Below are 118,278 nucleotides of genomic sequence, written 5' to 3'. Positions count from 1 at the left end.
GCAACTGACAACAGATGTTTTCAGTGTTTGCTTTACGACGCGCTGTAGGTTTTTATTTCTTTTTTTTTTTTTTTATTGTAAATGTGTGAAACCGAGAGCCACCTCCACCTCCACCCCCACCTTCCCGACATGTCTCTGCCTTTCACTCTTGAAAACCTGCCAAACCTGAGGGAGGCTCTTATGCAAAGACAAAGCTGCGATCGCAGGGAACCCGGCTCTGCTCGACGGAGCCTGGCTGCTGAGACAAGAGAGACGGGCTGGTGTGAAAAACATCATATTGTGAAAAAAGAAAATCTTTCAGATGTCGATACAGAGACCGAGAACAAACAGTTTGACCAGATTAACCTTTAAGACACTTGTGAATTAGTAACGTCACTTAACACCATCTTCCAAGTGTTCATTTAATAAATTAGTTCACCTATGTTACACATGTTATTGTGTAAGGGCACAATGGACGCACACACAGGAAGCCTGCAGGAATTCCTGGCATCCTGAGTTCAGTGCAAAGAGATCCCCACCGCTACTCAGTGGCAGTCTGAGGCGAGGAGGCTGTTCTTCTGCAGGGGAGGGACTTAACAGCTGGACTTACTGTATATTTGATGAGGGAGCAGAGAGCACCTCTGAGACGTTGCGAGCGCTTCACGGTCGCAGTGTCTCTCATTCCAGCTGAGACTGAATGTTAACAAGTGAAGAGCTCCAGCTGATTCGGGGTAAGAACAAATATTTTTTTGACTGGTGATGACAAGCAATGCATTCTCCTTAAATTCCATTTAAAGAAAAATGTTTCTAAGCGAAAAGCTTTTTTTTTTTTTTCATTCAAATCAAAAGTTTCATTTTAACTGAAACAAGAACCACTTAAAACTGAAGTTTTACTTTATTCTGAGTGGACTGAGAAAGTCGCGTGTGTGTGTCTGTGTGTGTGTCCTGCACTGTCAGCCAACACCCTGATAAAAAGCGAAAGCAAACATTCCTCACTCATTACCTCTAACCGCATCGGTTAACCAGGGACTCAACAGAAAGTAGGTTCTTGTGCCACTTGGCTTTTGGACAAGTCTGAACAAAGTGTCGACATCATGCCCGGAGCTGCTCAACACACATTAAGAGTTTCCATAGTCAGTGTGGACTGTTATGTAACTTTTACATTTACGACACTCAAGCCTTGTTTATTGCCCCATTCATCCCCTTTGCTGCTGAGGTGTTGACAAGAATGCACCGCATTGATAAAGGCTGGTGTGTAGTAAAGGTGATGCAACTGGTTTGTGTTTGTGAGCCGGAGGTGAGAACAGATTGGATAATTGAACTGTATCCGCTCTTCCTGCAAAGCGCAGAAGGAGCAGCTCGACTGGTTATCGGCTCTAAAATCTTCTTGTCAATCCAACACATTCTTGGCTAACGTAAAGCTACAGGCAGAAACTAAATCACACTTTTAGACAAGCGGCTGCACAGAGTATCATCGCATTTAACGCGTGTGAAAAGTCATTACACAGCCGGAGAGAAAGGTTCTCCTTCTGTTACCTCGTAAATGAAAACACAGTCCAACTATTTCCAAACTTATCCAAACGATCATTAAAGTGGCTTGTTCTCCCTCCCATCGAATAAACATTGGCGTCATAATAGTAAAATCTACAAACATATCAATTATTTACAATCAGAGATAAGTGCGCTTGCTTTAAGAACTAATGACTACTGTACACTACTTAATTCACCGTCGCAATCAAAAGATATTTGTATCCACATAACGTCAAAACAAAAACGTGATTCAAAAGTGTTTTTTCTTCATTGAAACTATGTGTCACATGTGATTAATCAGTAGCAACAACTTACAACAAAAAACGCAGCAACTTGGAATGACTGAATGTCAATGAATAGATGCTGGAAAAACAACTTGTAGGCAACGGGTGAAGAAAGTTCTGTCTTTCACCATCATCGCTTATCCTGTAGAGCAGGGGTGTTTAAACATGCAGCCCGTGGGCCAAAACTGGTCCACCAGAGGACCCAGTCTGGCCCAGTGGGACGCATTAGCAATGGATAAGAATAAAGGAGGAAGAAGGAAGCTGAAGGGCAAGAGGCGGAGCAGTCCAAAAGAGAAAATGATGAAGAGTAGTAGTAGATGGGGAAGAAAAAGGTGAAGGAGGAAGAAGAAGAAAGTTCACCTTAGCTGATTTTCGTAATGTACTTATTTGCATTAAAACAAAGGAAGAATCAGGAGTTGTCATTATTTATAGAGCTTATTAATTGTGCTACAAGTCAAATTGGGCTGTATGTGGCCCCTGAACTAAAAATGAGTTGAGGGGCGGGGCACACAGGTATAGTTTAGAATCACCAATCAGCATTGCATGTCTTGATGATGAAACTGGTGCACTCACAGAAAACCTCCAGAGGATCAAGAAGAACATGCAAACTCTGAGCTAAAGAGTCAGAGTCAAGGTTCAAACCCAGAACCTACTGGCTGTGAGGCAACATCAGGAATTTTCCATATCGCTAAAACACTATTCAAAATAATTCACCACGCCCTAATTGGACTGGCAATGAGAAAAAAAATTATGTATATATTTGTTGTAATATTATTTAGTTGAGTCATTTAAAAAAAACAAAAAAACAAATGTGACACATTTTCCTTCTTTAACATTTGAGTAAATTCTACATTTTTGCAGATTTGCACAAAACAGACGTCATCTTAAACGAGACGTATGGTGGTTTTCTTATTTCTTTTTAATCAAACGATGAATCACGATCATAACTAGAAGGTTGATCAAATGTTGCAAACTTAATTTAACTGGTATTAGAATCTAAACAGACAATCAGCTGTTGTGCAATGTTTTTGATATCTCTGTTCAGTCTGATGCAATCCAATAGTTTTCTGTTTCACGGTCTACTTTTATGATGTCTATAAATATATCGTAGAACTGATTAGAATTTAGGTCACATTACTGTTGTGGTATCTGCTGCTGCGCTCATGTACACTGATCAGGCATAACATTATGACCACCTTCCTAATATTGTGTAAGTCTCCAAAACAGCTGTGACTTGTCAGGGAATGGACACGGGCGTCGTGTGTGGTCTGGTAACAGGATTTTGTTAGTGGAGGGATCATCCCACAGATATTTCATCAGTTTGGGATCTACTATACTTGGAGGCCAGGTCAACACCTTGTGAAGTTCTTCATGTTTTTTTTAGTTGTTCCTAAACTGTTTTGTGTGTGTGCGTGTGTGTCAGGCTGCAAAAGTTTCCCTGCAGAACACTGACATGTCACAAGACGGCCGATGTTATTTACTTCACCTGTCAGTGGTTTTAATGTCGTGGCTGACAGGTCTATGCAAATAGAGAAGTTTCTCTGCAACACATTTAACTTTAAGCTCAGTCACAGGCATTGAATTTACTTTAAATTGAACATGCAGGTGGATGATGCATCAAAATGAACTGGATTGCACACTGTACCTAATAAAGTGGCCACTTAGTGACTTTCTTTATTGAGGCAAAACTACATGCAGAAGCCCTATTATATCATTATTAAACAGTAACTAACCTACAGATATCTATATAGTTGGGTCCATCCCCCTCAGTACATGATAGCTGCTTTATCTGACTAATGTGAATGTTGAACAGTGCAGCTATGTTAACACAGTGTGGAAACTCCTTAGCTTCAAGCGGGTAAAGTATTTGCCTTTATGATACGATAAGCAGACTCACACGGTGCAATAAAGCGAACGCGCCCCATCTTTGGACACATTCAAACATTTACAAAGTGGGTGACGGGCTCAAACAGCAAATTCAGCAGCAGCTGTAAGCAGAGACACTGAAGCACCGCAACACTGCTGCTGCTGTTCAAACACCTGTGCTTCTGTAAACCAACACTTTTTTTGTGTGTGTGTGTTTGTTACCCAGCCCGCAGTTGCACGATGCTGTAAGTGCGGCATAGTGACTTCGTGTTATACTACTAGGTAAGCACACCTTTAGTCCGCTGGTGGGCAGCGAAGACAATTAATAGGTCTGCAAACATTTCTGACAAAGTTTCCACATACTTCACTCCTTAGTTTGGAAATATCACGCTTGAGTTCCCCTCCACACCCTTCCTTGCTGACGCTGATTACATTCACTCAGTCCTGGGGGGCAGCAGTGACATCATAAAACAGTCACGTAAGAAAATGAAATGTGCAACTGGCTTCCAGATAGTATACTTATGCATTATCATGGCGCCAATGTGTCTCTCTGTGAGAGTAAATACCAGTTTCTGTGTATGCTGGAGGGACTGCCACACAACAGTAGTTTGCTACTTGAACCGCTACAATCTGCACCTTGCAGGTACTTTAACTGCAACTCCAAGTTCCTTTAGACGAGGTCAGTGAACCCAGTTAGGCCGAGAACATGCAGCATAGCAGAGGTGTATTAGTCAGCACCTTTAACATTACGCAAAAAAGGGTGTCAGTGAGGTGAAGCTTCACAGAGGTCAGGTATGTACAACTGTCTCCCAGCTAATGAATCCACGCTACTGCCTCCTGCTGGTGTGAAGAGTTGGTTCTTTCCATGCAGACGCAGACTACTGTATAAATTGGCCAATGCCTGTAGTCTTTATGGTGTGTTCAAGATCAGCTTTTTTGGTCTGTTGCTCTGTTTTTTATCTTTCTGTGTGTTCTGGACTTTGCATTTAGATCACCGTTTAATGATGCTGTTTCCAACTTTACTGATGGGGAAATGAACCTTTGCACATCATGCAAATGCAACCATGCTGAATTTTAAGTGTGGGCGATGCTGTAGATTTTCTGTTCTGTTGTAAGCTTTAACTCCAACCTCAACTACTTTATAGTATCTGACATTTTTGGTTTTAGCTTGTGTTAGGGCTTCTGGCTTTATGTCTACACTGTGACATTTGGGAAACTTTGCAAACATAATCTGAAATAAAATAGTTAAACTTATGATTTTATGTTTGGCTGCACGTAGGGGTAGGTATTGGAAAGTGTAATTTGAGCTTGTTTGTGCTCCAAAGGCTTGTCATTACAACATAGGGCATCTGGCTGTTCCAGTTTTGACTCGTTGCCTCTACATGTGCCAAAGCAAATACAGGATGTGCATGAAAATGGTTGAGGGTTAACTTCTTTTGCAGTGCAAGCGTTAGTTGCAACGTTTTTTTTCCGTACAGTGTCTACTGCATGAATTATGAACTATCTATTCACCCAGGCTTTGATTACGTAACTAAATAGTGATTATTCTGACGTCTTTAATAATTGACTTGTTTTCAAATTATGATTCATTTAAAAAAGTGTCATATAACAAACAAAGGTCAGTACAGTGGGGTTTACAAGCCATCCACATACTGTACAGTACAGTATTTCATGTTGCACAGTATGCAAAATATGATGCAATGTGATGAAATGCAGTGCATAGTATTTTTATAGGGCAATAACCATTGCAAATAGATTTTATATTTTATAGAGTGTGAATGTTGTATTAAGGCAGGGTGTGTGTGTCTAAATTAAATAATAGTCTGTCAGCCTGTTGTAATTCAAGTGTCATGTGAGAACACTAATGACTTTTGTGCCTCCTCCTGGCTGTGTTTAACGGTTTAATAAAACTCATCCCATGACAGAAGTTTTCCACCAATCACAGACCATTTTACAGAGTGACGCTCCGATTTTGGGTGTTCCTATTGATTACTCTACATAAGTCGTGTACGTTCACGTCCCATTGCTAGTCAATAACTATGCTGAAGCAGCGTTTGTTTGTTCATTAATTCAATTTGTACGCGATAGAAAGGTAAAGTAGTTTACTAGGCCATGGTCATTGCTCCATCGACGTGCATGTTCACGGGGAAGCGGAGAATAAACAAGAAGGAGGAGGGGCAGATTTTATATACCCTGCCTTTAATATAACTTATCAATCTGATGTCTGCCGCGCGTATGTATCATCTCCTTTATATCCTTTTATAGTTGTAAAACAAGTTAATAAACTCGGTAAATACACAGGTGTATTCAAGAAGCAACAAAATAATGATAACATGAAACCATAAACTCATGTGAGGGAGAATAAAACTTACTGGGAATGTCTTATCTCTCTATAGGAACGAGGAGTTGCAAGGCCGTGAGGCTTTGACCACAAAAGCCTGTTTATCCTTATCCTGAGTCTTGGAGAGGCTGGCAGTGCCTGAGGATCTGAGGCTACACACAGACTCTCAAGGAAACTCACAGGTTTGATATGCATGTTGGAACACAGATCAAAAACAGCTGAAAAGCTTTTGGGTAACATCCAAGTTCCTCAAGCAAATAAAAATGTATAATTACCTGACATTATTACTAGGTATTTTTTATTTTCATTTCGCTAGACTTGAAATATCATGGGTTGAACTCAGATCCAATTCCCATTTCCTTTTTTTCTTTTTTTTATGTGATAATTGGAGGCAATAGTTGGAGCTGTACTGTATTTGTGCACTTCTTCTATCAAGCCCAGTGGTGTTGTCTCCCCATCGACCGTTTGTTCGGTCAATATGCTTTCCACATACTTTCTGCTTAATGAATCCATTCAAAGGGTTTGTTGCACAACTCGCCCAACTTAATAGAGGCAGATAGATGTAACTTATTCAACGTTTCATAAGAGTCAGCCCAAAACTAACAGTAGGCTACCCTGTGTGCAACTAGGAAGCTCTGTCCCACATTGAACATTTCAGAAATATGGGTAATATAATATAATATAATATAATATAATATAATATAATATAATATAATATAATATAATATAATATAATATAATATAATGGGTAATTGTACTGTATTTTCTTAACTTAACCATAAACCGTACCCTACAAAATCATGATAATTAACAGAATTAACAGTTCTGCGTACAAGTTTAATTAAAAACTTTAAAGCAGTATTTATTGCAGGGCTGCTTAAAGAATTAGAGAGCATAAACAAAGACATATGTATTTTGTTATGGAAAATGGTGCAGTATCCAGATTAACTTAAATAATTGTTTCTGTGTCAACACAGCCCTTCAGGTCAAGATGGATTCCAACATTAGGAACGGTGAGGTGAATCAAAATAGCAACACAGAAGTCCATGGACCTGTGGCTGGCATATTTCTGGAGAAGACGAAGGAGAAGATGACCATTTATCAAGCCATGAAAAAACGCTTGCTTAAGCCAGGAACAGCATTAGCCCTGCTTGAAGCACAAGCTGCCACAGTAGGTATCATAGATCCGATAAAAAACCAAATGCTTTCTGTATCGGATGCTGTTAAAGAGGGCATAGTTGGGCCAGAGATGAAAGAGAAACTCATCTTAGCAGAGAAATCCGTTAGTGGATATGCAGACCCCTACACCAATGACACAATATCTGTATTCCAAGCTATGCAGAAAGATTTAGTCCCACGAGAATATGGATTGAGGCTGCTGGAAGCACAGATAGCTACAGAAGGTGTGTTTGATCCTGTGGAGAAGAAAAACATTTCAGTTGACTCTGCCATTCAGAAGGGCTACTATGAAAAAGGTTTGCTCAATGACCAGATGTCAGAGATCAAGGTGTTTTACGATCCAACTTCACAAGAAAATCTTAACTACAAAGACCTTCTACAGAAATGCACTGTGGAGCCTGACACAGGCCTGGTGCTCCTTCCTGTTTTCATCACCTTCAAAGGTCTTCGAAGAGGCATTTCCTCTGCTGAACTCCTTCAATCAAAGATCATTGACAAAGAAACATTCGATGACCTACAGAAGGGGAAAACAACAACACAGGATGTGATGTTGATGGAAACAGTGAAAGAATACCTGGAAGGCAAAGGCAGCATTGCCGGCATTGCTGTACTCTCATCCAATCAGAGAATGAGCATTTATCAAGCCATGAAGCAAGGCATACTGATGCCTGGAACTGCGCTTATTCTACTGGAGGCACAAGCTGCAACTGGATTCATGATCGATCCTGTAGAAAATAAAAAGTACAACGTGGGTGACGCTATTAAAAACAAACTAGTTGGCCCAGAATTTCATGCAAAGCTGCTTTCTGCTGAGCGGGCAGTAACTGGATACAAAGACCCATATTCAGGTGAAACCATATCCCTGTTTCAAGCACTGTCAAAAGACCTCATTGTCAAAGAACATGGGATCCGCCTACTGGAGGCACAAATAGCTACAGGTGGAATCATAGACCCAATCAACAGTCACAGACTTCCCACTGAAGTGGCCTTCAAGCGAGGTTATTTTAATGAAGAAATGAACACCATTCTAGAGGATTCAGGGGATGACACAAAGGGCTTTTTTGACCCAAACACTGAAGAGAATCTGACCTATCTCCAGTTGATGGAAAGGTGTGTCACTGACCCTGTCACTGGACTGTGCCTCCTTCCTCTACATGATAAATCAGGCATTGTGAATTTCAGCTTTGTAGATTACCAAACAAAAAAGGTTTTCAAAGAGGAGAAGGTGAAAGTGATGTATGGAAAGTACATGGGAATGACGGTGTCTCTGTGGGAACTGCTGATGTCAGAATACTTTGATGAACAGCAAAGGCAAGACATATTTCAAAAATATCGAGAGGGGAAGCTCAGTATCAAGATAATCATCACAACAGTTCTGGAAGTCATAGAAACGTCAGTGAAAACCACTAACGTTACCTTTGAAGGCATCAGAGAAACTGTAACAGCCCAACAGCTTGTGGAGGCAGATATCATTAGTAAGGAAGTCATGGAGGACCTGACAAAGGGAAAAAAGTCAGTGAAGGAAGTGGTAGAAGATGAAAATGTGAAAATGTACTTAAAGGGGAAAGACTGCATTGCAGGTGTCCTGCTTCCTGATTCCCAAGTCATGACAATCTACCAGGCCAGACAGAAAAGACTGCTGATGCCAGGAACTGCACTGATTCTACTGGAGGCACAGGCAGCAACAGGGTTCATTATTGACCCCATTGGAAACCGAAAGTTTTCAGTGGATGAGGCTGTCAAAGCAAAGGTTGTAGGGCCTGATGTCTGTCAAAAGCTGCGTTCAGCAGAGAAAGCAGTCACTGGATACAAAGATCCATATGACAACAAAATAATTTCTTTGTTCCAAGCAATGCAAAAAGATCTCATCATAAAGGACCACGGAATTCGGCTCCTGGAGGCACAAATTGCAACTGGTGGGATCATTGACCCAGTGAACAGCCATCGCATTCCTGTCCATGTGGCCTTTAAGAAAGGGTACTTCAATGAAGAAATGAATCAGATCCTGGATGATCCAAGTGATGACACCAAAGGATTCTTTGACCCCAACACCCACGAGAACCTGACATACTTGCAGCTCATGGCCAGGTGTGTGACAGATCCCAGTACAGGTTTGTCCCTCTTACCACTCAAGGGCAAGAGCAACAAAATTACCATTGATAACAGTATAAGGGAGTCATTCAAAGCAACAACAGTTACTGTCAAGTATGGCAGGTTCAAGGGCAAGCACACAACACTGTGGGACCTTATCAATTCAGAATATTTGTCTGAGGACAAGCGGAAGGAGTTTTTCAAGCTCTTCAAGTCAAGGAAAATCACAATTGACCAACTCATTGTAACCATTGTCGAAATCATTGAGAGTAAGGAGATAAGACAGCAAGCAGGGCTGAACTTTGAAGGTCTCAGAGGGGAAGTGTCTGTGGCGGATCTTTTTGATCTTGAAATTGTGGATGAACAAACATACAACAGCTTGATTGAAGGACAGATAGCAAGCACTGATGTGATGAAAATGGATAGTGTAAGGGCTCATCTACAAGGGACAAGCTGTGTGGCTGGAGTGATACTGCAACCCTCCAACAAGAAATTGAGTATCTATGAGGCACAGAAAACTGGCATTCTCACACCTGGCACTGCACACTGCCTTCTAGAAGCACAAGCAGCAACAGGGTTCATTGTTGATCCTCTGGAAAACAAAAAACTTACAGTAGAACAAGCTCTCAGAGAAAAGATTATTGGTCCACAGATGTATGAAAAGCTTCTAGCTGCAGAGAGGGCTGTCACTGGTTACACAGATCCATACACAGGGCAAAAGATCTCCCTTTTCCAAGCCTTGAAAAAGGATCTTATTGTCAAGCAGCATGGCATTCGTTTACTTGAGGCCCAAATTGCTACAGGTGGTATTATTGATCCTTTGAAATGTCTTCACTTACCCCTGGAAGTTGCATTCAAGAAGGGATATTTTGATGCAGAACTTAATCAAATCCTTACAGACCCAAGTGATGACACAAAGGGTTTTTTTGACCCAAAGACAAAGGAAAATCTGACATACATGGAGATGTTGGGCAGATGTGTAAAAGATAAGGAAACTGGACTGTTTCTCCTGCCACTGAATGACACCGTAAAAACTGCAACGAAGGAAAACCTGTATACCGACACAGAGGTAAAGCAAGAGTTTGAAAAGACACTTGTCACCATGTCTGTAGGGCGCTATTCTGGGAAACCAGTTTCATTATGGGACTTGATTCATTCTATGTACGTCACTGAAGATCAACGTCTTGAATTCATTGAAAAATACAGAACAAGGAAGATGAGCACACAAAGCATAATCACATTAGTGATTTCCATAATTGAAAAACTGGAGAAGAGTGAAACTCCCAAACTGATAATGGGCCTGAGAAAGCATGTCTCAGCACAACAGCTATTGGATACTGAAATCATTGATGCAGAAACATTCAAACAGGTGAAAGAAGGAAAACTCACTCTTGAAGCAGTGACCCAAGGTGACTCTGTGAAAGGATATCTAAAAGGAACCGGGAGTATTGCTGGAGTTACAGTTCATCCTTCCAAGAAAGTAATGAGCATCTATGAAGCAAGACAGAAAGATCTCTTGACACCTGGCATTGCACTTGTACTGCTTGAAGCACAGGCTGCAACTGGATGGGTCATTGATCCTATCAAAAACAAGTTCTATACAGTTGATGAGGCTGCAAAAGAGAAGTTAATTGGACCGGATATTCATGAGCAACTTCTCTTGGCTGAACGAGCTGTAACTGGCTATAAGGATCCATACACAGATGCAACAATATCATTGTTTGAAGCCATGAATGAACAGCTGATTCAAAGAAGTGATGGCCTCCATCTTCTAGAAGCACAGATAGCAACTGGAGGAATCATTGACCCAGATCTAAGTCACAGACTACCTGCTCATGTGGCTATCAAAAAGGGATGTTTGGATGAAGACATGAAAAAAATCCTGTTGAGCCCCACTGATGCTGAAAAGGGATTTTTTGACCCTAATACAAAAGAAAAACTCTCCTACCTCCAGCTGAGAAGTCGATGTGAGAGAGATCCTGAAACCGGACTTCTTCTCCTACCAGTGAACAAAGAGGAATCCAGTGTATTTCACACAGATGAGCAAGTAGAGCTTGCATTGAAAAACCAAACTGTTACAATGAATGTGGGAACGTTTAACAACAAGGTTGTGACAGTGTGGGAATTGCTACTGTCTCAATATATTTCAAAACAGAAAAGGGAGCAACTCATTCAGCAATACAGGACAGGAGTCATGAAAATAGAGGACATGATTGAAATAATCACTGTTATCATTGCAGAGGTATCATCCAAAGAAAGAAAGTTCAAAGGACTAAGAAAACAGGTCTCAGCCAGTGAGTTGTTTGAGTCAAAGATTATATCAAAGGACCTGTTCAACCAAATTGTACAAGGTGAAGTCACTGAAGAAAATGTTGATGAAATGGAATCTATTCAAAAATATCTTGGAGCAACAAATTCTATTGCAGGTGTCCGAGTTGAATCAACAAAGAAGGTTATGAGCATCTATGAAGCCAAAAGCAAAGGTCTGCTGACTCCTGGTACCTCTCTGGTCCTGCTGGAGGCCCAGGCTGCCACTGGATTTGTCATTGATCCAGTGAACAACAAGAAACTTTCTGTAGATGAAGCTGTGGCTCAAGGAGTAGTCGGCAGTGAGTGGAAAAACAAACTGCTATCAGCTGAAAGAGCAGTTACAGGATACAAAGATCCCTACACTGGAAACACAATTTCATTGTTCCAGGCCTTGAAAAAGGACCTTATCGTGAAAGATCATGGAATTCGTCTCCTTGAAGCACAAATTGCAACAGGAGGGATAATTGATCCAGTGCAGAGTCACAGAGTACCTGTAGAGGTGGCATACCAAAGAGGTTACTTTGATGAAGAAATGAACCAGATTTTGTCTGACCCTGATGACGATACCAAGGGCTTCTTTGACCCCAACACTCAAGAGAACCTCACTTATCTCCAGCTGGTTGAGAGATGTGTTAGAGATCCCATCACAGGCCTTAGCTTACTGGTCATTGTCAAGAAAGGAGAGTTTTATTTCTTTGTTGATGAGGCAACAAAACTCCATCTGAAATCTAAAACAACAACAAAAGCAGGAGGGAAATACCTGGGACAAACAGTATCTCTGTGGGATCTGCTGTACTCCAAATACATCACTGAGGAGAAGAGGAGAGAGCTTGTGCAACAGTAAAGGCTGGATCAATTACAATTGACACTTTCTGGAAATCATCTGACAATCATTCAGAAGCAGACCACAACAACCTCATCATCATCTTCACTTGTCAAAAGCCAACCACCAAAAAAGTAAGTGACAGCAGCACAACAACACACCATCACCACAATCACAAAGGCTACTGATGTTCAAAGCTTCCATGGAATCAGAAAAGATGTCATGCTAATGAGCTGCTTGAATCAAAAATCATTGAGAGAACCTTTACAAAGATCTTAGCACTGGAAAAGTCACAGTGACAGAAGTAAGTGAAATGGATTCAGTGCGTAAGTACCTTGAGGGGACCAACAGCATTGCAGGAGTATACCTCCAGTCCACCAAAGAGACAATGAGTATTTCTGACGCCAGAAGCAAACGTTTGCTGACTCCTGGTACCTCTCTGGTCCTGCTGGAGGCCCAGGCTGCCACTGGATTTGTCATTGATCCAGTGAACAACAAGAAACTTTCTGTAGAGGAAGCTGTGGCTGAAGGAGTAGTTGGTAGTGAGTGGAAAAACAAACTGCTTTCAGCTGAAAGGGCAGTTACAGGATACAAAGATCCCTACACTGGAAACACAATTTCATTGTTCCAGGCCTTGAAAAAGGACCTTATCGTGAAAGATCATGGAATTCGTCTCCTTGAAGCACAAATTGCAACAGGAGGGATAATTGATCCAGTGCATAGTCACAGAGTACCTGTAGAGGTGGCATACCAAAGAGGTTACTTTGATGAAGAAATGAACCAGATTCTGTCTGACCCTGATGACGATACCAAGGGCTTCTTTGACCCCAACACTCAAGAAAACCTCACTTATCTCCAGCTGGTTGAAAGATGTGTTAGAGATCCCATCACAGGCCTTAGTTTATTGGTCATTGTCAAGAAAGGAGAGTTTTATTTCTTTGTTGACGAGGCAACAAAACTCCATCTGAAATCTAAAACAACAACAAAAGCAGGAGGGAAATATCAAGGACAAACAGTATCTCTGTGGGATCTGCTCTACTCCAAATACATCACTGAGGAGAAGAGGAGAGAGCTTGTGCAACAGTACAAGGCTGGATCAATTACAATTGAACACTTTCTGGAAATCATCCTGACAATCATTCAGAAGCAGACCACAACAACCTCATCATCATCTTCACTTGTCAAAAGCCAACCACCAGAAAAAGTAAGTGACAGCAGCACAACAACAACCACCATCACCACAATCACAAAGGCTACTGATGTTCAAAGCTTCCATGGAATCAGAAAAGATGTCACTGCTAATGAGCTGCTTGAATCAAAAATCATTGATGAGAACCTTTACAAAGATCTTAGCACTGGAAAAGTCACAGTGACAGAAGTAAGTGAAATGGATTCAGTGCGTAAGTACCTTGAGGGGACCAACAGCATTGCAGGAGTATACCTCCAGTCCACCAAAGAGACAATGAGTATTTCTGACGCCAGAAGCAAACATTTGCTGACTCCTGGTACCTCTCTGGTCCTGCTGGAGGCCCAGGCTGCCACTGGATTTATCATTGATCCAGTGAACAACAAGAAACTTTCTGTAGAGGAAGCTGTGGCTGAAGGAGTAGTTGGTAGTGAGTGGAAAAACAAACTGCTTTCAGCTGAAAGGGCAGTTACAGGATACAAAGATCCCTACACTGGAAACACAATTTCATTGTTCCAGGCCTTGAAAAAGGACCTTATCGTGAAAGATCATGGAATTCGTCTCCTTGAAGCACAAATTGCAACAGGAGGAATAATTGATCCAGTGCATAGTCACAGAGTACCTGTAGAGGTGGCATACCAAAGAGGTTACTTTGATGAAGAAATGAACCAGATTCTGTCTGACCCTGATGACGATACCAAGGGCTTCTTTGACCCCAACACTCAAGAAAACCTCACTTATCTCCAGCTGGTTGAAAGATGTGTTAGAGATCCCATCACAGGCCTTAGTTTATTGGTCATTGTCAAGAAAGGAGAGTTTTATTTCTTTGTTGACGAGGCAACAAAACTCCATCTGAAATCTAAAACAACAACAAAAGCAGGAGGGAAATATCAAGGACAAACAGTATCTCTGTGGGATCTGCTGTACTCCAAATACATCACTGAGGAGAAGAGGAGAGAGCTTGTGCAACAGTACAAGGCTGGATCAATTACAATTGAACACTTTCTGGAAATCATCCTGACAATCATTCAGAAGCAGACCACAACAACCTCATCATCATCTTCACTTGTCAAAAGCCAACCACCAGAAAAAGTAAGGGACAGCAGCACAACAACAACCACCATCACCACAATCACAAAGGCTACTGATGTTCAAAGCTTTCATGGAATCAGAAAAGATGTCACTGCTACTGAGCTGCTTGAATCAAAAATCATTGATGAGAACCTTTACAAAGATCTTAGCACTGGAAAAGTCACAGTGACAGAAGTAAGTGAAATGGACTCAGTGCGTAAGTACCTTGAGGGGACCAACAGCATTGCAGGAGTATACCTCCAGTCCACCAAAGAGACAATGAGTATTTCTGACGCCAGAAGCAAAGGTCTGCTGACTCCTGGTACCTCTCTGGTCCTACTGGAGGCCCAGGCTGCCACTGGATTTATCATTGATCCAGTGAACAACAAGAAACTTTCTGTAGAGGAAGCTGTGGCTGAAGGAGTAGTTGGCAGTGAGTGGAAAAACAAACTGCTTTCAGCTGAAAGGGCAGTTACAGGATACAAAGATCCCTACACTGGAAACACAATTTCATTGTTCCAGGCCTTGAAAAAGGACCTTATCGTGAAAGATCATGGAATTCGTCTCCTTGAAGCACAAATTGCAACAGGAGGAATAATTGATCCAGTGCATAGTCACAGAGTACCTGTAGAGGTAGCATACCAAAGGGGTTACTTTGATGAAGAAATGAACCAGATTTTGTCTGACCCTGATGACGATACCAAGGGCTTCTTTGACCCCAACACTCAAGAGAACCTCACTTATCTCCAGCTGGTTGAAAGATGTGTTAGAGATCCCATCACAGGCCTTAGCTTACTGGTCATTGTCAAGAAAGGAGAGTTTTATTTCTTCGTTGACGAGGCAACAAAACTCCGTCTGAAATCTAAAACAACAACCAAAGCCGGAGGGAAATACCAAGGACAAACAGTATCTCTGTGGGATCTGCTCTACTCCAAATACATCACTGAGGAGAAGAGGAGAGAGCTTGTGCAACAGTACAAGGCTGGATCAATTACGATTGAACACTTTCTGGAAATAATCCTGACAATCATTCAGAAGCAGACCACAACAACCTCATCATCATCTTCACTTGTCAAAAGCCAACCACCAGAAAAAGTAAGGGACAGCAGCACAACAACAACCACCATCACCACAATCACAAAGGCTACTGATGTTCAAAGCTTCCATGGAATCAGAAAAGATGTCACTGCTACTGAGCTGCTTGAATCAAAAATCATTGATGAGAACCTCTACAAAGATCTTAGCACTGGAAAAGTCACAGTGGAAGAAGTAAGTGAAATGGATTCAGTGAGTAAGTACCTTGAGGGGACCAGTAGCATTGCAGGAGTATACCTCCAGTCCACTGAAGAAACAATGAGCATTTATGAGGCTAAAAGCAAAGGTCTGCTGACTCCTGGTACTCTCTGGTCCTGCTGGAGGCCCAGGCTGCCACTGGATTTGTCATTGATCCAGTGAACAACAAGAAACTCTCTGTAGAGGAAGCTGTGGCTCAAAGAGTGGTTGGCAATGAGTGGAAAAACAAACTGCTTTCAGCTGAAAGGGCAGTTACAGGATACAAAGATCCCTACAGTGGAGACACAATTTCATTGTTCCAGGCCTTGAAAAAGGATCTTATTGTAAAAGATCATGGAATTCGTCTCCTTGAAGCACAAATTGCAACAGGAGGAATAATTGATCCAGTGCAGAGTCACAGAGTACCTGTAGAGGTAGCATACCAAAGAGGTTACTTTGATGAAGAAATGAACCAGATTCTGTCTGACCCTGATGATGATACCAAGGGCTTCTTTGATCCCAACACTCAAGAGAACCTCACTTATCTCCAGCTGATTGAAAGATGTGTTAGAGATCCCATCACAGGCCTTAGCTTACTGGTCATTGTCAAGAAAGGAGAGTTTTATTTCTTCGTTGATGAGGCAACAAAACTCCGTCTGAAATCTAAAACAACAACCAAAGCAGGAGGGAAATATCAAGAACAAACAGTATCTCTGTGGGACCTGCTCTACTCCAAATACATCACTGAGGAGAAGAGGAGAGAGCTTGTGCAACAGTACAAGGCTGGATCAATTACGATTGAACACTTTCTGGAAATCATCCTGACAATCATTCAGAAGCAGACCACAACAACCTCGTCATCATCTTCACTTGTCAAAAGCCAACCACCAGAAAAAGTAAGGGACAGCAGCACAACAACAACCACCATCACCACAATCACAAAGGCTACTGATGTTCAAAGCTTTCATGGAATCAGAAAAGATGTCACTGCTACTGAGCTGCTTGAATCAAAAATCATTGATGAGAACCTCTACAAAGATCTTAGCACTGGAAAAGTCACAGTGACAGAAGTAAGTGAAATGGACTCAGTGCGTAAGTACCTTGAGGGGACCAACAGCATTGCAGGAGTATACCTCCAGTCCACCAAAGAGACAATGAGTATTATGACGCCAGAAAGCAAAGGTCTGCTGACTCCTGGTACCTCTCTGGTCCTACTGGAGGCCCAGGCTGCCACTGGATTTTCATTGATCCAGTGAACAACAAGAAACTTCTGTAGAGGAAGCTGTGGCTGAAGAGTGTTGGCAGTGAGTGGAAAAACAAACTGCTTTCAGCTGAAAGGGCAGTTACAGGATACAAAGATCCCTACACTGGAAACACAATTTCATTGTTCCAGGCCTTGAAAAAGGACCTTATCGTGAAAGATCATGGAATTCGTCTCCTTGAAGCACAAATTGCAACAGGAGGAATAATTGATCCAGTGCATAGTCACAGAGTACCTGTAGAGGTAGCATACCAAAGAGGTTACTTTGATGAAGAAATGAACCAGATTTTGTCTGACCCTGATGACGATACCAAGGGCTTCTTTGACCCCAACACTCAAGAGAACCTCACTTATCTCCAGCTGGTTGAAAGATGTGTTAGAGAATCCCATCACAGGCCTTAGCTTACTGGTCATTGTCAAGAAAGGAGAGTTTTATTTCTTTGTTGACGAGGCAACAAAACTCCGTCTGAAATCTAAAACAACGACAAAAGCCGGAGGGAAATACCAAGGACAAACAGTATCTCTGTGGGATCTGCTGTACTCCAAATACATCACTGAGGAGAAGAGGAGAGAGCTTGTGCAACAGTACAAGGCTGGATCAATTACGATTGAACACTTTCTGGAAATAATCCTGACAATCATTCAGAAGCAGACCACAACAACCTCATCATCATCTTCACTTGTCAAAAGCCAACCACCAGAAAAAGTAAGGGACAGCAGCACAACAACAACCACCATCACCACAATCACAAAGGCTACTGATGTTCAAAGCTTCATGGAATCAGAAAAGATGTCACTGCTACTGAGCTGCTTGAATCAAAAATCATTGATGAGAACCTCTACAAAGATCTTAGCACTGGAAAAGTCACAGTGACAGAAGTAAGTGAAATGGATCAGTGGTAAGTACCTTGAGGGGACCATCAGCATTGCAGGAGTATACCTCCAGTCCACCAAGAGACAATGAGTATTTCTGAGCCAAAAGCAAAGGTCTGCTGACTCCTGGTACCTCTCTGGTCCTACTGGAGGCCCAGGCTGCCACTGGATTTTCATTGATCCAGTGAACAACAAGAAACTTCTGTAGAGGAAGCTGTGGCTGAAAGGAGTAGTTGGCAATGAGTGGAAAAACAAACTGCTTTCAGCTGAAAGGGCAGTTACAGGATACAAAGATCCCTACATGGAGACACAATTTCATTGTTCCAGGCCTTGAAAAAGGACTTATGTGTAAAGATCATGGAATTCGTCTCCTTGAAGCACAAATTGCAACAGGGGAATAATTGATCCAGTGCATAGTCACAGAGTACCTGTAGAGGTGCATACCAAAGAGGTTACTTTGATGAAGAAATGAACCAGATTTGTCTGACCCTGATGATGATACCAAGGGCTTCTTTGATCCCAACACTCAAGAGAACCTTATTTCTACCCAGATAGAAAGTGTTGGACCCATCCGGCCTAGCAGGTCATGAATTTCATCTTGTACTGAACAAGAAAACTCCGTTGAACTATGAACGAAGCGTGAGGGAAAACAAACATGCTTTGCTGTAAGCTAAATACAAAGATCCTAGAGAACAATTTACAGTACCAAGGCTGATAATAGATGACACTTTCGGAAAACTGCAAATTCGACAACCACAACAACAGATACACTTATCAAGCAACACCAAAAAGTACGTAAGGGCATACAAAACTCTTACAAATAAAGATGTTACATGCCGAGAAAAGGTTCTTCCCACTAAGAGAATCAATAATCTTGATGAAAGACTTTGAAACCCTCACAGGCTAGCTACTGGCAGTAAGAAGAAGGTATTGTGTGAGACTAAAACCGTGAACTATAAGAGATCCAAAAGCCGGAAACAAGGACAAACATTTTCTGGGCAACGCTCTAATCATCCTGACGCGGGGGTGGCCAGTCACTGGATTTCATTACGATGAACACTAAAAATCCTGCATATGAAGGCCAAAAAACCACATATGTTAATCAAAAGCTCACTGAAAAAGTACAGGAACAAACACACACTCACAACACAAATATGTGTTCAGCTTCAAGGAATCAAAAAGATCATGGAATCGTCTCTTGAACAAAAAATATGGAACAGAAAATTTCCATGCAGACAAAGTCCAGGAGTAAGAAAAAGGTTCATGTGAAGAAATGAGCCAGATCGTTGCAGAGATACCTCCAGTCCTGACCCAATAGCAAGAGCCATAATCAAGGTCTGGTTGAAGTTTTGGTCCCTCAGGCCTTGGTATGCGGATTTCAAATTATTCTTGTGACAACAAAAACTCCTTGAAATAAAAACAACAAAGAGGAGGAAATAGGGAAAATACACTGGTTCTACTAAAGCATCAGATCAAAGAAGGGAGAGACTGTCAAGTCAAGCTGGAAAATTCATTGAACACCTGGAATTCTCCTTGAACACATTGAACAGAGCAAAACTCGATCATCTCACGAAACAAACGCAGAAAAAAGGTTACTTGGAAAATAACCAATCATCACACCCAAAGTACAATGTTCATGATCAATGAGAATCAAAAAGTCACTGCTAAGAGCTGCTTGAATCAAAATCATTGAGAGAACCTTACAAAGATCTTAGCACTGGAAAAGTCACAGTGACAGAAGTAAGTGAAATGACCAGTGCGTAAGTACCTTGAGGGGACCAACAGCATTGCAGGAGTATACCTCCAGTCCACAAAGAGACAATGAGTATTTCTGACGCAGAAGCAAAGGCTGCTGACTCCTGGTACCTCTCTGGTCCTACTGGAGGCCCAGGCTGCCACTGGATTTATCATTGATCCAGTAACAACAAGAAACTTTCTGTAGAGGAAGCTGTGGCTGAAGGATATTGGCAGTGAGTGGAAAAACAAACTGCTTCAGCTGAAAGGGCAGTTACAGGATACAAAGATCCCTACACGGGAAACACAATTTCATTGTTCCAGGCCTTGAAAAAGGACCTTATCGTGAAAGATCATGGAATTGTCTCCTTGAAGCACAAATTGCAACAGGAGGAATAATTGATCCAGTGCATAGTCACAGAGTACCTGTAGAGGTGCATACCAAAGAGGTTACTTTGATGAAGAAATGAACCAATTTTGTCTGACCTGATGACGATACCAAGGGCTTCTTTGACCCCAACCTCAAGAGAACTCACTTATCTCCAGCTGGTTGAAAGATGGTTAGAGACCCATCACAGGCCTTAGCTTACTGGTCATTGTCAAGAAAGGAGAGTTTTATTTCTTTGTTGACGAGGCAACAAACTCCGTCTGAAATCTATAACAACGCAAAAGCGGAGGGAAATACCAAGGACAAACAGTTTCTCTGTGGGATCTGCTGTACTCCAAATACATCACTGAGGAAAGAGAGAGAGCTTGTGCAACAGTACAAGGCTGGATCAATTACGATGAACACTTTCTGGAAATAATCCTGGACAATCATTCAAAGCAGTACCACAACAGCCTTCAATCATCATTTTTCACTTGTCAAAAGCCAACCACCAGAAAAAGTAAGGGACAGCACACAAAACAGGCAACCATCACCACAATCACAAAGCTACTGATGTTCAAAGCTTCCATGGAATCAGAAAAGATGTCACTGCTACGATGCTTGAATCAAAAATCATTGATGAGAACCTCTACGAATATTCTAGCACGGAAAAGTCACAGTGCAGTATAGTAAGTGAAATGGAATTCAGTAGTAAGTACCTTGAGGGGACCAGTAGCAATTGCAGGAGTATACCTCCAGTCCACTGAAGAAACAATGAGCATTTATGAGGCCAAAACAAAGTCTGTGACTCCTGGTACCTCTCTGGTCCTGCTGGAGGCCCAGGCTAGCCACTGGATTTGTCATTGATCCAGTGAACAACAGAAACTCTCTGTAGAGGAAGCTGTGGCTCAAAGATGGTTGGCAATGAGTGGAAAAATAAACTGCTTTCAGCTGAAAGGGCAGTTACAGGATACCAAGATTCCCTACAGTGGACACAATTTCATTGTTCCAGGCCTTGAAAAAGGATCTTATTGTAAAAGACCATGGAATTCGTCTCCTTGAAGCACAGATTGCAACAGGAGGAATAATTGATCCAGTGCAGAGTCACAGAGTACCTGTAGAGGTAGCATACCAAAGAGGTTACTTTGATGAAGAAATGAACCAGATTCTGTCTGACCCTGATGATGATACCAAGGGCTTCTTTGATCCCAACACTCAAGAGAACCTCACTTATCTCCAGCTGGTTGAAAGATGTGTTAGAGATCCCATCACAGGCCTTAGCTTACTGGTCATTGTCAAGAAAGGAGAGTTTTATTTCTTTGTTGACGAGGCAACAAAACTCCGTCTGAAATCTATAACAACGACAAAAGCCGGAGGGAAATACCAAGGACAAACAGTATCTCTGTGGGATCTGCTGTACTCCAAATACATCACTGAGGAGAAGAGGAGAGAGCTTGTGCAACAGTACAAGGCTGGATCAATTACGATTGAACACTTTCTGGAAATAATCCTGACAATCATTCAGAAGCAGACCACAACAACCTCATCATCATCTTCACTTGTCAAAAGCCAACCCTCAGAAAAAGTAAGGGACAGCAGCACAACAACAACCACCCTCACCACAATCACAAAGGCTACTGATGTTCAAAGCTTCCATGGAATCAGAAAAGATGTCACTGCTACTGAGCTGCTTGAATCAAAAATCATTGATGAGAACCTCTACGAAGATCTTAGCACTGGAAAAGTCACAGTGGCAGAAGTAAGTGAAATGGATTCAGTGAGTAAGTACCTTGAGGGGACCAGTAGCATTGCAGGAGTATACCTCCAGTCCACTGAAGAAACAATGAGCATTTATGAGGCTAAAAGCAAAGGTCTGCTGACTCCTGGTACCTCTCTGGTCCTGCTGGAGGCCCAGGCTGCCACTGGATTTGTCATTGATCCAGTGAACAACAAGAAACTCTCTGTAGAGGAAGCTGTGGCTCAAAGAGTGGTTGGCAATGAGTGGAAAAATAAACTGCTTTCAGCTGAAAGGGCAGTTACAGGATACAAAGATCCCTACAGTGGAGACACAATTTCATTGTTCCAGGCCTTGAAAAAGGATCTTATTGTAAAAGACCATGGAATTCGTCTCCTTGAAGCACAGATTGCAACAGGAGGAATAATTGATCCAGTGCAGAGTCACAGAGTACCTGTAGAGGTAGCATACCAAAGAGGTTACTTTGATGAAGAAATGAACCAGATTCTGTCTGACCCTGATGATGATACCAAGGGCTTCTTTGATCCCAACACTCAAGAGAACCTCACTTATCTCCAGCTGATTGAAAGATGTGTTAGAGATCCCATCACAGGCCTTAGCTTACTGGTCATTGTCAAGAAAGGAGAGTTTTATTTCTTCGTTGATGAGGCAACAAAACTCCGTCTGAAATCTAAAACAACAACCAAAGCCGGAGGGAAATACCAAGGACAAACAGTATCTCTGTGGGACCTGCTGTACTCCAAATACATCACTGAGGAGAAGAGGAGAGAGCTTGTGCAACAGTACAAGGCTGGATCAATTACAATTGAACACTTTCTGGAAATCATCCTGACAATCATTCAGAAGCAGACCACAACAACCTCGTCATCATCTTCACTTGTCAAAAGCCAACCACCAGAAAAAGTAAGGGACAGCAGCACAACAACAACCACCATCACCACAATCACAAAGGCTACTGATGTTCAAAGCTTTCATGGAATCAGAAAAGATGTCACTGCTAATGAGCTGCTTGAATCAAAAATCATTGATGAGAACCTCTACAAAGATCTTAGCACTGGAAAAGTCACAGTGACAGAAGTAAGTGAAATGGATTCAGTGCGTAAGTACCTTGAGGGGACCAGTAGCATTGCAGGAGTATACCTCCAGTCCACTGAAGAAACAATGAGTATTTATGAGGCTAAAAGCAAAGGTCTGTTGACTCCTGGTACCTCTCTGGTCCTGCTGGAGGCCCAGGCTGCCACTGGATTTGTCATTGATCCAGTGAACAACAAGAAACTTTCTGTAGAGGAAGCTGTGGCTCAAAGAGTGGTTGGCAATGAGTGGAAAAACAAACTGCTTTCAGCTGAAAGGGCAGTTACAGGATACAAAGATCCCTACACTGGAAACACAATTTCATTGTTCCAGGCCTTGAAAAAGGACCTTATCGTGAAAGATCATGGAATTCGTCTCCTTGAAGCACAAATTGCAACAGGAGGAATAATTGATCCAGTGCAGAGTCACAGAGTACCTGTAGAGGTGGCATACCAAAGAGGTTACTTTGATGAAGAAATGAACCAGATTTTGTCTGACCCTGATGACGATACCAAGGGCTTCTTTGACCCCAACACTCAAGAGAACCTCACTTATCTCCAGCTGGTTGAAAGATGCGTTAGAGATCCCATCACAGGCCTTAGCTTACTGGTCATTGTCAAGAAAGGAGAGTTTTATTTCTTTGTTGATGAGGCAACAAAACTCCGTCTGAAATCTAAAACAACAACCAAAGCCGGAGGGAAATATCAAGGACAAACAGTATCTCTGTGGGATCTGCTCTACTCCAAATACATCACAGAAGAGAAGAGGAGAGAGCTTGTGCAACAGTACAAGGCTGGATCAATTACAATTGAACACTTTCTGGAAATCATCCTGACAATCATTCAGAAGCAGACCACAACAACCTCGTCATCATCTTCACTTGTCAAAAGCCAAACACCAGAAAAAGTAAGGGACAGCAGCACAACAACAACCACCATCACCACAATCACAAAGGCTACTGATGTTCAAAGCTTTCATGGAATCAGAAAAGATGTCACTGCTACTGAGCTGCTTGAATCAAAAATCATTGATGAGAACCTCTACAAAGATCTTAGCACTGGAAAAGTCACAGTGACAGAAGTAAGTGAAATGGATTCAGTGCGTAAGTACCTTGAGGGGACCAACAGCATTGCAGGAGTATACCTCCAGTCCACTGAAGAAACAATGAGCATTTATGAGGCCAAAAGCAAAGGTCTGCTGACTCCTGGTACCTCTCTGGTCCTGCTGGAGGCCCAGGCTGCCACTGGATTTGTCATTGATCCAGTGAACAACAAGAAACTTTCTGTAGAGGAAGCTGTGGCTCAAGGAGTAATTGGCAAAGAGTGGAAAAACAAATTGCTTTCAGCTGAAAGGGCAGTTACAGGATACAAAGATCCCTACACTGGAAACACAATTTCATTGTTCCAGGCCTTGAAAAAGGATCTTATCGTGAAAGATCATGGAATTCGTCTCCTTGAAGCACAGATTGCAACAGGAGGAATAATTGATCCAGTGCATAGTCACAGAGTACCTGTAGAGGTAGCATACCAAAGAGGTTACTTTGATGAAGAAATGAACCAGATTCTGTCTGATCCTGATGACGATACCAAGGGCTTCTTTGACCCCAACACTAAGGAGAACCTCACTTATCTCCAGCTGGTTGAGAGATGTGTTAGAGATCCCATCACAGGCCTTAGCTTACTGTCATTGCAGAAGTAAACTTTCTTATCATGTAGCTAACTGAGTTACAGTCAGTTGTTTTTCACTAGTTTCGGAATGTTTTTTAAGTTGTCTTCAAAGAAATCTGGACAGAAAGACACACTGTCAACTGTATCATTTAAAAGTAAGGGATGGGAGAGCTTCTATGCTACAGTGTTTTTTATTCTATAGGAAGATTTTAAACATTTTGATTCGATTTGAAAACTGTGCATTATAGATCTTTTGATGTTCACACGGGCAAGCGAAAGTGGAGCAATCATAAAACCTCTCAAAAATGTTCATAAACGAACTCCTCTTAAAATTAGAATCATCATATATAAAGTCACACATAATCTGTGATGTTACAGGATATCAAATGTGGAAAAAGTTTACTACTTCTGAAAAGTATATTAGCTAATAGAGAATGCAGTAAATCTGGCATAGATATTTCAGTCTTGAATTTGGATTTTCTCTTTTTTCATATATACATTTTGGCTTTGTCATACTTTGATTTTTTTTATTGGTTACATATAACTTCTTTTACACAGATGTATCAAGAGATAGTTCACCTATACTTAACATGCCTATAGAGCCTGGGTAGTTATGCTTTGCAATAAAGCTTTTTGTTGTATTCTTAATAGTTAAAGACAGCCCTCATAGAAATCAGTTGTTTTTTGCTGTTCGTGTGTTATTCTATCATGTGGGTAAATAAAGCTGGTGAGACAAACACTGTAACTTGTGACTTTTTTCCAACCTCTTTGAATGTCTTTATGCATATTATCTTGTGCACATATTATGGTTTGAAAATGTTGATAACAGTAAAGTAACAACAACTTACGTGTCAACAAGACTGAGTCAGCATTTGTAAACTAAGCCATTCTGTAACTTCAGCATGACTACAGCACTCTCTAGTGGAAAGAAAGACAAACACACTCTTTATAGTGACATGCTGAACATTTATTTTCTATTGTTGTAGCTGTAAAAAAAAAAAAAAAAATCAGAAAGGGATAGTTATAAAAACAGATGTAGAAAAACAGACAAAGTTATATGAAAGAAATCCTACTATACAAAGTTAAATGTAAGATGGATGCTGCAAAATAAAGGCAGACCCTTAAATGACATTAATACATTAGCACCCATTTCTCTCACTCTTTTCAAGCAAGATTTGTCATTTTTTCCCCAGAGACTATATACATTTAAAACATTAACAAATTTACTTGAGGGTAAAATACCCCAAATACCCTATTAATGTTTGGTTCAAACATTTTACTTGAGTAATTCATGGAACCTAAAGGTGACATGAACTATTCCAGTTTGTCCAGCAGCTGGCGAATTTCTTTCTGGCCACGATAAATTGTCTTCATTCCTCTTGGGAGATAGCGGCAGGAGGAAAGGTTGAGGTAGTCTAGAGCAGTCATTTGCTCGATGACTGGCCTGCAAAACAAAGCACAAACACATTTAAACATTTCATTCTTTATCGGTTACAAATCCATGAACATTGTGTCTCATAAAGCTGTACCTCAGTGCACGTGGCGTTATCCTGGTCCCACTGAGGTTGAGTGAACGCAGCATGTCTGCCTCAGCTGCCTGAGCAAGGCAACTCATCGCCATCTCCATGTCCTCCTCAGAGAAGACCTGATTTGCAATGTCAAGCTGTTGCAACGTCCGGCTCCACTTTTGGGTCACCATGTGAAGTCCAGTCTTAAGTGATGGCATCCCAACATGGCTACTGAAATACTGTGCCCAGAACAAACACTCAAGCTCTACCAAATCAAAGAAAGCAAGAGAAACAGATTAATAAATTGGTTTACCATGAAAAGCCAAGTTTCAAGTGTCCTGATAAAACTGTGATTGCTATTGGAGCTACACAATAAAACGGGGAACACATGCAGGTCATTTCAAACCTACTACTACAACATTTGTGTCTAGTCAAAAAAAAAAGTATTTGTATGTGCTATCAATACGTCATAAGACTTTACGTACAGGATCCTGCTTCAAATCACTCAGTTTAATGAACATAATTCCCAAACGTAAGTACAAATGTAAGTATAAAGACTTAGTCCTACCAGTACAGGGTAATGCTGCAAGACCAGATGGCGTAATTCTCGAACAGCCTCGCAGGTCGAGTACCCGCAGTCTGGTGGAGTCAAAGAGAATGTCCCACAAATCTTTGTCGGTCATGTAGGAATAAGACGTAGACGCGATGCAGAGCTCCTCCAGTAAAGGGAAGCCTGGTGTTGAATCAGCAGCGTTACTTTTTGTCTTATGCATCGGTGTGACGTTCAGCATCCGAAAGGTCTGATGGGATGTACGCAAATGAGCTTCAAGGTTGAACATTTATTACAGGACTGAATGTGATAAGGACAGCTGTATCAGAAGACTTACAATAATTATGTCTTCCTGCTATTAATAAATGTTATTGCTGCTTAATGAAAAGTTTATTATACAGTATTAGCTGTAGCTCAAACCGAAGAAAATAATCAGTTTACAATAAAATATGACAAAGAAGCTGCTACCAGATTTAGTAGCTTAAGAATTAATCATGACCCAAGGTCAATTTTCCGTCTCCTTGATTGTGATTAATAGTTTTAGCTCTAATAGGTTACCACAGTAACAACAAAAATAAATAAATAAATAAATAAAGTTTTTATACCTTGAGCTTAGGACATGCCCTCTGTAGTGCCTGGAGACAAAGTGGGAGCTCACATTGTTTACTGTCAAGCTTGTTGTTGACCTCCAACAACTCCAAATCAGGACAGTGTCCCTTCTGGAAAAACAAAAGTGATATTCTTTGAGCTTCAACTTTATTTGTGTTCACTGGCTTTCACCAATCAGCCTTAACATTATGACCCATGCTTAATATCGTGTAGGTCCCCCTTCTGCTCCTCCTTCACGTCCTCGGGCCAGTTGTCCCATACCATTGCCGAAGCACAAATGAGGACCACTTTTGATAGATACTGACAACTGCTGCCCACAAGAGCTGGGGTTTTGGAGATGGTCTGGTCCAGTCGTCTAAGCCGTGAAAGTTTGGCCAAACTCACTTAAATCCTCCATTATCAATTCTGAGGACAAAGTGTTCACTTGCTGCCTGATTTATCAAACCCTCTGACATGTGGTAATAAGATAATCAGTTGAGTTCACTGGTCATAATGTTATGGCTGATAGGTGTAGGTTTTAACAAATGACAAATATGAGAGACAGGGGCTTACAGAGACAGTAGTCAGAATTCTGTTGTTCTTTACTCCACGAGTGAACAATAATTGCTTCATTTGGCTTCCGTGATTTTCGAGGTACTCGAGGAATCCTTCGACCTGAAACTACAGCGAAAACATTTCATCATGTTACAACTTTTCACTTCTACGTGTCGTCATTCCCCCATCTACAGGGAAATACTGGCATCACTGAATAGTTTCACAATATCTACAAATAGTTTTTAATTTTTAACCTAAAGGTAACAAACTATAGACAAACTATATACATGAATGCTTTGAATGTGCAATTGTTATTTTTATGTTCACAACTAGAACAAATTTAAGTTGCCAACAGACAAACACTTCATCTTCAGCATGAAAAAACAAACCAAAAAATTGTCTGTAACTCTATCATTCTGCACAGTGAAGATATTACGTGGACAATATCCACAATATATTAATAGATTAAGGGAGAACATGAAACATCCATGTACTATACTTTCTAATATACGTGATGTGCATATACCTCTGACTCCTGGAGGTTTATGCTGTTCAGAGACCGGCTGTGTTGACCGAGGCTCTGGAAGGCCTTCGTAGTCAGGCCTGAGCAGAAAGAAAGCTTGATGGAGCCAAGGTGAGGGCTGAACTGTGAAACAACCTGAGAAAATAAATAAAAAGTACAAATGATAACACTACTAAAACAAGTGAAGGGATTTGGAGAAGCTCATTGTAAGGATGATTTATGAGGTGGGAAAGTAGACAAAAAGTAGGAAGATGTGTCTCAGGATGAAACATATGTGACAAAAAATAGCAAAATAGTTTTCTGACTAATAGTTTGATGATTCGCAAATCATTTCAGTTTAAAAGTGCATTAGCTGATGATGTTACCTCTAACGCATAGTCCACATTCTTTTTCCAGTGACAGAGAGAAAAGTCTCGCAACTGGGAGAATCTGGGAAACAAGAAAAAGTTTAAATTTAGTTCACCCAAGGCAACCTGTGTGTCAGTACTCACAGTATTAATAACACATACCTGTTCTGTGCCAGCCAGTTTAAAGTGTCCGTTATCTTCTTCTCAGTTTTAGGCAGCTGGCTCTTTCCCGGTGCGATCCAGCAGTGACCTATTGTCACCTTACGCCACAGGACGGGGCTGGAGGCAGCAGCGTTCCACAGACGACAAACTCTCCCGACCCTACAGCACAAACACAGCAGGGAAAAGGGAACTGAAATCAATAATATGATGTTACTTAGTAATATTATTATTATTATTATTAGTCATAAATCATTCTTCCTAGTACGTATGACCAGATCAGTTTGAGCTAAAAATCAGAATATGTTGGTTTCCTGAGTCTTTTCCATGATAGTAAAGTGAAGATCTTTGTGCTGGAAACACAACAAGACCACGCCACCTTGTGGCTGTAAATGTTAAACATGATCACAACTTTAAATAATGAGACTACTGTTCGATGAAATGTGTGAAAGTGACACGTAATAAAAAAAGACAGAAATCCTGTTTCAATTTGCTTGAAGTCATAAAGTTAGACTAAAAATTAGTTATCTGATAAGTTTCTAGTTAAATCAAATCAAAAATATAGCATTAGGATGTAATACCTGCATAGAAACGGTACAGCACCATCTTGGACGACCACCATCTTAAAAATATTAATAAGCACCTCCTCAGGCAGACTTTGCCCCCACCTGGGGTCCTTCTTCGGCACAATCGTATTTGTGTCCTTTTCCTCCTTTATGACTGGTTGAATTTTGCGCTTAGGCTTCGCTCTAGCTTTTAACTTTCCTTTAACTACCTTCTTCTTCTTGCTTCTCTTCGTATTGGGAATCCAGACAGAATCTCCACTGTGAGAAGCGGAGCTCGATATAAGAAAAAGCATATCTTCCCCTTGGTGTACGGTGTAGCCAAGCGGGTTAGTTGTGGAGAGTCGCGGCCTTTTCTTCTTCTTCTTCTTCGTTTTCATGTTTGCGGCCCTTTTCAAAGACGGCTTTGTTGGTCCATCTTGCCTTCGATCAGATTGTGTCCTGCTCCCTGTTCTTTCACTCTGGCCTGAAGCTTCTGCTGCAGAGGCCTCCATTGTTGCTGCTGCTATCTTTTCTTCACCATGAGATTAAATCCGAGAAAAACCTCCATCAGCACGGCACGATCATATGCTTTAACGTCTGAAAGGAAAACCAGAGAGGAGTCAGCATGTGTATGGATAAAATGTACACAGCGAAAGGGGATAAAATATATAAATTACTACGTTGAAAAATGTCCCATATCTGTATTAAATAAGTATGTGTGCATATTGTAGACGATACACAAGAGCAAATACTTTTCCAATTTCCATACAGTGGAATCCTGCACCAGGTGACGAGTCAATCATTAAATTATACAAATTTTAAAACTGACTGGTGAAACATATTTGGAAACCCAGGAGGAAAAATTCTACGGGAGTAAATTTAAACTATAAATGAATGGCAATACTAATCAAAGGACTGATCAATTTTGTATTTTATATGAGTGGTTCACATTGTATTAAATTAAGTTTTAAGAATAACTGGTTTGTTGGGCAGTACCGTGGTGAAATGTTTAGCAGAGTCATCTCAAAGCAAAACAGGCAGGTTTTTTTTATGTTGTCTCTTTGTGTCTCTTGTTCTGTTACAGCCAGGATATAGTCCAGCCATGTGTGACCCTCTGAAGGATAAGCTGTAATAGATAATGAATGGAAGCGTGCTTTGTTGATTAACACAGGTGTTTTCTGTGCTGCTGGTGTGTCACAAACAGGTAGAAGAAAATGTTTGTTTCCCTGCAGCTGATGTTCAACAGTAGTAGTGCTACTCAATATCTAATCTAAGTGTTGAACATCTGGCATTCAGCTAACTTAACAACTGCTCTGTAGTTGTAGTCTTCTATGTAATTTTCACACTTTGCAAATTCATGCTGTGGGGCAGGTTTTGACACCTGCACTCCAGAGTAATATAAACAAAACTTAATTTTATGGATAACCATGTATTTCAGCATTTTAACTCCATTTATAAGTAATGCGGGAAACTGCAGGAGTCCACATTAGTTAGCAAGTTGCCTATCATTGCTTAACCTGGAAGATAAACAAACAGCTGCTGATTATCTTCTACACAGCAATAATCCATCACAGTCTGGTTTGAATCTGCCACCAGACAAGACTGGGACAGACTGCAGAGAATAATTAGACATTCCCTCCATCCAGGACCTATACCGGTCCAGGGTCAGGAAGCGGGCCGCTAAAATCTCCACGGACACAATCTGTTTGGACTCCTAACCTCGAGAAGGCATCACAGAGCACTGTTTGACAAAACCACCAGCAATCACACACAGTTTCTAACCCAGGGCTGTCGCTCTGGGCAACTCTGTCTCAGGCACAGAGAGACACATTTTTATTCCAGCTGATCAACAACTCTACATTAAATGTACATATTCATACTCACTGTTTAACTCTGTCGTATAGATATGCTCTTGTAGATTTCTTTTTCAATTTATGCTGAACAGTTTTACTTTTAAGCTTAAATCCTGTGTTTTTGTATGTGTACACATACTTGGTCAATTCTGATTCTGATAAATGTGGTCTATGTTGAGGCTGCGTCCGCATCCTCGATTGTTTGTATCCGAAAGACAGTCACAGTCCGTCCGAGTTGCTGCTAACGATTAAATGTGAAGTGAAAAAATACGGTTCAAATGTTTGCATACACGACATAACAGCGTTTTTTATTATAAATTAAACGTTTAACCTTTACTGCATTAATGTCAACGTTAAAATGTTGTTCGGTTACTAAGGCAGCGTTAGCTTGTAACAGTTAGCTGAGCTAGTTCAAAAGTCACCAACATAACCTAGCAGACTACGACATAGAAATAGTTGCTATGCTGAAAACAGGTATTGTTGATAAAAATAAATAAAATATAAATGAAATAAAATGTGAAGAAAAAAAAACTCTTTCGTTATTTTTAAATTACCTGCTTCTGATACAAGACTTGAAGCTCTCGCATTCAGTTGGAGACCCACAATGCATCTCGCGTCTTCGCCGTGATTGGTGAAGAACTCGGCAAATCCCCGCCCCCTGGAAAGACCGTCCAATCAGCGAGCAGCAAAGTGTTCCTCCATCTCCGCCGTGTGTTGTGAAGGCAGGGGAGGGAGACGCACGCAGGAAAGTCGCGGTGCTTTTGTTTATGGGTAAGCATTAATGCTTTTAAAATGCAACTTTTGCCGCTTGTACACGTGAAATTATTTCGAAATACCACAGCACGCTGCTCACCACTTTTGCCTGATTATTAATTGTGCATCTCTGCAGTGTATTACGTTACAATTTCTGCTGGTAAAGTTGGTGCTAACTAGGGCTAACATTAGCATGCAGAGGTGGTGCAGCATTAGCACTCATTCACAAATGTTGCTTTGATGCATGTTGATTTTTTAAATCTGCAAATTCCTTGGACATAATTACAATAAAACACAGAAATTGTCTTGTGTTGCCCTGTATATCTAAATATTAAGTCTTAATTCTTGCATGTGAAGTGCTGCTAATACATATCTGTGGACAGTGGCGTGAAGGAACATTTCTCTAAATAGCCTCGATCGCAATCCTCTACAAGGTGGCCCCGTAGGCTTTATATAAAGGAGGGATGAGCGTGTAGTCTAAAAAAAGTGAAGCCAACGCTTAAGTGGCTTAAAGTGCAATACCACGGTTGGTCGCTAGGTGATGGCTCAGCTGACTAAACAAGTACTGAAATTTCTGAAGAGTGGTTTTGAGGTCTGTACCATGCTGATAGCGCCTTAAGCTCAGTTTATAGTTGAATGTCACTTTTACGCCTATGTGGTGTAGCTCCAGCCCCTGCGATTCAGCCTGATGTGCACCGCTTGATTTTACATAATGTAAAGCCTTCTCCACTACCACCAAAAAAGCGGGTGGGCTATAAATGTTTTGTTTGTTTGTTTTTTGGCTGTAAATTTGGACATTTTAACTTGTGGGATTGTGGAGATTTACTTGGTTTTGGAGCCAGCCTCGAGTGGCCAATTGTGGAACTGCAGTTTAAGGCACTTTCACATCATGGGATGCTCTAATTTCCCAGTTTATTGTTGATGCATAATGAATGAAGTGCAGTTTTTATTCCTGTAAAATGCCTGAATCTCACAATTTTGGACATCACGTTCACACTACTAAAATGCCTAATGTTGTTTTTATACAAGCATTGTCATTATCATTCTTATTATTACTATTACTGAGCCAGAGATGTATGACACACTGATGTGAAAAAGGTCGTTATTATCATTATTATTATTTTTTTTACTTTAAAATGAAGTTGATTACTTTACATCACAAATAACTTGTCATATGATTAATATTTGATGACGTCTTGGAACAGTTGTGCTTGCTGAGGGTTGAAGATCGCGTAAAGCACACAATGGAGAAGGGTCGAGATTTTTCTCTCTGCGGGAAAGCAGCTGTAACCGAAGCTAATCTGAGTAAGTCTGAATGAAGTCACCATATGAGATAATTCTCCTTCTCAGCCATTGTTTTTCTAATCAAACTTTTCTATTTTTCAGGAGATGAGTATTTTTGGAAGCTTGTTGCTGACTTCATTGGTCCTCAGTCAGGAGAAGGATTAGAGCTTCATAAGACACCATGTAAGAACCGACTTCTGATTCAAGTTGGACTCATGACGGAGGACAATAATTTTCCGTGGATGGCCGTCGTAAATTGGCTCAAGAAAATCTTCCCCTGGCACCAATCAGCTGACTTTCGACGCTTAATTGAAAGAGGCATCGCAACGACACTGAGTCTGGGAAGTGAGGCGAGACAGACCTTCCTGGAGTCTGAAGTGAACTTTCACTTCGTTGGCCCGATATGTGATAGCATTGGTGTTGAACGACAGCACCTTCTGGAGATGAGGGACTTTTCAGAACAGGCTCAGTCAATTGAAGTCACAAACGGCTTGATTCTGGAGTTGAGCAACTTTGTCACCAGGGAGAAAATTGCCCCGGTGGTTCTCGTCACGTGGCTCAGGAACTTCAACCCTGAGTTTTGTGAGAACGGCAATATTCAAAAGGCATATAAAGTCCTCAGGTCGAAGATAAAAAACTTAAAAATGTGTTACCGCAATTATGAAACAAGAAGCCACAGGAGGAACGCGGCGATGGAAAATCTGCTTCAGAGTCCGTTTGAACTTGTGCGGGAAAAAAAGGAAAAATTTAAAGTGAAGAAACGCATGAGGAGGGACGACTCTTTCGATTATGAAAAAGTTGCCATAAAGGAGGAATGTGAGGGTTATGAAATCATGCAAGTAGAGGAGAAAAGAGAAGTCGTGAGAAAGAAAACACAGAGAGCTGCGCATGAAGGAAGTGATGGAGATTTGGACTTGTCCAATGGCAGAGATGAAGCCTTGTCGCGCAAAGAAGAATGTCAGACGCTGCTCGATATCGCAATGCTGTCCGTCCAAAAGCTGTCAAGTGTTTACGGCGGGAAAACCTCGGCATGCAAGCAGCTGTCCTTAGATCTGCTCAAGAACCAGTACGCCCTGACATGCAAGGAGCATCCGGCCATGGCCGAGTTTGAGGTAAACCTCAAGTCGGTGTGTGAAGACATTCCCCTGGCCTCTCCTGTGGCGTTTTTAAACTGCAACGCCCATTTCCTCGTTGACGTGCACGATGCGGTCGAGCAGCAGGTTTTGAGCTTTGAAAAGGAGATCATTTCATCAGCGGAAGTGAAACTGGGACGGGACAAGCTTCCAAAATTCAGCAACTTTGTGAATATGCCAGAAAGTGCTACTTCACGCTACATTCACATGGCTTGTGATGTCCTGAGCCCTCGTACCTCTAATAGGTCAAAATACAGTAAATACTGGGCAGCGTTCTGTAAGGAGAAGAAGAATCCCTCCAGGCTTTCGGTGAATCATTCGAATCGCTTCAACAACTACTTCGAAGCTGCAGCGGGTCTCATTCACCACCACAGAGAGATCTCGCCCTTCTTCTCGGATCTGTTGTCACTGAACAACGAAACGTGCCCCAACATCGTTCTGGAGAGTGTCGCCGCAGATGCGAATGACCCTGTGATTCAGAGCCTCGTGTGTGTTCTGGCCATCGTTTACTGCAAAATCCTCGGCCCTTACTGGCAGCTGTTGAAGAGCACAGGGGAGTACTCGCTCTTCGGCCGCTACATACTCGGTCTCTACCAAAAGTTCCTCGATTGGTCGAAGGATCCTTCAACTCTGCTGGAGCCAGAGGAAACCACTGATGTTTTCCTACAGTTCCCACTGCAGGAGAGAACTTTCGAAGGGGTGTTTGATTACTGCGGCCACTGGCACACAAACCGAGACCTCATCAGAACCTGCTTGAAAAGGACGGTGAAGGCAATCGCCGCCGTCACCGATGAACACCTGAAGGATTTTCTGCCGGGGGGAACATTTTCTCAAGTTCCGTCGACAGATTTGAGCTTGCGGCTGGCGAGTTGCACGTTCTCCGTGTTGATGGCGGAATACCCTTTCGGTGACGAGGAGCAAAAACCCGCCAAGTCGTCCAAGCGCTCCTCAAACGTCTTCTCGGATAGCTCCCAGGAAGACGAGAACCTGTCCGGGTTGTCGGACGACAGCTTCGATGGCCATGAAGATCACGGCAGCAGCCCGCAGGCGAGAAAGGGCGGCAATAAAGAAAAGGCAGGAAGGTTTCGCCCGGAGGAGATGGAGGTGAACATGGATAAAGATTACATAATGGCTACTGTGAGTAAAAATGGGGGGCCATGCAAGTCGCAGCAGGACGTCGATAAAATGATGCTGCGCTTTGATGGAAAGTCCCGAGCGGAGAAATGGGAAGCGGTGCGCTGCGAGATCGAGTACCACAGGATGATCCTCAACAACACAAACCCGCACTTGAACTTTGTTTACCGAAACACCACCCAAATGGTGCTGAAGCTGAAGCTCGCGCTCCCTCGGGTGAAACCCGGGTACTCTCTCGTCTGGGCACCCAGAATGACGAAATTAAAGCGCGTAGCTGCGCCTGCGGCTGATCAGACTGAAAACAGCAGCACATTAAAGACTCAGACATATGATGTTTAGCAGAAGGAAACTTTAACATGTGACTTCCTCATATGGCACACGCTGACCTCAACTTTTCTCTTCAAAATATAAATATACTGTATAATTCTATACATGCATCATGTGTCATACGTAAAATATTGTTGTTTTAGTCTGTGCTTTAGTTTTCTGATATCATGTAAGTCCTTTTCTTACTTTCCTTGACACCGAATGTTTTTTTTGTTTTTCCTTTTTGGACAATGCCGGGGTTAGTTTGTAAAAACTGCTGACTTGAATATTAACCACTGTCAAAATAAATTTCAATCTGATTTAGTTTTTATTTGTATTGTTCACCAGTGCGATAAACCAGAAAAGTGTCACATAATATAACCTTGTGTTTCTCGGGATTTGAAGGCCATTTTGTGGTTGCATCACGCAGCAATGTCAGCAAGTTCTTGGTTATAAAAGTGTTTTTCTGGGAGGGGCCGCGAGGGTAAATAGGGAATAAAAGAGAAGGCAGTGATAAGACAGGAGACTATTGGGGTCAGTGTGCCAAATGTCACAGCATTAGGATTTATTTAGGTCCTGTTATAATTACATTAAAAGGGCAAGACATAGTATATAATAAGCAATTATAGTAAATAAATAAATAAATAAATAAATAAAAATAATTAAATCTTAATTGTTGTACCGCCCACACCAGTTGTTGGCGGGAGGGAAAACAAACTAACCCCCCCGTTCAGTCCTCAGCTACTCGTCCTGATGCCTCGGTAATGCCTTCACTGTCACCGGAATGCAGAAAATTACACATCAACTATGAAAAACTACAACTTAAATTGTCTCCAAAAGCAAAATAATATCAGCTTTTGGTCTGGATTTGTCCTTTAGACATTACATTTCATCTAGAAAGTGTTTTTTTTTTATTGTATACAAATAAGAAAACATGAAAAAGATTGATATTAGTAACGGTGTAGAGACAGAAGCATTGTTTTTTTTTTTTTTTAGTTGCAACAATAGTTAAGACTATGTGTTGGGTCTAATTTATGGTCCGTTTTTATTGTTTTTCCCCTCCATTTTATCAACACAATCATTATAGGGAGAAAAAAATTGAAATTACAACGGGAATTACGAGGGACAGGGAAGGCAACCGTTAGGGGCGGTAGCTTTGCGTAAGTGTGGACCACCATTCCCCAGGTTACAGCGGCGTGTGCGTAAAAGACAGAGCACATTGTCTGCGTTTCACTCACACAAAGTCAAACTCTTCCAGGGGGGGCTCTACTTCCTCGTCCTCTCAGCCGGAGTCAGCGCTACCATGGCCGGGTGCAGTTGGTGGAGCAGCACGGCGGTGACCCACGGGCTGATGGCTCTGTTCGCCATGGGCTCCTGGATTTCCGTCAACAGTCTGTGGGTCGAGTTGCCGGTGGTCGTCGACGTGCTGCCCGAAGGTCAGATAAACATACATTTGACCCTTTGTCCAGTTCATCAAAGCAGAGCCGCGGCACATGGAGGCTGTTGTATAGTCCTCGCTTTAGTGACAATTTAACCCGAGCTGGTCCGGGTTAGCTTGTGGTTTGAGCCAGATATGCATTTAACTTAGCGTGACTAGACTCCCCTGTTTTCTGGGGACAGTGCCCGTTTGGGTGAACTGTTTCTCATCTAAAGCTGTCCACGAAAATATCGTGCTTTTTTAGCGTTTTATGAATAAGAAAGAATAAAAAAATGTTGCACGCAGACTACAACAACTGTTATTACGGTAGCCGGGAAGCCCTAGTAAGGAGCGTGTGGCGCGCACACTACAGCTATTACGGTAGCAGTTTAAATCTGAATAAATATGTCAAAAATAAATTAAACCGTAATCGTCCCTGTTTCTTCATTTCATGTTGATAGAATTTAATTGTTTTTTCTTTATCTCCGAGCTGTAATTGTCACCGGATTTTATTTCAGAAATATCGTCACCTTAACTCTTTAAACCTTTTTTGTATTATTATTAATTTAAATTATGCATTTATTTATTTTTTCTCAAAAACAATGGTGAAATCCAATATACAGATATATTTAATACTTATCTACAGCTCTAATATACTAAATACTACACTTCATAATTACTATTAATTAGCTACAGCTAATTTACTTCAGATTTCGACTTTAACCTAAATTACCTGAAATATTTTATATATTGCTAACAATGAACAACACTGTTCCTATTTGGGTTTGCTCCTAATAGAGCTTTTGTGATAAATATTATAAGAACGTTTGGAGTGGTTCATTCATTCATAGATTTAAATAATGAATAGGCAAAATGGTTTGAATAAAAGCATTTTACAGGTTGTTATTCACCCTGGGACCTGGATTCAAAAAGATGTGTTTCCAGTCACTGGAAGAAAAAAAAGAAAATGAAAAGGAAAAAAGAAATCCAGATCCATCGGAACCAGCGGCTGTGCAAGACTTACAAAAATAGTATTCCTGTAAACTTGGCCTTAGTAATATGGCAACTAAGACTACAGGTTTAATAAACTAAGAAAAAACAGATTATAGATAGATTATTAGAATAAACCTGGTCCAGCTACAACATAAAAATACTGTTTACATAGTTATTATTATTATTTCCCAAGAACAAATTTTTATCCCTGTATATATATATATATATATTTTATATTTTTTACCACTATAAGAAATTTGTATTGTTATAGTAGGGGCAAAAAATAAAATACAGTGTAATATAATATTGCGTAATTTCACTTCAGTGGTAAATATAAAAGTTCTATTTTTTTGATTGGTTTATTTATTTTTTTTACTCTACAATATTTAAGAAAACATACATTTTCACTCATTTGTTGTAAAGCTTGAGTCGATCACAGACTCTCATGATGTGAGTTCCATGATAAAAACTTAAAACTCCTTTAGAAATGAAGAAGCCACTTGGTTGAGCGGTAAAATGTCTTCAAGAAAACTAGTACTACAGGTAAAACCACCCATAAATTTCTCTCATTGTTCAACGCAAATATCCACATTACTAACATTTTCTCCCACTGGAAGTTCCTTGTGTGCACCCACAGAATTTCTGTAATTTAAAGGACACAAAGACGCGTGTGTAGTAGGCTGAGATAATGATGAAAATATATTTCTACTTTTTCTATTTCTACCATTTTGTACCTCGTTAGTCTGGCTCCCTCTGTTAAAAACAATCGTCAGCATTGGGTTCATTTTTGTTTCTACTTCCTGTTTCACTTTCAACTATGGTAGAAGTGTAACAGTATGAATATTTCATATCACATTATTTATTATGGTAATTATCATGGTTATCATTATTATCACAGTATTGTTGAAATGTTCAAAGAGTACTTATACACTGATTTCAATGAGTGTGAAATAATTTAACCAAATTTTATTTTGAGAAAATTAACTTTGTTGACAGAAACATTCGAATATTAACATCAAACATACAAATGTGCATTAAAAACGGCATCTTGAGGCTGTAAGAGTTAGACTTACACTAACGTTATTGTCATGTTGTATGCAGAGGGTGTGTACAGAACGAAATTATGTTGCATACAGCTCAGAACAATGTAATAAAATTACAAATATACACAACATAAAGTGCAGCAGCGATGTAGATGGATAAGGTGAAGGTATCACAGTGCAAAAATGTTTAATCGTGCAAAATATCGGTGCAAAGAATGACAGTAAAAAAGTATGTTCAGTTATGTACAGGAGGCAGCAGTGCTTTGTGCAAATATTAGATTAGAACCCAGAATACTTTTCACTTTCGCTGTTTAATTTAACTCACCAGCTATTTTCTGCAGACAAGTTAACATCTTCCATTAGTTTCCCCTCTTAAAATATCCACAATACAATACATTGTCCGTGCAGACGCCTTCTGACATGTTGTGAGTGAGTCTTGCTGCCTCTCTGGAAATTAACCGTATCACCGTGAATTATAACACAGTTTTCCATGATAATTAAAATCTGTACCGGTAATACTGCCATGGTTGATCATTATACCGGTAAACGTTACATCCCCTAAACAATGGCAACTGAAACTTTTGCCAAAATTTCCCCAAAGACGCATCATGAAAATGTTCGTGTCTCTGAAACCTCTTCAGTTAACGTTTGCTCCACGTGTTCATTTATTATTCATTTATCCAAAACACTTGATTCAAAAATTGCAAAGATGGAGAAGCAGCCCAGTTCTTGTGTTCTGCGTTGCCGTGGTAACTACGTTTTACAACAAAGTTGCTTGAAAAAGGACGCAACATCTCTACGTTGAGTCACGGTTAACATCAGTAAGCGGATTTAAAACCTGCAGAGAACAATGCAGCTTAACATCAACTCGATGCTTTATTCCCTTCACTCATATTTACGTGTTCTCGTTCTAGGCTGGAACCTTCCCGCCTACCTCTCGGTGCTGATAGCCTTCGGAAACCTCGGCCCGATCGCGGTGACGATCACGCACCACTGCGCTCCGGGGCGTCTGAACGAACGCCTCGTCATCCACGGCATCCAGCTGCTGGCCGTGGTGGCGTCCGCTCTCCTGGCCGTCTTCTGGTCCCACACGGTCCTGATAGCGGGGGAGGAAAGGTCCCTCCCCTTCCTGCTGTTCACCTTCGTCTTATCCCTAGTTTGCTGCACGTCCAACGTCACCTTCCTGCCGTTCATGTTCCGCTACCCGCCGCAGTACATCCGCACCTTCTTCATCGGCCAGGGCTTCAGCGCCTTGTTCCCCTGCGTCGTGGCTCTGGGGCAAGGCATCAGCAAGCTGGAGTGCAAGACCGTGAACGGCACGGCGACGCCGGACAAATTAAAGGAGAACTTCCCCGCCCAGAACTTCTTCTGGTTCTTGTTTGTGATGCTGGTCGTCTCGGCCTCGAGCTTCCTGGCTTTGACGAGGAGGCGGACGCAACAAGACGCGGCGCCGTCGGACTCCGGCGACGGCGCCGCGGTGGCGAAGGACGAGGAGGAGACGCGGCGGCTGCACAACGGAGGGACGCCGGTGTCCGAGGACCAGGTGCAGGTGGAGGAACAACCGCCTGCTCAGACTTTTTGGACGCCGCGGAACATCTACCTGCTGGCGCTGCTCGCCGTCTCCAACGCCCTCACCAACGGGGTCCTCCCATCGGTGCAGAGTTTCACCTGCCTGCCCTACAGCACCATGACCTTTCACCTCTCCGTGGTGCTCGGGAACATCGCCAACCCCGTGGCTTGTTTTCTGGCCATGTTTGTCGTCCTCAGGTGAGAGCCTGCGCTACGAGACGCTCCGCTCCGACGTTTGTTCCAGTTCAGGTTTTTTTACATTCTGCGTCTTTGTCCTCCTCAGATCGTCCTCAGGTCTGGGCTTCCTGTCTCTGGGAGGTGGCGTGTTTGCAGCGTATCTGATGGCGCTGGCAGCGCTGAGCCCCTGTCCTCCGCTGCTGGGAAGCGACGCCGGTGTGGCTTTAGTGGTGAGTGCCAGCGTTCACACAAATACACGAACAAAAGACTAGAATATGAAGGCAAACTGAAATTAAATCGACAAACAAGCAAGTCAGTAACCTTCACATACCATGAATAAGCTAAACCTGACAAACCTCCCACATTACAATTTAAAAAAAAAAAAAAAAAAAAAACTAAAACCAACAACAACAACAAGAAAAAACAATAAAATGCATTTAAAGGCCTGGAATCTGTAAAATTTTTTTTGTTTTGATTATTTATTTGTTTTTGCTTTGTTTTAGTTTTTTTTGTTTTTTTTAAAAAAAATATTTTAATACTTATTTTAGGCAAAATAACATTTAAAAAAATATATATAGAGAGATAGATTAAAAAAAGATTATAAAATATAGATTTTTTTAAAAAAATGTATTTACAAATTATTTTTATTGAACTCTGGTGGTAGCTACTGTTATACAATAGTTGGATAATTAAAAAGTCGAAAAAATAAATACTTTGATTAACTTAATTAACTCAAAATCACAGCTCTGTGCTAAGACTCGTTCACCATGACATAATCTCTCATTTATTACGCTCCTATTCCTTCATCTAAAGTATAAGCAGAAAAAAAACTGTCATAAACAATCTCCTCAGTATTTAAACTATTCTGTTATTTAAAGCAAATGTGAATAGAAGTTTCTAGAATCAGTCAGAGATGAATGAGTCAGGAGTTTCTTTTATTCCGTTTACCAGAAACAAGTGAAAAGTCAGCATAAGGTCGATTTAGACCATTTATTTTTAAATGAATTACTTCTGAATAATTAATTTCAGCGCTTTTTTTTTATTTATGTGGATTTATTTTCTACTTAAGATTGTGTAGTTTAATCCTTTGCCTTTATGCATCTTGCTGAATTAATCACTGAATTCCTTTCTTATCTTTAATGATTAATGAGAAAGGATCAAGCAGCTGTTTTGGCTTCATTATCACAGTAACTAATCATTTTAACACTATAAATACAATTGTTCTTCTCTGATGTTGAATTTTGCAGAAGAAGGCTCAGACTTTAATCGCGTGCTTCTTCCCGTTGGTTTAAACCGAGGCTGATTTCTCTCTCGTTCCCCTCTGCAGATCGTCTCCTGGATCATCTTCACCGGCCTCTTCTCGTATCTGAAGGTCGTGATCGGGACGCTGCTCCACGAGTTGGGTCACACCGCGCTGCTGTGGTGCGGCATCTCCATCCAGGCCGGCTCCCTCATCGGAGCCCTCGTCATGTTCCCTCTGGTGAACGTCTACCACGTGTTCACCAGAGCCCAGGAATGTGTGGACAACTGCACTTAGCGGTAGTGAAACTTTTCTTCTTCGTGGGAAATGACTCTTTTAAACCGATGCCTTCTGAGGATCCCGAGAAAACATCTTTCTCGGCCCTGATTTTTTATTTTTTTTGTTTTTTTCTTCGGACGAGGCGTCCTCTTCTTGATTCAGAGGTCTGCGAACGTAAAAAAAAAACATTTCCCCGGATAATGAGAGCATTGTGTCGCTGCACATTGGCCGGAGGGGAAGTAAAAGGCAGCATGATGCAGTTATACCACAAGCGCTTTGTGAGCGATGTTATAATGATTCTCTGTAGCCGAAGCTGTTTACAGTGGCAGAACAGATGCTCGTGGAGTTGTTTCCCACCGCAACAAAAGATCATGTGAAAAGTTATTTGCTCAGGGAAGGAAAAACAAAAAAAAAAAAAGAAACAAGGAACTCATCAGCATAAGAAATGATTACACTACCTACAGTTTATTTAGTTGTGCAGGTTTAGCTACCTCTTCTTTTGTTGTGCCATTTAAATTATTATTTGATCATTTCAACTTGATTCATCAGACACAGGATTAAAAAGGTTTGAAGCCATTGTTATTAAAAAATGGTTTAAATGCAGAGACTTTAAACACACGCAGATCTGGCATAACATTATGACCACCTTCATAATATTGCGTAGGCCTCCTTTGGGTCCTATGGGTTGAGGGGAGGAACTTCTGTGGATCATCCCACATATTCATTAATACACAGGACGAGATGTTACAATCCCTTGTGCCATGATCTGAGGCAAAACTCCTTTAGAAGCCCAGTCCAACTGGAGAACCGGCCAGCAGTCAGCTGCTAACTAGCCTAGCCTAGCCTAGCCTAGCCAGTCAATGTCATTTACTTGTCCTGTCAGTGGACATAATGTTTTGGCTGATCGGCGTAGGTGCAGTTACATTCCTTGATTTCATGCCAAAAGTAAATGAGTGTCTCTGCGCTGTTAAGTGCTTTCTGCAGAAAGCACCGTTTACGGTTTACACCGTCTATAAAGTGCCCTGAGACAGCCATAACATTATGACCGCCTGCCTCATAATAATGTGCGACCACACGCTACAAACACGACAACAAGCGTGAACCTTTTCAGCGCCCTGAGCCACACATCCGGCTCGTCCACATCCGTCAGTAAGACGTCTCCGGGTTCAGCACGTTTACCTCCACTGGTATCACTGGTCTGCAGTGGTCAGTCTGTACCAAAACTCCAAAAGCTGCGCATGCTCTGAGCCAGACGTCTTACTGTCAGGATTAGGTTCTTGTCAAAGTCTCTCAAATTCCCCCTTCGTCTCCTTTGTCCCATTTGGAGACAGAGGTTTCACTTGCTGCCTGATTTATATCCCATGATGCCCAGACAATCTGCATTATTCACCAGTGGTCATAATGTTACGGCTGATCGGTGGAGTTTACGTTTTTAATTAGTTTTGCCATTTACATAAAATGAAGTTGCTGAAAATGTTTGTTTAAGTCAGTTTCCTTTTAGTTGTCGTCGCTCCTTTGTCAAATTCTCTGTAATTTACTTGTAATGTTGTTGTTTTTTTTAAGGGAAAACTGTTTAACTTTGTCACATCGACAAACAGGTCTCACAAACAAGGGATATTTGTCGCCTCAGTCTCCGAAGTAATGTTCACGTATATCTGGGATATGTACTTCTACTACCTGTATTAACCGTGCTGCATCCGATCCAGTAACTACAAGATGATGTTTGTTTTTTTTTTGTGGGTTTTACATAGGAAAATATGTGTTGTCGTTGCCTTAACTGCCTGGACTCATCAACAATTTGCTGCCTGTGATTACTAGACATGAAAGGGCAGAAAATAATGAAATGACTGTTAAACAATAATAATAATAAAAAAAAGTTAAATGTTCCGAAGCTTCTGTTTTCTTTAAAATCTAAACCAGCATTTTTTCATTGAAGTCACTTGTTGAGTAAATTTATGACGCCAGGAGAATGTGTCCTAACTACAAACATAAACAAATAACTAATATTAAATGTAAGGGTGTAAATTTTGCAGTTCAGAGTTAGAATAATGGTTAGAATAATTGCTAATCGAATAATTCCTCCTCCAGGTTTGCTTTGAGCTGAGGAACCAAATGTTCTCTGATCTGTGTTGTACCTTTTGTATCTCGTAGCCTGTCCTTTCTGGGTGGGGGGATGGAGGGGGGTGGGGGTGTAGAGTTAGCTGCATGTTATTTTAGGGTGGTGATAAAAATAATAATTCTCTAAGGGGCAATAAAGTCCAACTAAGAACACAAGAAGCACAAAGGCTGGAAGTGAGGAAACGGCTTCGCAGCTCTTCAGAGGACGAGCTCTCGGCTTCTACGGCTGGAAGCAGGCGCCACTTCATTAGGTACAACCTGCAACAGTCCAGCATTAAATCATGAATGTTAACGGTGTTTGGCAGCAGTTTAAAATGATTCAGCTGCGTTTCATTTTTAGGCTGCGGTTCCTATTATTTTGGTGTTTCAGTCAGTGGGCTACGGTAAATAACAAACACTTTAGTATTTAATTCAGCACCACAAACTACATCCTCCAGAATGAGAATGATCATCCAGGTCTGTTCTGTTAGAATGAAATTCATTTAACATTGGTTCACATTCATGCACTGCTACTTTTTTCTAAACAGATAGAATAATATAAAAGGACAGGTTGTTAAAATTAAACCAAAAAGAAAATATTTTATAGTTATTCTTTAACCTCCTGAGACCCAGCGTCCTCATACGGGGACATTACGTTTTATATTTGTAGCAGCTTATTCTGCTTCATTTACACCTGTTGTCCTCATAGGGAGGGTCAACGCGCTTGTTTATTTACATTTATTAACTTTTCTGGTTTGATATGACATGCAAAATTAACAAATTAACAAGTACTTTTTTCATATTTTGTTACACATTGGTGACTTAAATTGTAATATACACTGAAATAATCTGTGTCCACATTAATCTTACCTTAAAGAAATTAAGATGATCTATCTAAATAGATAGTGAGGAATAAAGAATGAACAGAACAAGCGTCCACTTTGTTTTTCTGTTTTTGTTGTCAGGGTTATGACCCTCTCAGCTGCAGGAATCACGAATTTGCCTTAAAGCTCAACAACAAGTATGACTTCAGTTTGATCCACAGCCCGGTGTGATGTTTTTCTGTTAAGTCTGTCTCATTCATGTCAACACTTTCCATCAGTATCAATGCACCTTATTATATATTACATATGTACTTCTGCAAATCTTACATATTTTTGCTTCTATTATTTTATTTTCATTGTTTTTCTTTTTACTAGTGTTTTTTTTTTTTGTATGTTCAACCAGGGGCGTCACTATTATTATTAAATTATTAAATTATTATTTCAGTCTGTTTTTAAACAACAAACACAAGTTCCAACAGTGACTATCACTAACTGATAAACACAGAGGCTCTGATGACTTTCGCTCACAGCACAATAATTGTGTGCTCTCAGATATTTTCAAGTCGCACACAGATTACATACTTGATTAAAATGTTGGAATTTCAAGCCCTTATTTACAGGTGTATGATCACATTTAAGTTATCAGAAATAATTATTTATTTAACCTCATATTCTGGTCATTTTATGTTGGATTTGTCAGAACCTCAGTGCTCTTCATTGGCTTGTCAACAACTTTTAGTGTGTATATACGTGTATGTGTGTGGGTGCATGTGTATATACGGAGGGTGATATTTTTGCTCTTGTTTGTCTGTTAATTTTAACCCTTGTGAAGCACTTTGTGCTGCATGCACATTAAAATAAATGCTGTTGATTTGCTCTGATTTAATTAAAATCGTGTCACTGGCTGCTGTGTGCGACTGTTACATAAAGTTACATCAATCTTTTTTTGCGGCACCATTTTCACCTCTGCTCCCATGATCCCCTTAAGAGGCATTAATGAATTCTGTAGATTCCTGAAAGCGTCATTCAGGAAAGAAACCCTCAGAGGTTTCGGGGGCGAGGTGGACGGTGGACGGAGGACGAAAAATCACAACATGTGATGTACGTGGACGACCCCGGGAGACTCGGCAGTGGAGGCACTTAAGACAACGATCTGTTAACCCAAACATGTGTCATGGTTGGCTGCATGCTCTCACACCCACTCGCCTCCAAGGAGGGTTTAATCCCTCAGTGCACACACACACACACACACACTCAGGACGCTGAGCAGGACTTTGGCTTCTTTCTCTCTGCAGAAAACTCCCCACCAAACAGCATGTGAGTATCTGCACACATTTATTCACTTATTCTTCTGATTTGAGCTTTGAAATCTGCTCTAAATGAATAAATTATTTATTATTTATTATGTGCAACCTGTTAAAATCTGCTGTTATTTTTAAAAACAACTTTATAATTCACTGAGAAAATTTATAAATGAAGGAGATTCTTCAAATTTATAACAAATAATTCTTCTTTTTTTTTTGTTTTAATTCTGCTTTAGGGACTTGATCTCAGGCTATTTTTTTTTTCAAATCTCTTCACTCATCACAGACTGCATGCTCTTTTTATTTTATTTTAAACAATGGTCAGATGTTTTCTCAGCTTACGGGGCGGCGGTAGCAGAAGGCGGTCGCGTTTCCTTCGCTGCGTGCTCGACGTTTGAAGCGGCTTCAAGCCGAAAACCCTCGCTGCGATCAAACAAACACAAACCAGATCTGGATCTCTGCGTGAAACTTTTGAAGCACGTGACGAAGTTTCGGGTCACGTGACCTGACGGACAATCAGCGGTCGGTTTAACGAGGAGGAGGATTTAAGAAAGGAGTAAAGATTAACTAGATGCTGGAATAAGTTTAGTACTCAAAGAGATGCTTCCTGAGGTTGACGCGTTAAAATACGACGCTGCCTGTTATTCTCTCTGTCATTTTAATATTTAACAGAATCATAAATCAAGGAAGAGCCATATAGTTTGTTATTGTCATGCAGGAAGGTTTAGTATTTTAACTGTAACTGTAAGGACCTGCTACTTCTTTAAGTTTCACATTAATGGGTCCAAATGTGTTTTCCCTGACTGATTTTATGGATCATAAGAATATAATTGATTTAATTTATAATCCTCAAATGTCTAAACTTGGCTCTAATAAAAGGTGAAGCCTATTTTCAAACAACAAATTTGTGGTTTTCTAATAATTTCCTCCAAATGCTCCTTATAATAACTTTTATTGAAGGGAAATGATTATCAATTTATCAATGAAGCTTTAAATAATGATAATAAAATGTTGCATTAGACAAATATCACTTTTTGGCTTTTTAGTTTGTGCACTGACCAGTGTTGTGTAGGGTCTTATTATGCTTCTACAAAAATGTTGAAATGTTTTAATTAAGTTTCACATTGAATTGTTACTTCAGTATCTTTATTTTAACTGTTATCATTAACAGACTTTTACTAAATATCATTACATGTTTGGAGCCCGTTTTACAGATGCTGTATAGAGTACTATAATAAAAATCTAGTTCATACACGGCTAGAAGCTTCTAACCTCGTCAAAATTTACTCCAAAAGGATGCAAGTCTGTTGCGTTTTGCGACAAATCATGAAAATCTAGTTCAGATTTGAATCCTTAGGTTTTTAAAGTTTGTTGTTTGTTTGAGCGTGTGACCATGCTAGCAGCTCCGTGAGGCTGTTTACCAGCTAATCGTTCCAGAATTACAAAACTTATCACCAAAGCCACTGAGATTTATCATCTTCATCATCTAATTGATCATTTAATAAAGTAAAAAAAGTCAGTCTGGACTAGGAATGGGCATCGATAACCAACTGGTTCAATTCACTGATATCATTAGCCCTCATGTTTATCGATTCCCCTTATCTATAATTTTCGTGCTGAATCTTTACATCCCGGTCCAGATGGTGACGGCAACTGTCATAAAATGTAAGAAGAAGAAGAATCTTTAGGTCGAAGCACGTGATTCACATCACGTGATGACAAGACGAGATGGGAGAGACTGAAACGGTCCAAAGTGTGACTTCACTTCACTAAAAGGGACTGTAACTGCAACAACGTGCAACTTATCCGGCACCTTAATTTTCAAGCGAGGGCAGTAACACCACCAACATGATGAAGCATCTGTCGACGACGCACGGCATTAAACACCCAGAGTGCCACGTGTTTGACAATCTCTGGTCAACGAGTGCAGCTATCGCTAAGTATTAGCAGAGCAGAGCTAGTGAGGATCCAGAGACCGATTTCCTATTTGTTTTCCTACACAAGCTCTTCTCTCTTGTTTAGAAACTCAATAAAGTTTCTATTGTTTACACACAAAATTCAGGAATTGATCAATAAGGAATCGGACCGATAAGCAGAATGGATAATGGCATCGGTATCAATAACACCTCATCGATGTCCATCCCTAGTTCAGACTCTACGTAAACTTTCAGTGGATCACCAACGTTTCACTCAACGAATCCTGTATGTGTTGATTAATCTAACACTAAATAAACTTAATGTGTCTCCTTAAATTCCCAGCTCCTGTGTTTAGCCAGAAGGACCCACTATGTCCCTTCTCACCCACCTGTTGGCGTGTCTGTTCGGGATGGGCTCCTGGGTCTCCATCAACGGCCTGTGGGTGGAGCTGCCTCTGGTCGTCCCTCAGATCCCAGAGGGCTGGTTCCTGCCCTCGTACCTCTCCGTCATCATCCAGATGGCCAACGTCGGGCCGCTCTTCGTCACCCTGATGCATCGCTTCCGTCCGGGCGCCCTCAACGAGACGGCCATCATATACGTGATCATCGGCCTGGGGACCGTGGCCACCTTCCTGCTGGGCTTCTTCTGGAAGGAGACGGTGGTGGTGGCGGGCGCCCATCGCAGCGTGGCGCTCCTCGTTCTGACTTTCTTCCTCGCTGTCGTTGACTGCACCTCCTCCGTCACCTTCCTGCCCTTCATGATGCGCCTCAAGCCTCAGTACCTGACCACCTACTTCATCGGGGAGGGGGTGAGCGGCCTGCTGCCGGCTCTGGTGGCTCTGATCCAGGGCGTCGGGGTCGTCCACTGTATAAACAGCACAGAGTCTCTGAACTACACCCTCAACTCCTCCTACATCGCACCAACCTACGACCTCCAGGCGCACTATCAGCCCGCAAACTTCTCCACTGAGGTGTTTTTCTTCTTCCTCAGCGCCATGATGCTGGTGTGTCTCGTGGCCTTCCTGCTGCTGAACTACCACCCGTCCGTGTCCAGGGATCCCACCACCAGCAGCAGGTACGCCAACGGGACGAAACAGGAAGCTCAGACAACCAGGACGTGGGCCGAGCAGAAGCCCATGATGGACCCGTACAGGCCCGCAGGCCAGGAGCCCAAGAGCAGCTTCGGCAGCGGCTCCTACAGCTGGATGCAGGTGTTGTACATCTTCGTGATTCTGGGCTGGGTGAACGCGCTGAGCAACGTGGTCCTCCCCTCGGTGCAGTCCTACTCCTGCATGCCGTACGGGAACAACGCCTACCACTTAGCGGCAACTCTGGCCGCCCTGTCCAACCCTCTGGCCTGCTTCATCGCCATGTTCCTCTCAGTCAGGTCAGCGTGCTGTAGACACAAGCATCATAAGGGTTGTTGATTCACTCCGAAATTACTGCAGCAGTGTTGGTATTAAAGCAAACAAACTTCTTTTTGAAACATGCAAAAACTCCATAAAGTTTCTTCAAAACATAATCGACTGTAAGAAATTAAATTGCAGAAGAAATTAAAAACTAAAAACAAAAACAACAATTTTTTACACTCTTACACTTTAGATTTATAAAACAGAGCAAAGACATTTTTAGGACAATAATTTCTAACTATGGTAGCTGCAACAAATTCAGGTAAAATATTTTTGTAATTAACCCTTTAAGACCTAAACATGCGCCTGCACCAAAAAAGACTGCGGTATTTGAATTAGTTTAAGTCACCGATGGATAAAATTCAAAGTGTGGGTGAACACTGAGAAGTTGCGCTTCCTTTGGGGAAAAAAAAGTTGCCATTACGGTAATGATGATGCACCGCTGCTTTCGGCTGCAGGATGGGGAGCGATACAAGACGAAGTTTAAAATGAAGTTAGTTATACTCTTTGAGATGTCAAGAAGGTCTTCCAGGCAAAAGCACAACTTCCCTGTGTTCAGCCACACTTTTGCCAGTGGAGCAAACCACTATGAGTTACGGTAATTCAAATACCGCGTGCTTTAACATATCACCGGCGATACGTTCAGGCTTTAAACGGTGAAGTTTCAGGAAAGAAAAAAAAAAATGTTTTAAGACTTTTAACAAATGGATGAAGTAGCTTCAAGACGGCGTTATTTTAATTATGACATCATCATTTTGATGTATTAATTATAATATGAAAATAGTATATATTCCGCTTTTTGTTTTGAGATACATGATGATTTAAACGCCTTTAAATTATATATTTTCTTGTCTTTTAACTGATCTTTCTGACATTTAATGCATGAAAATATAAGACTGCTGCTCTTTGGAGTCAGGTCAGGTCAGATTTAAACTGTAAAGGTCCAGGATGCACATCATCTAAACTCAACACTGATTCCAGATCCCTGCTGCTGATGGGAGCTCTGACTGTGCTGGGTAGTGGAGTTGGAGCCTACATCATGAGCATGGCGGTGCTGAGTCCATGTCCACTGCTGGTTAATGACTCCTCAGGAGGTGTTGTCATTGTGAGTGTACTGTTATGTTTCATTAATAAATTTCCTTCTAATTTAGATTTAAAACAAAATTAAACCAGTCAGTAAATTAAGCATCGAAGGAGAATAACCGTCTGAAGCACTCACCTGTCTCTGCTCCACAGGTGTTGGCCTGGGTCCTGTTCATTCTCACTCTGTCCTATGTGAAGGTGATCATCGGGGTCATCCTGCGTGACGAGGGCTACAGCGCCCTCGTGTGGTGCGGAGCTGTGGTGCAGCTGGGCTCCCTGCTGGGGGCCGTGACCATGTTCCCTCTGGTCAGTGTGTACGGCCTCTTCACATCAGGAGACCCCTGCAACACAAAATGTCCCTGAATGAAGAAGAAGACTCTCTATATTAACCAGAAAGAATATTATTATGTCAGCATCGGTTTGAGGCCATTTTTATTTATGTCACTTTCAAATCCAGTTCATATTTACCTTTTATAAATCCACCCTGACATCAAGATGCACGCTCAGATTGTTATTATTATTATTTTTTCTTGAGGAGATACAAGGCTTCAAGAACAAAAGTTGACACAATGAAGCAGGTGACAGATTCACAGCGCCACCAATAAAACAATTAAATTGTTTTGTAAGTAAAGATGTTCATTTAAAAAAAAAAAAAAAAAAGAAGAAGAAGCATGTTGATATTTTATTTCACTTTATTAAAACTTTCAGGAGTTACTGTGTTAAAAGTATCTTTGTGTGTATAGATGCACTGACTAGAAACATTATGTGTAATATGTTGTAATCATTCTGCACTGTTTTTATTTACATGTGTTTTAATCATGTGTGTATAGTATGATAGTATCTCACACATAAAGATGTACAACATTAATCTCCTCTGTTTTCATCTGTACTGATGAATGTATAAGTCATTAGAATCGATTGACTGAAAATTTATTGACACCAACATTAATCTCATGAAGACTACATGTAATAGTTAGTTATAGTTCCCTTTAATTTCAAGTGCTAACCTGAACATGCAAGTTAACAACTTCCCACAGATGTTTCACAATAAGAGCATCATTAAGAATTGAGTGGAGCATGCTCACTGAAACAGTAGGGGCTAAATATAATATAAAACAGATGCAGGTCATGTTAAATTTGTGTTAACTGTGTCATGCAGTAACTTTTAACAATGCAACCGGGAGCGAGATCTCTTAATAAAATACAGTAAATTACTCTTGTGAAACAGATGTAATTAGAGTAAAATTGTTCTCTGTAGTGTAGGTAGATAAAGGTCTCAGTCACATTCACGTAAAATAATCCTATTTGTATGAATTTCATATGATATTTCTAAAGGATATTTTATTTTCACAGACCCCTTGTAATTGCACCGCTGACCACTAGGTGTACCACTGGGTACGGCCGCACTTTTCCAGTGCCACAAAAACAAAACAAAACATGTTTCTTATTTGCATTGTGATTGGTTTTCTTTGCATATTACAGGATTGGATTAAGCGTTCCCCCTGGTACATCCGAGTGCGCGTCATGCTAATCTAAAGTATCACAGTGATCATCTCAGGGCTTATTCAAACTGACTGAGCGAGGCTACACTGTGGTCGCACCTGCCAAGAGCTTCAGTAATACAGCAGCTCAGCAGGTTTAACACAGATTATTGCTGGTATCCTGCTGAAAGAGTCTTCTCTTTATTTTTCCTTGTTCTCTCCTTACAAGAAGTGACAGTTGATGCGCTCCGATACATGTAAAACAAGTTTTAGATTCCCGCAGCAGAACACAAAAGAATAAAAAACACAGCACACATTATCTCTGATTCAGCAACAAAACACACACTAAAACTTAATCCATTTTAAAGCATATTATGTGCTCTCATCCTATGTCCTAAAACAAGTGTATCCCACAGTAAATATAAAAAATATATATAAAGTAGTGTTGTCAAACTAGTAATCTTTTTAATCAGATTAATCACAGGGTTGCTGCGGATTAATTTCGATTAATTACGGTTAAATATCGTTCATTTTTAATCAGTATAAAAAGTGTTTCATTGTGCATTTTCAAACAGACAAAAGAAAGAAGGGAATATACAGTACACCTTAAACAGTTTCAACAAAACATGTTTTTGTATAATGTGTCGGTCAACTGAAATGCAATTTTAACATACCTACATACAGTAGGCAGTGGGGTCCCTAATTAATCTCTTCGTCAGTTTGGGGGTTAGGGTTAGGGTTAGTTTGGGGGTCCTTGGCCTGAAAAACATTGAAGATTACACTAGAGCATATATATGTATTCATGAATATTGTCTTGCTGCTGATGCTGCTGAGCCTTAAAGCACAGTGTCCAATAAATAGCCACAGTTTATCCTAAAATTAGACTCAACCGACATTTATGTAATATCGTCATCATGCAAAGCGGCCACATTAGTGGTTGTTGTCGCCATCAGACCATGCAGCCAATACAGAGACCTATCTATTTGCATATTACCCTCATTTGCTCTATAATAGCTCTATAATATATTAAGGGCAAAGTCAAGCAATGATAGATATAAATAGTATTAAAACAGTGATTAAAATGAGGAGCGCTGCAGCTGAAGGATCATCTGGTTTTCTTTTTTCCCATTGAGCAGACACTCAGCTTGCCTTGGTTCGAGAGGTAAAACAGTGGATGCACGACACTAGATGCAGACAACAGGAGTAAACACAGGGGTGTTATTGTACAGTGGTACGTATTTTCATCTTGAAGCTTGAAGTTCTGCAGGTAAACCACTGGAACGTAACAAATCATGGTGATGGAAGTGGTGGCACAGACGGTCCTGAAGGCCCTCCTCTTCATGGGATGCAGCTTGTCCTGTCCAGGGCCCAACTTCTTGAGCGTCCACGTGATTCTGATGCTGCACCACAGCATGATTGCGCTCATGAGCATCATCAGTGCCAATGGCATTATTTTAAACTCCTTCGAACTCCCAGAGCAAAGATAGGCCAACACAGCAGGGATAGTCATGAGCCACACCAAGGCTGCACAAATCCCCCTGCACCTGTATTTCTTCAGCAGGCAGTAAGACGTGGGGTGAATCACAGCAACGTATCGCTCCATGCATATGAAAGCGAAGCTCATGGGCCCTCCGATTTGCGCGTATATGCTTGACACATTGAGTATTAACATGTGGATATCGGTAAAAGCGAACAGGACGGCTAAATGCAAGGCGGCCGCCCAGTACTGGACCTTGTGGAAGAAAGCTAAATTACAGCTGAGGATATCTTTGGGCTTCTTGGATCTGAAGATGAGCCACAGCAGTTTGGCCGTCACTGCGTGCCCGATGAGGAAGGTCAGGATGTCGACCAGCGCGACAATCGCCATTTCACTCGGCCCGAGCTCACAGTCCCAGTCCACGCTGGAGTTGAGCGTGGAGTTGTAGAAACGAGTCTCCATCCGATCAGACTGGGAGGAGAAGAAAAGCAGCGGATAGAGTCTTGAAATGTGGTGTTAGATATGTGTTTTACGATTCACATAAATACTGAAAAACACAATGAATTAATACATGAATATGAGCAAACAGACAAATGTTGCCCTATTTGAAAGGTTTCTGCTCTAGTTGATAATAAAAAGACACCTGTGCTACATAATTTGAACAATTTCCAATTGAATCAGTGTATTTAAATAAACATACAAGGTGCAAAATCTAAAAAAAAAAAATGCTAATAATTGAAGTAAACTGACATCAAGACTTCAAACTTAGTGGATTTTTACAGCATTTGGTTCTCTCTGCAAATTAAGTGTAATTATAATAAGACAGTTCATTATATTGTTAGAATTTAAACACTGCTTCAGGCATTTGTTCTAATATGCATTAAAATGTCACTTCTAAATAAAATCCTATACTGTAACAAATTAAACTCTGTGCTTACCAGATGTGTTGAGCTGCCGCACGGAAAAGAATAATCAGCGACCGAGCGAGAGCGACCGGATTTTCCTAACAGACGTGAGACGGATATGAGGCTCCGTTGTGATTTTCATGATGAGGAGTTTCAACGTGCTAATCATATCTATATGTAAATTGACATGAAGTAGGAACCAGTCGGCCCCGAGGTTCAGTCAGGAACCTGCTCACCACAAGGTGTCAGTGTGCACCGTGACCCAGAGCTGCACTGGAGAAGCAACCTGTTCACGTCTGATTTCTCCCTGGAGATACGGATCACACAGCTGCAGACAAAAAGGGTCACGTTGTGATATGAGTCGTTTTTAGCTCTTATCAAACATATTTGCGGGTCGTGGTTAATGGATGGTGACTGATTTCTGTTGCTTTGTTACTTTAATCAAAGCAAAAGGAGCATGCTTCTCTCCTCTCTCTACACACAGATCTGGTCTCCCTGAATTCTGCAGGATGTTTAAGTGGTGCAAAATAAACACTACTGTAAAATCACTTGAGCGTAGCCACGGGGAGCTACGCTGGATTTAGCAAAGAGCACATGGAACTCCACTGTGTGCACCAACGGATGTGTTAAATGCAGAGAACACATGAGTGCATACTTACAGGACAACAAAACTGATAGGGTTCAGAATTTAATTTGTAGTAAACAGGAAGCAAACCTCTTTTTTAAGAAAGTTGATTTAAATATAAGCTAAAGCTCCATTATGTCAGTGAACTAGCTTCATCTTAACGCTGCTGTTTGGACTTTAATCTTGATGGGCTGCCCCAGACTCGAACCTGGATATAAATGAAAGCATGTTCTGAAAGTTTTGACATTAATTAACTTTAACAAAGTGCACCAGTCTTTTTCTGTTTAGCTCCTTAAACATTCCCCCCCCCCCCCGAGAATTTTATTTATTTCAGTTCCTGGCAGACTTTGTTTTTCTCTGTAATATGGAAATGAATTACAAGACTCTTTGCATGTGATCCCTAACACACGCAAAACCACTGGTATATTAATTAGAATTCAAATCAATTATCAGAACAGCCAGTCCACAAATACGAACAGTTGTTTGCATATTTGAGGGTAAGCAACACAAATTCAAATATTATGATTTTTAAATCGAATCTGTTACATCATGTTCATGTAGTTTAAAGTTTAAAATGCACGTATCTTTCCCGAGAGAGAGACTCGACAGATGAACGAGATGAATGCATATTTATTGACAAATGAAATATCACAAAGCTGAGTTATGAGTCGCTGATTGACAACATCCTCCCGGGTAAACATTTCCGTATGGCTTATCTCATGCTCTTCAGTTACACAGATTAAGACTCATAAATACCAATAAAAACCGGGAACAAGCGTGTGAGCCCATTCGATTTGTTTTTTTCCAAGAGCGCAAACCACTTAGCACATAAACCACAGTACGCAGGTAACCGTGTAATAGAAGATAAACATGAATAAACAGAGCACATGCTTAGAGAATAAATATGAAAATACAAAAACAAACACTTAAAAATGTATATATTTGTATTGCTGTCCTCTGTCGTGGAGTATTCTTTGGATTAGTTGAGAGCTTCTCAGTGTAGGTGTTTACATTCTTTGAGAGACTAATTCTACCTGCGCGTTGCATAGCTTCCAGGGAGTAATAAAAGTCAAGCTTTGTCAAAACTGAGATGATTCCTTCTCTGATAAAAGTGCAGCCAACAGTTTACTCCCAAGTCCTTGTTAGGTTTTCAAGTCAGTTTGTTTTAATTCTCTTTGGAAAATAAGTTGAGAAAATAAGTGACATTAAAAATGTTAAAACATCCTAAGAAATCAGTTTGAAGTTTTTTTTTTTAATTTTTTTATATATTGGTAAACTTAAAGGACCAGTGTGTAGGATTTAGGGGCATCTAGTGGTGGTGGTGTAGATTGCAACAAAATGAAACTGCAGTTAGTCAAATGGCCAACAGGGGGCGGAGTCAATCCCCATAGATGTTTATTTTAAAAAGACCATCTTTAAAACAGAAATAAAAAACACGTCTCCGGCCTTAGGTCTTTATGGCTAATTTCCTCTCTAATAACAAATATACATGGATGAATGTTTATATAACTCCAGCATTTAGACGATATTCAGTCTATTTCTCTGTCTCGATATCATCCGCTTGACTCATACTCAGCTGTGAGTCAGGCGCTGCCAAGATGGCAAAGGCCAAAAACCTCACACTGAGCTCAAAACCAGTCTTTATATACAATCCATGAATACCCCTCACCTTGCCATCTCCTTCCAAGCATGTAGGAGTACAAAAAAGAGGAATGAGGCCATCTCCAGAGCCAGTGTTAGTTTTTTATATCTGGTCTACTATAAAAAAAAACATGGTGGACTCAGTGGGAGAGGACTTCTCTAAACTGATGTAAACATTTAAAAACGATTTTAGTTTGAAGGAATTAAAGATGCTGGCTGTCAAAAATACCTGTAGCCATTTTTCTTTTACAAAAACAAAAACAAAAATACAAATTATTGCTTCAAATCACTATTTGCATCAGGGGTCTTCAACGTTTTTCAGGCCAAGGACCCGTAAACTGATGGAGAGATTAAGTAGGGACCCATAAACCTAATATATGTGCTTTATATTAAATTTGCCCTAGTGCTATTTATAAACATACATTATTATTGTCGTTTTGCATTCAATATTAAGCTATTTGTCATCCCTTTAGTAAAATATGTTGGATTCATGATGATGTGTATTTAAAGAAATTTAAATTTGTGGGGGAAAATTAATATATATATATACACAAAAAATGTATAATCAACCAAAAATGTTGCGACCCCCCTGCAGTACCTCCACGCACCACTACTCTGTATGTTTGAAGGGCTAATTCTAAGAACATAATTATTAATATTATGCTCTATTTCTGTGCTCATAGATTCTCTTAAATCCTGCACACTGGACCTTAAACTGAACAATCACAAGACCTGAGACCACACGTTTAGTGGTTAAGTGCTTATTGTTGGTTGTTAATTATTCATGTTAATCTCTCTGAACGTCTCTAGGATTTACAAAGACAAAATAGAACACTCCTCGATCAGTTCAGTACATTCGGGACTGTTGCTGCCACCTCTGTAACTCTGTCAGTTTGCTGCTGCTATTACTCTGCCCTCACGCCACCCTTTGTCACATTTGTGCACTGTTCAGAGAGCTCGCCGTAAAGTAAAGCCTCCTCAGCTTTAAAATGTTGAGGTTGAACATGTAAAGCCGAACTCCTTTTTTTTTCTTATTTCTTTTTTTTTCTTTTTAAGTTTCCAGTCAAAAAGGCACTTCTCGTTTAAACTGTGTCTCCGTAAAGCCAGATATGCAAACCGAAGCGCTACACATACTGTATATACAAATGACATAATTCATAGGCACTCATTTACAAACCGCAGCGACAAAAAAAAAAAAAAAAAAAAGAAAAAAGACAGACATATAAAATAAATCTTGGTCCTCTAAAAGCTTTGTCGTAAGTGTTGGGGTTGGCAGGTTTGGTTGCTACATGTTTAATTTACAGGTGTCATCTATTCTTCAGATAACTTCTATATAAAGGAGTTATATATGAAAAACAAGGCACGCGTTGGACCCTGGTCGTCTGGACAATACATTTACAATTGTTCTCTTTGCATTTCCTTCTTTCTGCTTCCTGCATGCTGTAGTCCGAGCATGTGAAGCAAAGTGTCAGATTTGTTTGGTGCTTCCCTTTTTGTTTTGTTTTTTTCTTTTTTGTAGTTTCCTGCATCCGCTTTGGACGGGAAATTATGCGTGGCTGTGGACGGAGATGCTGGACAGGTCGTTCCTGATGATCTCGTTGACTGCAGAGGAAAAGAGAGGAAAAAGAGGGAGGTCAGTGTAGCTCTGTCGCCAAGCTGAAGGCAACGAGTTTTGCTGGTGAATATTTCCATTCATAAATCACAATTACAAATCTTTAGGTCAAAATCCGATGACAGCTGGTGAGTCACTGCCACATGGTGCCAAGCTAATCAAAGCTTGACAAAATACACCCACACAGCTTCTCCCTAAACTTAATCTTTTGCAGTTTGCTTATTTAACTGCAAATCTTAACAATCAATTAAAAAAAAAAAAAATAGCAAATGCAAACACAAAACTTTGGATTTCTGGTCACTTGACAAATACTAGAATGAAAATCTAGTAGAGACTTTAATTTTAGCTTCACTTCAGTCCACCATCATTGGTTCAACTGATGTTAAGTGTTAAAATGAAGGAGAAAAGTTTGCAAATATTTTTAAAAAATGCACACACTAATGGAACTAGAGGGAGTGAATGCGGCACCACGTGAATAAAATGGAGAATTTGGTGCAAAAACTTGCTGTAAATGAACCGATTGACACTCCAGTCCAGTAGGTGGCGGTAATGCATCTACACTATGGTCTGTCAACCACCAATCAAACACGAAGAACAAGAAGAAGTAGAAGAAAAAAATGAAGAATACTAATCTACTATTCTTTGAGTCAGTTTTATTATCTGTCTACTGTAGTGAGTTAGCTAACGTTAGCACGCTAGTTAGGGCTAATATTTTTACAGTTTCTCTCATTGTGACTCCTGACTCCTAAACTGAACAGGTAAAAATGGACCCAAAACGTTTGCCTGAAAACAGCTCCTTGTCCAAATGAGAAGAAAAAAATAATAAAAATAATAATGAATGAATAAACACGGTGAACGAGGCTATGACGCTCCATAAAGCTGAGTTGTTGTTTTTTTCCCTGCGATGATCTAATTCGGCTCATGTTACACATATTTATTAGAGGTGAGTGAAACTCTCTGAGCCACATAGAAGCTGTTGTTTCTTCCTCTGAGCCCTGACCTAATAGAATCACTTTATATCCAAGATCCCCAGACATTTTTTATCAAGAGAGATGACGCAACCTTCCTGCTGTCTCAAAAGGATCCAGGTGCACTTGTTTATCTGCTTTTATCAGCTGTGTACTGGTGTGAGTTGAACCGAGAGCAGCTACGTAGGCCCGGCCCAAGCTATAGGATGAATCAGTCATTTACTCCCCTCCCTCCCAGTTAAGGTCAATGAGTGCTTCTTTCTTTTCTTTTTCTTTTTTATATCTTTGGAGAAAAAGTCTCCACAGTTTCTTTAATCTGCCCCTTCTTCTTCTTCTTCTTTTTTTTTTAAATCGTCCTCTCAGCTCACGAGGATGAGAAATGTGAGCGGGGAAGGGGGAACACCTCTGGAGCCGTCCTCCACAAACAGAGCCAGGGAATTCCTCCCTGGACCCTTCTGGAAACCAGAGATTCCCCTCCACACAATGGATGTTAAAAAAAAAAAAAAAAAAGAAAAGTATTTATATCTCTTAAAAAAAAACATCTATTTCCATCACAGACCCCGGTAACTTCCTACCAGAAAACAGAAAATACCATTTCACTTCCTGTCAGAAAGGTGACGCGCCTCCAGAGAATTCAGACACACAAAAATATCTGCAGACGCAAAACAAGCAGCTGCCACGGTGAAAAAAAAAAAACAACAACAACCAAGCGTGCCGTCGCCACCTTAAGGTGAATAAAAGGAGGAAGCCTGCGACTGGAGCTGTTTACAGTCACGGAGCGTTTGCTTCGCTGACGGACTGCTATTAATAAAGGAACAGAGAAGCCTCTTGAGACGGCTGATGTCTACGGTCCAGCAGCTTTATCACGAGTGTGTCACAGAAACACATGGACACATTGAAACTATTATGCGACTATGAGGCTATGAGATTCACAGCAGCGTGTCTTTGTAGAGGACTTGGCAGCGCGGAGGAAACTCGTCGAGGCAGAAGCGTATTTATACCGAGGTGCTGTAAATCGCTTCCTCTTGAGGATGCGAGAAAGAAAAGACAGCCGACCCCCACCCCCCACCCCTCCCAATGCAATTACAGGAGCCCAGGGTTTCAATACTTATGCATCTCTGACCTTATATTATATGAATATAAACCGATCAGCCACAACATTATGACCGACTGACAGGAAAAGTGAATAACATTCACCATTTTGTGATAATTGAATGTTCTGTTGGGAAACTTTTTGACCAGGCATTCATTAAAGTGGATGTTACTTAGACATGTAGCACCCACCTAGACCAGACCTAGACCTAGACCCCCCCTGTAGCAATGACACAAACGCTTTGGGAATGAGAAACAGCACAAGGTGTTGACCTGAGACTTACACAACATTAGGAAGGCGGTCATAATGTTATGCTTGATCGGTGCATGTTCTGCGAGGGACCATTGCTCTGCCTGGCTGTTCAACCGGAGCGCGAGAAGAGGAACAGAAATGAAGACTGACAAAGTTCAAATGACGCTCAGTTTCCGTCTTCGTTTCATCTGAACCGTCAAATACACAAATTAATTCCACAACAACACGGTGATAAAAGAACAGGGGCCCCAAACACGTTTCTGTTCTGCATATGAACCTATAAATAACCACAAATTTAAATTGTACTCTTCTGTTTTAGGGCAAAGAAGTATGCTATGGAAATATTTTTACTATTTTTAGTGAATGAACTCTCGTTTTACAAAACATTTTACGAACAAGCGGAGATCAAGTGTGATTTTGGCACGTTGCTGCTTGTTGCTGTGGACTCGCACTAAAACAATGGACAAATGTGGAACAGCAGTTACTTTTATTGAACAATTGCAGATTAGACCCTGTGTACATGAGTGCATGAACCAGCTGTCTGCAGTGTTTGACTGGAACACTTCACTACGCTGACGCTGACTTTCCTTCTTTGAACGTAAGACGATTCATGCACTGGATGACTCTGATGCACAAGGCTCTTCTTGGTTTGGTTCCTGGATATTTACGTTCTTTGCCTCAGAGAATTAAAAGCTATTAAATTTTGTACCTATAGCTGATCCTCACGTTCGGAATGAATTGGGGAAAAAATAAAAGCTTTTAGTTTCTCTGCCCCTTCTGCTTGGACTACGTTTCAGTCTGAACAGAAGAAAATGTCTGAATTTCTCTTATTTGAGGTCTTTCACTCTATTTTTAAAGACTAAAGAATGGGAATCCATTCAGCCTGTTTTTTTAAATTGTTACTAAAGTCATCACTTGTACATTTTATCTGCTAAACAGTTTGCATTTCTTTCTTATTTTTGTGTTATTATTTCTTGGCCTTGAAGTCTTGACCTCAATGTGTTTTTTTATTTGTTTAAATATAGGTAATAAATAAAGGAATTAAATAAAAATTTAAAAACAGTTTGATCTAGACTGAATAAACTGTGGACCAGCATGATTCAGAAGAGACCATCAACTAATAGTAGCTCTTCCTGTTTCCCCTTTTGAATGACGAATACTGACTACTGCCACCTGCTGGTCGGAAGAGTTAATTCCTTCCAAGCAGGCTTGTGTATCTGGACCAAGGTTTCTTTGATTTTTCTTTTCTTTCTTTCTTTTTTTTTTTTTTATTAATGAACATTATAAACAACATAAATATGTCAGACTGGAGCCAAGGCTGATTTCCATCTGTTGTCCCTTAAGGCAAAAACCTTTAGCGGGATAAACAAAGACAAGGGAAAGAAGATGTGACTCCAGTGTATCAATTCACGACAGGAAAGAGGAAATACCCGAGACTCGGACAACACATAACCTACGTAGCCCTATTCTTTATTGCTAGGTGATACATATAACCTAAAGTTGTTGCACTTGTTGCAGGGGACCCCGAACTGATGGAGAGATTAAACAGGGACCCATTACATGTGTAAACTCAGCCTAGTGACGTCTTCTGCCTCCATTTTACTAAAATATTTTGGATGCATGTTAATGTGTCTTTAAAGAAATAAGGAAAATTGTGAGGGAAAGTTTAAAAAAATATGTTAAAAAAAATGTCTAATGAACCAAAGATTTTGCTGGACGGACCCCCTAGGGGTCACGGACCCCCTGTTGAAGACCTATGACCTAGAGTATCCAGCCTGCCAGTGTCGGCTTTGTTTATCTTTGTTTTAGACGTGCCACGGCCCGGACATGAGCAGGCAACGTGCTAAAAACTCAAAACCTTTCCTTATCTTTCAGCAGCACCATGTGTTTCCTGAACGACACCAGAACTCTCCAGGTTCATCGTGTTTATTTCCCTCACGGTAAAAGCGGGATCAGGATGATCTGTTTTGCACGGCGAGGCAGGATGCATCCTGACATCAGGACGCCATGCAGGCAGCACCAGCCATGTAAATGTGAGACCAGTATTACCAGAAGACATATTTGAACCTGAAGAAATAAACATTCAAACCTCATCTCCACCCTCCCTCAGTCTGCCATGTGTGTTCTTCCCGGCACCGACTGAACCGACTGACCTCCTCTCCTCTATTTGATCTGGCTGTGACCTCCCGTGCATCTGGAGGTAGGGGGATACAAGTTCATATGAGTTCAGACCTCCAGGGGATGTGATTACACCGACCTCTCAACGCCGCACCTCCAGCCAGGACGCCGGCAGTAAATTCAGGACATCAAGACATCGTGTCGTCGACTGTCCAGCAGCGATCAAATCACGCATAAATTTATGCCGTTAACATTTTTATTTTTTTTCTTCCGCATCTCTGTGGCCAACATGTCCTGGAAAAGCTCTCACTTTAAAAAAAAAAATAAAATAAAAAAAATGTAAGGAGGGTTCAGTTTATTCTGATGAAAAGTAAAAGGAGACCGAGCGAGAGGGAACTTCATCTTTATTCCCTCTGAGGCCTCAGCGCCAATTACTGTTTATGCGTCCGTTGCCATGGCCCACTTTTCACTGAGCCGTCACATTTGATGTGGAGCATCTAATTGAAAAAAAAAAAAAAAAAAAGTCAATCTATTGATCTCTAAGTGCGTTTACAACAAAGTCCTAAAAATAGGGCCGGCACCAGTGTGACATCTGTGTCATGTGGGTCACATTGATTTGCTCAAGAGAGGCCGTTGAGCAACAGAGAAACGAGCCAGAGCCCACAAACACGGCGAGAGGGGGACGTTAATATAAGTATTTAATTTAATGCCTTTGTGGTTCCACTTTGCAAGAACGAAATTAGTTGCGTGCGCGACACATACTCGACAATAAAGATGAGAAGAAAAGAATATTAATAAAGAGTCGCTGGAGAAAAAAAAAATCTCTCTCAGTAAAATCTGCCCAATAGCTGTTCTAAATTATTATATATATCATTACATTATATTTATTAGATATCAGCCATAACATTATGACCAGTCAGGATGATCCCTCATAGAACATACACCGATCAGCCACAACATTATGACCACCTTCCTAATATTATGTAGGTCTCCCCTGTGCCTCCAGAGCATTTGTGACTCATCAGAGTATGGACATGGATCTTCTGAGGGTGTCCTCTGGTAACAGGGTGTAGTTAGTGGGGGGGTCTTTGGGTCCTGTGGGTTGAGGGGAGGGGCCTCTGTGGATCATCAGTTTGGGATCCAGTGAATTTGGAGGTCAGGTCAACACCTTGTGCTGTTCTTTGTGTTTTTTTTTCTTTAGTTGTTCCTAAAGTGTTTTTATGTGCTGCTGCCATCGAGGAGTGTCATTGCTATGGGGGTGGGGGGTATCTGGTCTGGTCTGGTCTAGGTGGGTGCTACATGTCTAAGTAACATCCACATGAGTTAATACCAGGTCCAAACGTTTGTCACAAGATGGTTTAAATGTTATTCCCTTCTCCTGTTAGTGGTCATAATGTTGTGGCAGAGTGTATTTAAAACTATACTAATCGCGTTTTTGAAAGTATAAAAACATACAGAGCCACGTAAGAGACACAAAGAGGAAAAACTTTTGCGAAATCCCAAGAATTTTTTTTGCAAGATCTGGCAAAAAAAAAAAGGTTTTTATAGGTTTTTATTTTGGTCATCTTACATCTAGGACACTTTCTTGGAAACCGTGTACACGTCAATGGACGCCTCCCTAGTATCAAATATTTATTTAATTACACTTTTATTTTGAGGACTTGTATTTTTCTTTTCTTAATGATGCTCCCAAGCTCTAGAGTTGATAAAGTGCATCGTTACTGGACTTTAGAGACAAATAATTCACATTAACACGAGACCCCGCAGCTTTTATTGAGCTCATTTGTGTCCAGTGCTGCAGTTACTCAAGAGCAGAGAAGGTGGGGCGCGATATTAAGTAATCCAGGAACTAGCTTCCTGTCCCACGCAGCTGGAGCCGACTGATACAGCCGAGACCTCCAGCCAGGAAACCCCCAACAAACGAGGAACTCCCAAACAATTAGCAGGACAGCACTGTTTGCCTCATTAAGGACCCGAAACGCGTCGCCGTGATCCGGGGCCCTGCAACAACACAATGCCGCAGAGGAACCCGAGCGGGGCGGGTGAGAAATGCAACGGGCGAACAAGACCGCCGCGAGACCAGCATGCGAGACAATGAGCGAGCAGGGCAGAAAACACCACAGTTTACTGCCACGTCAAAAACCCAGGCCACAAGCCATGAGATGTTCTTGGCCCGCGTCACGAGGCTCCTACTGGGTTACAGCAAGTCAGTCCCACAGAGCGGTTCTGGAGTTCACCACAGATTCTGACAACTATTTCAAAAAAAAAAAAAAAAACATTAAAAAAAAAAAATAGGTATTATTTTTTTTTAAAGAAAAGTAAATGTCTGAACAATGACACAGTGGAAACTTAAGAAAATAGAATCAGAGAAAAGAAAAGTAACAGAAACCAGCACAAGAGTCCCGTAATAGACGTGACCTCTGTGAAATGTACGACTTCTGTTGTCAGCACTTGGAACACAGAAAATTGTTAACTATGAAGTCATCGCTCGCCACGCTTGCGGGAATCCACGTCTGTCGGTCAGCTTCGGTTCAGACCCAAATAACTCGACGGTTACTGGACGCGGCTGAAACGCCTCAGGGACGAGCGGGCGGGGGGGGGGGGGGGCGGTTGTGACATCTGGATGAAATGTGACAACATAAGAATGGCTTAACTTTTTCATTTTACGCCATCGTAAACTTCAATTTGTCAAACACTTCGATGCTAATCCAGCTCAGCCTCAGTTAATGGATGCAAGAATCTGTAGCTATTCGTTCAGATGTGGTGATACGAACTTAAATTCGTCTTTCAGGGTAAATAGGCCGGTACTGATGTGCGGGTCGATGCTGACACGTCGATACTTCCGATACCAGATCTTTAAGCTCTAAAATCGATTGTCAAATAAAAATATCGGTGATTTCGACACCTCAGTCATTCGGGGTAATGTAGGAACACAGTGGAAAGTGATTTAACTATTGAGTTGCAGCAACACAACAAACCACAACACAGAATACGAGGCATTTTATGATGAGGAGGACAGAAGAGGAGAGCACATGGTCACAATTAAGATGCAAGTTTTCATTTTATAGTAGTTCTTTATAGTTAAACTATAATTTATTTTAATAAATTATTGTTTGAAACAGCATTTATTGTGTATGATTGTGTGTGTTTGGTTTTTCTGTTGTTGTATTACCTCGGCTGTATAGTAAATAGATACATTTCTCTGATGTCTTGTATTCTTTGTGAAGCTATGATTTTAAATACACTACTTTTTTTAGGTTTAACAGACACATTAGGGTGTATTTACACAAAGTATCAGTATCAGATCGGTATCGCCGATATCAGCCTGAATTTTACTCAGTATCGGATTGGAAAGGAAATTGTTGGTATCGATCATCACTATAAAGGAGTAAAGTAAACATGAGGTCATTATTTTATGCTACAGCACACTGTTTTTTTTGTTTTTTTTGATTTTTTTTACATTTCTGGCTCCTCGTTGCTTTTAACAGTCGGTACGTAACACGCAGCAGATGTGGATGTTAATGAATATGCAATAAAGCTGCATTATACACTCCTCCGAGCGCGTTATTAATAAAAAGAAAAAGCCGTAAATCCCTTCCAACCATAAAAAAACAACAGCATGTGTGACACTACAGTCGTCAAATCAAACAGATTCACAGATTCAGATTCTTTCCCTCTTATCATGTAAAGCCTCTGGTCTTCAATCGTAGCGCTCTGACACCAACAAGGCCACAACACAGCACGAAAATGTATTTCAGGACGCCTTGGCTCAGGTTCGACTTTGCATGTTTCGCTGACAAACATCTTGAGCACACTACTGTACAGCGTAACGTACGGCTTTCACCACCTCTTCCAGATTCGGCCTGAGCCAAGGGAAAGCGTGCAGACCTCTCCAGTCAGCAAGTTTTATGGCAGCGCCGCCGGCCTCCACGTCTCTCGGCCTCAGCAGCAGCAGCAGCGGCGGCGGTGGCTGCTGTGTTTTTCAAGCGTGCACCCTACAGACAATACTGCAGCTCCGGCTCAAGGCCAGGCGGCGCGGGTCAGACTTTCCATGAGCAGACATGTTTGTAACCTCTCAGGGGATGGTGTGCACAAAAAAGAAAAAAGTGTAACAGAGAGGGATCCTGATGAATATTAGAGGGCTGCGCAGACAGGAGTAAAAAGACACCAAAATTCAAATAAAAAATACGTTCAACCCATTCAACGGGGGAGATGGAAACCACCTGCGCCCCTTTCATTTCTAAATGAAGTCGACTGTGGCTGGTTAACTGGATAAGTGGTTAAACTACTGTGAAATTAAATTAAATTAGGCTATATTAAATAAAGAAAAATGGCAAAGACCGAGGCTTCTGGCTTGTGGGAATACATCCTTTCACAATGAAAGCAGCACACAGACACATTTTAATTACTACTTAGCATCACAGCTAGTGTCAGGTAAACACTGTTTCCCGCATGCACTTGTTTTTTTATCATTTTTCTTTTACTTGTCTGCAATTTTGTGAGTGTGTTTTGTATTCGCTGCTGAAAAAGAGGTTCTTAATCTCAATAATTTAAAAAGAAAATCTTATTCCTTTTTTATTGCACCACGTTGTCACAATCATTTCAGATTTTATTCCAACTTCATGTGCAGTAACAGTGTCTCGTCGTTTTTAAGAGCAACTTGAAATTACAGTAACGGCGCACCTGAGCGAGGCCGCAAAGTCCTATCAAACCCTGGCGGAGGTTTTAATGAAGTGAGAAGCCACATTAAGTCAGGAATGTTTAGTAAAACCTCATCCGTTGAGCCAGTGAAAACAAGTGGAACAGGAATATCCATTACAGCGTCGGTAACCTACTTAAATCATTTTATTGACGACACCTGATTCTATCCTAGAGAGACGAGAGGAGCTCTTTAGCACATAATTACGAATCGAATCTCTAGCTCCGGGTCAAATATGGCCGCAGACAGGATTAATAAGTGTTAATGTATTTACCCAGACTGCTCGGAGGAAGTGGCTTGGGAACGATCTGCAGTCTGCGGCACCGGCTACAGCGTCTCACTCACCATCATCAGGAAGCTCCACCAGACGGTTTAGAGTGAGCCCTGGTGACGGATGAAAGCGTGGCCGCTCTGTCTGCTGATAGCCGCCGGTTAGACTTCATTTGCTGACCTAACGCGCCCTCGGGGAACATCATTTACATCCAGTTTATTTCAAATCACCGCAACGCAGAGCCTCGAGCTACCCGAACCTCTGTGGTGAGGTCCAGAGCAGTGAGATCACTGAGCTGCTGGAGTTCTTGCTCGCTCTCACATAAATAAAAGCCCACAAGAGAAAATGCATTTATTTTTTTCTCTGTGAGCGGTCTTCGCCTCATCTGAGTTCAACATCACCACGAGTTCGACAACAACGCTTTTCACAACTTTGCAAAGCAAAGCAGGAATTGCAACAGCGGCGATAAACACAGGTGCACTGTATCATCACTCCCACACCTATCAACACCTCCCACAGTGGCCTGCAACTGGCACAAACAGCACCACAGACATGTAAGCAAATTACACAACAACAAGTTTAAATATGTCACGTTTGATATTTTTTATGCTCACGTGCACCAGAGTTCCAGACAGAGCCAGGCTTGTTGTTTGCCCACCCCGTTTCCAGTGTTTACGCTAAGCTAAGCTACATTAAATGTGCATGGCAATAAAGCAAAGAGATCAGTGAGTTTAGTGATTTCTGAGAGGCTTTGCTTAGTGATATTTTTTGGTGCACTGTATTAGAAGATTCAGGTTTACATGCACGTGAAAAAAACAAGTTATTGCCTTAATCCAACTAAATTAAAGTTCTCCTTATCCGATTAAGACACCCAGATAATGTGATTGGAAATCTATTTTCTCCACCATGTATACGCCTTAACTGGACTTGAACTAGACAACGCGTGTGCGCATGCTACACAACAGCTGTGCTGATGTATGACTTAGGAACAAAAACATCCAAGAAAGTCGGTCGCAGAAGAAGAAGGTAAACAGAGCCGGTAGAAGAACCACCTGAGGGATAGCGCCATTTTATCTGCACCAGAAGTAGCGCACATATGTACGCGTACGTACCAGATTAAAAAGCTGAACTATTATCCATCTGGTTGTTGTTTGAAATGCAACAACAACCGGAAAGGGGGTCGGAAAAGGGGTCGGGTCACAGTAACCCACTGAAAAGACACATATCGCCACCTAGTGTGTAGGAGGAGGACATGTTCCCATAAATTATTTGATTTTCTCCTTTGCATGTAAACCGGAACAAGGACCACATTCAGAAAGTCGATTAAGCTGTGCATGTAAACACACTGTGTGATTCGTACAACAACAAAATCTTTTCTTCTCACCATCATCGAGGTACATCTGGTCCAGCTCCTGTGGTTCTTGTTTGATGCTGACGGCCAGCGTCGTGGGGCTCCCGTCCTCCTGCAGTGAGGGGCGCCCCCTCTCCGGCGCCTTTGGGTGCTGCCCCTGGGACGCCCCCCCGGGGCTGGTGCTGCCGCTGACCGGCTGGCCCGGCGTCATGCAGTGGCCCGGAGAGAAGGGAGCGTCGGTCGGGGTGGACGGCTGCGAGGTCGGGGAGGAGGAGGCGCTGCTGGGCGGGTAGAGGTTGGCCGGCTGGTAGCGCCCTGGAGTCTCCTGGATGATGGAGACGTGGGGCACCGGCGACTGCGGCCCCGGCTGCTGGACTCCTGGGCCGGCAGAGAGGCACTTGGAGAAGGGCGGCGGGGAGAGGTCGTGCAGTTTGGGGCTGGTGCTTGGAGAGGAAGAGGAGGTCAGCGAGGAGGGCTTCGCTACGAGTCTCTGCTGGGTGACAGAGTACGCCCCACCCACCACACATGACCTGAGGTCAGAGGTCATCATCGAGGTCATGGCCTGCGAGTGGTAGTATGGCTTTGGGTGCAGGGACACAGCGGGGCTGTGCTGGGAGCACACCAGAGGGGCGTCGAAGTCGTCCCGCGGCTCCGTCTTTATGGTTGGAACTGAGAGGAAAGGAAGGAAAACAGAAGAAGGAAAAGCTAAATGAGTAAACACATATTCCAACCGTCCAGCAAAGTATGAGTGAGTGAGTGGGTTTGTGGCTAGGATACCCACTGCCAAACAAACACTCTCATCAATGAGTCTCTGTGTTCGGGACCGAGCGCCCCCTCCCAACTGAACATATTCAAAAGTAAAAAAAAAGAAAAAAAAGAAAAAAAGGGGGATGACTCATCAACACGAGAAAAGTCTGGCTGCTCCGAGAATAAAAGGCCTGTTTTCTTTGGATCCAGCAAATATCGTCTAAATGTGAAATATGAAAGATGAGCTTCAGTAATTCAATATAAATTACCGCTTGCTCATTGAGAACATTAACTGAAAGTTGTTTTATTGAGGGTTGTGTTGGTCGTGTAAGTGAGGAGCTGAAATGAGACAGGACTTGTTCTCAGTCGCTGTGGTCTTGGCCGTTCATCCAGATTCCAGAGCAAAAACATGTTGGACACCGAGTTTTCAAATGTGGGCCATTAATCAGCAGCAGCTTGTGACACGACATCAGTCTTATATAACCAGACGCAAGCAAACGACAGCGCGGCTCTGACGCTGAGCTCCATCACTGCATCACTTCACTGGATCCTTTCCTGATTTTCTTCAGGGTGAAGCTGTTTTAGATTAGAACATCAAGCCCGAACTAGTAAATTATGACATCGACTAACTTCTCCTTCTCCTGTCTGGATCAAAAAGTTGCTCTTGAACGCACCGCAAAGACTACAGCCAGCGGCCAGACAGTACATACAACGGTCAGCCACAACATTAAAACCAATGACTGGAAGAAGTAAATAACATTGACCATCTGGTGGTAATACAGTGTTCTGATGAGAAACTTTTGGACCTGGCATTCATTCATCTGGATGTAACTTAGACATGTAACACCCACCTAGACTGGAAAAACAACAAAACACACGCACAAAAGTGGTTTAGGAACAAACACAAAATGATGAAGAACAGCACAAGGTGTTGACCTGGCCTCCAAATTCACTAGATCCCAAACTTAGACCTAACCTTACAAGACCTTCGCAATATCAGAAAGATGGTCATAATGTTATGCCTGATCGATGTATGTTCCGTGTCTTTGTAAACGGAAATAACTCTTCACACTCTTCATTCACAAAGAATCACTGGCAATGAAGGCTGAGGAATGCCTGGAGTCTGGATAAAAAAACTGCACTTGAACGCACCACGAAGACTACAGCCAGTGGTCAGATAGCATACATACTGTACGGTCTGCATAGAGCAATAACTCTTTACACCAAGAAATGGCAGTGGTCTGTATCTGTGACTGTAATGGAGAAACAGGAAGTGCTATTATTAGCTGGGATCATTTATATCCAGATGATCCCGTTGTTGCGAAATTATTTGAATATTTGAATGTTCAGATGAGATAAAGCTGAAAAACAAGAAGAGTCTCCTGTGTGTTCTTTGAGCTTTGTTGCTCTGTTTCTCCTTTCGTGCACTGGCAGCAGAATTACTTCACTACTGTACTTAAGTACTAAAATGCTGTATCTGCACTCTACTGGAGCATTATTTTTTTCTCCTACCTTCACTTTTTACTTCATTACATATTTTCGATGAGTTTAATACTTTCTCAAAACCCTGCCCCCAAACGGTCATTATCCAATCATACATCCTAGCAACCGTTACTATGTAAACAAAGTCCGTCAAGCTGCTGACCTCCAACAAGCTAAATGGTTCAACCAGTGTTGTCGGAAATTAGGTATCCCAAGAGTTTGTCTGGGGGAGTTGTGGTCTTTCCAAAGCCGAAAACACAACAGGAGCGGTGCCTCAAGTGGATCAAACAGTGTTGAAGTCCTTACTCTCAGCTAAATGTGAAGAAAACAAATAAGCACACATACATCTGCTCTAAGTTAAAGCTAGAATGGGCTAAACCCATAGTGATAGCTAGCTGGTTAACGTTAAGCTAGCAAGATTCTCATATATAGATAACTGTATATCAAATTTATTGTTACTTTTGGCAAATATTAGTGCATAAACTAACATTAGCTTAATGCTAGCTAGCTAACTTAATGTTAGCTAGCTAACTTAATGTTAACTTAATGTTAGCTGGGGTTTTTATTGTTACTATTGGCGAATATTAGTATATAAACTAACATTAGCTTAATGCTAGCTAGCTAACTTAACGTTAGCTAGGGTTTTTATTGTTACTACTGGTGAATATTAGTGCACAAACTAACGTTAGCTTAATTCTAGCTAGCTAGCTAACTTAATGTTAGCTAGGGTTTTTTGTTACTATTGCCGAATATTAGTGCATAAACTAACGTTAGCTTAATAATAGCTAGCTAACTCAATGTTAGCTAGGGTTTTTATTGTTACTATTGGCGAATATTAGTGCATAAACTAACGTTAGCTTAATGCTAGCTAGCTAACTTAATGTTAGCTAGGGTTTTTTGTTACTATTGGCAAATATTAGTGCATAAACTAACATTAGCTTAATGCTAGCTAGCTAACTTAATGTTAGGGTTTTTATTGTTTTTTTATTGTTACTATTGGCGAATATTGTTGCATAAACTAACGTTAGTTTAATGCTAGCTAGCTAACTTAATGTTAGCTAGGGTTTTTATTGTTTTTTATTGTTACTATTGGTGGATATTAGTGCATAAACTAACGTTAGCTTAATGCTAGCTAGCTAACTTAATGTTAGCTAGGGTCTTTCAGGCTTAACATTTGAAATAATGTAAACAATGATATTCAAACTTTTGACCCCTTTGTTTAATAACTACATAACACAATACTTGTACTCTTCAGTACTTGAGTAGTAAATATTAAAATAAACCAGGTGCAATACTTATATACAAAAAATGATGAATACTTTAGTACTTTTACTGAAGTGCGGTGCCTAAAGGACACTTCAGCTTCTACTCAAGTCTTGTTTCTTGATAGTCTGGGTCTCTACTAGTACTTTATACTTGTCTGATTCTCTGGCTCTTCCACCGATTAGCGACACCAGCGTGGGACACGACACATTCTTTTTGTTGCACCTTTGTGGTTTCTTCTTATATAACAAATATATTTCAAACCCGGTGTTTATGGCCAAACCGAAGCAGTGAAACGAGGAAGCGTCACGCCTCACAGAACCCTCCCTTGTCAACAACTGCACAAGAGGAACTGTGATGAGCTGGTGACACCGACCGCACGACTAAAATAGCAGATGCTCACCTATTTTGGGGCCTGTTTGGAGGAAGTGTGTGTGTCTGTGCAGATGCACAGACAGAGAAAAGAGGAGAAAAAGTGCAAATGCCACAACAGAGAGGCTCCCCACCCCAAAAAAACCCGCCACCGTGTTTCCGGAGTGAAGATCAGCCGTGGGTACTGTATGTCTTAAAATAAATCAGTTACAACACCTGTTGCTGCAAAAAATAAAGCAAAAAAGTTTTTTTTAACCGGTAGGAAAAAGTGAAATTTATTTACGTCTCACTATTGAAGAACTGAGAGTTGAATGTTTGTTTCCACCCACGTCTGTTCATTTGTTTGAAACCCTCTCTCTCTCTCTCTCAATGATTCTCTGCTTTCCCTGAACTCTCGCTGATCATATCGTTGCCTTAATAGCCTTCGCCCTTTACGAGACACTGACCGCACTGGCTGTCCCACAGTCTGTCCCCCTCCCTGAAACTCCACGTCCCGAAGACAATGCTCCACTTTCACGGCGGGGCACTTCCATCGCCCACGTACAGGGCCGGGCCAGTTCAGCTGAATCGCAGCTTTGAACCACCCACTGGATTTTCGCTCCAAGCCCGGAGAGCAATTAGCAGTGGTTTTTACATTTCAGTTGGTGGGTCAGTGTTTATATTTAGCTTGGCAGTGGGTCCTCTATTCAAATAACATGCTTTTCCCATGCCCCTTTTCTTTCACTCATCCCCCCTCCACCCTTGTTCGTCCAGTCGCTGCAGCGTTCACGCAGCTACAGGTACGGAAAAGAACAGATTTTATGGATTTCTTTTTCTTTTACAATGGGGGAATAATAGCGTTGCTTTGTTCCGCCCTCGAAAACCACCAGACAAGGGGGAATACAAACTGTTTGTTCTCGTCTTGAGATGTAAAATGTTTCTAATTAGTCTGGGATGTGAAAGCCAGAAAGCAGACCAACGGTAGTGAAGTGCTGACTAGGAATTAAAAAAAAAATAAAAATAAAAAATAAAAATCAGCCTGCAAGTTGGAGATTAATGGAAGGATATTTTTTATTTTGTGACAGAAACTGCTTCGACTGCTTGTCTCTTGAAAGTTGTTTGGGTTCACCAAATGTCAGCTCAACACCAAACTAGAGAGAGCTGCTGTTTATGGGCCATTAACCAAGCAATGGGATTATTTATGATCCACAACACTAGCTATGCTGCAGACTTCACATATCAGATCTTTGTTCTAATCTTATTCAGCTGTGTACTGTGCAAAACCAAACAGTATATAATAAAAATGTCTTTCTGTTGTAGCTTGCATTTAAATATCTGCAAAGGAAAGCTACAAAAAGCTATAAAAATCCTTGTACTCCACAGTTCAGACATGTTCTTATAAGCCGTGACCCCTCCACTAAAGCTTCGTCTTATTTGAGTAGTAACTTGAAGCCTTTACCGCTGGCAGGGACGTAGGTGAAGTGCTGGTACTGGCTCCGTTTCCTCTTGCCGTTGCAGACGTAGAAGTTGACGTGGACCGGGGTGGAGAGTCTCTGGTTTCGGTAGGGAGGGATTTCAACGAGGATCGAGTTCTGAAAACACAGGAAAATAATCATTCTCATTGTGTACAGACAGACATTTTATCCACTTTTAATATTCTTTAAGTTGTTTCGTGTTATTATTATTATTTTGGCACATCAGTGCTATAATCACTGACTGTATAAAGATGGATGAACCCTCAGTGAAGTAGCCAATAGGATTCATGAGGAACAATTGTGAAGCTCAGTGCAGCGTCTCTGGGAGTCGCCATCTTGGAAGTGCCTGACTCCTCCTACAGTACGGTACCGTAACTCCCAGAAACTTGAAAATTGCATTGCAAAGCATTTGTGTGTGTGTCTGTGTGTGTGTCTATGTCAGGCTGCATCCTGCTGGGGATGGCTGAATGAATGAAAAGTTTCCCAGCATCTGACTGGTGTATATGAGAATCATACAGTTCTCATGAATGGATAAATGATCAAACTCAAGTTAGGAACATTGTCTATTTCTACTGTAAAGTAAAAACATTTTATTGTGGAGGTCTGTGGGGATTAACTCGTCAGCCTCAAGTGGCCGGTCGAGGAACTGCAGTTTTAGGCACTTTTCGCTTAATTTTTCAATTTTCATATTTGCTGCTCGGTTAATATGTGTTATTTAAGGCTTTGTATGCTTGGAAAAACTTCAACGACAATTTTTTAACTTCAAAAATGACTGAATTCATTGAACAAATCATAAGAGTTTAGGGGCACAGATTTTGAATTTGTAAAAACTGAGCATTAAATCCACAGTAACCTTTGTGATCTTTGCATTTTACGGTGGTGAGAATTTATGTATTTATTTATCTTTCTGTGGCATGTTTTTAATGTTTACACTTCAGCGCTTGTTTCTGTCTGCGCTCAGTGGAGCCAGTGAAGCTGAGCAAAGGGGATTGGAGATCCAGATCGTACTCCATTTCCATGAAATCATTAGCCTGAAGTTAAGGGCTGCAGATAAAAATCTGAAAATCTGGTTGCTATCCCAAACGAAATAGAGCCACAAAGAGACCATGAAGCAAGGTTAGAGAGAGAGCCCTGGTTGTTTGCACAGTGAATAACTCAGTCGACGGAGTGAATAAATTGACCTCCTGAGTATCCAGATAGTTTATTTCCCTCAGCAGAGCTTCCTGCTGAGAGCGAAGGCCGGGAGCGACCACGTTCCCGGGTTCAGCCTCTGGACACATCAGCCTCTGAGTGTGTTTCTGAGCGTGCACGCATGAATATATGAGACCGAGCGTGTTGGAGGTGCTCCTCGGTAGCCAGGGAGGAAGTCATCCGTCTGCGAAACTGTGCTTTGGGGGACGGGCCAGCCCCACAAATACAGGTGAGAGTTGACACACGTTTTATTAAATCACTGCACTCGTAAAGCCAAGTGGAGCCAGATGAGGCTTTTCTACTTCTCTGGCTCGCTCAGAGAATTAGCCGATAAAGACCCTGGAAAGGATTCAGCCATTCACGTCGAACGGTAATATCTGCGCCACTGACGTCAACTTATTCATGAAAAACTGGGTGGAATTTAAATAAAAACACAGGCGGGTGAAATCAATCGCTCGATTGTGAACGTTTTATTGAATCGTACCAACTCAAAGGGCACAGAAGAAGTAAGAATCACACAAACTAGTTCTGAGACGTTCTGACAGAAGTAAATTTCTTTCATGTCGTACAGAAGATGGAGGAGACGTGTGATGAGCTTAGGGTATGTGTGTGACATCACAGCAAGCAACGTCTCCATAGTTACGGCCACTGAGCGGCAAAAAGTGACAGTTGATGGTGGAGATTAGCAGCATTAGTTTGAATCATAGACTTTAGTAGCATCTAAGAGCTGTTGTACAATTGACTGAACCAACAGATTTGAAAAGCAGTCAGAGATATATTTTTACAGATATCTGCCAAAGAATAGAGAAGTAAATGTATCGCTGCATTATGAAGAAACAACTGGAATCCAGACACAGAAACCTGGTGTTGTGGTTCACTTTTAATGTCAGGTAATAATAATTTATGCTGTATTTTTTTGATCAAGTCATACCTTAAGTTCTGGAGGGCTGTCAGATAAGTTTGTGGATGCTGTTTTGGCGTAGTTATGGCCGACAGTGACTAATTCAGTTCCAACAATAAATAATAAACAATATTTACGATCACTCCTCGTCATCCTTTTGACATCTGGTCAGATTATACAGTATTATATGACTAATGCTACTTCTCAGTAAAGCTCTTAGTGTTAGCATTGTTTATTTAGCTACATTTCTCATAACTGAAATGACCTAAAACTAACTGATGATGAGGCTAATCCACTTTTACAAATCATACTAGTTCACATGGATCATTGTCAAGTCGAGTTGTTCCTTAATTTGAGCTGATAATCCACATTTTTCCCAGTCTTGCTGTATTTCATGCTACATTTTACTATGTTTTTGCCACTTAGGGGGGCGTCAATGCATTCCCTCTTTAAATGAGCCCTTCAAGTTTATTTATGCATCGTATATATTCATACATATGTGCTCAGAAACACATTTAAGGGCTGATGTGTGCAGAAACTGTAACCTAAAACCAACGTAAACCATCAACCAACTGCTTCAAGCTGAAGAAGCTGCTTCGAGGAAAAGTCCAGTTGCCTCTCGCTTCTGCTTTGTTTTGGTTTTTCTGCACAATCTGCACAATCTGTGACTCTTCTCCTGTCTCCTTTTCAGAGTCTGTGCAGGTGACGGAGGCGGTGAGGTTTGTCTGAATCTTTGGGTTTGTCTGTGTTGTGGTGCGACGGCAGAGGTTAAACCTGGCCGAGGCAGCGTCAGTGTTTAAAATGGGACCAATCCAGCAGACTGGGCTGAGTGGGAGGGAGGGGGAGACGGAGAGGGAGAGAGGGGGGGAGGCTCTTTGTCTATTCAAGCACAGACAGATGTGTCCCAGAAGTCACTGCGTGAGTGTGTTTGTCTATATTTTGCAATGGGAAGACACCGGGAGCAGGTGCAGCGCCTCACATGTAGACACCCTCTAATCCCCTCGTCTATCTCCCAGACTCCCACCACGTCTCTCTCCTTCTCTCTCTCTCTCTCCTTCTCTCTCTCTCTCTTTTTCTCTCACTCTTTCACTCTCTCTCTCTCAGTTGTCCACGGCCAAGACAGCGCACACTGCCAAGCTCAGACTCCCACAGGTGGAAGGTTGAACTTTTAAACACCTTTTCCACACATTTCAAACATAACACTGCTGCTTCTGCTGCTGCTGCTGCTGCTGCTCGGTTTCCACCCCGGGCCGAGAAAATATAAGAAAATATAATCCGATGAACGGGAAATGGATGTTAATATAATAATTGTACTGTATTAAAACTATACACATGTCACAGAGATCTGGTAGAATTTCTTCATCAACCCAAATTTTCCAATATTATGAATTAGCCCGTGCAAATTAATCAAATAAATCAAATAAATAAGTGAACGAATAAGGAATCAGAGCGTTAAAGGAGTTTGTTCAGGTGGAGTTAGGAGAGCTGTGCGTTCATGTGACGTTAGAAAAATTGGAAAAATGAGCGCCGGGCTGAAGCACTACTTTCAAAGTCAGTCAAGGTTAAAAAAAAGAAAAGGCTGTTTATGTTATATATGATAAATGAATTGCACCACCCATGTTGTTTTGTTGCACAAATTAATGCTGCTTTGTAGCCGTTTTTATTCATCTTTTATTTTATTCATCTTTATTCTTATCTATACTGTTTATTTACATTCGTACTCTTTTACTTAGCATCTATATATTATAGTTACGATGGGAAATAATCCAGGACCTGAGTTTGGTTGTGAATGACAAATAAAAATCCTTGAATCCATGAAAAATTCAGTACGGGGAAGTGAATTAATCACGCGTTTAAACGGCTACCAGTGGGCTGTTTAAATGTTAGCAGCAAAGAAAAAGATTCACTGCTGAATTAAAAGCAAAGAAATGCACCAAAGCCATAAAAACAACCAGTAAAACATGGAAAATCAGACAATCTGAGGAGCATGTGAATGCTACGCTCTGTCTGGGTAGATAAGATAGCGTTGGGAATACATTCATCCAAACTTTGTTTTTTTTATTTTTTATTTTTTTTACTGAACTATTTGTGAGGCATTTTACATGTAGAATACGACCTAATGTGAAAGTAGGAAGGTCTGCTTGGCAGAAAATCTCTCTCAGGTCAAAACCTCTGCTCTTAGCTTAAAGTTAATATTAGGATTGGGGAAAGGTAGAGCCAGGCAGTCTGGGTCAGGGGTTTCTTGACCAGGGGAAGGCTGCAGCTCCTCCAGACGTCACTGCACATGTCCAAGAAACGTTGACGAAGCAGTCGAGCCAATCTCCACTGACTCATACAGAATTAAATGACCGTAGCTTTATATCTAGTGTATAAATAACAACACAGTCTTTTACTTTGAAAGTGTGAGCTGCAGTGAGACTGAGTGGAGCTCCATTAGCTCTCACATGATCTCATTATTTTTGGGGTTTTTTTCAGAAAACTGTGAAGATTAAAGATTTTGGCACCGACTTGAGTTAGAACAGCTGCTCTTTACGCCGCGCTTTAATCCTGAAATGAGACTTGTCACGATCACTGGGTCACATGTATCACTTACGGGCTTCGAGGCGTCTCTCTCGATCTTGGCCTCAGTCTCCCAGAGGTGGTGACCGTCTAAAGGAATCAAAAGAGAAGGAAAGTGATTCAGTTGAGAAGATAATTCCCGGCAGACGTGAAGAAATGCAGTGACTGCGCAGACTGTTGTTGTTATTATTATCATGTGTTACATCAGTGATTGATAAAACAGCCACAGGCCTTCGCCAACGTCACACCGTCTGAGCCACAGCTCATGAGCTCATATCCTCAGACCTGAGACAACCAACGCACAGGGAGAGAAATCTGATGCAATTCTCTCTCCCCCCCACAAAAAAAAAAAACATCATTCCAAAGAGATGAGCGACAACTTTTGGTGGATGAGAGAAACCTTGACTTCATCACTGTGTGGAATCCCAACATGCTGGAGCAGCTGGTCGGCTCATTAATACGCTGGAAACTGACAACTCGTCTCGGCTTTCAAACTCCTTACTTGAGTTTCTCATAGGAATCTTTCTGTTATTCCCATATAACGATTGTTAAACTGTATTGGTATTCTTCTCCGGTCATGTGTTTCTTCTTCATTTACAGTGGAGAGTTTTGTTTTGTTTTGTTTTTTTTTTGTTTTTTCACCATCGGGCGATAAAACGAGACATCACATGAGCTGCTGGAAACACTGACCGGCTTTGATTTGATTTGTAGTTGTGCGAGGTGTGAGAAAGAAAACTACATTTTTATTACTTATTAAGACGCAGAAGGGAAAACCGCAGCAGTTTCTTTAGAGCCCCGCACTCATTAACGGTGCTCTTAAAAGCAGCTTAAAAGGAGGACATGGAAAGGAAACTGCAGTTTAAAGAAAGAAAAAAGGCGAGCGATGGCCGGCTAGCGCCGCGACGATGGAAGGGACGTCGCTTATTTGTGTGGACGGGAGTCGTGAGCTGGCAGAGATGTCCAAGACGGATGGGAGTTTTAGTTTCTTGAGGAAGATTAGAAATGACAAACAGACACCAGAAAACTACCAGCAATGAAGTTTATGGAGTAAAAGTAAACTCTGTATTCATCGTTGAAAAGATGAAAGAGGAAGCGCTGCTGTTAGCATGGAGGCTAGGAAGGGCTAAAGCTCAAAGAGCTGGCTTCATCTGAAACACGTTGGTCTACAGTTAATCCGTTCTGGATGATCATGCCGTTTATGATCATGCCCTTTAAACTTTTAATTTTGTCTTTTCAGTTTCTATTTTCTACACTTGTTCTGTGAGATGATCAACCAGAGAATTCAACGTCCTGGACGACTGAAAAAAAGCTACTATCATGGTTCAATTCATCTACATCAGAGGTCTTCAACATTTTTCAGGGCAAGGACACTCAAATTAAGTAGTAGAGATTTAGTAGGGACCCCCTACCTACTATATGTGTTTTATATTAAACTTGGCCTAGTGCTATTTATAAATATACATTATTATTATTATTATTTTGCATTTTATATTAAGCTATACCTTATCCCTTTACTAAAATATGTTGGATTCATGTTAATATGTATTTAAATAAATTTAATTTTACATAAATACATAAAAAATGTCTAATCAACCAAAGATTTTGGCCCTCCCTGCAGTACCTTCACGGACCTCTAGGGGTCGCGGACGCCCTGTTGAAGATCTATGATCTACATCATTAGCTTTCATGCTTCTCGATTCCTCTTATCGATTGATCATTCTCATTCGCACGGTAAATATGTGCCAACATTTTCCTTTTTCTTACACAAGCTCTTATCTTTTGTTTAGAAACTTAATAAAATTTCTGTTGTTTACACGAAACCACAAACAACTACTTTTTCCAAACCAAAAACTCACAGGAGGAATTGAATCCATAAACAGAATCGATAATGGGATCCGTATCAATAAAATCCTATCGTTGCCCGTCTCTAGTCACGGTACAAAACACCAGAAGAGTTTTCACAATTAACTGTCATTTCTGGGGGGCACATTTTTTCACGAACAACGAAGAGGAGTTTGCTAAATTTTGTCAGTTTTCCAGTGCACCTGCTGTGAACCAGCCTGAGTAATCAGGACACGGTCACGGTCGAAGTAAGTACGATTTTCTGCAGATCTCCGTCAGCCCGCTGTGCCAGACTGAGACTTATTTTAAAGAGCACACTTTAATATTTCTAGTAAATCAGTATTTATTTAGTTTTCTTCACTGCCACTGTATCGTGTATCTCTGCTATCTGGTGAATTTTGCCATAACATAAATTTTCCAACTTAAGCTCTGGTCTTGACAGAGTTATTGTCGACAAACAGTTGAGAAAAAAAAACAAAAAAAAACCTTTGGATTGACAATGATAAGTATCACTACAACAAAGACATTCTGCGAGTGCCAGAATAACCTAGTGCACATGTAAGATGCAGACATCTGGGAAGCGCACACACACAGACACACACAGAGTCTTAATCCTCAAACAGCCTCGTAAAGAAGTGATGTCCTCACTTTGCACAAACGTCCTCAATTAGAGGGAATAAAAATCTAACTGGTCCTCGGAAAGACAGTTATACAAGAACACACACACACACAGATCCTTGTACTTCTATCTTAATGGGGACACTCACTGGCATAATGCATTCCCTAGTCTCTTACCCAAACCATCTCAACTAAGTGCTTAATAACCCTAATCCTAAAAAACAAAAAACTAATTGTAACCTTAACAATAAAAAGAGTCTTAACCCTCAAACAGCCTTGTAAAGAAGTGAGGACCAAAGACTTCGTTGGTTAACAATTCACACTGGCCCTCAGTACGTGGCAAGTATCACAACACACACACACACACACACTCACACACACACACACACACACACACACACACACACACACACACACACACACACACACATCACTATGTGGTATTATGAATCACATATAAGATGTGGAAACAGTGGTGAAAGCAAGCCTGTGTGTAAACAAACAAAAGAACAGATTGTCATAGAGGAAGTTGTACAGGATCCTCGTTCTCTGCTGGAAGGATGTGAGGGGCACACTGTGTTAAGGTCACGTCCTTTGTTTACCAAAGGTGGTTGTGTCTCTTTTATAGTGCGAAACTTTATACTCCAAAGTGGAGTCAGACAACTTTGACTCCATCCGCGTAATCTTAATAAAGACAAAGGTTGTGCACCGATCAGCCACAACATTATGACAGGAGGAGTAAATAACATGGTGTTGACGTTTCAGTGTTCTGCTGGGAAACTTTTGGACCTGGACATGTAGCTCCCCACCACATAGAAATCTCACAACCGTTTAGGAGGCCTACACGACGTTAGGAAGGTGGTCATAATGTTACGCCTTCTTTACATAACTGTAAGTATAATCTGAGTTGGTGTTTTTCCCTTTCCTGCTCTCCAGACTCTCCAGAAGGGAAACCTCCGCTCGTTCGTCGGCATCGATCCACAGGAGGTAAACATGTTTCTCAGATCTCCCCCGTCTCTTTTCCTCAATCTCTCTCTGACTCACATGATATTTTTCACATCAATACACAGATAGAAAATTTTAAATTGAGCAATTTGTTTTTTCGGTGCTCATCTACCTACTGCCAGGAGAAAAAAAAAATAAAAAAACCCGCTGTGAACGCGTGGGATGCCTTTGTTTGAAAAGGGTGTACCGGATAATTGATAACCACAGAATGTAATTGATAACCACAGAATGTTCCAGAGTTATAGGGCAACATCTGCGCAACGCCTGCACCGATCCAATGAAAAACCTCTATCCCCTCCTACCAAATTTAAGCAAGCACAATATGGTCTCTGGCTCCCTGGCCCACTGCGCTGGATAATATCCAATATTATCTAAGTTAAACAACTCAGCCTAAAACCTCTCCCCCCCTCCAAAAAAAAAAACTAGCCCAACCATATAAACCCAGTACCCCTCTCCAGCTCCCACAACGCCCAAGCTCCACAAAAATCTGGCTGCACTCCAGCTTCTCAGAAGTCTTACAAATCACATTTCGTTAGCAATGGTCTATACAAATCATTACTTTCTGAGAACAGACATAACACAGAGCAGTCAATGACACGGCAGCTGTACAGAGTCATGGCAGCCGAGGGGGATCAAACAATATACAATACGGTTATTTGTCATGTCGTGTTTGTAAATGGAATCAAGCAGCTCCTTGTGCTCCTTAATTGGAGCTGGGTGGAGTGAAAGTCTGGTGCCCAGAGTGAAACAGCGGGGTGGCATGTGCCCAAGCACTCCTAACATACAGTAAATATAAACACATGCTCTGCCCAGGCTCGGGCCAGGCCACGCTGAAAGAGACTCCTTGTCCTCTGAGCAGTGACCGAAACGTCTTCCTTACAAAAAAAAACCGCCCCTGCAAAACACACGGCGCGGCGCAGAGGGAGCTACGGCCGAGGTGAAGCTCAGAGCAGATACTATAATAAAAAAGGGCGGCAGCCGAGGAAGGAGATACCGACCGTCGCTGCTCAGCGTCACAGCGCGCTTTCACAGAGAAATCAATCTCTGGAGTTCCTCAAAAGGGCAGTTAATTTTTATGAATTGCACGCAGTAATTTCATAAAACATAATCCCTGCTGTTTATGTGGCCGTAATTGATTTGTTTATGAAAAACAGCCATTGTTCTCAGAAGTGTTTCGACGCAGCCAAACCACCGAGAAGCTTCAATTGGGAATCATTGTTCTTTCTGTGCATGTAATGAAACTGACCATGTGCACCACCAAAAGAAAGCAGCCCCCACACTCCCACTCCCACTCCCACCTCCCCTCTTCAAACAAAAACCAAGCAGTCGTATTACTTTCATATTGCTCACAGCCCTCGTGGCTTTAAAGACGGATGGTTGCCTGTAGATGAATTGTGGTAAATCCTTCATAATCTCTTTAAAAAAGAAAAAGTTCAAATATCTACAAACCTTCAGGCCAAGAACAATTAGACAAAATGATGGAGTCCGAAAGATGAACAGTTGAGGAGGACAGTTCCACAAAAACACAGCCATCCTTTAGCTGAGGAGTTTTATAGATCAAGCATATGGTTATTCATAGTGATACTGACTGCAGACCAGACCAGGCAGCTTTCCAGTTCAACAGATCTGAGAGAGCCCTTTTAATTTGGGGATTCATTTTTTTTTCTTCTTCTCTTCTGAAAAGGGTTTTCTTCAGGGTCTCTCACTGAAATTAAACCATTATCAATCATGGTAGGAAGATGTGCAGAAAGTGCACTTTACTGAAGAACACAGAACTTATTCATACAATAAAACATACAAGTCTTCAAAGGAAAATAATGATTGGTTTGAGAGTGTGCAGCAGTATTTTTAGATCTCTCTTAAAAACTATGTCTGGATACTTGACTATATATTTTTTATTAGTGTAGACAACAACCATCCTTGAACATCATGTCTCTAATGGTTCTAGTTGTTCAATCCAGTCCTTGTCAAATTCACAAGGTTGCAGCCATGATAGCAAGGATTGAATTAAAACTTCAAGGACCAGCGATACAGCTGATAAATGACGCATGACGCAAACGCAAAGGCTATCATTGGCTCCACACATCCAAGTAAACATCATCCACGACTTTGGTTCCTACCAACAAATTCATCATGTCGGTTGTGGGCTTGGAGCCGTTGTGAGAACCCAGATAGATCGACGCCATTGACGGTATTTTCTTTCCAAATAAAGAGCAGCACAAACAAGAAGAGGTAGCTCCATCCATACATACACTAGAAATGTCTTTATGTTCTGCTTGTTTCATTCAGAAACATTTGTCCACTTTCATAACCTTTGTAAGTGGAGCATTGGAAGGGCGAAGATAAAGTTGTCAGCATCTTATCTGAGATCTAACTCATGGAGAAGTGAGACTTGATGTGGACTTTTTGTCAAAGACTCAAACATGAACATAAGTCAAAATGTCTTATCTTCTTGAGGTGAAGCCAGACTTGATGGGACGTTTCCTAAATTACTTAAGATTCGTCTCAGACCTTAGCTTGTCGAAAAGTATCGTGACATTTTTAAGACATCGTAACTCACAGCTGGACACTGGTGGACATTTCAGCTGCTGGTTGCCTCGGTAACCCTCTTATATTTTGTATTATATATGTATTGCTCAGTTTTCTAGTTGTGAAGAAACTTCTGCTCTATGTGTTTTCACCCATTGTTTTTTTTAAATGTTGTTATCTATCATCACTAAAACTTGTTGAATGGTTTGTTGTTGCCACGTCCCTTCTAGTCTCTTCGCCTCATAACTATGTTGACACACTTGTACCATGAGTCAGCCCACAACCAAACTATTTTTAACCCTTTAAGACCTAAGCATCTGCCCGCGGATTAAAAAAAGAACGCTTGTGGGATTCAAATTACCGTAATTCACCAATGGACAAAATTCAAAGTGTGACTGAACACTGGGAGGGATAAAAAAGCTGCCATTACGGTAACGATGACACAACGCTGCTGTTGGCTGCAGGTTGGGGAGACATTGCAAGACCAGGGAGACCCAGGAGGAAAGAGTTGTTAGGAGGAATTTGTTGGAAAAAAAGAAATTAGTTAAATCTTTGAGATGACACGAAGGTCTACACTTTTGAATTTTGTCAATAGCGCAAACTATTGTGAGTTACGGTAATTCAAAAGCCGCGAGTTTAAAAAGATAGCCAGCGAAGTGTTTGGTTCTAAAGGGTTAAGCTAAAAGTTTCATGACTTAGCTTGTATTAGAGACATATTTAAGACAACAAATTATCCGCTTCCAGTCTTAACAAGTGGTTTGCCAAACTGACGCAGAAGCTACAGCGACAGCGCAGACACCTAATGCTGGAACTGACCAGCACCTTCCCAGAAATGTAACTATGCACCACGGCGACACAGACCACAAGAGCTGTGATTGGTCCACTTAGTAGCAGCATGTTTTCAAATGGACTTTTTTTTGGATCAATGAAGATGGAACACATTGAGGAATTAAGGTTAACTGAGGAGGCTCGGAGATACGAACATTTGTACAACTCGTCAAATTTCAGTGACAGTTTCTGTCACTGAAATTTGGCAAAAAAAGACACAGCGCCGACTAGTGTTTGGGTGGTGTTTTTACACAGTGACTCACACTGACACAAATATAAAAGGCTCCCATTAGGTGCATGAATTTTGTCGTCTAGGCCCGTAATAACTTGGATTATTCCAAAACTAATCCACAAAAAAGCAGAAGTGAATGACAGCTGGGCATAATTTCCCAAATGGAGGCACTGGGACTTATCAGATACAGCATCTTCTGTGCAGACCAGGGTGAACGAAGGCAAGGTGAGACCGAGCCGGGTTCAGATTACCGGCTGATGTCTGCAGCGTCGAGTCCGTGTTGGCTGTAACCAGGGGCAACAACAGAGCCGATGCTATCTCGAGTTATTTTATTTTTTTTCCTGAAGCGTTTTCAGATTTGTTGCAGAGGAGCAGGTGACAACAGAGAGCGTGTGTGTGTGGGTGTGTGTGTCTCTATGGGAAACAGGGATTTCCTTCTGCATGAGTCACAGCTAGCAACAACAACAAAAAAAAAAACACACACACACACACACATGCTGAGAAACATGAAACTGTACATGCACAAAAAACATGAGGTCTCTAGGTCACCGCCTCTTCCTCTCCTCAAACAAAAACATGCACCATAGTCTCGCCAGAATCAAATCTCTCATCGAGAGTGGAAAAATCACTCGGACACTGACTCTTTTTTTGTGTTTGTAAAGACTTGTGACCCATCCTGCCTTTAATTGCAGGGGGGGAACTCTGACACATAAACACAAACGCAGGATGCTTGCAAACGTGCCACTCGTAGGAATATTCCCATCTGTCAATAAGCACATGTTCTGTCACCACAGCTCTGTGAATGTTATATTGTGAGGGAGCCTTGCTGGAAAACTTGCAGGAAAATCGGTAAAAATTAAAAGTCTTTATGCCAACAAAATCCTCCGCTCTGGATTTACGAGCTTGATTGTTAAAAGGGTTTCTCCGCTGCTGCTTTGGCACAAGTGAAATAACATTTAAAAGGATTTAAAAAAAAAAAAAAAACTGAGATGAGTTTATTTTTGATCTGTGTATTATAACAGCAACTTCACCCCCAGAGAGTGATGACGTGTCTGACTTGTTTACTGTATCTATTTACCGATCAGTTTATACAGAGAGCAGCTGTAAAGGAGACCCGGCCTGATCCGCAGGGAGCCGGCCGCTCGCGGAGTTTAATGAACTGGTGGCACAGAGGCAGCAGCTTGGATTGAGAGGTGGAAGGATGGAGGGGAGAGAGAGGAGAGGGGGGGCAGGAGGGGGGGTGTAGCAGTGTTGTGGAAGCCTGGCTTAAGGGTGTTTCCATGGTAGGATTGCCCAGGAATCTGATGCTGGTGCCAGACGCGGGGAAACCCTCATCAAAAACAAGGGAGCACACCCATCAGCACCCGTCCAGAGCTGCACATGGCCCTAAAGACGGTCAGATTCAGAGCCCCAGCAGAACCGAGCGGAACCAAAACACATGGACGCCAATCGTCTACTATCCACACCAAGATCAGAGTTAATCAAATATCTACCGCAGGCACAGCTGCTCCGATGGTTTCAGTGAAATCGTACCCTAAAAACCAACACTGTGCTTGTTGTTGATATCACCCTAAAGGCTGGTGAGTGTCTTGTTGCCACGAGTGCGACATCTGTTTTTTTTTTTTTTCTTGCAAATTCAGCTCGATGAATCAACGGCAGAATGAGTCAGTCAGTGAAATCACTCTTGATGGTGCTTCCGCTTCGAGAACTCGATGACCATACGAGAAAGTGAGGGAAGTAAAGGGCACAAAGAAGATTCTTCTTCTTCTAAATCTTTATCTGGGCTGAATTTTCAAATTATGGGTGGCCTGATTGGTTTTGGGGACTGATCCAGGCAATTTTAAAGTGATCGGATCTGGATCGGTGGGCTTCAAGAGCCAAGCCATAAACCAAAGCCACCAAAGCCCCAGTAACTTCTTCTTCTTCTTCTTCTGGTTTAATGGGGTGAATCCCAGGAGAAGACTTTCTCTACATGTCTGCTGTTTGAAGGACTTTATTCAGTCTATTGGGCAATGTGGATGTTTGGAGAGGTGGTAGTAGGAGAAGGTCATTCATTACAACCAACCTGATTTAACATTTACAAAAATATTTATATAAATCACTAATAAGTTTCCTGGAGACTGCGTCAAGTAAAAAAAATCTTCCAGAGAGGGTTAGGGAGTTTATGGCATTGGATGACCATCCATTTCTGGAGCCAAGGTACGAGCTACCATCTCCACACTACATTAACTTTAACAGAAATACTCACTGGACTGAACACAGTCACATCTAGGAGAATGTGAGCAAGGCAAGAAAAGCCTTTATGAAACTACAGGGGAATAAATTTGGTTTATTTAAGATTAGATCGGGACTCGTATCAGTGGATACCAAATGGTATTGGAGCAAAGGGGCAAAAAAAAACCCAAAAACATTAATCACGAAGTCCCAGATTCAAATACACAAATACTTTCACAACAACGTGATCATCTAGAATGAACGAACTGTGGAACAACTGATCAAGGTGACGTAGGAGAGACCAGCTCTTCATGATGGTTCGTAGGTTCTCCTAGCTTTCTAGCCTCTCAGCTAACAGCAGCTCTTCCTGTTTCCTCTTCACACAGGTGCAGAACTTTTACACTCACCAGCCACTTCATTAGGTACACCTCCCTAGTAAAAGGTTGGACCCCCTTTTTCCTTCAGCACTGCCATAATTCTTCGTGTCATACTTTTAACAAGGTATTGGAAGCATTTCTCAGAGATTTTGGTCCATATTGACATGATAGCATCACAGAGTTACAATACTCAGGTAGGCTGTGGCATTTAAACCGTGCTCAGTTTGTACTAAGGGGCCAAGAAAATATCCCCCACACCATTATACCACCATAACCAGCCTGAACCGTTGATACAAGGCAGGATGGATCCACACTTTCATGTTGTTTACGCCAAATTCTGACCCTGAAATTGAGACTCATCAGACCAGACAACGTTTTTCCAGTCTTCTATTGTCCAGTGTTGGTGAGCCTGTGTGAACTCTCAGTGTCCTGTTCTTAGCTGACAGGAGTGGCCCCCGGTGTGGTCTTCTGCTGCTGTAGCCCATCTTCTTCAAGGTTGGACGTGTTGTGCGTTCAGAGATGGTATTCTGCATTCCTTGGTTGTAACCAGTGGTTATTTGAGTTACTGTTGTCTTTCTATCATCTCCAACCAGTCTGCCCATTCTCCTCTGACCTCTCAAATCAACAACTGGTGCTCACTGGATATTTTCTCTGTAAACCCTAGAGATGGTTGTGTGTGAAAATCCCAGTAGATCAGCAGTTTCTGAATTACTCAGACCAGCCCGCAACAAAGGCACAAACAACCACACCACGTTCAAAGTCACTTAAATCCTCTTTCTTCCTCATTCTGATGCTCGGTTTGAACTTCAGCGAGTTGTCTTGATCACCTCTACATGAATAAATGCATTGAATTGCAGCCATATGATTGGCTGACTAATTATTTCTGTTAACAAGCAATTGAACAGGTAGTCTTAATAGTCTTAACATCTGAACATAGTCAACACGCTGCCTTCCAGCCGGCTGACTGACTCCTATTTTGGTACTCAAGGCCATAAGACGTAACATTTTCAGGGCATTTGTGTTTTGAACGCTGTCACAGTTATTGGAATTGAAGTACATGATCAAAGACATGGTGGTGCACTATAGTATAGTACCATGGATCCTTTCAGACTGAGAACCTTCACAGACATAAACTAGAGTAAGTGAGAAGAAGAATAAAGACAGAAGGAGATAATATTTCTGTTTTGGATAATAACTAGAAGAAACTAAGCAAAGAAAAAACGGATAAACTCTAGTAAATTGTTATCTTAACCCAGATGAACATCACCGATCGACCCTCCAACAAACATCAAAGTGATGGAGAATATTTTTCTTTGTGATCAAACTAAAAAGCTTCATCTTTTTCTAGCTGCTCGGCTCCGGGGAGGTTACTCTGCGTCAGTTTAATTCAGTGTCATTAGTTCTGCCTCTGAAGATGTTAAATGACTTTCCTCCTCCAGAGATCAGGGTTAAACAAAGAGGCCGTGGAGCGAGGAAAGAGGCCTACTTCTTGTTTTCATAAACAGTCTCGCTGCTCCATTGTGCGGCGCTGGAGGGGCCCGTGGGCCCCGGCAGCCTTGAACTCCTCCGTTCACAGGTGGAACAATGAAAGGCTTCCCTCTTTTTCTTTTTTCCTTTTTTTCTGAATGAGTCACCCCCTGATAGGATCGCATGTGTTTACACTGCTCAGCCTTGGCCCAAACTGTGCCTCGCGTTGCTTTGCTGAAGCTAATCAAGGAAATTGCTGTTTGTAAACCTCGTCGTATCAACATCTGGGAGCAGTCCCCTCTCCCCTCCAAACCGAAACGGCTTCGAGTCAGAAAAGGAGAAACAAACACGGAGGCATGGCACAAACACACACGTCAGCGCTCGCATCACGCCACACGCACAGCCGCCGCCGCCGACGCACGCACGCACGCACACAGAGCGCAACACAACACGACTCACACTGCGTTTGTGATCCATTCCTCCAGTGAACAGGCAATGGAAACTTTGGCAAATGTAAATCTGCTGGGTTAAAAATACAGCGCATTAATGTGCACCACATGTGGCACTCTGGCGGAGTGGAGGATATTTTGACGGCGGGGGGAGAGGAGGGAGGGCGAGGAGCAGTCCTGGGGTTTCTCCAACAACGGGGGGAAAGGGAGACACACACAAACACACACACACAGCTGCACTGAGACGACTCGAGTTCCAACTCCCTCCCTCCCTCCGTTACCTTGAGCCTTCTCCACGAACACCACCTTGGAGTCGTGCTGGAAGTTGTGCCCGTCGAGGAGCATCCTCTCCCCTCCGGAGGCGGGACACGTCTCCAGACTCTGCTTATCCACCAGCGGCAGCTCCTGGGCGGATCTCTGGGCTGTGGGAGGGAGGAGAGAGAAAAAGCGAAAAACCTCATCGTTCGGGGCTAATACACACCCACTCCCCATGCAGACCTGAGCATCCAGACAGAGGCTGAATCACCACCTAGACAGCAGCCTCCGCGGGGGCTGTCGGCTGTAAACCCTCTCCACACGTAAAAAAGGTTGCGATCCCTCTCTGGCAGGAAGTCAGGAGAAGCTCTTTCGGTTTGTTTATTTGTGTTTTCATTCAATTATGTTGGATGTTATAACTCAAATAATCCCTCTCCCCCTTTTTTGGCGTCCCCCTCTCATTCCTTCCTCGCTTGCTTTCACTTTTTCCAAAATGATCTATTACAAATCAAACCCCTTTTTTTTTTTTTTTTTTAAAAGCCAAATACAACACTGGAAGCGCTGGCCAGGTGTCTCCTGTGAGAGAGAAATCTGTAAATTCACTGGAACTGACCGGGATACGCAAATAGAGATCCAATAAAATCTGAATACTTCTTCTCACATGAGGCCGGTCCGCGTGTAATTCGACTCTGCTGCTGCTGCTGCTGCTTTCTGCTGCTTTCTGACTCTGATAAAACTCCAACTCTGTTTGGAAGCGATCAATCGTTCCCACATCTCCCTCCGTCGGTCGGCCGCTCACACACGGAGACACCGAGAGAGTGAATTTTGGTCAGAAACAATTGCTTCGTGGCAGCCGCTCAGAAACTAACAATGGTTTATTTCAAGGGGCTGAGATCATGGTTTAACTACTGTCTCTCATTTACCTCATAAGACTTAATCTGTATGGCAGCTCTCGGAGCCAGAACCACATGGAGCGGAGCGGTTGATGTGCCTTGAGTTTATCCCGGTCCAGGGAAAGGTCATCTCCGGTGCAGACAACGAGGCTTACAGAGCGAAGCCGTGAACGGCAAACGAGCCAGAATGAGCAGTTAACTGTGTCGCCTTTATCGATTAGTCCAATTCATTTTCTAAATGAAGTGATCAACAGTTAAAATGAAAGCGGTAAAAGTTAACTCGTTACGTTATTGCTTGTGGACACTCGCGGATGAATTCCTCGTTTTAATCTTGTGATCTGGTTAAACGGAGTCACATGTGTCATATCCAAACAAGTAGTTTCAAAGAGGGATTCTTCTTCAGACTGTTTGATTTGAGGAATTTTTAAAAGCCTGAAGCTGGAAAGCAATCCAGTTTTTTTTGTTTGTTTTTTTATAGGAATGGTACGGCCCGCACGCATCCTTCCATCCTCACTGAAAGGAGGAATAATTACAAATAATAACAATAATAAATAATGATGAACAGTGACACAACATATAGGGTTTCTGTGATGGTTTCTCCCTATTAACATAATACGATTGGGTAAGTTATATAAAATGTCACTCCTGTACAGTTGTGTTTATTTCTGCTGTAAAGTTTGACATTTTAACTTTTTAATGACTTTTTTTTTAAGTCAGCCTCAAGGTTTTTTCTGTACTAGTACAACTAACTGCTCTTGAGATATTTGTCTGGAACATACCTACAGGCCATTACAGCTTTTCATTAAATAAAAGCCATATTTCTGAAATTTCCATAAAGTACAATTGCGGGAGGAAGGTGGACGTCAGATGAAGTGGTCACATGACCCCCTGCGTCATCTCCAGTGACGTTGGTGAATGCAAAAAAAGTGTTTCAATTGAACTTTCGCGATAAACTTTTATATCGATACGTGTGAAAAACCATCTCATGAGAGCGTGAAAGTGTTTTAGCTTTAGATATTTGACAGGCTTTTCAAAATGTACAGGCCAAAAGTTTGGAGATCAAATCTGAATATAAAAGATCATAGTTTTATTAGTTTACTTTGCATCAAAATAAACATGATGAGTAACTTATCAGAAAACATTTTTATAATTCTATAATTGTCTGGTGTAACCTCCTCTGGCTTTAACAGCAGCATGACATATACGAGGGGTATTTGTATTGTTTGTTTTTTTTATTTTTGCACTGAAGTTGTAACTCAATGTTCTGGTAACATTAATCTAAACCTAAAGGTAAACTGAGGAAAACGGTGCATATCAATAAAAGTCTGATCATGCAGTAAATACATCCCAAAATACATATAACTCATGCTGGTTTTTAGAAAATCATTGTGAACAGAAACTTGAAGTTGCTTCCAAACTTTTGGCCTGTAGTGTTGGTGTTTCCATTACCAGTTTTTTTTTATTGCGATATTTGGTTTTTACACAATTTCTAGGGGTAATGGAAACACAGAGAATTATGATAGTCAATAATAATCCAACTAATCTAATCATTTCTCAGGTATTTAAGTGGCAGAAGCAGAAGAAGAAGAAGAAGTAGAAGAAGAAGAGGTACTCACAGCACTCGATGGGGTTCGATGCCACCTGCAGAGACACCGTTCTCCCCGTGGCCTGGCTGATGTGGACTCTGAAAACCATCCGCACGCGCGTGTTCTTGCGCCCGATGTCCGTCTCCCCCTTCCTCAGCTCGATGTCCGAGTTACGCAGCTTCAAGATTCCCGCGCAGTCGATTCTGCGTTTTGGCACAAGACGCGAGATGAAGAGTTACTGCTGCTGCGGTCGTGTCAGCACAGGATTACCCACCTCCCCACCTCCCCACCAGTTCAGTTCATCTGCTCTTGGGTGAAATTCAAGCTCTGCTGAAACAAATGTCTGCAAACATTCATGCATGTGTTTTGTTGTAATGCACATGAACACACATAAAGCTCCCGTTGCACCGAATCGCCTGTAAGATTTCATCTCTGCACTCGTCTCACTTCTACACGCTTCGACGCCTCCAGGCCTCCCTGGCGTTCCCATCGCGGCGCTACTTTGACGGCGCATTCCTCAAAGTCTAGTTAATGTCAACTTTTGCACACATTCGAAAAAACACTCCCCGACATTCTTCTCCGCAGACACCAGGGTCTGCCGCGCTGGTGAAGTCATCAGGTGTTGACGCCGAGGACCCCAGCTGTCCAGCTCGCCTCCTGCACCGAGGGGTCCGAGGAGAAGAAGAAGACGGCCTCTTCTTTCCGCTGTTAGCGTTTAATTTATCAAGACTTTATTGGAGCCATACCAAGTCGAACGTTTGCGGCTTCATTATCGCCAAAAATATCTGAGACTCACATTGCTCCACTGCTTCATTCGAGAGCTCCACTCGGCCCTAAATCATCACGGGGAAGCTATTTTAGAAATATAATAACGCTGCTATTCTATACCACATTATAGAACATCTATACGTCACACATGTCAACGTGAATAAATCCCTCGCCTACACTGTCAGGGGCTCTGAGGAAGAGTCCAACCCCGAGGAAGAGAGAAGCCGGATCCTGGGGTGAAGCCGCTGCATAAGAGGAGCTTATGTGCTACATCCATTAAAACACTGAGAAAGTGCTGATGCTTGCAGGATGCCGGTGCCTGCAGCTCAGACAGAAACCCCTGGCCCCCTGTTAGCAGCTCTGAGCTTCCCCCGGTAATCTGATCTCCGAGGCTTATAAAAACGAGAAAGCCACCCCGTCTGTGTACAGAGGGGAGGCAGCGCCTTCAAAGATCCTGAAGGAGGCACGCACGCTAACAGACACAAACATATAAATCACAGGACTGCGCTGGAGGAAAGTGGCGGCGCGTTGAGAAGCTTTGATGGCTCGAGACGGACAAAACGTCCTCATGAAAGTTAAATAGAAAGTTGAGTCTTTGAATATTTTAATATGAGAACAGTAAAGATTTGTTTTCACAGGATGCAGCGAACTGTGGAAGTTATAGGAGGCCATGAAATGTTAATATAATCCTTAAGTTTTAGCGATGATGGGTGAAGTGAGCGGTTACCAAGTTGAACTAATCTAATATCTGAGGACAGTTAGGGTTAGGGTTAGGGTTAGGGTTATGGCGACGGCAGTGTCTGCTGCAGTGGGCTTAGGGTTAGGGGGGTTATGGTTAAACGCTTTCCGCAGAAGAAATTTCGTCCACCGACAAATTCATCACGCTCAAGCGCATCAATCGAACCCAGATGGAGGGGAGCGACGACGGCGAGAAAAGCCAGCTTCGTCCCATACACCAGCAACACTTTTAATGTTTACTGTTTGTTTCGCTCCAGAAACATCTGGGTTGGGAAACACAGACGGTGGTTACCAAGGCAACCGGATGCTCCCAGGTCCAAGGAGATGCAGGAGGCGAGGAGGAGGAGGAGGAGGAGGAGGAGGAGGTGGAGGGGATCGGTTCACGTGTCGGACAACAGGCCTGTTCAGAAGATGCAGTTGGCAGCATCTTAACTGAGGCTCAATCCTCGACACGGACTTGGCCGAAGCAAAACAAAACCGAAATGACCTGAGATTCGTCTCAGACACAGAGAGGTTTCTCGTTCCAGCCAAATCCCTATCCCATTTTTACATTTTTAAAGGCTCTTTTTAGGAGACAGTTGGTCACCAGTGGACATTGCGGACTTTGGTCAAATTAGTAATGACTAAAAACTTAGTCCAAAATGTCTCATCTTCACCACCGATTTAAGATCCATCAGATTTACTAGATGCACCTCATCTAAAATGTTAACTATTTGAACTTTTCGAGCTGAGTTGGACTCGTGGTGTCACTCACATGGCCTTCATGTTGTTCTCGGGCATCAGGGGGATCTCCAGCACCTTGGTGTTGTTGTGCATGGCCTCTTGGCTCTGGGTGGACACCGTCTTCCCCGTGATGCGGTGGACCTGGTAGAAGGCGTGTGGCCTCAGCAGCCTGTCGTCAGCCGTGCCGATGAACAGCTGCAGCATCAGGGGTTCGCTCTCCATGTAGCCGTGGAGCTGAGAAAAGAGGAGAGAGAGCATTTACAATCGCGCCCCGAGAAGGCATTCACTTACACGCTGCTGAAAACAAACACGGGGTTCTTTAAGAGGTCAACCTTTGAGATGGCGTTCAAACAAAAGCGCCCATTTAGGATCTTGTAATCATCACTGTTTTCATCTGTTTTAATTTACTACCACTAGGCCGTGTAGACTTCCCCCATCAGTGCACGTCAGGCCTGCCAAGATGTTGATCCTACAGTAGCAGGATCTCGGGGGCAGCCGCTGCCAGAAAGCAGTAAAAAAAAAAAACCCACCTACAACGAGCAGAGCCGTGATTTGTGAGCTCCGCTCTGAGCTCCCCCTGTGACAAGGCCGAGGCAGCGTTTCAGAAAAGTTAAGAGTCGGGTCAGGCCCCATCCAGACCCCGCTCTGATTCTTATCGTTCAGCTTATCCGAGCATGAGGAAGCTGGAAGCGATACAGAGGAGAAAGCTGGCTGCAGCCGGAGGGCTCGACCCAGGGCTTCTCCTGGAGTGATCGCAGGCGTCTATAGGTGTTGCCTGACAGGAGGCCTCCAGCCAGGATGACCTCAGCTACCCAGAGCACAGAGAGGAGGCAGGACGGCCAAACTACCACCACTACTACTACTACTACTACTACTGCCTCAGGTTATGTGTGCACGCACAAGAGTTAAGATAAAACGGTGCCAGTTATTGGAATAATGACACAGTGTTCATACACTGATCAGCCACAACATTATGACCATTAGAAACACTTTTGGTGATTTGAAGACGGGGCTTTTTTTTTTAAGAATACGTTTCTTCACTCGGGTTAGAAAAACAAAACAAAGGTGAAGGAGAAAAAAAAAAGAAGCCCGTCTCCATCGAGACAATAAAGTATGCTGTGCACACACTGATCAGCCACAACATTATGACCACCACAACATCGACCGTCTTCTGACAATTCAGTGTCCTGCTGGGAAAATCTTGGATCTGGTATTCATTCATTCATTCATGTGGATGTTACTTAGGCATGTAGCACCCACCTAGACCAGACCAGACCCCCCCACCCCCACCCCACCCCATAGTAATGAGACTCCTTAATGGTAGCAGCCACAATAATTCTTTGAGAAGACCTCAAATAAACATGAAGAAGAGTACAAGGTGTGGACCCAGCCTCCAAATTAGAGAATTAAAAAGTGGGATGATCCACAGAGGCCCACCACCTTCGACTCATAGGACCCAAAGACCCCCACTATCAACATCCTGTTTCCAGACACCACAGGACACCCTCAGAAGGCCCAGGTCCATTCACTGATGAGTCCCAACTGTTTGGAGACCTGCACACTATCAGGAATGGTCATAATGTTATTACTGATCAGTGCAGTCATTCTGTTTTTTTTAGGCCCATCAGGTAAGGAACGATTAAGTTAAAAAATATTTTTTCAAACGTAAGAAGGGCCCGAGGCGAAATTCTGCTTGGGATTTATTGAAGCGTTAAAAATTCATTTCAATATTTTTGTCAACGGTGCAATTACACGAGAAGTTACGCATAATCACCTTAATTTGCAGATTTATTGCAAATCAATGCATGTTTAGTTGATGAGCCGTATCAGCCGTGCGCATAGGTTTTCTTTAACATTTTCAATCATAATTAAAACATAATTTAAGTATTTTGGCGCAGATCACCGCGCAATCCACTATTTTCTTTCTGGACAAATTTCACGCTTTGAATTTTAAACTCTCGCATTTCTTTAGGGAAAAATGGACTTGTCTTAGTTTGGCTGAGCAGATTTAAGTTTTTCCATTTTTTTTTTTTAGTTAAATTAGTCTATTTTTCTTGGTCGAAAAGCCTCCATTTATCAGGTTTGAATTAGGGGTCAATTACGATGACTGCTGTCTCTGCAGAGAGTTAGGACTCAACCGTGTTTCACTAATAAGATTCAACCGAGTGCACGAAGCTGCACGACATCCAGAGGAAGAGCGTGAGTCAATCTGGCGTGAGCCGGCAAGCGAACTGTCTCAAAAATGAAGAATACATGCACATCACCGTCCACATCCACACTCTCTGTCAGAGCGTTGCAGTCCCAGACACTCAGCTCACCCCGCCTAATTATAAGCCACTCTTGGAAAAGAGTGTCAGCTGAAACAATCAGTGTGGAAACGCTGAAAGGAAGACCACAGCTTTTCACTTACATAAGGGGGAGCAGCCGAGGCGAGCGGCGGCCGCAAAACGAGAGCGAAAGGGCCCGGGCCCACGGAGGCGCAACATGTGATTTGGAGGAGGATCCCTGTCGGGGTTAAGAGCCTGTATATTTGTGTAAGGAAATGGGGTTGCTGCCTAGCAATGCTGTTGATTCAGGCAGCAGGAAGGCAAGCGATGAAGTGAGGTAGCCGGCTCGCAAGGTTAGGTGGTTACTCTTTAAAAAAAAAACAAAAAAAAACTTAATTACTAACAGATTACTGAAATAATATCAGCAACCGAGTCTAGACGGATAGAAACGATCAGACCTGATGATATCATCTGACTGCTCTCAGCTGTTTTCGATCGCTCCGCTCTGCATTTGTAAAAACATCTGTGATTTATATCTTCATCCATCACTTTGCATTTTCGAACCTTGAAATGAGGAAACCTTTTTTTTCTTCTTCTTTCTTTTTTTTTTTTTTTTTTTTCCTCTCTGATCCCGGTCGTGCGTCTGCCGCGGCAACAAACAGTTTATGATTTGTGGATGCAATTAAACCCCCCGGTGGTATCGCTCCATGTGAATCCATCACTCCTCCACCCTGGCAGCCTGACAGTGGCGATGCAGCCACCCCTCCCTAGTTCGCATTATCACCCACAAGAGGAATGCCGAGACTCCGGCGGCGCAAGGCACATGAGAGGAGGACGACCGGGGGGCTCCTTGACTATCACTCACAAACACATACGCTGCACGTCGGGCTGTGCTTTTCAGCGAGGGGCGTAGTCCGGTGTGAGCAGCAATCGATCCCGTCATGCTTTTCGCTTCACATGATATTTGTTAATTGCGCTTTGGAAATCTAAAATTTGATCAGGGCCAAGAAAAAAGGCTCATGACTCCAGAGTAATAACATTCAAATCTGCAACAATGCTCCCCGAACCCGCCAGCTGGAGGAGTTTTTAAAGCGGTGGCACATCATGAAAGCTGACTTCAGACCTCGCAGACTTTGAATAAGGGAGTGTTTCCTCTCCACCAAAAGGAGTACAGCATGAAACCCGGAGCATTAACTGCGGTGAGGACTGCACTCAGCACTTGAGAGGGGCATACTTCAAGTCTGCTCCTGGCACAAGGGCGGGTGTGGTTGATGCAGGCAGCGGCGATGGCGGTGAAAAAGAGCAGAAAACAGCCCCGTTTGACTGCGCCGGTGCCGGGGGGAGCGACAGAAAGTGCACAGAACAGAACAGAACAGAACAGGACTCTCCAGAACAAAGTCTGGTTTGCGACGGGGGCTGCAAGGCTGCGTGCACCATGTAATCAGGAAGTCACAGAGATGGGGCTGCCTTGTCTGAGCCTCCCTCCAACATCTCCATCACGGCCTGCCAAAAACGTGTGTGGTTTCGCTGCCGCCTCCGCAGGACGCAGCTCGCAATGATGTCAGCCGTACACACGGGAACTTTCCTAAACAAAGGGAAGTCTGTGTGGTTGGGGCGGTAGCTGGCAGAAAAGCGAAAAAGGGTTTGGGTGGGGGGGCTTAGGTTTAAAGAGAACACACACTCTCTATTTGAGCTGAGGTGAACCCAGACCCCTGTCATTAAATCATTAGCACCTTCCCGTGGACAAAAACACGGGGCCGTGCGCAGATGTGTGAAGTTGCGACACGTGTTTGGGTTTCCAGATTTCTCATTCCACCTGAATTAAGTTTAACCTTTTGCAGAGATGTTCTCGGAAAAGAAACGATGACAATGTTCCTTTTTTTATGCAGCAGTGTAAGAGGATGGGGTAAAAATGGCAGCTGATGTTAATTCATTTTCACTAACACACATAATTTAATTAAATAAATTACTTAAATGTCATATTTAAATTTTGGTTTCATAATATATCTGTTGTTTATCATCAATAAAACAATAAACATTCATTAGTTGTGCTACCATCGTGTGTCGACATTACATAGCACCTCCAGCAGAGGGCGCTGACACTTTAATCTTTATTTCCCCACTGTAACGTATAAATGATTATCTTCTTCTTTTATTCTAACAATTATGTCACTCAAAGGTGCATATTACTATCTGCGAATGGGGCTAGAAAGCACAAATTCGTAGGAACGACGCCCCCTAGTGGCATCCACAATCTCGTAACTGGACTTTTTTTGCTGACGCTTAAGTGTCCTTCATACTTTTCTAATATTTCTGAGGAAAACGTTTGACATTCCCAACAATCTCACCCTTTCATTATCCATTTACATTTCCTGCGTGGAGTCACCCAGTCGTAAGCTTGTTAGCCTCGGTGGCTTCTGAACCCAAACGCTTACCGTCCATCCTCCCACTTGATTGCCAAGCATTTCCATCTGGTAACCACAGGCTCACTTGTTCCAGTTGCACGCAGCACATATTAATAGCATTACTTCATAGTATAATTTTTTAACAAGCTAATTTATGGGATCTTTTTTTGGTTGTTTAGTTCAACAGCTATCGTTGCGTTTACTTTTAAATATTAATGACCTCAAAACTGGTCAGTTGGGACTAGTCGTCACTTTTGCAAACGCTGGTTAGAATTAGCATCAAGATTTTCAAACTCATTTTAGCTACAGCCCAACCTATAAATAACTCACATTATGTTTACATTTAATGAAGTATATTTAATGAAGTGTCATTTCTGCACATTGCTGCCATCTGCTGTTCAGTTCTGGGTCTCGGTGTCGTGTTACGAAAAGAGTGACTCCTAGTGGACAAATTAGGAACTGCGCTTCATTTGATTGAAAAATTGCAGCGAATGTCTTAAAAGTACTTTCCAGACTTTGCAAATTCATGCTGTGGGTCAAAACCATCCAGCCAGAGGCCGTATGAATGCAGAATCCAACCCACGACAAAATGGCTTTTTATCAAAGTTCTACTTATTTATTTATTTCAAACTGAATGGAAGCGATTAGCTAACTAAGAAAATAAGAAGGTCGGTTTATCGAAGGTGAAAGGCAAACACAGAGAGCTGCTCCATGTGTGTGGAACATCTGGTAAACCTGCAGACTTATTGTAGCGTGTTAATAAAACGTCAGAGGGTATTACACTGACAGCTCCGGCGTACCGCTCACTTTGCCCAACTCCTCGCCGCTGCAGACCCTTTATTTATTCAGAAACTGAGGTCAGCCCTGTGGAGTTATGGTTGGGGGCGGGCAGATGGGTTTATAACCAAAACATCTGCAGTTGTCCACGTTTTTTCTTCTTCAGACTCGACCACCAGAGCTACTGTGGTTTAAAGCTCATGACTAAGCTCTTACTGGCTATGCTACATTACTTTGTGACTGTCTGCGTTGCACTCGTGGACGCAATGGAAAAGTCTGAGTCACCCTTGTCTGGACAGGAAGTGACTAAGTGGACTGGTCTGTCTAATAGCATACCTATGGTATCCCATTCACAAATGTGACATCTCCAAATAACACAACAGCCAGGTCATGAAACCCACGTCGGCCCCGGGTCCTTTTTTTAACACATGAGAGGGAAAGTGTTGAGGCGAGAAGTGACGAGGTAAGAAGCAGGAGTGAAAATGAGACTAATGGTTGCACCATGTGTTTATTCTAACAGTCTTGTTCCCAACGTGAACCTCGGACCAAGAAAGTCATTAGACGATAGCGGCGAAAGTCCTGGATTTCTCAATGCAAAAAGAAAGAGTTTTTTTCAGCAGACCTGAATGACTGGGTGTCCTCCCGCCAGAGCCTTCACCGCTCCCCTGCTGCCCTCCGTCTCGTAATGGGCTCGGTGGTGGGACTTGGGCTGCACCTCGATCTGCAGACTGTACGGCCCCGAGCTGGACGGCAGCTGCCAGTCGAGAGCCGGCAATGATGGGCTGCGGAGGCGAAAACATGTCCAACACGTCAACTTAACAAGGAGGGAGGAGGGCTTATTTTAGAGACACTTATCAAGGTAGAATGTGCAGAATGTGAGCGCGGTGATGTGCCAGGACACATGATGCAGCTGATAAATAAAACGTACTTTGTAGACAAGAAATCTGAACAAATCGGTAAATTAAGAGCATGTGCAACTTCTCATATAATTGCGCAGTTGCCAGAAATATTAAAATTTATTTGCAGTTTTATGTTTTAATAAATCCCAAACTGAATTTCCCCCTCGGGCCTTTTTTTCTGAGTTTTGAACAAATCATTTTTAACTCCGTCCGTCTCTCCTTCCTTACCTGACGTATGGCTTTGGCTTTGGCCAGGAGTACGGGTGCTGGGGCACGTCCAGGAATCCTCCACAGTAGCCCTCCTTCTTTAAGGGCAGGGGGTTCGCAGGGTGCTCATTCTGACTCAGCTCCCCGGGACTCAGCTCTTCGCCTCCGGGCTCCAGCTTCAGGCTGACCGCGGGGCTGTGATCCATGCCGGTTTTCCGGGCCTTTATGGGGATTCCCTCGCCGAGGTCGGTCACTCCATCTGTGGTCAAGGCGTTGATGGCAGCCAGGATGGCAGAGTTGGTGTACTGGTTGGTGTTTGGCAGCCACGACTCCTCTGTGATGCTGAGGCGAGGGGAGGTGTGCGGGGACAGTCCCGGCGAGTGGTTGGGCGAATACGGGAAGTGCTTGTGCGCCGCCCCGCCGCCGTTGAAGCTGTACTTCCTCTTGGCGCCGCAAGGCGAGTTGGGCCTGGAGCCGCGCTGGCCCATCCAGGTGTCGTCCGTTATGCTCGTGCGAGGGGAAGCGGAGGGGGAGTGGCGGGGGGAGGCGCCGGATGCGCAGCCGTCGCCGGGGAGGGCGAGGGTGGAGCCCTTGGGGGACACCGAGGGAGACTGCCAGGGGGAGTTCTGGGGAGAGTTGTCGTAGTTGTAGGAGAAGCTCGACTCGTAGGAGGATGCGTCGGAGAGGCCGCTGCGGGACGAGACGCTGCTGGCTGGGCTCAGGCAGCTGGGGTCACGGTAACCGTCTCCGCTGGGGAGGGTTAGCGTCACTATGGAGTTGGTTCGCTTGGTAACAGGAAGGCTGCTCTCCTCCACCTCATCCTCAGGAAACTGACCGTAGGCCGTGATCTCGATGCGAGGGCTCTCCAGGGTCGGAGCCCCGTTCGGCCGGACGTTTGAGGAGGAGTAGTAGCCGGCCGCTCTCAGGTCATCCTGAGCGTCGTAGCTGTGGGGCTCGCTGACAGAAACAGATATGGTGGGGCTGGACTGGAGGCTGTGGTACTGCGAAGGAAGACAAGGGTTGCCCAGAGGGAGGGAGAGACTGACATTTGGCGTGTAGCCATATGCATCTGGAAGGCAAACAGATTGACTTTGTTACCACGATAATCAAACACACATTCACTGGCTCGCTCGCCGAGAGGGAGACGGGTGCCAAGTGAAGTCTTAAGAGAGCTGTTGCAGAGGCGTTGCCTATAATGGCAAGAGAACAGCTTGCCTACTGGATTTGGCCTTGACCATTTCCTGAGGCAGAAAGTATGCAAGTTAGAAACTCTGCTTACTTGGATCCCAGAAAAACACACACACACACACACACACTCTGATGGACGGTGACACAAACCATCCCCGTACAAAGCAAACTGGACGGGGAGACACGAACGAAGGCGCCGAAAATAACCCCCGTCTAAAAATAAACCAAAAAGGCGAGACCAGGTAGCGTTTTTCCGCTCCGCGCTGCCAGGTTTACACCCCGCGACGCACACGCTGCCTATAAATTGTAACATTATGAAAACACACAATGCTTTTGTTGGCTAGTTTCACGCAGCAGCCGCTGTAAGGTAAACACGGGAGGAAGGGGGGGTGGGTTAGGTGGTGGGGGTGTGTGATCGGTTTATTAGCTCGCCGTAAAGGTGCACGCTGTACCCAGGTTGTGGGTCACGTGAAAGTCTGCCCATCTGTGGTGACGGCTGAGGAGGAGGAGGAGGTGGGTGAGGTGGGTGGGTGGGTGTGGGGGAGCTATGGGAACGGGACTTTGTGGGTTATATGAAGCCAGGGAACACGTTGATACAGATGGAGGCGGCTGCTGCAGACAGACACATGCAGCCACCACAGCTCCTGTCTGCTGTAAATTAGAGAGAATTAGGGGCCCCGCCATAAAGACTATGACATCAGTGGAGCGCCATATGACTCCTTGTAATAAAAGAAAATGATGCCTACGCTGAAAATGCCTGCTCGCGGTGCATGTGTGTGATACAGGAGCAGTGAGATGTGTTTTCTAAACTTAGCCGCTTGTGAATTAACAGGTAGCCTCAGGGGCCATCGAGTGACTCCACTCAATACTGGCCTCTGAATCAACCACTAAAAAAGTTACCCACAATGCCACGCCGCAGTGCCATTAGCAGCAGCACAGGGTTCAATTTGGACACCACACTACTTTTTTTTTTGAGTCGCAGCGAGAGCAGCAGAACCCCGCCCACCTCGTCCAAATCAGCAGGGAGGGGCGCAGAATATCTGCACCGCTGCTTTAATGCTGTTGTTAACCGCAGCGCGCTGTGGCTCCAAAAGCTCCGAGCTGGGGCAGAAAATAGAGCTTCATTCAAAAGTGTCAGCCCGGTTATGTCAGAAAAGCACGAGGTGGGGAGTTTAGTAAGTGCCACGTTAACAGCCACCCTGCCCTGTGATTTATGTCTAAATAAATAAATAAATAAAAAAGTTTACTGTAGAGAGTAAAAGCCAAACTCACCCTCTTCCGCAGATTTCATTTTTTTTTTTTTTTTTTTTTTTATCCCGTGAGCAGAGCAGCGACTGAGATCAAACTCTGAGTACAGCTGCAGACGAGTCCTTATCCATAAAGCGGAGTGTATTCCCCAGCTGCTGCTCAGGGTCCTCTCTCGCCGCGTCACGCAGTTAGAAAATAAAAAACATCAACAACTGTGTTATTTTTTTTTTAAAAAAAGACAAAAAAAAATAAAAAGAAAAAACATATACCGCATCCAAAAGGATTATTATTTAAAAGCAACAACAACAACAACAAAAAAGGAGCGCATCAACGTATTGAAAACAGTTCGTCCTCAGGCGATGTTCGCGTCTGAGCAGGGATGTGTTGGGGGATCCTTGCTCCGCTGGCTCGCTGTGACGCACTGCTCGGGCGCACGGAGAACTTCTGCGCTTTTAAATGCGGGGATCACCTCGGCGCCGGAGACGCGCCGCCCCGCACCGATCTGACGCATGTGCTTCCGGCAGCCAGACGGGTCCGGTGGAGATCCTCTCACAAACTCACTTTGGGGTTTTCCGGAGGTGAAAGAGGCCAATTAGAAAAACCTGGCAGAAGAAGGATTCGAGTGAGTAAAATGAGCCTCTCGAAGATATTGGCCAAAAAAAAAAAAATCCCACAGAGTGCGCGCTAGAGCCAATCCAGCAGAATTCGAGTCAGCTTTAACGTGCTTCCGAATATAAACACAACATAAATAAACTGCGTTAACTCCAGCTACCGTGTGAACCCATCATCCGTGACCGAATTAACGAGCACGAACAGCCTCGATCTGCAGTTTCCACCCACTTTTATTTGCAGTATCTGCTCCTCTTGGCATCGTCCACAAAGCGCTCATCAACACGCTGCTGCTGCTGCTTCTGCTGCTGTAAGACACCGCGCGTGGAATCTCCTAAATCAAGATTTATGTGCACGCTAATCATCAGGAACACTTTACACGAGACTGCTGCCATTTTAACCCTTTAAGAGGCGTTCATCATCTGGTCTACAGCAGGATGTTCGGCACCCTCAGCAGCAACAGAAGAAGAAGAAGAAGACGATACAAGCTGAAACAGGCCTGGACGTAAAGCTCTAAGAGTGAGACGCATATAAAACATAAAAAAAAATTCCTTCAGATCTTGCACTGGGCGTCTGAAGTTATTGCAAAGGCAAATAATTGCTTTTCCTCCTGACAGACTGCAGGTCTGCGGGGGAACAAAACACATAATTATCCATACTTGCATAGAAGCACTATATAAAAATCAAGTCCTGCACCCAGTCATCCGACACGCAGGACTGAGAATCTTCACAGAGTTTTTCCACAGGCCACTCTCTCTGTCTCTCTCTGCGGTCGCTGTATACTTATTCGGTTTGTCTCTCCTCGGCGCATGCAGGCCAGGGCTGTTGCTATCTTTGGAAGGTCTGGACCTTTCAGCAGCTGGCAGCGGGCCCGTAGTTTCTGTGATGACAATAGTCACATGAAGCCTCTCTAAGAGTCTCTCCATCCCTGGAGGTGGGAAACTACTTGACAGGGCTGCTAGCATCTTATCAGACGACCCTGTTTGGCCATAAACCTCGCGGCGTCACGCCGCCGTGACTCCGAGCGCGTCTTCATTCAAAGGTCATGTTGCATTTTAGCTCGCGAGAGGCATTTGTTTTTTAACCGTCCGGTGAGCTAATTTTGCGGTGTGCTCCTTTGGATTTATTCTGCCAGTTCCCTTCGCTGGAATTTCCATGACTGAATATTTTGGAAAATTATTTGCACATCCCATAAGTCAGGTTGTGGAACTATTTTGGTTCCCGGCAGAGTTCCTCCAGAGTTTGACTCCTTTGTCCGAGAGATCACAGCTGAACCTACTGACTTGTTACACTTCGCCCTGAGGGAGATTTTAAAAGTCTGAGGCAAATTTGCGTGGCTCTAGTCGTCGAGACGTTTCAACTCCATCCTCTGGGGACCGTGAATGTCTGCACGTTTGATGAAGATCCATATAAAAAAAAAAAAAAGAAAAAAGAGATATTTCAGTCTGGGAGGAAAGATATTTCATGTTCGAAAATATTCTGCGGCAGCTCGTTTTATTGGCTGAAGGCCAGGGCGTCCTGAGATGCATGCATAATGTGTTGGAAAGTCGTGTGCATGTTTCCGACTTTTAACTTTATTTATACCACCTACGTCCCGAGTGTCCGGCTGCACCATTGTCTTGTTTGTGGGACTGCTTCGAGAGGAATAGTTTTAGAAATCAAGCTCTTAATCCACACATGTCTCCATGGTGCAACAGCGTGGCATGCATGCCCCACATCTAAAGCAATCTCCTCCCCCGCTGGGATATCGCTTTGGCCCGAGCTCTCCCCCTCGGCCCAGGCGATATCCGAGGGAGTGACGGCACATGTGAAATCCTAGCCGCCGGTTTCATCACGGGGATGTGGCTCGGTGGCTCTCAAGTCATTTAAAGAGCTCCCACTCGTTTTCTTTGACCTCACGGAAATCTCTCATGGGACTAAGGAGGAGGGGAGGGGGGGTTAATTGGAGCAAAAGAGGGCTGGGAGGGAGGGGAGGGAGGGGGTCGCCACTCCACAACTATGTGTAACTGAAACATGTGCTGCAGTAAACACTTCCACCAGTCTGCAGTTAATAAATAGCTGCGCTGCTGATTGACTCGTGGCCTCTCCTACGTCAGCGAGGTGCTGGGGCTCGTAGTTTTTCCAGCTGGGCCTGGTGCCGGTTAGCGGACACCTTGGCAGACCGGATGGATCCGGAGCCACAACTGAAGGAAGAGCAGAGCCGATAATGAGAAACAACGGCGGCATGCTGCACTGATAAGGCCGGCGCGGAGCTGAGAACAGAAGAAGCTCTTTGATATGAGCGGAGCTCCTTGTCACTCCTGATGCGAAGCGACACGGCCGACTTTGAACCGGTTTCCACACAAGAGCTGTTTTTAAGTCTCGCAGGACAAGTGAGGCTGTTTGAGGCTTGTTATTACAAGACTTGAGGTCTGATGCGGACTCTGATGTGGTCTCGGCTAATCTGAAACTTCGTGGCTCACATGCCTTCGGATAATTCAGATCTGAGATCGCGCTTGGACATCCTCCGTTGAAAGAGTTCCTCTATTCGTGTCTGTCATCCGGGTTCGTTTGTGTAGTTTTGTGTGACTTACAGTTGCGCTAATCCAACATTTTAACGTGACCTGAGCCATTTCTAAGCTTTCTCTATAAGCTTTTAGTTTTACAGCACAGAGTTACTGTTTCTATTAACTCTAATCTCCCTCAACCTCATTTACAGCAGTGTTGTAGGCAAAAATAAAATCCCACAACCAAACTGCAAACAGCGTTACTGGCCTGCTGGTGAATATAGTGGAGGATTTAGAAAGAAGCCACATGTTTCCTTTGACAGTTTATAAGCAGACTTGCAAAAAAAAGAAAGAAAGAAAGAAAGAAAGAAAGAAAAGAAAAACTAAAAAGAGATTTTGTTTGCATTTTAGTTGGTTAGAAATGCATGTATGTAAAGATGGATGAAACCTTCAGGCTTCCTGAAGACCAGTTCTGAAGCTGGTCCACTGTGGCGGTGGAATCGTTGCCATCTTGGAGTGAGAACTCAAACTCCAATCTTATACAGTTTGGTTTGTTCTTTTTGCTTTAAACCTGGACATTTTAACATGGAGGTTTTATGAGGACTGACTCACTTTTTGGAGCCGGGCCTCAAGTGGACATAAGAGGAACTGCAGTTTTTGGCACAGCCCCAGATGTTGCCACTTGGTGTAAATAATAAGCAAAAGTCACAATATCAGTTTAAAAACTGAGCATGTCTGAATCCAGAGAAATGCAATACAACAATAAAAAACTATATTTGGTTTCTTTCTATAATATACTACAACATACTATAACTCCTCATAGTCTGTATTCGTCCATCAAAATGGGAAGCGCTACTATTAGCTGGGAGGCTAACTCTGACTATAGCGTCTCAGAGTTTTTAATACTTGCGCTCTACTTCCACCAGTTGAGTCATCGTGATATCACATCCTTTTTGTTTGGTTTGGCCCGAGTCCCATCCACTAACATGGGAAGCTCCACATGCTTTATTTAAGAGCAGGAGCTGTCATGGTGTCCACTTTTCATACAGCCTGTGCTCCAAACTGTGATGCAGAGCTGACCTTTCCTGAGTCACGCTGATCATTTGGTCTCCAGTTTGGTCTCAGGATGACCACGTTGTTGAGAAAATATTTGGTTAACATGAGCTACAGATGGTAAATGAGAAAAAAAAAAAAAATGAGAAGAGCCTTTGTAGCCTTTTTTTTTTTTTTTACTTTCACCGCTTCTTGTGCACTGGTACTCTTGCTGCTGACCACCGGCTCGTTCAGAGCGTCTCGGTTTATGTTTGTCAGCGTGCTGGTTATTTACGGTGCACCTCAAACCACAGCCAACAGTGAAGTGCTGTCATGCTCTAGTGTTCAGGTCTACATCACAGAGACGGGGAAGGAGGCACAGTTTCCAGATGCACTCTTTAAAACCGGGGCTGAATTTATCGAGGGTTAAGGGCAGTGATACACAGGGCAGTTGTTGGGCAACTCGGACGGGAAGCAACCAGCTCTGACTTTGACATCACATGTCATCAGGAAACAAATGGCACAATTGAACGGTTAGATATTTAGATAAAAGTCAAATTTATTTCCTCGTGGGGCCAAGTGTTGAGCTCAGTTGGGAAAACACTTTTTTGACTAATGAGTGACACAATCATATTGCTAATATAATCAGAATGCAGCTAATCTCCAGGAAACTTTTAAATACACGCTTGACCCCACGGCTCCTCGCTGTGATCTGTAACTGGTGGGAGCTCTGCCCCGCTGCTTTTCCCAGAATTCATCTGGTATATGATCGTTTTAAGAGCCTCTGGAAGGGGTGAAGGATTTGGGGTTGGTGGAGTGTGGAGGGGGTGGGTTGGTGGTGCGCTCCCTGTCACTAACCCACACATTTTTGTCGTCCGCCTTCTCGGTCTTGGCCCAGCTCTGCAGGGCTCCTCTGCCCGGTATGACGTGGTTTGGACGCACCAAGGTGGAAAAGACCTCGACTCGCTTTTCTTTCCACAGCTCTATCCCCCCCCACCGCCCGCCGCCGCCGCCGCCGCCCCTTCCCTCCAAATCCAAGTGTCTGGCTTTATTTGGGTCTGAACAAAAAAAAAAAAAAAAAAAAAACACGACGGAACATTGGACTGCACCGTTGTTCGTGAATTGAGAGACAACTGGCGCACAATGCAGGCTTTTCCCGCTGCTGAATCACCTGTTTGTTTTGGAAAAATTATTTCTGGAAGGAAAGCGAAGAAGTCGTTACTGTACGCCTTTGTGTCCTGGAGCCAACTAGTGCGCCCCCACCACCACCACCACCACCCTCTCGCCATATGTGCTCCCCACAACTGCCCGTTTTTTTTTTTTTACAAAGTGTTTCTTGACGTAGAATAATAAAACGTTAAAAATAGCCTCGGTGGCCGCGAGTTAAGCTCAGACTGTGACCGAGAAAAGGAATCTGCAGGGGCCCGAAAGGACGTAAGAGAAAGAAAATGAAGGCATCAAACAGAAACGTGCAGCTGTGAAGTCACAGCTGGAGAATGAAATGATGAGCGCTGGACGACAGAAAAATCCCAGCCGTCAGTGAAGTAATTGTTGAGTCACTGCTGTTGATCAACCCTGATTTATTTTATGATCTGTGTGAGCAATCAGGGAGTAAATATCTTGTTTTTTTAAATTTTTTTTATTTTTTTTTGCAACATTCCTCTTATTTCTTCTCGGAGGAGGTTCAACTCCTCAATTTTGAGGAGTGGCGACCCCCTCGGCACACCACACCCCTCCGCCATCCCTGCTCTGTCTTACAGTCAGACTTCCTGTCTCCCATCAATGTTCCCCTTTATTCTCGGCCGCTGTGACGGAATCCCCTGCTCTGTTTCCTGTTGTGAACGCCCGTCGCCTGGTTACGGTTTAGGGAGGAGTTTCTCGCGCCGAGGGAGCGTTCAGAGAAGGCCTCGTTTTTTTTTTTCTCTGCGTAACGGCCCCGTGAAGCTCGGGCAGCAAACGCTGAGCAACAGCTCCCCGAGGCACACAGCGCGTTACTGTCTCTCAGCTGTTGGTCACGGCTGCGCAGGCCCCACATGCCCCAGGTCGTTTACATAAACGGAGAATGGAGCCAGTGTGACGGCAGGGAAGCGCGGTTACCATATAGACAAGCCCGTTGCTGTGGCGCACACCAAAGTTGGCCGGTGGAACGAGTCGACTGGCACATGAGGAAGTTTGCACTTAGATAATTCCGGTCCGCAAACATCCTCAGAAACACTTTTACTGACGGGAGTTTGAAGATGGGACGTGGATCTGGCTTTTTAGGACACGTTTCTTCACTCAGGTTAGAAAAACAAATGAAAAAAAGCTTGTCAAGACAATAAACTATGCCATAGGTCTTCAACAGGAGGTACTCCAGGTTTTTGGTTGATTAGACATTTTTTTTATATATATATATTCATTTCTCCCCCAAAATTTAAATTTCTTTAAATACACATTAACATAAATCCAACATATTTTAGTAAAGGGATAAGGGAGAGTTTAATACTGAATGCAAAATGATAATCATGTATATTTACAAATAGCTAGCTCTATATTTACTTGGTATCGGATTGATAATTCCCAGTATCGCACTGTATACACTGAGATGCTCCACTGTGGTCTAGGACGGGTGTAATATAGAACACATATAGTATGTGGGGGGGTCCCTACTTAATCTCTCAGTTTGGGGGTCCTTAGCCTGAAAAACGGTGCAGATCCCTTATCCATGCTGTACATACACCTATCAGCCAGAACATTAAGACCACTGACAGGAAAAGTGAATGTCATCGCCCATCTTGTGACAATTCAACGTTCTGCTTGGTCTTGGCATTCATTCATGTGGATGGCACCCACCTAGACCAGACCAGACACCCCCACCACATAGCAATGACACTCAGGAACAAGTAAAAAAACATAACAGAACAGCACAAGGTGTTGACCTGGCCTCCAAATTCACTAGATCAAGTAAAAAGTATCGGTGTTGGGGATACTAGCCCTGTATTTACTTGGTATCGGATCGATAATTCCCAGTATCTCCCACCCCTAATACACTGAGGTGCTCCGCTGTGGTCTCTGCTATCGGCTCCTTGTCAGTTTTAATCTTTGATCCTGGCATCACATTTTAAACAGTTATCTAGGTTTCAGGCTCTGTTGGCATTTTGGAAATTTCAGCAGCAGATACTGCAGCTTTAATTTACGGATGAATAGCTGAATGTTGAAAAATGTTTTCTTTGTTGGACCCCTGGAGCGAGGAGGGATAGTCTTGTGTTCCTCACAATTCCCCCTCATCGAGCCAGTCGGGGAGGAATATCATTAAAGGTAACTTTATCTCTGCTGGTTGCCATTTCTTAATTCAAACAGGGTGCTGTGGAATTTTATAACAAGCCCAGTCAGAGGGAATATGGCTGCAGAAGCCACTTAGCTGCTTAGTAACCAGATAGCATAATGGCATAATGGCAGGTCTCCCCCTCCAGCATATATAGATATATTTATATATATATATATTTAAAAAAAGAAAAAGAAAATAGCAATGACGTGAAAAAAAAAACATACTAATTTGACAAATGCTCCACGCATCTGAGACTTCTGCAGCGTAAGTGTTTTGTGTCTCGCTTAACGGTCTGGGTAAAATTGAGTTTAGTCAAGAAGTGTTGTTGCAAAAACGCCTCAACCTGGAGTTATGGAGTCATTTTCTGTTATGACACAAGGCAATTTGTCGTGCACGGGATGAAACATTAGGTCGTTATGCTCCATTCAGACGACGCAACAATCTCCACGGCCTCGTTTCTGCACTCATGCAACTAAATCTGAGCCTTTTACTGCCTAAAAAAAAATAAAAAATGACATAAAAAGTAGATGTTGGCCCGTGTTTGGACTCTTCGCCGCATATTCTTTATATAAAGGAGGTTTTGAGTGTGCAATACAGCATGCAAACCAAACACATTTGACTGTCAAACATGGAAAGTGTAATGATTTTAAATAGACAGATTCGGTAAATCCAGAAGCATCATTACACAGGAATCAAAAAGTCAATAAATAGGTAAAAAAATATAAAGAATAATGAAGTACAAATGTATTAAAAATATTTATAAAATATACAAGAATGCACATACAATAATATACAAGAATTAGGGTATTGGGTATTAGGAGTTCACGATGCGATACGTATCACGATACTTGAGTTATGATACGATACATTATTGCGATATTATGATACTGCGATATATTCTGTGTATATTCACTGTAACCACACAGCCCATTGCTAGTCATTCAGTTTGTAAGAGACACAAATTTACCCATGTGTGAACACATAATATATGCAAATATCCAAGCTGTGGCTTTTATACTTTTTGAGATACAGCACTTCTGAACAGATGACCATAGCTAGAAAATATATCTCATACAGCTTCAGTATTTATATTGTATCAATTTGTACAATCGTTTAATAATGATAAGTACTCAGTTGCACTTGTACAGACTGTATTGTTATTAAGACATTCAAAATCTCTGTATCGGAAGAAATCGCGATATATTGCCACATCAATATTTTTTTCCCACCCCTAACAAGAATATGTAGAATTTTCTACATTCATGCATAAAAATTATCCAATCAAAGAAAGGAAACTGAAGCATTATACTTGTATAAACTTGTATTTCTTTATTCAAGAAAATGAGCCAATAATACATACCAGTGAGGTTCAAAAGTACTTGCCCTTCTAAGTTAATTTCAAGGCCAAATCAAAGCCCATCTGTTCAGACGTCCGGATACACGTACATGATTTGTAAAAGTGTACAATGAGCTTTCTGAGAAAAATGGAAGAGGTTACAGAACCCCCTCTTAGAGATTCCTCTGAGCCGCTGCAGACGGTTAATCAGAAGTTCCCCGGAGATGTTTAGTTGCTGTTATTGCTGCAGATAAGGAAGCAAGGGTTCACTTGCTTTTTGTAGCCCCCGGATATGAACAAATGATTCATCTTCGTTGAATAAACAAACACAAGTGTATAATATTTCTGTTTCACTTGTTCGGTTGTCAAGAAAATCTGCTGATGTTTTGAATCATTTTTATGCAGAAGTGTAGAAAATCATGTTGGCTGAAAATACTTTTTAGTGCCATTGTATGCAGTATACAAGGATGTACGAATTTGAGGCAAATAGGATGTAGAAGTGCAAATATACAGTGTTTTTATTCACATAATTCTTACAATTCATCTGGAAAAATGTCCTCCCCATCTTTTAGTAAATGCTATTAGACATTAGTGATTAAACCCTTTACTGGATGAAGGATGAAAGTTGCTTTTTGGGGACATTTTTCATCAGATCATTTATTTGTTTTTTTTCATCTTCAAAAGCACTTTAAAGTTCCCTGGTTTCATTTCTACAATAATTTCTGAAACTACCGGAGCACTTAGCCCCGCCGTCCGTCTTTATGTGAAGAGGTTTTTATTTATTTACCAGCTTTATCAAACTCAGTGAGTGTGTCTCTCTGTGGAACAGATTTGAGGTCCTCAGAACTACGTGGCTGCTAAGTTTTAAAAGTAGGAAGTACGGAGTAACGATGGTGCTTTATTTATTAGCCCATATACAGTCGTGTCCCAGGGAACCGTTACTGTCTGATCTGAATCTCCTTTAACAAAACCACATGTTTGTCAAATATTATGTTTAAGTCATTTAAAGAAAATCAAATATAACAGTCCAATGACTAAAACAAGGTTGTCGCACTAATTAATACACAGGATATGATGTTACAATCTCTTGTGTCATGGTCCGACGCAAAACACATTTAGAAGCCTAATCCAACTGAAAAACCAACCAGCAGGCTAGCTAGCAGTCAGCTACCAGCTGGTAACCAACAAGAAGACACCTAACTGGTTAACTAGCGAATGCCAAGAACAGCAGGTAAGAAGTGATGGGACATGCAACTACACTTCAACCAACACTTCTCCCCTCTGCCAAGATTGGAAGTCAAACACTAGAAGACACCAGCTAACTAGCCTAGCCAACAGCAGTAGACAGTATGCAGCACATCATTGGGGTTTTCAAGTGGGCACCTCCCTTCATCGATGTTTAGTTAAGTTAGGCCCACGACACCTCAAGAAGGCTTAACAGTGAGCTCCAGCATCATGGAGTCACACCCCCTCAATGCAGCCACCATACAATCGTGCGACATTCAAACGAGAGATTAGCTTAGACCTACTACAACTACTAACTAGTAAAACTACCCAGCTAGCCTTACCTTTAGCATGCTCCCCCGCTAGTGTGATTCCTCCTCAGCCACACCCACTCAATCGCTCGCTCCGCTGCTAGGGACATGTTGTTTACTGCCACCCTCTGTTCTTTCCTGCGAATGGTCACAAAATGTTTGGTTGATTAGACATTTTTTAAATTTCTTTTAACTACACATTAACAGGAATCCAAAATATTTTATTAAAGGGATAAATGGAGGCAGGAGATGTTATCTTTCTATCCATCTGTCTTCACTCATTCAGCGAACAGCTTCACACAGAGCGCCAAAGAGAAGCTAACAGTGCTCAGTGTTCGCTAGTGAGGCCAAAATAGCTTGGTGATTTATTTTACCTTGATTTACATTACTACATTTACATTATGTTTAGTTAAAGTTAAAAAAAAAAATTCTCAATCTGTTAATTATATACATACCAGTTAAGTATGTTTATGTCAGGTATATTTATGTTTCTGGCAGGTGCACGGCCACCCTACTGTTGCACATGTTTGAAATGAAAAAAAATAATAATACTTGAACTATTGTATTCTTTGAATTGCTTAGAACTGAATGCAAATTATAATAATAATGTATGTTTATAGATAGCACTAGTTTAATATACAACACATATAGTAGGTAGGGGGTCCATATTTAATCTCTTCATCAGTTTGGGGTCCTTAACCTAAAAAAGGTTGAAGACCCCTGCACTAGTGTACCTAATAAACTGGCAGGTGAGTGGATAGTGGGCTTATAAACACTCCAGACCACAAATGGCTCACAGCGTAGGCTACGTACGTAGGTTATGGCGTCTAGTCCCGCGGTTCTTTAAATGAGCCTTTAAAGTGCAGACTCTGGATAATTTATAAATATCAAATTTGGAGTAAAAGTTTTAGAATCTGCAGCTGTTTTTATACAGTCTCTTTTGTGAGCGTACAGTAAGTATTTAATACGTTATATCTTGGTTTATTAAGAAGGTAAAAGGTCTGACTCTATACATTTGTTTTTTGTATCATCTATATGTGTTAAAAGGAGCTTTCAAAGCAAGAGCTCATCCAAATCTTAAACCTGGTTCCTTCATTAGACAGACAGATGTTTTATGTCTCTTAATTTATTTTAGTTGTATTTCTGCCTTGTGTGAGCTGTTATGTCTTTTATTTATTGTCTTTTACTTATTTTCTGTGCAGCGTTTTGGTGGTCTGTGGTTGTCATAAAAGTGCTTCATAAATAAAGTTGGATTGCTCTCTTAACTTAGCAGGAACATTACAAGAGGATCAGTTTAGCCTAAGAAAAAAACAAGAACGCACCATCTCAGGGTCCGTTCTTTGGTAAATAAAAGTCTCTTTGCAACATTTGTCTGAGTTGAAGAACTCTCTGCTTCAGGTACAGGTCTTCATAATATTATTGAAGTGAGATAAAGGTGCAGATGATTCATAAACCTCAAGAACAGAAAGACCAGATCTGAGTTTGCCAAAACACTAAACTCCTGGAACGTAGTGTTGTTCACAGAGATAAAAACTTGGACTCAATACTTTGTGTACTTAGAGTGATTTAAAACATTTGTGCATGGTTACTGAACAAAAAAGTAGGCTTGGAATGGCTTTAGCATGGGTTTAGTATGGAGAAGGACCACGATCTGAAACATTTAAATATCATCTATAAAACATGGTGGAGCAATGTTTACTGGTCTGGAGTCTCTCCATTGGGAACTGATTATTCTCCAACAAGCAAATCATTTTGAGGGTTTAATGTTGTCATGTGTGTAATCTGAACGCTGTGGAGTTAAATTATTTTACAACTAAATGGTTGATTTGAGGACTGTCTGAGATCTGGAACCTACAGGAACCTCTTTCAAAGCTGGTGGATGTTCACACAGCATCTCAAACCGGCTGAGATCTACTCTGGATCGTTTTGGATGTTGAGACCTGCCCACCCAACTCTCTGCTACCTGTTAGCTCAGGCTACCAGGCTGGAAACATGTTTAATGCTGTGAAGTTGGGCTTTTTAACATGAGGGTCTATGGAGATTTGTTACCTTTTGGAGCCAGCCTCAGGTGGCCACTCGATGAACTGCAGTTTTTTTTGCACTTCTGCATGGGCTTCTTCATTCAGATCTGGATGTTGCTGCTTGTCTATGCGCCACCTCTTCTTCTTCTTTTTGTGGCTTGGGTTCTGTAGCAGAAACAGCGCCACACATAGGCCTGGGAGATGTACTGCAGCCTTTCTACATAAAGATGCAGTGTTGCAATGGATTGACCTTTAAGGAGAAATTCTCGAAACCACACAAAGGAAAATCGGAGAAAAAGAGATTGTAACGTGACCATATTCTAATACAAACTGAGTCTGGCTACGTCAGACTACTGTGATGCATGAGCCGCACAGCTCCCAATGCCTCCGGACCACTAGTGTTTACAGACGATGTGACAGAAGAATCCACTGGATGAACTGCGGATGATTGACAACAACCCCAAACATCCTGAAAAAGAAGGTAAAGAGCCACGCGATGTCAACCCCACTGGGCTGCGTTTCACTCGCTGGAGACGTAAACCAAAAGAAAAGAGAGACGACAACTGAGGACAGCTGCAGTAAACACCTGGCAAAGCATCACAAAGTAGGAAATCCATTCTTTGATGGGATCGATGGGTTCCAGACGTCCGGCAGCCGTCGCCTGAGAAGGATCTTCAACACACCGAGAGAAGTTGTTTTATTTATGATTATGTTCATTTGTCTGA

At 42.3% G+C, this 118,278-nt stretch overlaps 5 protein-coding genes and 1 pseudogene across 6 annotated transcripts; 4 read left to right on the top strand and 2 right to left on the bottom strand.

Moving 5' to 3' along the window:
* The first annotated feature begins 564 nt into the window (after window positions 1–564).
* On the top strand, window positions 565–17,828 carry eppk1 (epiplakin 1). Its single transcript, XM_047604274.1, is given in 7 exon segments — window positions 565–710; window positions 6,056–6,182; window positions 6,978–12,623; window positions 12,626–12,655; window positions 12,658–16,059; window positions 16,062–17,171; window positions 17,174–17,828. Coding segments are annotated over 5 exon segments (10,596 nt in total). The 5' UTR covers window positions 565–710; window positions 6,056–6,182; window positions 6,978–6,991; the 3' UTR covers window positions 17,596–17,828.
* Window positions 17,829–18,787: 959 nt separating this feature from the next.
* On the top strand, window positions 18,788–25,398 carry LOC125020288 (annotated as a pseudogene).
* On the bottom strand, window positions 25,192–31,990 carry fbxl6 (F-box and leucine-rich repeat protein 6). The gene is made up of 10 exons (XM_047604309.1): window positions 31,844–31,990; window positions 29,473–30,033; window positions 28,895–29,053; window positions 28,751–28,814; window positions 28,389–28,520; window positions 27,881–27,988; window positions 27,325–27,438; window positions 26,738–26,969; window positions 26,191–26,434; window positions 25,192–26,105 (listed from the first exon to the last, which is right to left on the bottom strand). Exons 2-10 carry the CDS (start codon window positions 29,946–29,948, stop codon window positions 25,976–25,978), a joined length of 1,659 nt encoding a protein of 552 aa, XP_047460265.1. The 5' UTR covers window positions 29,949–30,033; window positions 31,844–31,990; the 3' UTR covers window positions 25,192–25,975.
* slc52a2 (solute carrier family 52 member 2) lies at window positions 31,950–43,375 on the top strand. Of its 2 annotated transcripts, XM_047604287.1 has the most exons (5): window positions 32,012–32,060; window positions 37,158–37,335; window positions 40,267–41,119; window positions 41,205–41,328; window positions 42,426–43,375. In XM_047604287.1, exons 2-5 carry the CDS (start codon window positions 37,203–37,205, stop codon window positions 42,633–42,635), a joined length of 1,320 nt encoding a protein of 439 aa, XP_047460243.1. In that variant the 5' UTR covers window positions 32,012–32,060; window positions 37,158–37,202; the 3' UTR covers window positions 42,636–43,375. The 2 variants fall into 2 exon arrangements, with proteins under 2 accessions (XP_047460242.1, XP_047460243.1); XM_047604286.1 differs by lacking the exons at window positions 37,158–37,335; window positions 40,267–41,119; window positions 41,205–41,328; window positions 42,426–43,375 and adding exons at window positions 33,248–33,347; window positions 33,429–36,022 and having other exon boundaries at window positions 31,950–32,060.
* Window positions 43,376–46,613: 3,238 nt separating this feature from the next.
* si:ch73-196l6.5 (riboflavin transporter 2) lies at window positions 46,614–52,118 on the top strand. Its single transcript, XM_047605265.1, has 4 exons — window positions 46,614–46,855; window positions 49,102–50,145; window positions 51,149–51,272; window positions 51,404–52,118. Exons 2-4 carry the CDS (start codon window positions 49,130–49,132, stop codon window positions 51,611–51,613), a joined length of 1,350 nt encoding a protein of 449 aa, XP_047461221.1. The 5' UTR covers window positions 46,614–46,855; window positions 49,102–49,129; the 3' UTR covers window positions 51,614–52,118.
* Window positions 52,119–56,350: 4,232 nt separating this feature from the next.
* On the bottom strand, window positions 56,351–106,557 carry nfatc1 (nuclear factor of activated T cells 1). Its single transcript, XM_047605666.1, has 11 exons — window positions 106,068–106,557; window positions 105,252–105,829; window positions 102,813–103,860; window positions 102,308–102,467; window positions 96,268–96,470; window positions 94,038–94,210; window positions 91,555–91,695; window positions 79,747–79,802; window positions 75,046–75,178; window positions 69,777–70,412; window positions 56,351–58,981 (listed from the first exon to the last, which is right to left on the bottom strand). The coding sequence occupies exons 2-11, from the start codon at window positions 105,268–105,270 to the stop codon at window positions 58,926–58,928; spliced, it is 2,625 nt and encodes an 874-aa protein (XP_047461622.1). The 5' UTR covers window positions 105,271–105,829; window positions 106,068–106,557; the 3' UTR covers window positions 56,351–58,925.
* Window positions 106,558–118,278: the final 11,721 nt, after the last annotated feature.

This window comes from Mugil cephalus, chromosome 14 (genome assembly GCF_022458985.1).
Source record: "Mugil cephalus isolate CIBA_MC_2020 chromosome 14, CIBA_Mcephalus_1.1, whole genome shotgun sequence".
NCBI classification, from domain to species: Eukaryota; Metazoa; Chordata; class Actinopteri; order Mugiliformes; family Mugilidae; genus Mugil; species Mugil cephalus.
This window is presented reverse-complemented; position numbering and strand designations above follow the sequence as displayed.

Coding starts and splice junctions, on each gene's coding strand:
- si:ch73-196l6.5 (XM_047605265.1), top strand. CDS start 49,130: ATGTCCCTTCTCACCCACCTGTTGGCGTGTCTGTTCGGGATGGGCTCC. Junction 50,146..51,148: donor GCCATGTTCCTCTCAGTCAG/GTCAGCGTGCTG, acceptor CACTGATTCCAG/ATCCCTGCTGCTGATGGGAG. Junction 51,273..51,403: donor CCTCAGGAGGTGTTGTCATT/GTGAGTGTACTG, acceptor TCTGCTCCACAG/GTGTTGGCCTGGGTCCTGTT.
- slc52a2 (XM_047604286.1), top strand. CDS start 33,287: ATGGAGAAGGGTCGAGATTTTTCTCTCTGCGGGAAAGCAGCTGTAACC. Junction 33,348..33,428: donor TGTAACCGAAGCTAATCTGA/GTAAGTCTGAAT, acceptor TCTATTTTTCAG/GAGATGAGTATTTTTGGAAG.
- fbxl6 (XM_047604309.1), bottom strand. CDS start 29,948: ATGGAGGCCTCTGCAGCAGAAGCTTCAGGCCAGAGTGAAAGAACAGGG. Junction 27,439..27,880: donor GAATTCTGACTACTGTCTCT/GTAAGCCCCTGT, acceptor TTGTTTTTCCAG/AAGGGACACTGTCCTGATTT. Junction 26,106..26,190: donor ATAACGCCACGTGCACTGAG/GTACAGCTTTAT, acceptor TTTGTTTTGCAG/GCCAGTCATCGAGCAAATGA.
- nfatc1 (XM_047605666.1), bottom strand. Junction 96,471..102,307: donor GAGGACACCCAGTCATTCAG/GTCTGCTGAAAA, acceptor CTCTTTTCTCAG/CTCCACGGCTACATGGAGAG. Junction 94,211..96,267: donor GAGAACAACATGAAGGCCAT/GTGAGTGACACC, acceptor GCCAAAACGCAG/AATCGACTGCGCGGGAATCT.